The sequence below is a fragment of the Dreissena polymorpha genome, chromosome 3, assembly GCF_020536995.1.
Source record: "Dreissena polymorpha isolate Duluth1 chromosome 3, UMN_Dpol_1.0, whole genome shotgun sequence".
Lineage (NCBI taxonomy): Eukaryota > Metazoa > Mollusca > Bivalvia > Myida > Dreissenidae > Dreissena > Dreissena polymorpha.
Window position 1 is genome coordinate 3,650,350 of NC_068357.1, and position 116,633 is coordinate 3,766,982.

The window sequence follows — 116,633 nt, forward strand, 5'->3', positions numbered from 1 at the left end:
ATGTGTGGCATGTGAAAAGTGCAAACTTATTCATAACAATTCGACGGCAAGTATATACCTAAAATCAAGAGTTACGGTTTGAATATACTGATCCCTGCCGATGCCCAAAGTGCACACAGGACGCCCCCAACGCCCATCAATCACGTTAAGTTTCTTAAATATTATTAATTTTACAAATGTGAAACATTAATATGTTCAAAGTTACTGCTATTACACTGCTATTATCTGCAAGATACATCCACCATCACCAATCAAGAGAAGTGTACATAACTTCACGTACACTCCATACAATAATCGGTAGTAATTAACGATTCAGGTAAAACCGCGAGCGGTGTCAGTAAATCATAGTTACAACGATATAGTGATTCATCCAAGCGAAGTTTTACATTATTTGTTTACATGTAGATACACATAGTACAAAATATGTTTTATACACATTTTATAAATGAATATGCAATATGTTTATATATTTTGGCAAAGCACTTTTGACATTGTTATTTATTTATATATTGTTTTCTTTCATCATAAATGATAAAATATGCACACAAAATGTCGATACATTTATTAGCTTCATTTGAGTTATTAAACCCATCATGGATTCCTACGACACCAAATGACAATGCGTTTCTCGCACGACCATGTACTGTTTATGCAAATACAAATCATATGGTTTGGAAAGACATCAATTCTTGACCTATATATAACTATAAATAGTTCCTTATTCTTATTCAACAATGAAGTTTACATCACGCGCCTATAGTCAGCTGATGAGTAACCTTTCGTTATTCCATTTACATTTAAGTGGAACAATATCCCATTTCCTTTAACACTTTTCAAGCCTGAAAGCATTTCCAGTTATGGTTGTGCAATGAGGATAATTATCTAACATTAAAATATGTAAATCAAATGCAAGCATATCACATGATCATAGTAAACAGAAACATGTCATTATACGCGCAATTTACATCTTTATTTTTTGTGATATAACATAAATTAGTATTCATATTATTTTATAACAGCATATTTTATTATAAATAATGTCTTAACCTTTATTGGTATGTCTCATATAAAGTGTTTTAGCCATTTATATAAGTAAACATGTACACTAATTAGTGACGAAAATTTGCCATTACTGCAAAATTCAGCATTCGATCTTAATTACGATTTAAACACATCGAGTGTCGGTCATACAAATGTAGTTGGTTGACCGACGTTGTTGGGAAAGATTTGAACTTCATCGAGATTTGTTGCTTTGAAATGTTTCAATTTACTTGTAGATCCCATGTAACACCATTCACGTGCTTATCGTGTTCTTTTCGATGCCTTCAAGAAACGAAGCATTGTGGGTGATGTGAATCAACTTTGAGTTATTCTGAACCAGATACACTATGATAATAATGATATTATTATTATTGTGGACACGTAATATTGTATAGTTACAGAGTTATAGCTCTGAAGACTTAAATCATAAAAAACAGCACAGGGCAATTTCTTTTTTTACGAAAGTGTATGGTTATCATTATTGTGCACCGCACTACTCCAAATTGATATATATATGTATAAAGATACATCCATGAAGTTTCATGTTGAAGTCTTCTATAGTATCTGAAAGATAGCCCTGAACAGTTACAACACACACACAACAAAGGGCAATAACTCTTATTTATGAAAGTGTAAACTTATGCTTCTTGCGTATGGCTCTTCTCCTCATTGATATCTAAACACCCATGAAGTTTGATGTTGAAATCTTATACTGTTTCTGAAATAAAGCCCTGAACAGTTTGTGACAGACTGACGGACTGCTGGAGGACTACGGCGGGGGATAATAAAATGATATTGTTACGTGCTTATCTTCCAGCTATACTCAAGTAAGGCCGATTCGTCCTTTACTACATGTGGGGAAATTTTATTTTGGCATTTCAATACTAGTTACCTTCGGATCGGCCGTCATTCTTAAGTCTATTTTTACCAGAACAAATTTCAACGAGCACACTGTTACAAAAAGATTTTATAAATAAAATACATAGGCGCTTAGCTCGAGTGGTCACAATAACTACATCACGGAGCAAAAGCAGTTGAATAGAAATCGACGCATTTCTAAAATAATGAATACATTACAAGTTTGCCGCGTGTTTTGCAAAATGAAGAGAAAGTCACTCGTATTATTATAAGTGACTGTTAATTCGACCAAACATTTTAGAAGCCGTTCATTTTGAAATACGCCGTACTTGACACGCATATCGTAGATGTCACAAAAAGGTGTATCATCGAGCAATATAGCTTTCGTAAAGAAAAGTTGGGTGTAAAAGAGGAATGATGAGCCGCATGAAACAATAATAGGTACTATGCCATACGCAGCCTGTCATAAATGTCAAGAAAGGTGACGTGGTCTTAATAGCGGACAGGGTATGCCCTTGTCAGACGGCGCGAATGCATGGGCTGGCGTGGGGCTGATATGTCGGCCACATTAAGCATAGAACCCATTTTCGCACGACGCGGCTCAGATCGTTCTAACCATAAGCAGTGTTTGCAGGTCCATAATGAGATGAATTTACTTTTTAACAAATGTTGCAATTCAATCCAAACTATTTATTTTTTTACTTCATACACTTTTTCAATACCATAAAAAAACATCCATCTATGTAGTAATCAGTCGAAGAAAAATAAAAACAAGAGATGTGTTTGTCAGAAACACAATGCCCGCGCCGCTTTGAAGCCATAAATCTGACCTTTGACCTTGAAAGATGACCTTGACCTTACACCACTCAAAATGTGCAGCTCCGTGAGATACACATGCATGCGAAATATCAAGTTGCTATCTTCCATATTCAAAAAGTAATGACCAAACTTTAACGAAGGTTAAAGTTTTAAGAAAGAAAAATACAATGATATTTGACCTTTGACCTTGAAGGATGATCTTGACCTTGACTTTTCACCACTCAAAATGTGCAGCTCCATGAGATACACTGTATGCCAAATATCTTCAATATTAAAAAAGTTGTAAAACTTTAACCAAGGTTAAAGTTTTGGGACACACACATACAATGACTGACACAATGACAGACAGGCCAAAAACAATATTCCCCCGATCTTTCGATCCGGGGGCATAAAAATATGCGGCGAGTAAAATAACACTCATCAACGCAAAGTCAAATCATTTTATTTTATTTGTCAAAGAAAACAATACACAAGAAAAAATATTAAATAGTTTTGATAAAGAGAATAGTTAATACAAAACATACAGAAAACAAAAATGGGAAAATATAAAAATATTCAACTGAAAAGTTTCAAATATAAGTGCCCATATCAACAGCCTTTGGTTGACACGCGCATATGTCGGTCAAAACAACTCGTAAAAAACAAGAGGCAAGGGCATGATTTCAATAAACTCGATAGAGGACTACCGTTTTATGCAACGAAACAATTACCGGACTACCGTTTGATGTTACAAAACAATTACCGGACTACCGATTGATGTTACATAACAATTACCGGACTGCCGTTAGATTTTACAAAAAATGACCGGAATACCGTTTTATGCTATAAATAATTCCCAAACCTCTTCGCCTTGCGGTTTTACAGGAGAATGTTTTTGAATGGAAACAAGTTACCACCAGGAAGAAGCGGATTTGACACCAGGTGCATGATTTGAATACACTTGCTTAAGGACCACTAGGCGATGTTACTTGCCAAATACTAAAACCTCTGATCGTTGCGGTTTCAGGGGAGCTTTTTTAAGTTTTCACTAAATAGGGATATAAGTTACTATCATGGGGTGGGGAAATTTTTAACCAGGGTCACGTTCATTAACTTGAACAAAATTGATAAGGGATCACCATACGTTGTTTCACTGAAAATATCTAACCTATCCGACGCATTTACAGGTGTGAGAATATACTGATTTACAATAGTTTTTTATTAAAATTGTTTGCAATATGGCCAATATGGCATTTACACACATATACATATATATAATACAACATTTGGGATTTCAAGGCACAATACAAAACATTTTCCAGTATATTACGTTCACAATACATGACGTCTATGAGACAATATTAAATAGTAACAAGGAGCAAACATAATCTTCTGGAAACATTAAACATGTTTAATTAATACACAAAGCTAAAACATACATGGTTATTTTACTTTTGAGAATAAATTTACAAAAAAAACAACATGTTGATCTAAAAATCTGACTATTTTGGTAATCCTGGTTATAAGATAAATTACTATTCATACAACATATCGTTTAAATCACAGCAAAAAAACAACAAAAACATAGTTTGTGAACATGGACATACAATTTTCACTAAACAATGTTCTCTTCGTACATCTACCTCTAAGTGTCTCTAGTTTTCATAGCAAAATAACGTAAATAGCATACAGCATTCAAGTATTTAAAGTGTTATATTTATTAATCGTTAACAAAAGTTGTACTGAACATAGAAAGACATTTACATACTTATATAATCATTCAGATTTAATACAAATTTAATGTATGTCATAATAATGTTTCTGGAAGCCATGTTTACATCACAGTGTAACACAATCACATAATGCAATCCTTGGTCTCATTATTCTGCTAGAAGCACACTACATATTGTATAATATAGATGTTTATTTCGTTACAACGCTAAATTGTAATTTTTATCACAATCGTAGTATTGTCTCAGTACAAAACGAGAGCAAAACATCCGTTTAAAACGCATATTTATTTATTTAAACGACCTGTTAAATAGGGACATGCTTCGATGCGCTTTTAATTGTCTTTGTACGACAATAGCGAGGAAGAATACCTTATAAATACCCATCAGATCTGTAAAGTATGGTGAGATTCAAACGGAAAAATAGGGATTTACAATGAAGATTTTACTAAGCTTTAAATTCGTAATAAAATAAGAAAAAGGAAATTGATTACAAGAGAAAGATTATATGAAAATAATATTGAATATAAATGTGAGTTAGAAAGGGACCAAACACAACATATAATTCGTAAAATTATTTACATACTGAGAGTAAACACATTTTTTAAAGACAGTACATGAGCTTAAATCAAAGATCTATAACGCAAAAGGTAAGTGGCGTGAAATCTGTGCAACGACATCATTCCCTAAAATAAGCAAACGTTTCTATGGCAGTCTTCGTTTCCAAGGTATGCCATTACATATATATCGTTAGAAAACCTGGAAATTATAGAGGTTAAAATAATTCACATTCAACATATAACGTTAGTCACTTCCAGATAACAAATTTGGGAATCTATTCTGAATTCTAGCCCTTATCTTTAGACGTGGAAGCAAGAATTTCTCTAGCTGAATCATGGGGGCTTCCACAATCATAGAAACAACGAAAGCAACCACATACGACACCACCAACATTGAAACACAGATGGACACCATCTCAATGTCCGAGAAGTGAATAGCTTTGGGCAGCGACAAATAGTAGGTAAAGATCACTATAGGGTGTACCAGGTATGCAGCGTAAGTCAGACGTCCTAGAGGTGCCCATATTTTCCAGGAGAGGATGTCATTGATTGCCCCACCTTTGCCGGCAACACATGCGAAAACAACCCAGGCGAGGCACAGCGCCCACGCGGTGCGACTGAGCGATATATAAAAAGCAGACTGAAGCTGGGTCATATGTGGGGGATTCGGCTCCAACAGACGGTGATAATAGTAATATTGTCCATAGATGACAGCGAGGCCCACTCCAAAAGCGAAACACCAACCAATGAACGCAAGCAAACGATGAATAACAATGCGGTTTCTTTTAGAGGCAAGGACATACCCAGTCAACATTCCTATGACATACACTGAGCACCGTGCGTATGGGCGGACATACAAGGGACCGCTTATAGCGTAGGCTTCGTCTTTATGCTTAGTGGGCTGTCCTAGAAATAAGTCAAAAATACCATAGTAGTATGTCAGTCCGAACCGTATAGCTACGCATGCAATTACCAATACCACTGCAACAATTAACGACGTCAGTCTGAGAACTTTCTTAGTGATGTCTGTGATTTTGTGCTGATATATGTAAGTAATCCAAATTGGAAGTAGCAACAGTGGACCGATGATAATGTAAAACTGCATATCGTTTGCTAAATACCATCCCCAACCCAGACATGTACCAGAAAGGCTGCCGTTGTTTGGATAAAAGTTGTTGATGTAGAGCAAATTGGTCCACCAGTATTTTTTGCAAAGGTCCAGACCACGCCTGTAATCAATTAGTCCATTATCGGGTAGGTTGAACAGAAAGTGCCAGGGTCCATTTACTGTGAAAATATATACATACGCATAATAAAATATCACAAATGCATAGATGGGAGTCAGTCGCCAATAGCGATGAAAAACATAATAAACCCAACTAAACACCCTTTTCTCCTTGATCTCCTTCACGGCAAGGTATGTGACGAGTAATCCACTCAGAAAAAAGAAGGTGTCAACTGAGAAAGAACCGTTGAGAATTGGCTGGAAACTAAACCTGGTAATGAGCTTTGCTGCTTCTAAATTATTGTCCACAAATGTATTAACAAATGCATAGGTGTGTCCAGTGATTACCCACCACATGCTTACAACTCGCATACCATTCAGACATGACAACGGCCCAACTGCAGTCTCGGTTCCAAATAACTTCTTACCATTGGTATACACAGAAAATATTTGCACAACCTTAAAAAATGTCATCCTGGAAAACTGTGCAGAGAGTTCAGTGTCATTTGAAGCAAAAAGATCCCCTGACAGTAACCTTGACCGATCATCGTGGTGCTCACTATACGGAAGTTCCGACGTCTCATGTTCTGTCTTATTGATAACATTCACTGGACCATTGTCTGACACAACATAATCCACTATAGTTGCTATCAGGATTACAGCGCATAGCACTCCAGTTATTGAAAGAAACGTTACAGCTCCGATGTCCAGTTTTTTATTATCCGCCTTAACTGACAAGACTGCTGTTAAATTCGGTACATACTTATGAATGCCATAATTAACAACCTGTGGAACATCTGATTCATTGCATGATCTTGGAACACAGACTCCCGTCACGATGGTCTTACCGGTATTTTTGAAAACTGGCTGTGCATTCCAATAGAAAGCCACGACCATATACCTACTTAAAATCATATGTTTTGTTATATTGTTATATACAGCTGGAATGTTTGAACATTCTTTCATGTCGCCAGCCCAAAACCAGTTCTGTTGTAAAAGACCATCCGCATCTTTGCCGAAAGCATCCAAATACAGCATCAGTACACTTGTATCATTAAACAGATACCCAACATCTTCAGCGCATTGTTGTCCGACTGCTGTGGATTTTACATCATGCAGAAACTGTCCAGAGTCTATAGCACTTTCTTTCAGTGTTGTCAGTGCTTTTCTTAAATGTACAAAAAGTTCCACATTCAGCCTGTCTCCAGCATTAAGTGGAAATTTAACAGGTAGACCTACATTTGTCAAATCAATCTCCGTCTCACTTCTTACATATGTAAATGCCAAACAGACAGTGAAAAGTTTACCCAGAAGAATCATTATTTCACTTTTGTGTCGCTGACTACGTACTAAATATTATTTCACAGTGTTACACTCCAATACTGCTCTGTTCGTCTGTTTTCCCCGAATGCCCTCAGAAACTCTCTCATATCGATATATTTCATGTGACAATCACTTGAATGCAGGTCATATCTATAAATACATTCATGCAAATGTCATAGATTATGACTTAATAAAATTGCAGGTTTTCTAATATCTAGATGAAGGACTTGGATATAATAAAAAGATTGTAGAATGTTAATTTAAAGTTTCACTGAAACACGTGAATTTCTTGCAGGTTACAAGATTTAATGAAACGTACGTCCACATGCCACTGAGATTGTAACAGAGTTGACAATTTGAACTTAGTATGTTGTTTATGGTTAGTGTTATATGCAGACGCGCATAACAGTTTGAATTCAGAAAACAGATTTTTTATGCAGATTGTGTATCACGTGATGAACAGTGGGAGGTGTATATTTTGCGGCACTATTAGAATTTGTAATGCAGATTTTTAGTGCAGATTATGATGAAACCCTATTCGTCTGCGTCAATAATTTGTCGTAGAATTGTGGTTTATAATAGCGTTAGAAAAAAAGATTGAGTTCTGAATACAGATTTATAATGCAGATTGTGTAACGTCTATTTGCATGTAAGCGTTAGATGTAGACGTGCACAACAGATTGAGTTCTGAATACAGATTTATAGTGCATTGTGTAACTTCTATTTACATGCTTCTATGCGATCTTCGCAAGTTTTATACGCGTGGTATAGCGTTGGGAAACAAATGAGCACCTATAAATCTGTATCCAGATAACTTTCACATCGTGCTTATACGATTTAATTCTGGATTATACGAGATTGTTGCCTATTGATCTGTGTACATTGAAATGCGCGTATATACGGTCTTAAGGCCCACTCTCACTATGATGCCGGTGGAGCCCCGGTGCGTGATCCGGGATCTACCGGGATGAACCGGGGCTCTACCGGGATGAACCGGGGACGACAGGGATGAACCGGGGACAACTGGGGCTCCACACTCCACCGGGTAAGTATTAAAATGTTTTAATACCTGCGGGATGAACCGGTTGTTACCGTGAAGGACCGGCATCGACCGGCGCGGCACCGGGAACAACCGGGACGGCACCGGGAACAACCCGGACGGCACCGTTGCTCCATCGGGGCCCATACAGACCCCGGCAGAGCTACAGCAAGGCCCCGGTTGTCGCCGGTGGTGCCCAGGTGGAGCCCTGGTGAATGCCGGCAGAGTCCCGGTATAGCCAGGTTCATTGGTAAACCGGCGCTCTGCCGGGACGCCACCGGCATTCACCAGGGCTCCACCTGGCCATTACAGGCGACGACCGCGATTAAACCGGGGCGTTGCCGTAGCTCTGCCGGGGTCTGTTGCCAGAATAGCCCCGGTGATTCTCGGCGGAGTTACGGTAGACCGGGGCTTCGCCGGAACGCTGCCGGCTTTTACCGGGTCTCCACCTGGGCATTACCGGCGACAACCTGGGCTCTGCCGGGGCTTCACCGGGATAAACCATAGCTTGTTCGGGGTTGACCGGGACTCTGCCACATTCAGGTTTAATAATGATGAGTATCTGTTGATCTGCACCCAGTTAACATTCACATGCGCATATATACGGTCTTACTTGCATTACAGAGCTAAAGGAACCCTATCAATGTGCATCGAGTCGATATATGAAGGTGGCTTATTCGCTAGTACTTGTATTAAATAACTAATGACATTATATTTATCTGCGTCCATACACTTTTCGCATGGCTTGAGACGTATTAAAAAGCGTTGTGGAACTTATGAACGTCTATTAATCTGCGTATAGACAACTATTACATCGTGCGTATACCATCAAACTAAGGTTGTTCACGGACCGTTTTACGTCACAACTGAATACATTTTACACTTGCTCTTGCATGTTTAATTTCCATTACATGGATCGCGATTTTAATTAAAATAAAAATACTTTAGTCGCAATTAAAGCAGTATAAGAACGCACATGGATAAGGATTGCATTACTTATTAAATGCCATAAATTAAGATGTTCGTGTCGACTGAGCGCAAATGTATATGGAAAAATCCCATACAATCCCCGATTGTAACCGTATACGCGCCCTGTGAGTGCTGTCGTAACGCATGCAGATTAATAGGACTTATTAGTTTTCCGTCGAATTTAAAATCCAAATAAAAACCTGTGAAATACACTGTGAAGGTTGTTGGCATGCATAAGGATTAATAGGTTATCACAAATTCCCCGTTGAAATTAGATCCATATAAGAATCTGATAGGATGCGTTGAAACGAATGCAGATTTATAGGGTTGTCCGTCGCAAGTAAACTTTATAAGAATCTTAGAAATGCCATGTTAATGTTGTCGAAACGCCAGTAGATTTATAGGGCTTTATTATTTTTCTTTCGCAAATCAATCACATATAAAAACCTGAGATATGCCTTGTAAAGTTTATCGGACGCAAGCAGATTGTTCGGGCTTCAGTAGTTATCCGTCGCATGAAACCAAATTCGGAACCTGCTCAGACTTTGGACCTGGACGCAGATGATTAGGGACTCACTACGTTTTAAATGCAATTAAAAGATTATAGCACACGGGATAAAACACTTATAAATCTTCAATGCTGTCGGAACACATGCAGATTTATAGGGCTGCAATAGTTTTCCGTCGAAATCAACCACATATATTTCAAAGAATCTTCTTAGATTGTTTAGACGTAAATAATGTGTTCATATCACATTAAATGGAATAAAGCCCGTATAAGCATTAGTTTTATAATATCTTTTAATACAGCATAGAGACCGTATAAGAATACGGGAATGTCAACTGGGTGCAGATTATAGGGCTTCATTTGTTATCAATTGCAATTTAAAAACATATTGAAATATCTGAAGATTGAACGGATGTATATAAATGTAGTTTATTAAATAAACATCATACCATAAGCAGACAAATAATGTTTATTAAATGTTAATAAAATAAAATTCATACAATTAATAGTTGTAGTCGGGATCTGTTCCGGAGAATACACTTGCATAAAAACTGACAATACTCAATTTCTATTGACGCATACACACTGGGATATACACTCAATGACAGTCTGCTCTATACGATCTGTTATGCACGTCTGCACATAACATCAACCGTTGTTTATTTTTATCACGATTTTGCCAACGGTACTTTATCAATACACACCGAGCACAATCGCGGTATATCGACTCTCTCCGGAATTCTCCGTAAGATTGATGTTCAATCCAATCGTGATACATCGGCTATCTCGGATTCCTCCGTAAAGAGCTACCTTATGCAATAAAAAGCCGGTTGGATCCAGAGTGCCACACCGTCTCGCCGTTATGGCGGAATTGTCCGAGGAGTCCCGATTGGGGTCCAGAGTGTTATTGCATAAAACCTTGCTACATCGGCTATCTCCGTACACATCCGGATTTAAGCAGTAAATCGTCTGCTGATCCAGAGTGGCAATAAATCGTCTGCTGATCCAGAGTTTGGCCGAACACTAAAATCGATGACGTATTTCACACATATATATAGAGGCATTATGCACTTATATCCCAATTTGGAAATCAGCTGTAGAATTCTTGTTAACTAACAATAACATAGAATAAACAATATTGTTGAAACCGAATGGTACCCCATCAGTGCCTTGATATTTGATGCAGCTGACGTTTATTGTTTGAATTTGTAAGCGAACCATTTTCAGTTGTTTTTTTTCGGATACAAATCTTCAGGCGTGTTTTATACTTCGGATGAAGCTTTAACACAATTTATCAAGTTTAAATTTCTTGAAGTAAAATACGCCGATGTAAATTTATTGGAAGTTTAATAATATTTTTTGTGATTTCATAAATTATTGTTTGCAATATCATGGTCTTGACTCAGATTGTGGTTGTAGTGGATGAGGTGTCCGCCTAGCGATCGGGAGTTCGTGGGTTCGAACCCCACTCGGGGTGCATTCTCATTAACTCCTCCATAGACACCTAGTACTGGTTCTTACCAGGAAAACGGACTCGATAATGTCCCTCTGCCTATAATGCTCGAAAGAGCGGTTGGCAGTATACAAAGATAGATAGCTGAAATAATTCGCGTTCAGAATAAATCCAAGAGTCTGCAAAAGCAAAAATCATCAAAAGACTCTATGGCGGCAATTTCTATTGACTAGGTCTTGACTTGTGCATTTTGAACTTAAAGGGTATTACACATCGGTCCGTCTAAAATGCGTGTATGACTCATATCCGCGGATATGAACGAAAAGTGCGGATATGAACGAATATAGGCAATATTTATGCGTTTTTTTTGCAGTTTTTTTATTAACAAATCACTGTTGAATTAAAAATTCACAATATGTGATAAATCTGTTAAGACTGTCTCACAATTAAGCATTTTAATAAAAGCGGTGTTCTGACTGGTCGTTCATATTCGCCAATATGAATTTGGAGTAACTGAAATTAAAATGCCAATAAAAAACACTTTTAAATTAATTTGATCGTAACATTACACCCGAAGTGTATTTTTTTCACAGAACGATTTTCATATAACAATCAAAGCGCTGAAGGCACTGAAGTTGTTCGCTGTTGTCGTCCTTGATTAGCATGTGCGCATTGCACAGGCTAATCAGTGTGCACAGGCTAATCTTATTTGACGTGCATTAAGCCCCATTTTCCCTGAAAGCAGCCAATATGTACAGATTTCAATGATAGACACTAGAAGGTATATACACTCACTGCTAGAGCAGAATCATTTGTCGTCTGCTGCAGACAGGCAGGGGTAATCGTCCCTTGCAGAGTGAGTTGTGGTTCTTACTGTACTTAAGGCTTTTAAGCACATACTGATTTGCAAAATATGCTCTGTAAATTTAGCTGGCCGCTAACGTGACCAACTATAAATAAAGGAAAATACATTTAAAAAGCCGTTGTCTGTTCATATCCGCACTTTTCAGTCATATCCGCGGATATGAGTCATATACGTATTTTAGTCGTACCCTTACACATCCCAGAGAATTTAACCTCATTTATAAAGTAACACCAAGTCTGTTCCATATTTACTTGATAATATTGATTTGTTTGATTTGCTTCACCTGCAAATTCTTAATTGATCTTGTTTTGAAATTGACCAGCAGAATCTACTTTGCCTCACACCAGATTTTTTCTTCATAGAGCTAAATTTTCCATTAATACAAATTTACAATATAATTTATGTATACAAGTTTATGTAAAATCAGTGCATCAGCTAGGATTTGAAGAGGGCAGGGCTTGTTTTTTTTGTCGAAAGGGCACTTTCGACGTGCAGTATTTTGTCAAAAGGGCACTTTCGAGCACTCTGTCCTGTTGGTTGCTTACATCGTCGTTAATCAATATTTACAACTGACAGACCCTGGCCGCTTATGCTCGGTCGCGTGCTTTCGACTCGCAGTACATTTTCGGATATAATTTTACAGATTTTTTTAAATTCGCCACTTAAAAAAAATTGGAGCCACTTTTAAAAATTTAGCGCCATTGGTGACAGTGGCGATCGACAGCAAAACCCCTGCTGGCGTTTCTGGAATGCTTCCTGTTGCATGTTAATTTATATGTTATTAACCCTTAAAGCGCTGGAGCTGAATTTTAAAGGCCTTTGCAAACAGTTTGGATCCAGATGAGACGCCACAGAACGTGGCGTCTCATCAGGATCCAAACTGTTTGCTATTCTGATAGTATTCTTTGAAAAAAAATCGAAGAAAATGCTAATTTTAGAAATTCTGCAGATGACATTTTAGCAGACGACAAATTTCCCAGCATGCAAAGGGTTAATAATTGTTTTAATAATATTATTCCTATTATGATTAAACCATTCAAATATAATGTCTACTATGAGGAATAAATTAATTACAGTGTAATAAGTGATTTATTAATTATCATAATTATCATAATATGTATAAGGGAAGGGGGGACCCTAGGAAGGGCAGGGAGGAGGGGCAGGGCGGGGCAGCCTTCAATAAAGGTCTAGCTGGAGCACTGTAAAATAGTAAATAATACAAAATGGCAGCATTGATCTTCAAAATTTGAACTTTCCTGTTTGCCAATGTGAGTGCTTGAATTTGGCAATCACAAAATTTCATTGCTATTGCCCACCAAGTTGATGAAAAAAAAATGCCAGAAATCAGGCATTTTTTTTATTCGTTTATTACATTATACAAAGTGAAAGACAATGTAAAAAACATAAAAGGCTTCCATTTGGTATGGAATTTTTCATAGGATTTCATAAATAAATGTCACCCAAGATCCTATTGAGTGTATTCTTTTAAAAGAAATATAAATCTAAAGTTGTTTTTTGAGCGAACATATATATCATCTTCTTAAATAAACATCAAAAGGATGACATTTTGCAAATAAGTTAAAAATAACTCTCACTCAAATATGCTTGTCCCCTGTGTGTGTGTGTGTGTGCATGCCTCATTGATATACATGATAAAATCTCAGATTTATTTGCAGAGTATGAAAAACAACTATTTAAAAAAAATATTGTAATTTTTTTAGCTCGCCTGAGCACAACATGCTCATGGTGAGCTTTGTGATCGCCTTTTGTCCGTCGTGCGTTGTCAACGTCAACATTTGCCTTGTTCACTCTCTAGAGGCCACATTTATTATCCAATCTTCATGAAATTTGGTCAGAAGATTGGTTTCAATGATATCTTGGATGAGTTCGAAAATGGTTACGTTTGCTTGAAAAACATGGCTGCCAAGGGGTGGGGCATTTTTCCTTATATGGCTATAGTAAAATCTTGTTAACACTCTAGAGGCCACATTTATTGACTGATCTTCATGAAACTTGGTCAGAAGATTCATCCTAATAATATCTTGGACAAGTTCGAAAATGATGCCGGTCGGTTCAAAAACATGGCCGCCAGGGGGCCGGGCATTTTTCCTTATATGGCTATAGTAAAACCTTGTTAACACTCTAGAAGCCACATTAATTTTCCGATCTTCATGAAACTTGGTCAGAAGATTTTTCCCAATGATATCTTGGAAGAGTTCAAAAATGGTAACCTTTGCTTGAAAAACATGGCTGCCAAGGGGCGGGGCATTTTTCCTTATATGGCTTTAGTAAAATCTTGTAAACACTCTAGAGGCCACATTTACTGTCCGATCTTCATTAAACTTGGTCAGAATATTCATCTCGATAATATCTTGGATGAGTTCAAAAATGATGCCGGTTGGTTGAAAAAACATGGCTGCCAGGGGGCGGGGCATTTTTCCTTATATTGCTATAGTAAAACCTTGTTAACACTCTAGAGGCCACATTTATTTTCCGATCTTCGTGAAACTTGGTCAGAAGATTTGTCCCAATAATATCTTGTTATCTCAGTTGAGCGAATTTGGGCCTTTCAGGCCCTCTTGTTTATTTTGTTTCCACTGAATATAACACAAGTAATAATGAATATATATGCTTCAACAAATAAAGCCATAGAAGTATTTGCAGACAAGTGAATAATACATACCGTCATTACTATGAGTTTTCGGACACTTAAAAAAACAAAAAATGTGTCTGAAAATTTAGATACGGAAAATATTAAAAAAATTCAGGTGTCCCAAAATTTAGAGACAAAAATTAAATGTCCAAAAATTATAATTATATTGAAATAAAAGCAATAAATCAATGTACAATAGTGTTTCTACTTTAAAATAAAAACAACTTCACAGTTTTGATTACTCTTGTCTGAAATGATACAAACACAAAAAAGTAAAACATTAAACATACTGCTTCCTTAATAGGAAGATATCATTTAAAATGCTGTTGGGTGAAGTGATTGTTTTCTATCGGTATACATGGTTACATGTACATGTATTTACCAATATTACGCAAATGTTATGGTTCATTGGCCATTGCCCTCAGGCATGCGTCTCCCAGGTTTTATGACCTTAATCCGTTTGTAAAACCCAATGATGAAAGTGTCACAAGATAAGGTAATACAGTGCAGAAATCTGGTAAAATAGCGCCGTAAAATATACTGTCCGAAAATTTAGAGTCATTAATGATAGACGAAAACGTGTATGTCCAAAAATTAAGAGTCACGAAAAATAATTATTTTGGCCAAAAAAGGGGGTGTCCGAAAACTTAAAGTAAATATGGTAGGCCTTATGTAACTGATACTACCTGATAATAAGAAAAAAGTACAATATCTTCAATTTGACAATGCTTAAGATTAAAGCCGCATAAATACTAAAAATCAATGAATATTTTGTTGATTTTTTTAGTGTTAATGGCCGTTAAAATATTGTTTTTCAGAACATCATAAGTATTAATATTTTTGTTATCCCCCGCCATAGGCGGAGGGATATTGTTTTGGCGTTGTCTTTCTGTCCGTCCGGAGCCATATCTTGGAAGTGCTTTGGCGGATTTCATTGAAACTTGGTATGAGTATATATATGGATAAGAGGATGATGCATTGTACACCATCTTTTAATAACAGAGTTATGGCCCTTTGTATCTTGAAAAAATGCTTTTTTAGTATCAAATATAACACTTTTGTGTTCAGAATCATATTGGCGGGGGATATCAATCCAACGAATTTGCTTCTTATACATGTATCATAGAACATAACATCAGAGATATTGTTTTCTATTGATGGGAAAGAATAACAAACTTTGAAATAATCAGATGCATTTACATTAAAAGTGTTCAGATAATAATTTTTAAATATATACATCATAGAGTTTTGATTACTGCAAATACAGTTTTGTGTTCTCTCAAAACAGTTACCAGAAAATCAAATACTTTTATTGTGCTGACAGGAACTTGAATCATGGGAAGGAAGAACAGAAGCAAGAAAAGCAACATTCAGTCCAAGGGAGCTGCGAATTGCACGGAAGAAAAACAACAGTTGTCTAAAGCAGCTAAACGTGATGTCATGGACCTTGTTAGAGTTCTGCTGGAGAGTAAGTCAACCTTTGAGATCTCAAACATCATATTGATCTTATTCTATCTGTCTTGCTGTTTGCCAAGGTTTATGCATTAAAGTATGTGCTTTTATTAATAAATGATGTATAATTTAAACATATAAGTTTGAGCTTGATGGCATCAAAAGCTTTTGGATTATTGGGACACCTTCAAGCCTGCTTTCTGAGAAGAATTATTACCGGTTCCATGTTCTTGATGTCTGAGGGAGACCAAGATATGAGAGGGGATAAACATAGTGTCTAGCAATCACCTGAGTGGGCATAATAATTTTTTATTATTTTTTTAGCTCACCTGAGCACAACGTGCTCATGGTGAGCTTTTGGGATCGCCTTTTGTCCGTCCTGCATCCGTCGTGCGTTTGCCGTCAACATTTTACCTTGTGAAGACTCTAGAGGCCACATTTCTTATCCGATCTCCATGAAACTTGGTCAGAACATTTGTCCCGATGATACCTCGACTGAGTTCGAAACTGGGTCATGCTGGGTCAAAAACTAGGTCACTAGGTAAAAAAATAAAAAAAACTTGTGAACACTGTAGAAGTCACATTTGATGCCCAATCTTTATGTAAATTTTGCCAAAATTTTTGTCTTAATGATATGTTGGTTGAGTTCAAAAATTGTTCCAGTCCGTTGAAAAACATGGCCACCAGGTGGCGGGGCAGTATTCCTTATATGGCTATATAGAAACCTTGTGAACACTTTAGAAGTCACAATTTTTGCCCAATCATCATGAAACTTGGTCAAAACATTGGTTTTATTGATATCTCGGATGAGTTCGAAAATGGTCCAGATCGGTGAAAAAACATGGCCGCCAGCGGGCGGGGCAGTTTTCTCTATATGTATACATGTATAGTGAAAACATTTGAACACTCTAGAAGTCACATTTTTGGTCCAATCTTCATGAAATTTGTTTGAACATTTGTTTCCTGGATACGCCAGTTGAGTTTGAAAATCGTTCAGATCGGTAAAAAAAAAATTGGCTGCCAGGGGGAGTCTTTTTCCTTATATTTATATAGTAAAAAAGCTTGTGAACACTCTAGAAGTCACATTTTTTGCCTAATCATCATGAAATTTGGTCAAAACATTGGTTATGTGGATACCTCGGACGAGTTTGAAAATAGTCGTGACCGTTTGAAAAACATGGCCATAATAACAGAGGATTATTATGTTGATAATTGGTTGGTGATTAAGTGCAACAAACGTATTTTTGCCATCTGAAAACCCTTTATTAAATAATCTCAAAATTTTAAGTAGTAATATTGATTTCACAGAAAATTACTTAGGGGAGAAACAACTTTATATAACAGTTTAGAGTCAGGCCCCAAATTCCTGTGCTGGCCACTTTTCACACATTTTGTTGCATGTAATTTAATGATTGCAGACCAATGAAATAACCATTAGCCACAGCAGGTACCTCATTATCTCTGACAGTTGCTTGATGCCCAACCCCTTGTTTACAGCCCTTTGCAGTGAACAGCATAGAACAGCAATTGCTATACAGTGGTATCAATATAGAGATAAACACATAAATACATCTGTCTGGCATTTATTTTCGTATAAAAATCAGCATGCTGACTGCATAAAAAGAACAGATTACAACATTGAAGCAAGCTCTTGAAATAACAAAATTATGAACTTATATATTTCCAAGAAAGGTTTATACAATATATATAAATTTAATGGGCTTGATATTTCATGTTTCTTAGCTTTAAGTACAGTGCAGTGATGCCTGATTGAACTTACTCAATATGGTTATTATTATCCCCCGCCAGAGGCGGAGGGATATTGTTTTGGCGCTGTCCGTCCGTCCATCCGTCCGTCCGGCACTTTTGTGTCCGGAGCCATATCTTGGAAGTGCTATGGCGGATTTCATTGAAACTTCGTATGAGTATATATTTTCATAAGAGGATGATGCACGCCAAATGGCATTGTACACCATCTGTTAAAAACAGAGTTATGGCCCTTTGTATCTTGAAAAAATGCTTTTTACTATAGGCACTTTTGTGTCCGGAGCAATATCTTGGAAGTGCTTTGGCGGATTTCATTGAAACTTGGTATGAGTATATATATGCATAAGAGGATGATGCACGCCAAATGGCATTGTACACCATCTGTTAAAAACAGAGTTATGGCCCTTTGTTTCTTGAAAAAATGCTTTTTACTATAGGCACTTTTGTGTCCGACGCCATATCTTGGAAGTGCTTTGGCGGATTTCATTGAAACTTGGTATGAGTATACATCCCCCGCCAGAGGCGGAGGGATATTGTTTTGGTGCTGTCCGTCACTTTTGTGTCAGGAGCCATATCTTGGAAGTGCTTTTGCGGATTTCATTGAAACTTGGTATGAGTATTATATGGATAATAGGATGATGCACGCCAAATGGCATTGTACACCATCTGATAATATCAGAGTTATGGCCCTTTGTATCTTCAAAAAAATGCTTTTTTTAGTGTCAAATATAACACTTTTCTGTCCAGAAGTATATAGGGGGGGGGGATATCAATTCAACGAATTTGCTTGTTTAACTTATAACTATCACAAAGTCCCAGTGTATATTATGAATATCAAGAAGAAAAAGTAAATATATGTACGTAAAAATATCCTTTACAGCTTAGGCAACAATTGTTGTCAAAATTCAATTATATTGATCAATAAAAAATAGATTGAAATATTCTCCAACTTTACTGCTGAACAAAAAACTCGTGTCTACATGTGCACATATCATATCACAGATATACTTTGTTCAAGAATTAAAGAGATAGAGAAAATGTACTTAAAACCAACTATTTGCGATACTTATTATATTAAATGCAGCTTGTATTTAAGAATAAATTTCACAATTAAAATGCATTTTAATTTTGCATAGGTTGTAAATAAAGAGTAGAAGCGTAGAGGAATTGTTTACAAACAACACTTACAAATGTGAATAATTAACAAAAATTAACTCTTAAATGAAGTATGAAATTTCATTTTAAATCATAAATACAGATTGATATACAAAAGTCATGTAGGCCTACATGGATGATATGTGAAATACAGTATTATGTGAAAGTCAGAAATACCATTATTCTAATTAATTTTATATACAGATGTACGTCATGTATGATATGTGAAATGCAGTATTACTTGAAAATCAGAGTATCAATGTTCTAAATAACTTTGAATGGAAAAACAGTGAAAACATAATTTAATAATAGAGCACACTAAGTCTGTACTACTGCCTGTCTGCTCAGCACTCGTCCTCTTTTGAAGATTTTACACTTAATAATAGAACTATAAAGCGCAAGTTAAGTATGTATGCCCGTCTGTATGAAGTACTTTTATTATTTTGAACTCCACCTTCCCAGAATAGTTTAGTTCCTTTGGGTCTCAGGTGAGCACCTTAGGGCCTATGGCCCTCTTGTTTAGTTCACCTGAGCACAATGTGCTCATGGTGAGCTTTTGTGATCGCTTTTTGTCCGTCGTGCGCCGTGAACATTTGCCTTGTTAACTCTCTAGAGGCCACATTAATTGTCCAATCTTCATGAAATTTGGTCAGAAGATTGGTCTCAATTATATCTTGGATGAGTTCGAAAATGGTTACGCTTGCTTGAAAAACATGGCTGCCAAGGGGCGGGGCATTTTTCGTTATATGGCTATGTATGGCTATAGTAAAATCTTGTTAACACTCTAGAGGCCACATTTATTGTCTGATCTTCATGAAACTTGGTCAGAAGATTCATCCCAATAATATCTTGGACAAGTTCAAAAATGATGCCGGTTGGTTGAAAAACATGGCCGCCAGGGGGCAGGGCATTTTTCTTAATATGGCTATAGTAAAATCTTGTTAACACTCTAGAGGTCACATTTATTTTCCGATCTTCATGAAACTTGCTCAGAAGATTTGTCCCAATGATATCTTGGATGAGTTCAGAAATGGTAACCTTTGCTTGAAAAACATTGCTGCCAAGGGGCGGGGCATTTTTCCTTATATGGCTATAGTAAAATCTTGTTAACACTCTAGAGGCCACATTTATTGTCCAATCTTCATGAAAATTGGTCAGAAGCTTCATCCCAAAAATATATTGGACGAGTTCGAAAATGATGCCGGTCGATTGAAAAACATGGGCGCCAGGGGGCGGGGCATTTTTCCTTGTATGGCTATAGTAAAACCTTGTTAACACTCTAGAGGCCACATTTATTGTCCAATCTTCATGAAAATATGGTCAGAAGATTTGTCTTTTTGATATCATGGATGAGTTCCAAAATGGTTACGTTTGCTTGAAAAACATGGCTGCCAAGGGGCGGGGCATTTTTCCTTATATGGCTACATGTATATATATGGCTATAGTAAAATCTGGTTAACACTCTAGAGGCCACATTTATAGTCCGATCTTCATGAAACTCTGTCAGAAGATTCATCCCAATAATATCTTGGACGAGTTTAAAAATGATGCCGGTTGGTTGAAAAACATGGCCACCTTGGGGCGGGGCATTTTTCCTTATATGGCTATAGTAAAACTTTGTTAACACTCTAGAGATCACATTTATTTTCTGATCATCAGGAAACTTGGTCAGAAGATTTGTCCCAATGATATCTTGGATGAGTTCGAAAATGGTTTTGGTTGCTTTAAAAACATGGCCACCAGTGGCGGGGCATTTTTCCTTATATGGCTATATATGGCTTTAGTGAAACCTTGTTAACACTCTAGAGGCCACATTTATTGTCCAATCTTCATGAAATTTGGTCAGAAGATTGGTCTCAATGATATCTTGGATGAGTTCGAAAATAATTATGTTTGCTTGAAAAATATGGCTTCCAAGGGGCGGGGCATTTTTCCTTATATGGCTATAGTAAAATCTTGTTAACACTCTAGAGGCCACATTTTCTGTCCGATCTTCATGAGACTCGGTCAGAAGATTTATCCCGATACAGGGCTCAACATTAACCGAAAAACCAACTTGCCCTGCCGGGCAAGTAGTTAGAAAATCTACTTGCCCTGAACGTAAAGCCGCTTGCCCAAACTGTAAACCTCATATTTTTTTTTATAAAGATCAAAATGACCACAAAACCTTTTTTATTTTTGAACATTTAACAAAATGATTACTGCAATTAAAGTCTAATGAAAGTCTAAATTACATGCTCTTTGTTCCTTTTTGCACTTGCCCTGGCAGACAACTAGATTATAAAATAACTTGCCTGGACTCAACTTTTACTTGCCAGGGGCAATAGGACAACCGTTAATGTTGAGCCCTGCCATAATATCTTGGAAGAGTTCAAACATGATGCCGGTTGGTTGAAAAACATGGCTGCCAGGGGCCGGGGGCGGGGCATTTTTCCTTATATGGCTATAGTAAAACCTTGTTTACACTCTAGAGGCCACATTTATTTTCCAATCTTCATGAAACTTGGTCAGAAGATTTGTCCCAATAATATCTTGTTATCTCAGGTGAGCGACTTTGGGCCTTTCAGGCCCTTTTGTTTTATATACCACATTTATATAGCGCACTTTACAACTCGAGATGTGTGTTCAGAGGCTCTTCTACAAATTCAGGGTCCTAGGTGAGGATCATACCTGAGGTCTCTTGAACACCTGAGTGGGGATTAAACCCAGGTTTTTTTGCATTGCCTAAATTCAATAGGTTCCAAATATGCTGCAACATATAATGTACACTGCTTTTGTCATTATGATTGGTACTTAAACTTCTTTAACATAGTGCATGAATGGAAGGATATGTAGTAAATTTTATTCATTTTTTTCAGCAAATTCAAAAACACAATTTTAATTTCAGAGTGCTCTATACCTCCCACTTCAAGTGGAAAAGAATTTGAAGAATATTTGGAAATCAGAGAAACAGTTGAACAGATACGAGAAATTCAGAAAGGTACATTCTATTCTCTGGTAATCATTTTAATAGAGCACATTTACGCACATGCATTTCACGATACAAAATTCTTCAGTGCAATGTTCACAAATGTAATGCTCTACCATAATTATTACAGCATAGCCCAGACAATTCCCTATAGAAAACAAGCATGGGCAGCTTCATTACCAAAAGAAAAGTCACAATACCAAGATCTCCCTCTTTAAATAATTGATATTAACATTTTTTTAGTATTTTTACCATATATTTTTAGTGCAATTTATCAGTGTCATCAAATTGGAATTTAATTATATAAGGTGTGTTCACTGAGCCAAGATTTTCTGTTTCAATGAGTTATGGGACTTAAACATTTTCTAAAATTAGAATATACTGCATGCTTATTTATTTCCTCATTAGGGGCCAGAAGTATAAGTTAATGGTAAATATCAGTTGGGAAAAACAAGGATAAGTGCTTTTAATTCAGTTGTAGTATTGTATACACAAAATTTTGAACTTGTTTACCACAATGAAAATGAGAATGGAAAGATTCCAAGTGATATGGTCCATGAATCAGTCTGAGGCAGTGTTGTGGATTGCACAGACATTTTATGGAATATTCTTTGTACTTACACAATTAAACAGAATGTTGTTCAATTAGTGATTTTTCACCACTGTTAGACATATGCGGATATATATTTGTAGACCTTACCTACAAGTCAGATGAGCGAGCTGACAAGTTTTCAGTGTTCATGGACTGGTTGAAGTCAAGATCTGTTGATACGAGCTGTGTAGGAATTAATAAATTTGATGGATTTGGATACGGTCTGCAAGCGAGCAAAGATCTCAAGGTACAACATGAAGCTGGCCTTGCTTTCTTTTTAATTTGTTTGCAATTAAGATTTTAATTTGTATACATGATATTTTAAATGCATAAACTGTGTTAGTGACAGTTATACTACGCTGTTACTAAGATAATTATTTACGAAATAAATATTAGTCAATATAATTATGCTCCTATGTAGTTAAAGGCATTAAACATTGCCCTTGTCCATCTGTCTGTAATACTTCCATCCACAGTTCAGGGTTGTCATAATAAACCGATTGCCGATCGAATTCATCGGTTAAAATCGCCAGAAAATCGGTTGTTTTTTCCCGAATCTTTAAAATTGCGATCGGAAGTTTTGATCATGCAAACCGAGAATAATTGACGAGGAATAACCGTACTATAGTAGAGCGACGCCTGGTCATTCAATCAGTCCATTAACTCCTCCTTAACGAGCTACTGTTTTCAATGAATTTCTCAGCAAGTGGCCAATATTGATTTTTCCAGCTGTCAATCAAATTCGTCTTGGTAAGCACGTCAACCAATCAGCGCTCAGGCAGCAGAATACACGCCGACCCCACGTGAAATTGTATCAAATAGCTGTGCATTTCACAGATTATTACTGACTCTATCTCAACGAATGTTGCACTGTAGAGCGTAATTAACTAGTTTTTTTAGTTAGAGAAAAGGTTTCCACATATTAAAAAATGCTCTTCGATTTTCTACCAAAATAAAAGATATTAGAGACCTCTGCGCTACGAAGTTGTTATTCAGCATCTAAATATTAAAGTCCACGCTTTCCCCGAGGATGAATGATGTGATGTTAAACATGAAGTCTAACTTTGGCATGATTTTCATCTGTACATGAAAAACAAGAGAAATGTGTCTCTGTAGCTAAAATTTTCTTAATTTTCCATGAATAATAAAATCTGAAAATGATTACGGATAACACATTTAATTATACGCATTTGAAAATATTTCAATTAAATAATGCATTTTGTTATACAAATGGTCATAACACATAATGTAATAAGTAGGTAAATAACGTGTTTTGAGATTGCCAAGCTATGCATACATATAGGTCTACATGCATGAATGACATGACAAGTTATATCACGATCCGAAATAAAAAGTACTCGGTAAAATTTAAAGAAAGGCGCGTTTTTATTCACAGAAATTCACTTTCACTTTCGCAAACTTTTCTGAAAGGAGGTACCGTACATGTAACAGTTTAGATTGAGTGGTTGACTTGTCGTAATTACTAAATATAAACGGCTCTCAATGCTCTAAAATCGCATCACGTGATTCACGCATGTTCAATGGGAATTCCCCAATCCCACAATTCAATTTGTATATGCACTTGCGTTAAATGGCGGACGACATTCACCGTCAAAATTGGGCGTAATTTGGTTTTGCAAAAAATAAATCGTAATAATACTGGATTATCGGGTAATGCATAGAATTGGAACATGCAAAGATCTATCAATATAATATGTTTTTACATTGTACAGTATATTAAAAATGTGAAAATCTAAACAAATTCTGTTCTTTTTAGACCTCATTTTAACTTTTTATGCTCTGAGAATAGCAGTATTTTGTCCCTAAAATGTCTAGAATTCATTTTCGGTCGGGGGAGTTTGCCCACCTGACCTCCCTACCAGGGCCTTGCCCTGGACCTACAAGGGGCCTAGGCGGCCCCCTTGACCCCAGGCCGAATCGGTTACTTTTCCAAAATAATCCTTTGTTTACAATCATAATTACAACCCTGCAGTTATGTACCAAGGTTTGTGATGTTAATTCCTTGAACTGCTGGGTGGATCTGGCTCAAACTTTGAAGGCTGATCAAACTGCATTCAAATGATCAGATGATCGTTAAGATAAGAAGTTTATCTGCAGCAAGTCCTGGCAGAATTATTGGTCTTTGTCATGTTTCAACTATAGAAAATTTTTCCAAATGTCTTGTGAACTCAACTTATCTTTAACCGGATGGTGGAGTTTGCTCAAACTTCCACATTTAAAAGACGGTTATGTGTAGTTTATAAGAAACAAATCACTTTTTATAGCCCTTCATTTTTGCACTATAAATTAGGGATGCAAGAGGTTACAAAAATCTAACTGGTTAACCTTTTGCCATAACCGGTTAGTAACCGGTTAAACGAAACACCTTAAGAAGTTCAAATGTTAAAGTATACGTTAACAATGTCATACCGCTCGTACCTCTACTGTCTTAAGAAAAGGAAGTAATTTAAGATCGCTTGCTTTGATAACATGCATGTTTCTTAATACAATGTATTGTAACATTTATTTTAATAATTTTGTAAATGTTTGCTATATATATTTTTTTTTTTTCCTGCGTAAAAGAATATGAGTAAAAAAAATTGGTTGGGTCGCTTACATTACATTCGCGTTGTATCGCTCACAAATGGTGTGTTTCTTGGTGTATTCTGTTTTAATTTTATTGTTAATGTGTATGTATTAAATTAGTTTAATTATTTACTTTCTTTAATAAAACTGGCCTCAGACGGTAGTTTTGGCATCGTGGATAACGTAAATTGCTAACAATGATTTTAATTTCTGATAGAATAAATAAGACGTAAACTCGACAAGATTTTACCTACGAATGCCATTCTTGATTAAACTGTTACTTATAAATACTTTATTTTCGCGGACAATCAGTGTTGGATATTGGTTAACAAGACATCAAAATAAGCCATCCAATGTCTCAATTGAAATTTACAGCATCAATTTAAACGTGTCAATTGCCTCTTTGCTAATAGTCCCCAATCCACGCAGTTTGCTAGTTAAATTTTCGCGAGTTAAACAAAACAACAGAGCCAATTATCAAAACACACCCCCTGCTTGTTACCACAAAGGTTCTGATTGATTGCTTTATTGCATTGTTTGTTGACACGTTATTTACTACCATCGATGGTGCGGCATGTTTTTTTTACTAGTCCCCAGCGCAAATGGCAGTATGTCACGCGCAAAACGTAAAATCGTACAAATTGTATTATGAAAAAGAGAAAACATTATTCCAAGAAATAAACGTACTAAAATTATTTTTTTCAGGTTAACCTTTTCCCGAAAATGTAACCGGTTAACTGCTCATTTCGGTAGGTTAACCGGTTAACCAGTTAACCTCTTGCATCCCTACTATAAATATGTAGTTCCAAATTGTGTTTCCTTAACTCCTCTAAAATGGTGTGGTGGATTTAGCTCAAACTTTTACAGCTGAATGATTTTTATCTTAAGATGATTATTAGGAAGGAATTTTTGATGTAACCAGTTTTTATAGAATTATGGCACTTTGTATTTCTTCCCACTAAAAATATAGACAAAATATTGGTATGTAGTATATATTGATATAGTATATATTTATATGATTTTTAGTTGTTTGCTTGAAAACAACCAAAGTTATTACCCATGTTCACAGAATCGTATTGAGTGAACTAATGATCACCAAACAAAATGTTTGAATCATTCATGTTAGAGATTACAGTTTCTTCAACTACATTTATTCACAAATTAACACATGATCATTTAATCTGTATATCATTTTTAATGGAATAATTTTTAACAAATTATACATAAAAAAGTAAATAAACAATTGTTGAACCATACGTGTCACGGAAAAGTATATTTATGAATAATTAAAATAGTCCACTGTGTGCTACATCTTGTTGCATGGTATTTTGCACAGTTCATTTATAATCTGAGGCTATAGTAGCTCAGAGGAAATCAAACTTATGCTGTTCGACATGTATAGTGTAATGACGAGAGTCTAATATACACTATCAAGTGTCTGTTGTTGTAACTTCTTTGACAGCACTTGACTGAGTTCTTGCTAGTAGAGCAGGGTGAAATCTGGTATGTCTGGATAAAGTTTTATGGTTTTTTACATGAAGTGGTGATTTCTCCTGTATTCGCGCCTAGAAGGTACTTGTATTACATGTATGTAAGAGTTATCGTAGTGTATGTTGATAACATTGGCTGGTTTCAAGAGTTTCCGCTACTGAAACCTCTCAGAAACTCACAATTGTGTGTGGGTAGTCTTAAGCCTTTGTTGAGCTTTCGTGGTTTGAATAGCCGACATAACAGAATTTAAATTGGGGTAGAGTTGTAGGTGGAATTCAATATTCCTCGACTCTTCAGCAATTGCACGAGTGATAACAATACAACAGTATAATCTACAGTGTGTTCTTATTCAAAGCTGTCAATTTATATATCGTTACACATTAGTTCAGAAATAACTATACTAAAGACAAATGACAAAAAAATTAACATTGTAACCAACTTCCACTTAAAATTCGCTAAAACCAATTATAAAAAACAACTAAATATCAAAGGCACATACATGTAAGTGTTCTAAACAAATGTTAAGGTCAGAGTCGGGTTGACATCGTGTGAGATTCTAGGGTAAAAAAGTAATGCATAAAAAGCCGGTCAGCATGCTGTATTCATTATTACTTAATTCGTGAGTAAAAAGTCTTGCTAGCAGATTAATTTTTAAGTCTTAAAAGGGGCCCGTTGTTGTAATTTTGTTTCAATTATCTCAATAACACCCATAGGATGCTAAATATTGCAAACGTATCTTGACATTTGCATTAAACAAACTCTAAATAAATATGAATGGGTTTTTTAACTTGCAAATTAAAAAGCAATAACTTATTCGCGGTGCCTATACATCGTGACTTTTTCGGATCTGTGTTGGGAGAATAAAGCGCGACCCAGTTAACATTTTTAAGGATCTCTTTTTAAATATTTAACCATTTTTAGTGGGATAAAGTGGAGAGCCCGCTTTTTCGTAAGAGTTTTCTATAGGTATCATGATCTTTTTAAACAAATAAGTATTTTTTCAGTAAAATGCAACCGGGCGTTTGAACTGTAAGAAAAATGTCGGATCAGTGTGGGGACTTCATATTACAAACGCGCGGTTGCACTTTACTTAAAAAATACTTATTTGTTTAAAAAGATTATGATATCTATCGAAAACTCTCACGAATGAGTGGGCTCTCCACTTTATCCCATTAAAAATGGTGAAATAGTTCAAAAGACATCATTAAAAATGTTAACTGGGTTGCGCTTTATTCTCCCAACACAGATCTTAAAAAGTCACATGGTATAGGCACCGTGTTATTGAGAAAAATCAAATGCATCGTAAGTTATGCAATAGCGAACAACTTACAATTTCTGAACCCATGATTTTAATATGTTGTCCCAACATACAGAAATAAATATATATGCTGAATAAATGCTTCAATTCTTGTACTTTTCATAACACAAGTCATCCTGCCACATTTAAGCCCCCCTCTCCTTGGGAAAATCACTACATACAGTAGTTATCAGTTATTGCTTTTGTTGTAATAATAATGTTGATATTCATTTGTTCTGTAGGAGGAGGAGTGGTTTCTCAGAATACCTCGAGATGTCATGATGACATCCGATTCAGCACAGAAATCTGTTCTTGGTAGGCATGTTCTTGCTTTATAAATATATATGTGAAAATTGGAGAAATGCAGCATTTCAAAATGTGTTAGTATTTCTGGAAAACAACAACTGAAAATATGCCATTTTCAATATTAGGGTAATTCTCATATTGTCACAATATAATTATATTCCATAATCAACACACATTTTCCATGGAGTCAGTGGGCTTTGAACGACATCACTAATTTGGTGTTGTATCATTTATTTCTGTATAAAGAAAGTAATAAATTGACCATAAAAAAGCAGTTACATTGAATATTTATTTAAAATTAAGGTATGTTTTATTATAAGACTTGTTGTTTTGGGAATAAGTTAAAAAGGAATGGACGGGCGTTTATTAGGATGCATGTTTTAATTTGAACATATACATTTACAAGAGAACACAAATCTGGATGAGATCTTATGAAAGTATTCAGTGTTTGTTTAAACATTCAGGTCCCCTGATCAATGCTGACAAGATTCTGCAAGTGATGCCTAGTGTGGTGCTGGCACTGCACCTTTTGTGTGAGAGACGATCAGAACAGTCGCCATGGAAACCATACCTGGACATTCTGCCTGACACCTATAACACGCCTCTGTACTTTACACCTGACGATGTGAAACTCCTCAAAGGTTCTCCTGCTCAAAGTAAGATATGACGAATGTCATGCAAAAATGGGTCTTATGTCCTAATGTAGCTCCAGACCAGCCTGTGCAGCAGTGGAGTCTTGTCAGGAGCTCCAGACCAGCCTGTGCAGCAGTGGAGTCTTGTCAGGAGCGACCAGACCAGCCTGTGCAGCAGTGGAGTCTTGTCAGGAGCGACCAGACCAGCCTGTGCAGCAGTGGAGTCTTGTCAGGAGCTCCAGACCAGCCTGTGCAGCAGTGGAGTCTTGCCAGGAGCGACCAGACCAGCCTGTGCAGCAGTGGAGTCTTGTCAGCAGCGACCAGACCAGCCTGCGCAGCAGTGGAGTCTTGTCAGGAGCGACCAGACCAGCCTGTGCAGCAGTGGAGTCTTGTCAGCAGCGACCAGACCAGGCTGTGCAGCAGTGGAGTCTTGTCAGGAGCGACCAGACCAGCCTGTGCAGCAGTGGAGTCTTGTCAGGAGCTCCAGACCAGCCTGTGCAGCAGTGGAGTCTTGTCAGGAGCGACCAGACCAGCCTGTGCAGCAGTGGAGTCTTGTCACGAGCGACCAGACCAGCCTGTGCAGCAGTGGAGTCTTGTCACGAGCGACCAGACCAGCCTGTGCAGCAGTGGAGTCTTGTCACGAGCGACCAGACCAGCCTGTGCAGCAGTGGAGTCTTGTCAGGAGCGACCAGACCAGCCTGTGCAGCAGTGGAGTCTTGTCAGGAGCGACCAGACCAGCCTGTGCAGCAGTGGAGTCTTGTCAGGAGCGACTTTGTCTATTTATGAGACCACAAAACCTTGCATGGCATTGTTACTCTTGACCAGATTGCACAGGCTTATCTGAAGCTATCTTGGCTGCATATGGCATAATACACAAATTCAAGCAATGTGGGTCATGCAATGAAGTTTTTTATAGAAATGATTTTTTCTTTTATTTAGCTTTTTTTTTTAAGTATTTGTTTTCGCTTTTATTTAGCATGTTTTTCAATAGAATATTGTATTTTGATAGCTTTAAAAAAATAAAAAAGAAAGTGAGTTATGAAACACATTAAATTGCAAGGTTTGAAAATGGTGTTTTAAAGAGTAAATAAATATAACTGTATAAATATCATTCTACTTCTGAATGTCTTTACATCAGTTTGCGGTATACTTAAATAATTGTGATGTAGAGCCATTCATCTTCTCTTAGGCTACTAGTAGGCTGTTAAAAAAAGAATTTCATGAAATGGATGTAAGATAATATTCTTAAACACTAAATGTATCGGTTAAATCATGTCATGTCCATCATATGTGAAGCAAACCATGAACATATTATTTTCTTGGTAAAGTTACAGTATAAAAAAGGATTTACCTAAAGATATTGGTCAATAAAGGCTTGAGTAAAAATTCATGTTTTTTGTTTCATGCTAAATGAAAGCACATTGCTGAATTATCCTTATTTCCTACAATTTTTTAAATAAACAACCTTAGACAAAGAATCATAGCAATCTTAGTTGGTTGTCTGATAAACTGTAAAATCAGGGTATAATTCAGCAAAGATAATGGATGTTTTTAAAAAATAAAAATGTAAGGTGATGGTTTTCAGGTGATTGTATGAACCAGTTCCGGAACATCGCACGTCAGTATGGCTATTTCTACAAGCTGTTCCAATCAGACCCGGCTATAGCAGCCAGTCTGCCCATCAAGGATGTGTTTACATATGACGACTACAGGTACATGTTAGAATAATCATACCTTGTAGGCAAATTTGTTATCAGATGTCATTTTTGGTATGTAGCATAAACAATTTTGTTGTTTTGACACCGCATTGCTCTGAAGTATGTGTCATGTAACATCATATAGTAGTCATCTACATAGTAAGTTAAATTCAATTCCATAGGGTCAACACTTTCTATATCCTGTATGTCACAGAGCAATATAGTATATATTAGCAATATATCTTAATTTTTTTTACTCTAATGACAATTGAAACATTATTCAGCGGAGCAATCTGGTTCCCCTTAGTTTTGTTAACCAGGTTTTCCGAAGGAAAAAACTGGTTATTAGATTGGTGAATGTTGGCGGGTGGGCTGGCGGGCGGAACAAGCTTGTCCGGGCCATAACTTTATCGTTCATTGTGAGATTTTAAATCATTTGGCACATTTGTTCACCATCATTAGACGGTGTGTCGCGCGAAAGAATTACGTCGATATCTCCAAGGTCAAGGTCACACTTTGAGTTCAAAGGTCAAAAATGGCCATAAATGAGCTTGTCCGGGCCATAACTCTGTCATTCATTGTGAGATTTTAAAATCATTTGGCACATCTGTTCACCATCATGGGACGGTGTGTCGCACGAAAGAATCACGTTAATATCTCCAAGGTCAAGGTCACCACGACTAAAAATAGATTTATTTTGAAACAAAGGGGGTTAATTTTATTTGTTCAATTCAAAAGTTCAGATTTAGTTGTTTCCCTTTATCATACTCTTTTTCACAATGAAAACCTGGTTTTGTGACAATTTTGTCCCTTGTTTAACCTTTTCCCACTCAGTAGCGAAGTGAACGTAGATTATGGAACCAGCATCAAACCAGAACAGCATGCAAGTAACTCAAAGGCTGTTCAGATTTTATGCTGTTTGCTGCTCATCAGTATCTCAGGGTTGGAATATATTCAGAAAAGTCTTCGATTTAATTATAATTTTAATTTAGATTTTTAAGGAACTACAGATGGGTCAAAATGCCTATCGATCTCCAGCCCAGCAGTATACAGGAATACTGAACATTTACCATGCTCTAAAATATCCATTATATGCATCTTTTGATGATTTAAAAACCTGAAAATTATAAAGCATTGCAATGCGAAGCGATTTAATAATTTAGAGAGTTTTGTTGTTGTTGTTAAATTGTGTGGCACTACGAGGATTGCTTATATAATGTATAAAACACAACAATCATAGTATGAGCACAAATGGCCGAGTGGTCTAAGCGATAGACTTTTACTCCAGAGGTCAGTGGTTCGAGCCCAGTTAGGGTTACTTTTAATGCCCCCGATGGAGGGCATATAGTGATCGGACAGTCCGTCCGTCTGCCTGTCTTTCCGTCACACTTTGCGTTTAGGTTTCGCGTTTAGGTTTCGAAAAATGCTCATTACTTTATGTCGCTTCAGATAGCAACTTGATGTTTAGCATGCATGTGTATCTCATGGAGCTGCACATTTTGAGTGGTGCAAGGTCAAGGTCATTCTTCAAGGTCAAAGGTCAAATATATGGCTTCAAAGCGGCGCAGAAGGGGGCATCATGTTTCTGACAAACCTATCTCTTGTTTTCTTTGTTAAATTGTATTTGTTTTGTTTTTTACTAGAGCTTTTTAGATCCAATGTTTACATCAATATCAAGCATTTAATGACAAACTTCAATACATGCCAAAAATGTGAAAATGCCCATTAAAAGCGTAAAGCAAAGATTTCTGTATTCCATGAATGTTATCTGTTTTCAAGATGGGCAGTTTCTACAGTGATGACCAGACAGAACCAGATCCCGACCCCAGATGGCAACAAGATGACCTTTGCCCTCATACCTCTGTGGGACATGTGCAACCACTGTAGTGGAATTGTAGGTGAATTTAATATTATAATCTGACTCTGTCAAAACTGAATGAAATATTATGAAGGAGGTGATGCATTTGAAATTGACACCAGGGCCCACTAGACAATATCCCAATATATTAGGGATTTAGTTAGAGCAAATGAATGCCATGGGATCTGAAAAAGGGCTTTTGTGAAAAATGATTGGCTTCAGACTACCACAGGCTAACCAGGGACGACCCTTTACACACATGTATTAAGCCTGGTTTGTCCTGAGACAAGCTCATTTATATGGGTCATCCCTGGTGTTGTTTGAACATACTACAATACAGTCAAAACTGGATAGTAGGAAATGACTGGATACTACAAATATTTTGCCTATTTCTGTCCAATTTTAACATAATCAATTTATGAAAGTTAATAAAATGTTTTTGTTTTAAATTTGCATATTTATAATTGCTGATTCAATTGCATACTTATCCCCTTAAAGAGTATCTTGCCATAGTTTATGTTCTCAATCTAAATTGCATAGTCTACTGTACACAATTAAGCCAATTCTAGATATTAAAGAGTGGATTTCCACCTGATTGCAGATCACAACATCATTTAACCTTGAACAGAATTGCAGTGAATGTTACGCTTTGAGAGACTACACACAAGGAGACCAGGTATGGACTCATACCATACATGCTGTGAAATATAATTGTCAAGAAATATAATAAAATCCAGGTAGATTTGAAAGATGTCAAAATGGTGTTCCAGAATAAATTAAATGCATCGTTGTGATGTTTTTTATGCCCCCGGTAGGGTGGCATATAGCAGTTGAACTGTCAGTCAGTCAGTATGTCAGTCTGTCCGTCCGTCCAAACACTTTAATGGTCATAACTTTTTCAATATTTAACATAGCAACTTGACATGCATGTGCATCTCATGGAGCTGCATATTTTGAGTGGGGAAAGGTGAAGGTCAAGGTCATCCTTTAAGGTCAAATGTCTAATATATGGCGTCTGTCCGTCCGACCGAAAAAACTTTAACATTGGCCATAACTTTTTCACTATTGATGATAGCAACTTGATATTTGGCATGCATGTTTATCTCCTGGAGCTGAACATTTTGAGTGGTGAAAGGTGAAGGTCAAGGTCATCCTTCAAGGTCAAATGTTTAATATATGGTGTCTGTCCGTCCGTCCGAAAACATTATCATTGACCATAACTTTTGAAATATTGAAGATAGCAACTTGATATTTCGCATGCATGTGTATCTCATGGAGCTGCACATTTTGAGTGTTGAAAGGTCAAGGTCATCCTTCAAGGTCAAGGTCAAAGGTCAAATTTTGCAATATTAAAGATAGAAACTAGATATTTAAAATGCATGCTTATCTCATGGAGCTGCACATTTTTGAGTGGTGAAAGGTTAAGGTCATCCTTCAAGGTCAAAGATTGAATAGATGGCTTCAAAGCGGCGCAATAGGAGGCATTGTGTTTCCGACAAACACATCTCTTGTTCCTTTCAGCTAATTTTCTCCTTATAAAATAAATATTTTTAAAACTGTTTGCTAAGATAAAGTTGGGAAGTCTTTGAAGTAAGACAAAAATTTGAACAATTGTATACCTAGACACTATTGCAATTAACATAATTTATCTTGTTTGATTCTACATAAGCATTCCAAAATATGAAAAGGTCTATTGTTTTCAGATCTTCATTTTCTACGGAGCCAGATCTAACGCAGAGTTACTCGTCAACAATGGATTTGTGTACATGGAAAATGAGCATGATCGCACAGCTGTGAGACTGGGTGAGACCCACAGGCCGCAGGCATTTTACAAGATCCATTGCTTCCAATAGTTTTTTAGCAGTGTGTGAAAATTTTAGCGACACTCTGGTGAAAGTGGGATCAATGCGTATTCGTAAAGAGTTGTCTCAGATGAGCTTGCACAAGTCAGCACAGTCTAAACAGGGACAACACTTTCTGCCTACACCAAAATTTTTTTGGCATCAATTTTCCAAGAACAATGGAAATATGATACCCTATCTCAACAAATATTATTTTTTTACTGAATGACAGCCTAAAATTAAGAATAAAAGGTTTTCGATTTTTTGATTTTTTTTATTCAAATAAATTTCTACATTTAGTGTGTTTTCCTATTCAGCTCTATAAGTTGAACCTAAGTTAATATGATATTGACAATACTTTTATCCTAAATTTTAAAGTTTGTATTTTATTTGATTGCAAAAAAAACAACCAATTTTATAATTTTAGTCAAAACAACACAATTTTTCGCATACCGAAGGGCACAAGGGCATTCCGAATTGATGAAAAACACACAGAAGGAATATCACTTTCAGCTACAGCTCTAGTTTAAGGAATCTATTTTCTGAGGAGTTTAAGGCAATATATGTAATCATGTTGTGTATAAGTTATAGCTATATCAAATTCATATTAATCTAAATGTAGCATCGCTTTTTTCACATTTATTTATTGTTGTTTTTAAATGATTTACAAGTTGAGCTATTTTGTGATCTGGTCTATTGATCGCACAATTTTTTTCCAGGCATTGGAAAAGCAGACCCATTACTTGATTTGAAATCCAAGTTGCTGGCCCGCTGTGGTCTGGAGCCTTCTAGAACGTTTTACCTCCACACTGGGGAGTATTCAGTGGACAGCAATCTCCTCATATTCCTGAGAGTGTTCCAAATGGATGAAGGTTAGATGTAATCTGAATATATTTTATCAACTGGATATTTGAAGGATTATAATTTATTTGTTTTTGGTAATATATAGTAGTATATTTTATCCCATCATCAGACGTGCATTGTCGAAATAAACCACTGTGGAATAAATTTACCTTTATTTCAGCAGTGCTGAAATATAGCTGTCACGCGCGGCGAAGAATGTTCATATTACTCGGAATCAACTATAAAGTAATCATTTTTAGTAAAATCGAATCAGATTTAACAAAACAAAGAATTTGATACCAAGATGTAATATAGTTTTTACACATAATGCAACTCAAAAAGCAAATAAACATTATTTACAAATATTAAGTGCGCGTACTCGTGACGTCATTATTAATACGTCATACGACACAATGCATGTTGTTTCACGCTAAAGATGCAGTTGTTTAGTGTCTTTTTTTCATTATTTCTTAAAAATCGGGGACGTAGAGGTATGATAAACGAAAAACAGGTTGGTTACTGATCTTTTTGTAATGTATTAGGCTCGACACGATTAAAATAATGAAACAATGTTTGCTTAAAATATCTTTGGGATTTTCCGTCTAGTTCGATTTTCCTATTCTATGTTTAAAGAAATAATTTACGACTAAGAAAATTGATGGGATAAATCGAATACTAGGTCGGTGCCGAATAAAGCAAAGTTTATCTTGCTCGGCACGAAAATCTGAACCACTCGCCAAGGCTCGTGGTTCAGATTTTCTAAGCCTCGCAAAATAAACTTTGCTTTATTCGGCACCGACCTAGTATTCTCTATGACCTATTAACGTAATTTGTTTATAAATCAGGACTGCAAAAAGTCACTTCGCAAATGAAGCTCATTAATCTGTTTTTTGAGCTATATTGATAACTTTATTTCCAATTTTTATACCCCCAAAAGAGGACATATTGTGAGCAGACCATCCGTCTGTCTGTCCGTCTTTCCGTCACACTGGGTTTAGGTTTCGCGTTTAGGTTTAGAAAAATGCTCATAACTTCTATGTCACTTCAGATAGCAACTTGATATTTGGCATGCATGTGTATCTCATGGATCTGCACATTTTGAGTGGTGAAAGGTCAAGGTCATCCTTCAAGGTCAAAGGTCAAAAAAACTAATTCAAGTGAAGTAATAAGCTTCAAAGGGAGATAATTATCTGTACCTGACAAATGATTAAAAAAATGTGGCGCAGTAGGGGGCATTGTGTTTCTGACAAACACATCTCTTGTTAAATGTATCCTTGTAATTACTAGTACAAGTAAACACCTCCTTAGACATCCCAAGCTGACATACATGTATTGATATTTTTATGTTCGTTCTAGATACTTTAAAGTCAAAGTGTTCACGAGAAAATGTTGAGGAGGTCAAGGCTGAACTTGGTGACCTTAACAAGGTCGTTTCCATAGAAACCGAGTCTAAGGTCTGGAGTTTTCTAGAGACCAGAACTGGGCTGCTGTTGAGAGGATATGAGACATCGTTAGAGGTAAACTGAAAGGGGGACATATTGCTTTTTATTTCTTTTCAATAAAGGTTTTCTAAATAGAATTAGTAATGCCAAGATTTTTATTTAAGATCTTACGTAGTAGAAAGGGAATTTTTGGAAACAGTAAACACCTGAATATGTTATTATATTATGCTGCTGCTGCTGCTTATGATGATAATGATGATGCTAGTGAAAATTAATTTGATGATGCTTGTCATGAATATAATATTAAGATAATGATGATATTAAGATAACGATGATGTTAAGATAATTATGATGAGGAGGATCATGGTGAAGAATATATTGATTATGTTAAGGATGACTAACTTGAGTTGATAAATATGTTGACCATGATCATATTATTGATGAATACTGAACATCATAACACTGGTGATTATTATTGTTGAAAAAATGATAGTATAATTACCAGTTGAAACAAACAACAGTCTGTATTGTCAGACATCATACTACTAAACATATGAGCTGTAGTTTAGGAACACTGGGCTCATTGCATGTGCGTATGTGTCTTTCCAGATTAGACTGTGCAGTGTGCACAGGCTAATCTGGGACAACACTTTTCTTCCTTGACTGGATTTTTCGTTCAGAAGAGACTTTAAACCAAACATTGCATACAATGGGAAAGTGTTGTCCTTGATAAGCCTGCGCATATTGCACATTCAATAATGCAAGGATCCAAGAATGTGGCTCACGTAATTGTTCTTTACATTTAGGATGATGAGGTGCTATTGAAATCTGATAGACTCAGCGGCTGCCAGCGTCTTTGTGTTCAGTTACGTTGCCTTGAGAAGAGAATCTTCAAGTCCAGTTTGGAATTTGCGTCTCGCCAGAAACAGAAATTAGCACCTAGTTCTGGAACATAAATCTGTGTGGACAACCCTTAGGCCTATTTATTTTAATTGCACTTTCTATTTATTTGTTGGATATTTTATAGATTTTCAAAGGAGCAAAGTGGGAAACAAATTTAAGATGATTGATAAGTTGCAAATTCAAAAATCCAAAAATTATTATAGAATAATAAATCAATGATGTATCTAGACAAAATTTCTGAATGGATATACTTTTATGTTTTTCATAATATTCAACGATATTTGCTGTGTTGTAATACATATTTATTTTAAACAATGTGGCTGCAGTGAAACAAATTATTTCATGATATCTAGCTTTTGGGTGAACAAAGAAGAAAGTCAACTCTATAGTTTACCCTGTGTTCATTGTACTCTAAATCACTTCATTTGTATGCCTTTCTTTATTAAAGTACAGAAAATTCTTTAACAATTTTGTGATTTTCATATGCTAGTGTTATTTGTAGTTTTTAATTGAAATGCCATGGTATTCCAAATTCTGTGATGAAAAGGTATAGTATTGAAAAAGAAAATGAAGTATTTGTTCAACACTATTTAATTTCTGTAAAGGGGCATATTTATATTTAAAATGATATTATATTGTCAAAAATAATATTTTATAGTAAAATGTATCTTTTTATTTATTGCTCAAGACAAAGGTATTTTTTATAAGCAACCAAAAATGATTTCACAAAATAAAAAATGTTGCAGACATATGGAAATAAGTAGTAGTAATAGTAAAATAGTTACAAAAAAAATGTAAATAAAGTATGCACATGCATTTGTTAAAATGTTCATTCACTACTCTTTTTTGAAGGCATGAGTTTGAATCCCACTGGAAATGGGTATCAAAAATATGTTTTTTAATTTATTTATTTTTTTATCACCTTAGCACATAATGCTCATGGTGAGCTTGTGTGGTTGCTTTTTGTTTGTCTTTCATCATTTTATATCCTTTACCAGTATTTGAATTGTGAACTCTCTAGAAACCACATTTATTGCCCTTGCTCAGTCTTGATTAAACTCATTTGTCCCAATTATATCAGTCGAGTTTGAAACTATGATAAAAACTAGGTGCCTGGATTAAATTTAAGAAAGCTCTTATGAACAGATTCTTGACCATTTTAACATCGCTTCAGCCTGGCAGGGCATTTTTCCTTACATTTCAATAGCAAACATGTTTAAAACTCTTTATCTTTATTTTTTTGCCCAATCTTCATAAAACTTGTTCAGAATATTTGTTTTCATTATATCTTGGCTGAGATAAAAAGTGGTTATGGTTTGTAGAAAAAAAAATGGCAACCACAGGGCCATTTTTCTTTAAATTGCTTTAGAAAAACCTTGTAAACTCTCTAGAGAACACATTTTTGCACAATCTTCTTGAAACTTGCAAAGAAAGTTTGTCCCTATGATATCTTGATTGATTTTAAAAATGGTTCTTGTCAGTTGAAAAGCATGGTTGCTATGGGTGCAGTGAAGTTTACATTATATTGCTATGTATAACTTTGTGTGAAAACTCTAGAGGTCACATTTATTATGCCCTCCTTCGAAGAAAAGGGGGTATATTGTTTTGCTGGATGTCGGTCCGTCTGTCTGTCGGTAGACCAGTTTGTTTCCGATCAATAACTTGTGAACAGAAGGACCGATTGGCTTGATACTTCCCTTAAGCATTGGTCTTGGACAGTGGATGACCCCTATTGAAATTGGGGTCACTAGGTCAAGGTCTCTGTCACAATAAGCGTAAAAATCGTTTCCGATCACTAACTCGTCAACGAATTGACCGATTAGCTTGATACATGTGCATTGGCCGTTGACAGTAGATGATCCCTATTAAAATTGAGGTCACTAGTTCAAATATCTGTTTTGGGGGCATATGTCTCCGACCGCAGAACTCTTGTTTACCTATTTATCTTCATAAAACTTGTCAACAATATTTGTCCCAATCATGTAACAATTGACTCTGAAACAGGGAAAGTAGGGGTACAAATCTAGGCCTCTGAAACAGGGAAAGTAGGGGTACAAATCTAGCTCTGAAACAGGGAAAGTAGGGGTACAAATCTAGGCTATTTGGTCAAATTTAGTAAAAAGCTTATGGCGCTATAGAGTTATCTTTATATTGCCCAATCTTAATAAAATTTTGTCAGAATATTTTTTGCAGTAATATCTTGCTCCATTTCAAAACTGGGTAAAAGTGGTTAAAACCATGTCACGAGGTCAAAGCCAGGGACACTCTTAAGAGGCCAGATTTATTGCCAAATCTTTAGGAAACTTGTTCAGAATATTTGTCTTAATGATTTATTAGTTAAGTCTCTCAACTGAGTTACTAGGGGCCAAAAACTAGATTACTAGGTCAAATTAAATAAATTTCTGGTAACAACTCTAAAAGCCATAGCTAGTGTCCGATTTTCATGAATCTTTTTCAGAACTTCTGTCTTAATAATATTTTCAATAAAATCGAAACTCCGTCATGTTGGGTCAAATACGGATTTAAATTCACTGTAAAGAAAAACACTATTAAAGCCACATGTATTTCCCAAACTTCATGAAACTTGCTCAGAATATGTTTCAAGTTGATATGGGTCACGTTGGGTCATAAACATGGTCACTAGGTTAAATAATAGAAAAGGCTAATTTTGGGTCGTGAAATACTTAAGTAGGTCACTTGGTAGAATGGAAGAAAAAGCCTTTGAACACTAATGAGGCCATATTCATTTCCCAATCTTCACGAAACTTGGTCTGAACATTTGTTCTAATGATTTATCCAACAAGTTAGATATGATTCCAGAATGATGAAATCGGCTCCCATTATGGGGGAGTTTTTCTAATCTGGCTATACCGGTAGTTAAACCATTTGAACACTCAATAAATCACATCAGCATTAAAGTGATATTATGGGCATCTAACAGTTTATAGGTGTCTATCTTAATCGTTGTTTATTTTTGGTGTTTTCACATCATATTCACTTATATTTGTTAATGCAGCATCAACATACTAGAACAATATGTCGGAAAGAGAACAATAATGCATTTGAATATCAACCGTACTTTCGTTTGACAACTGATCATGCATGTACATTGTGAACCTAAATTTAGTTTTAGTGCAAATTCGTTTATACGACACAAAGACACAATTTTGTTTTACGGATCATTTCGGCTTACAGGACTGCTCGGGTCACGTAAAATATCGAATATAAAATATGTTTTTATAAACAACTGGTAGCAAGATGAGTTGCAGATAATTAATCAGTAACCACCTTTTAACTTACTCTTTTGACCTGTTAATTCTTTTCAGCTCAATTCAACAGTGAAAAATGCCCCTAGTATCACTTTAAGCTTGCTAATAATTTTTAAAATATTTTGCTTTCATGATATCTGGACTGAGATTTAAATAATAGTTGATTGTTAAAAAACGTGGCTGCCATGTGTTTTGGCCCTTTTGTTCTAAGGATTTCATAAATATTATTACTTTATAAATTCATGTGTGAAATGCGTGAATATGAATTGTTTTAAATACATCTGTATTTTTTGCCAATATATCCCTTTAACTTCATGTGTTTGTTGTGTGTATGCTACTGCTGATTTGGGCTTTTCTTTCAAATGATGCCAATTGTTTTCATGTGCTTTTTATGTCCCCCACCACTATAGTGGGGGACATATTGTTTTTGCCCTGTCTGTTGGTCTGTCTGTTGGTTTGCTCAAACTTTAACATTTGCCATAACATTTGCAATATTGAAGATAGCAACTTCATATTTGGCATGCATGTGTATCTCATGGAGCTGCACATTTTGAGTGGTGGAAGGTCAAGGTCATCCTTCAAGGTCAAAGGTAAAAAAAAAGTCAAAGCGGCGCAGAAGGGGACATAGTGTTTCTTACAAACAAAATTCTTGTTGAAATAGTCCTTGTGTGCCATACTTTAACCTTTTTGTAATGTGTATATAACATTTAAGCAATATATGTTCAGCATTACTTGTGTAGAACACAACAGAACAGAATAGTTTATTTAACTTGAGCATATATATACAGCTCATCGTCGTTAACATACATATACAATAACAGCATGCGTTACAGACTTTGAAACAATAAATATTAGTGAACAGTGTACTAGAAATATTATTTTCCTCACCCTTCTGTTTTCCTTCTTTAAACATATACGAATAATTTAAAAGATCACAAATGAATATTACTCTTAATAACGTCATAGTGATAGAAAGTTTGGTAGAAAGTACAGGCTCTGTTAAAGTTATTCTGGGTTGCATTGCTTATTAAGAATACATTTTATAAAATAAAATAAAACATAAATGCGTGTGTTTGTTAACTTTTTTGTTAACTTTTTTCTTCTAGCAACTGTGTTAGAGAAAACCATCGGCAGATTTGAATGAAACTTCACCAGGATTCAACATCGGGCACGAAAAGACCCAGGGTGGTCCCTGGAACAGGTCGTATTGTGTTTCTTGCTCTATCCCCCGTCATCAAACTTGCATGTCTTGCGAGAGCGAAGTTCACACTTCATTTTCCAGGACAACTAGGAAAAAATGTACAACACACACGTCAAGTTTCGTAATGTTAGATTCTCATTTTACTGTTGAAAGATTGTTGTTAAAGTCTTAAATGTATTCATTTGCAGAGGTCAGGGAAAACGCACAGCCAGTAGTATATCCGTCAGATACCAAATTGTTGCTTTAAAAAAACAAAGGCGCTCCAGAACAAACAGTTCATGACGTTAGTTCTTAGAATTTCCAATTGGGAATGAAATACATTTGAAGCCATGTAGAACGTGCGTCGCAGATTATCAGTGTTCTATATGTACAAAATGTATTCCACGAGTAAAATTGCTTTCTCGAGTACGACAAGAAAAGGCACCGGATCAAATCAGCATATAAAGACTGATATAACGGTACATTGGATTTTCCGGGTCAGGATAACCGGTATCCTAAAAATCGTTTGCATGCGAAACATCGTGTTTTCATGAAACAGTATGGTATTTCAATTAACTAACTGTACATCATGATTAAAAATAGTGAAAATTATAAATATAGTGAAGATGATGATTCAGAAAAAAAGAACGCCACCAAATAACATGGCTACGAAATTGGTACAACGAGATAGTTAAGTTTGTCACTGGAAAGCAAAGGCTAATGTTATCGCTGTTCTACAATGGTGTACAAATGATTCATAATTATTGTTAAAAAGTGTTGAATAAATTGGGCAACTGCGGTTCAATGCGTGTTTGCGTTTACAAATGGTCTCATTCATTTCTCGGAAACCGGATATAAGGCTAAACCCTGAAATTCGACACTGGTACAATTACGTAATATTACCTTGGTTAACATACGAAACCAGTTAATATTTCCTATGCACGGATTGTTTGTGTTTTAAAATACTGGATAAAAATATTACAATCTGATGATGTTAAATATATTAAAATTGTTTATAATATGTTAGTACATGATCTCGAAATGTATCCCGAAAACAATTCTTGGGTAAAATCTGTTAAACATCTATTAAATACACTAGGTTTTGGTGATGCATGTTTTTTTCAGGGAGTAGGAGACGTTAATTGTTTTATATCCATAGTTAAACAACGCATATCTGACATATACGTTCAGAATTGGATAACCGAGTTACAACAAACGACAAGGGGTAAAAATTATTGCATTTACGGAATTTTTAGATTTCAGCCTTATCTCAATGTTGTAAATATTTCAAAATTAAGATTCGAATTTACGCGTTTACGAGTATCTTCTCACAGACTTGAAGTCGAAGCAGGGCGATGGCACAAGCCTGAAAAGACACCGTATGAAAACAGAAAATGTAAACACTGTAACGTTCTCGAAGATGAGTTCCATTTCTTACTCGAATGTCCAGTTTTTAATAGTCTTAGAAAACAATATATACGTAGATATTATTGGAATCGCACAAATATGATAAAATTTATCGAACTTTTACAAACTGACAACGCTAAAACAATTAAAAATCTTGCAATATTTATTTTTTTAGCAGCTAAATTGAGAACTGAATTATATTATCAATAGCCTCTCTCCACATATTACTGTCTATGTGTTGTCAATCAATAAAAATTATATGTTTTCACATTGTAAGAACATTCAAGTTTATTTTGAATACGATAAGACTTAACAATATGCATATTATATAATTACCTTAATATATAAATGTTCAAAATATTTGTTTATTTTGAATATGAATGTCTTTATAGTTGCCAATTCTTTCGTTATAAATTGTTAACTTATATTGCCTAAAATAGTATATATATATATACCTGTATGTCATTGACCACGGTTTACTACATTGTGTATTATATGTTTGTATACTCATGGGCTTAAAGCCTAATGTATTCTGAAAAAAACAACAACATGTTTTCTGCATTTGCACAAGTTGTCAAATGCACACGAATTCATAGATATTACGCACCTTATTTACGTTCCTGAATGAATACCGCCGCTGACTTTTATTCTAAAATCAAGTGTTTCATTCAGCAACTCTGGTGCTACAGCCGACTGGCTCATCAGCGTTACAGCCGACTGGCTCATCAGCGTTACAGCCGACTGGCTCATCAGCGTTGGCCTTAGACCTGATTCAGTTCCGTCACTCATATTCAAAGTCCGACAAGGCAGGAGAATGGTGTTGAAGGGTGATTGTATGTCTCCATATCCATTACTGAACCGCATATCTTAGTAGATGTAAAGTTACACTGTTTTTAGCCGGTGAAATGAGTCGTGGCCTGCAGAACTCTTAGCCATGGTCCATCTTATCTTGTGATGGGTTTGTTTGTTGTTGCCCACATACAGGTTAATTATAAAGTTGGTCCATGTTGACCCTTGTATATGTCCGTCAATACAAATTCCTCGACCATGTCACTGATTGTTTGATATTGGTGTGCTTTATCAATATCCATCTTGAACAACTTTTTTTTCCTCTTTCCTCAAAAAGCGCTAGTTGTTCTGCATCCAGTGATACAGTATATTTGAAAAAGAGCATATATATTACACTGCGTCGTGATCGTTTTCTTTTTGCATGTATGTGTCCCTGGTAAAAGGTTGTTAGCGTAAACGTTTTTGTGAAAAGATAGTGAAACTGTAAGCACGGCTCGATTGGTCATTGTCGGCTGGAGTACTACTTAAAGGTACCCTGGGTACTCTAAAATACCCGGGAACGGATAATATACTGAATGTACCCAGGAATTCTACCAATAAATTGATCGTTGTCGGCTTTTTTTTCAATGTAATTATATTCATAGTTATGTCAATATTCTGTTAATTGGCCTCTATATTATCGAAACTTCTACTCAAAAAAGCATGTCGAGGCAGGTTTTGTTCAAAGAGAATTTGTTTTGTATTCCGTAGCGCGTTTTACGACATCGGATTTTTGGCGGGAATAAAACTTGGGCGCATTCTAAATTGACCGGGTACGTGTCAGTATATTTTCTGTACCCGGGGTACATTTTAGTATACTTAAGAGTACCCGGGTACATTTAAGTAGTACCCAAGCCGACAATTACCAATCGAGCGTAATTACGGAATATCGACTGACAGCACTTTTTTTCTTATATGATGCTGCACCGTTTCTTCTCGAAGGATCCTAACGCTTAATTATTCAATGTATTATCTGTTTGAGATAGGTATCGTGATGCTAAAGCACTGGCAGTGTAAAGTACTGCGCTATGCTGCAAGATAAACTCTTTGTTTTAAATGTTAACTTACAAAATCGCACAATAAATATATGGTTTCGGACATAGTAAATCACAATATATAGTACCACGATATTTTACGCAAACTTGATTTTTTTTGCAGTCAATACTGTATACATTCATTTATGTTCGTACGGAATACCGCTAAAGCCATCGTGGTTACACATTAAAATCCAGAGGGTGAGAATGCGAGAACACGATAGTACGATGGCGACGATGCGACAATATGATGACGACAGTGCGACAATACGATGGCGACAATGCGATATTACGATGGCGAGAATGCGAGAACGCGAAAGTACGTTGAGGACAATGCGACAGTGCGATGACGACAGTGACACAATACGATTGCGACAGTGCGATAGTACGATGGCGACAATGCGGCAATGCGATAGTGCGATAATACGATGACGACAGTGCGACAATACGATGACGACAGTGCGACAATACGATGACGACAGTGCGATAGTACGATGGCGACAATGCGAGAACGCGATAGTACGATGGCGACAATGCGATGATACGATGACGACAGTGCGATATTTTTTTTAATACTATGTGTGGTATACAAGAATTTGCCCGTCAGTTCTGCATTTAATTTGAACACAGTTTTGTAAGAATCTAGAACATATACTTCTGTCTGTACTGAAAATATATCAAATTAATCAAATGTTACATGATGGAATACTGAAGTAATTGTGTAATGTTTAAACAATTTATGTTTAACTGAACATAATTCTTAAATAAAACACACTGTATAATTTTTATCCAATCAATTGTCTTTTTTTAACAAACATGTTATGTTTAAATATAATATTTTCCTTGTTTTTTTAACTATTGTCTTTACATAAATAGCACGCTTTATATTTCGGCCCGAGTATTGAATTCGGTTCATTTTTTAATGAATGACAAACAAGGTAAAAAGCACTTGCTTTAAAATGGGTTTTACTTCTGTTGTTTTTCAGACTTGACAAGGAGTAGTCGGAGGATTTGTAACGCTTTTAAGGTGCGAAGCTGTGTAAGAATTACATGAACACCATCAAACCATACGGAAGGTGTTATGCGGCAATTAAATTATCAAAACCACAGTGACAGAGACATGTACCCAGATTCATTCTGTGTTGTTTATGGAAAGCTATTTCAACTAACATATAAAACGTATATAACGTATGCAAACATACCATTTAACATGCATTTTTGCATAATCACAACAAAGTGTGTGTATTGATATTTGTGTATATTTATGAGTTTTTTATCTATGTTATTACTGAAATAGATTAGATGAATATAAAATCTGATTATGTATGTTAATAAAACAGGTGTTTCATAACAAATAACAATATAAATCCAATGCTTGTTTGTGGTCCATTCCAATATCATTTCCATATGAATATCTTAAGTATATCAAAATAAACACTTCATTAATGATAACATTACTTTATAACTAATGTTACAATAGAAATTAAAGCACCAAATACATAAAGGAGTACATCAGTATTCACAAAGTATTTGTAATCAGTCAATTGATGAATTTGCAAATCTTTCTATACAAACATATGAATGCTCCAATTAAGTTGTAACCAATGATAATCGCCAAAATGTCTTGACTTGCGGGGGTTATTATTCCAACAAACATATGAAATTGCATTAATACTTTATTTACTCAAATTCAAATAAAATCTGAATAACTGAAAATAGTTTAAGATATTTAATGAAAATACTCATTCGCCCCGGTCATGAAAGGGGGCTGCAAGATCTTGTTACCACTGCACCAAGTAATAAACATTAACTGTTGTTCAATTTGTTGAAATGTCAAATTTTATTTAATGTTTACTTTGATTGTTTTCTTTCACGGCAATACTTGCACCATCTGGTAATAAAACAAACAGTCATTTAAACTTTTGAACATTTACTGAACATTCACAACTTTTCATTGATCAACATATCTGTACGTCTCTTAAAGGTGCTTCCACAAATACTGTAATCTCCCTGAAAAGAACATCATACAAATGAAATAAACTGCAAAACTTAAAAAAATTGTCCTGCGTGATATATAAGATAGCTCAATAGGATTTAGATACGAATACATGATTTTCCAGAGAAAAAAGTTATTGATCCTATTGTCTATTTGTTTAAAAAAAATGCTGTATTTATGTATTTACCAGAAGTTAATTTGATATTATGGGCATTTCCACTGTTGAATCGAGCTGAAAAGAATTAACAGGTCAAAAGAGTTAGTTAAAATGTGGTTACTGACCAATTATCTGCAACTCATCTTGCTACCAGTTGTTTATAAAAATATATATTATATTCGATATTTTACATGACTCACTCAGTCCTGTAAGCCGAAATGATCCGTAAAACAAAATAGTGTCTTTGTGTCGTATGAACGAATCTGCACTAAAACTAAATTAAGATTCACATCGTAAATCGAATAATTTCTGTCGTCAGTTGTCAAAACGAAAGTACGGTTGATAATCAAATGAATTATTTTTGTTTTGGAGATATTGATAAGTATGTTGATGCTGCATTTACAAATATAAGTGTATATGAAGTGCAAACACCAAAAGTAAACAACAGTTGCGATAGACACCTATAAACTGTTAAATGCCCATAATATCACTTTCAATAACACTTTTTGTAGTTTTGTTACAATAATATTCACATGACATCTTGCACAAACAATCCTTACGATTTTGTGTATTAAACAAGTGCATTAGTTGGCAGTAACAATTCACTGAAATATCTACATTTTGTAACAATCAATTTTATAGAGACAAACAAGAAAAGGTTTGCCGCAACAGAAATATTTTCCTGTCCGTGCGTGGATGGCTTTGTGTTTGGAGATCCCCGACTGTGTTTTGACATCTCTATCACACTGTTCGCAATGGCATTCTACAAGTAAACAAAATATGAATATAAATTTTCGACAATCATGATAATTTTGAGTAACATGAACGCCGTGATTATCATATTTAAGGCGCGCAAAACAGTACCAACAATGTTTTATTGACCAACTTTTGTTATTTAGGCATACTTAAAATATTATTGACGTTAATGTCAATCTTTCGATTCTCTAGTTTAGTTTGTATACCACACATAGCATTTCAAAAATGCGTCCCACACATAGCATCATTACATTTTCATACACACACTCCGAATCAGATGTATTTGCGCAAATATACACTGTATGTAGCTTCTCTATGAAGAATTACAATTTCCGCCCTATTTTTAAAACCTTCGACAACATTATAATCAACGTTTTTGTTGATCGAATAAAAATATACCACACATAGCATTTCACTTCGTGTGTTTTCAAACACGCCGTTGCACTTTTTGAAAAAAGTACTTAATTAATTTTGCGCAAACTTAACAAAGTTGTGTATTTTGACAATGACCGGGCACTCGTCTTTGTTTTTTTGTAAATGGTTTTGACATAATGAAGAAATTATCAAAAACGTTACCTGAAGCGACGTTTTGTTGACATCCGATTGTCCCACACATAGCCGAAAAAGTCACGTGGTACAGGCACCTTGGTCATAGCAGGGACCTATAGTTTTAGGGAGTTGGGGTGGGAGGCGAGAGGGCTACTCTACCATCTATATCAGTATTTGTCTTTTCAGTTTCAAAACTCATATATTCATCATCGTTAGTATGTAATAGTATTGGGGACGAGCACGGCTTATTCAGCAACATTTCATATTTAAAAAAAAACAGGGATGCAATATCTCAATGCAACCCCCGCGCAGTGATTTGTATTGACTGGAACCTGCTTGTGCTGTTGTTCAGTTTATTTTCAGGTTGACGCGCGCTCCTTCACGGGGAAATTTTGGCTGGACCTGCCCATGTGATCTTTCAGGGGTAAAAGATTAATTTTGAGCCAAAGTAGGTCAAATTTACCCCGGTTGCCCGGGTATTCGCCAAAGATATAACTTCCCGGGGGGAGGGGGGGGGGATAACTTCCTATATACGGGTATATAGGGGTGTGTCGATTTTATGGGGTGTGTTTTTCGACTAAAATTATAGAAATGAGTATGGTTTTGAGCATCTAAGTATAGATATGGGTATTGAAATAAGAAATGTGCTTGTATATAAATGCATATAGATTTGAAAGTATCAGTATCAAAAGGGGTATGATAAATGTCATTCTTTTATATAAATGGGTATCAAAAAGTAAATTTATGTAGCGGGAAAGATGCAGAAACCTTACTGTTTTTATCTGTTGCTTGATCGACCAAGATGATACTGTGACGTCATATATTAACATACGTCATATATTAAGTTACATAATCTAAAAGGTATAAAAATGGGTCACATTCGGAAGTCTCAGCGGGACACCCCTACCCTAAAATTTGGGAAGTTACCCCCCCCCCCCCCCGGGTATAATTTAGATCCAAAATAGACCAGTGCACGGAGGCACTGGAACGACAACTCTGTGTGAAGATTGATCTCAGTGTTGAACTGATAGTAATTGCTTCCCTTTGAAATATTTTTGACATTAAGTATTAGTTTTATAATTGTAAAAGGCCTTTAATAAATACTTATTTTTAACATATAATATAACTTTTGAATAATATGTATGCACTGATTTTTTCTTAGCAATCAAATCACACTAGAAGATATTTTTTTAACATCTAACTTTATATAAAAATAGTTGACATAAATTTTATATGTATTTCGGATAGTGGTTATTTCCGGATGCTAGATATTTCATCCCAGTTATATTTAAATTATCAGTGATTTTTTATTTTTTGTTCTATGACAGCCTAACCAAGTAAGTTATGTAAATGTCTGTTTACTCAGAAATGTGGATTTTTATTTTGATATGTTTGTCTGTTTGATTTATTCAAACTTCTGTACAGTGTGAACTGTGATACAATTATCTAGAGCCCAAGACACAGTCTGACAGATATGGGAATTCATATACTCCAAGTGTTTCAACAACAGCAAAAGATGTGTGGCAGATGTCTAACAAGATTATTGGTATGTGGAACAAAAGTGTTTATTTTATCTAATATCTCCGACTCCAAAAAATATGGAGACATTTTTTCAATAACTGTTTTTTTAAACTTTATTTTTACTATATTCACAAACAATTTTTCTGCTTAAATATGGGTATTAAATATGACATGAATCTGCAAAACCTCAGATATATTTAAGATAAATACATCTGTATTTATGTCCAAAAGTCTTTACAATGGTACTACACCTTCTCAGTAAAATAACTGTGACAAATACTAAACGCATCAAAGTGTGATGGAAGGTGTTAGACAACAACTATCGGAAATGAACAAACAAAGAATTCATATTTTGCTTTTTTATCGCGTTAATTACAGGTTCATACTAGCGATTATCGGTACATCACTTGCTCATCTTCGAACTCGTTGGTCAAAGTACAACCTTGTAGTAACTTTCTGTCAAATAAATTAAGCATTAAAAATTATTTAAAATGCATTACAAACGTATATAACTAATTTATACTATACGGCATGGTATTTTACAAGCTCGTGCTATTACCGGTATTCGTTGATACAATTGACGCTATTTTTGGACACTTCAATTTTCAACTCTAAGTTTTCGGACACCTGTATTTTGTGAATATTTTTTGTGTCTAAGTTTTCGGACACAAAAAAATAAATTATTTTTAAGTGTCCGAAAACATGGAGAAATTACGGTACTCTTCAAATACTGAGTTTTTTCCACAGTAGTATCTTTTCCCAAATTGATGTGTATTTATTGCTCTTTACATATAGGTTGAATCTCACTTAAACTTTCACAGTTGAGTGATAATAATGTTTAGAAAGGAACTTTGTCAGAGACAATATTTGGCTCAGTCATAACCCTTTGTTATTTTGTCCACTGTATAATATATAGTAGATTTGTTTGTGGCCAAACATGTGTTTAGGGGGCATCAGTGTCAGTGACACTTTTCTTATTTATTCTGTACAACATTTTAATGTGATTCCACATTTCAGATGATACAACTGCGGAACAGGCAATTCTTATCAAATTCTGCTGCCTCACCAGTATATCATCTAAAATCCAGAGGGCTTATTAAAGTTCAAGGCCAGGACACAGTCCCCTTTCTGCAAGGGCTGGTTACAAATGATGTGTCTCTGCTTGGGTCAGAGGTCAGATCACAGTATTCCATGCTCCTTAATGTACAGGTTTGCTCAGTGTTTTTATGTTCATAATTGTGTGAAGCAGAAAATAAATAGCCTCTTTAGACATATGCTTAGTGGGACATTATATTAAATGTATTTTAAAAATAATATTATATGGAATTACTAAATTTAGCAGGGGTCTGATTGTCATGTTTTTTGCACTTCTGGCATTGGGCATATTTATAACTACAGATAATGGTTTGAAATTTTACCTTTTTTTCTCAAGTTTTCCACAAGGTACAGGTTGGTCATTTCATGTACACAAATTATAATTTGGTAATTTCCTATAATTTCTGAAATGTTCATTTTGATTTTAAAACAAATATTTACTGTTTGATTTGTAGTTGAGTTCACATTTTGTAAATTAAAAAAATTGAATTTGGAAATTCATATCCTAGTATGACTTTTCACATCAATCAAATGTTTGTCATAGTTTAATATATAAGATGCTTAGTCCTTAGACTGACTGACCTCCCCATGGAAAACGTTTAAGTTTTAAATTCAATACAAAAACTTTGTACTCCAGAGAATAGTTGGAACTGTTGACAGTTTGTTTCTACAAATTGATATAAAGTAAAGGATGCGCAGGCCTGATGTTGAGCAGCATACATATTAATCTGGTATTTATTAAACAAGATGGAGATAGTTTGACTGGATGTGATAACAATAAACTGCCTCTCTATGTCTAATTGTGAAATCTCTATTAGATCTGGACATCTTTCAATTAAGAGGCTTATCCAATAAGACAAGTGTTTATTGCCTTATATAACAGGCCGTTATTTAGCATTTTACTTGGGTTGTCACTGTTGACGTGTGGACACATATTGGGCTGAACATCTAATTAAAAAAACAACAATGTGCAAATTTGAGACAGTGCCAATATGTACCTAAATAAAATAGCACAAAATTCGTACCCGTAAAATTAGAGAGATTTGATTGTCATGTTCCCTGGAAATGTAATGTGATACTTGAAGCATTTGAAATGCTAATTAAAAGCTACATTTTGTATAAGGCAAAATGCAGTGAAGTAATATTGCCCCTATAAAAAGTAGCTCAATATTTATGCCCCCCTTCGAAGAAGAGGGGGTATATTGCTTTGCTCATGTCGGTCGGTCGGTCGGTCGGTCGGTCGGTAGGTCGGTCGGTCGGTCCGTCCACCAGGTGGTTGTCGTATGATAAGTCAAGAACGCATACGCCTAGGATCATGAAACTTCATAGGTAGATTGATCATGACTCGCAGATGACCCCTATTGATTTTGAGGTCACTAGGTCAAAGGTCAAGGTCACGGTGACTCAACTTAGAAAATTGGTTTCCGGATGATAACTCAAGAATGCATATGCCTAGAATCATGAAACTTCATGGGTAGATTGATCATGACTCGCAGATGACCCCTATTGATTTTGAGGTCACTAGGTCAAAGGTCAAGGTCACGGTGACCCGAAATAGTAAAATGGTTTCCGGATGATAACTCAAGAATGCATACGCCTAGGATCATGAAACTTCATGGGTAGATTGATCAAGACTCGCAGATGACCCCTATTGATTTTGAGGTCAAAGGTCAAGGTCACGGTGACCCGAAATAGTAAAATGGTTTTTGGATGATAACTCAAGAACGCATATGCCTAGGATCATGAAACTTCATAGGTAGATTGATCATGACTCGCAGATGACCCCTATTGATTTTGAGGTCACAAGGTCAAAGGTCAAGGTCACGGTGACCCGAAATAGTAAAATGATTTTTGGATGATAACTCAAGAACGGTATCCGGAGAAGTGCCCCCCCGGAGAACTGCCCCCCGGAGAACTGCCCCCTTATTTTAAAGGTGGCGGAGAGGTGCCCCCCCCATCAAATCGGTAGGGGCGGAGAACTGCCCCCTGTCAGAATTTAGTAGGCGGATATCTGCCCCCCCCCATCAAATCTGTAGGGGCGGAGAACTGCCCCCGGTGTCATATTAGTTATTAGTTACGTAGTGAAAACGATACTTACGGGTAATTTTACAAGTATATTACCATTTATCGAACTGAATAACACAAATTGTCTAGAGGCATGTGATAATACTGTTTAACGCCCTTGGTACGCATCTGCACCACTCACTATACATGAATGCCTTGTAAAAGTCGTGTTTTAATAAGAGCGCGAAACCGCGATCTTTTAATTGGTAGACCGGACCGACCTTAATTGTTAAGAACTTGTTAGCTTTGAATAAAGCCGCATACGGGTTTATTATATTGAACCGTCCAAATCCGTAATTGGCGAAAACAAACAAATAAATTATTGTTTTCAGCTGGCATAAGGATGGATTAAATTGCATGCTAATTGTTTGTTTTTATTACGGAGAAAATATCAAATAATTCAGCCGCGAAAACTTTTTATTAGCAAAAAGTTATTTGTTTTTCTTTGTTCACATTGACGAAAATCACGTGATTATCAAGTTGGCGACGTGACGACGTCCATGCCGAGGTAGGTATTTTATGCCGTTTTATAACTTTTATTACTTGTACAACTTTATATTACTTTTGAAATTTCACTCAATTTCCATACATAATAGCAAGAAAGTTACTGGCGTTATTGTCATTATAATACACGCTTTATATATCACCGCTATTTCTTTAATTAGGGGGCACTTCTCCGGGTCATCAATTCTGACAGGGGGGCAGTTCTCCGCCCCTTATTAATCAGCAGGGGGGCAGTTCTCCGCCCTATACAAAAACAGTGAGGGGGCAGTTCTCCGCCAAGTGAAAAATCTTTGGGGGGCAGTTCTCCGGGGGGGCACTTCTCCTAGAGCCCTCAAGAACGCTTTTGCCTAGGATCATGACACTTCATAGGTACATTGATCGTGACTCGCAGATGACCCCTATTGATTTTCAGGTCACTAGTTTATTCTGTTTTCACACTGTCCAGTAAAGAGACTTACAAATTGAATTTTTGACACATGTTAATTCATAATGATGTATAAGCCTTTGTTTCTGTGCCAGTAAATACTATGTTTATGGAAATGACGTGAGAATTCAACATTTAAAAAACCAATGTAATATGATATGTAATATTATATGGCAACAGGACAGTTGTGATTATCTGGGTCAATTCTATTTAGCTTGACCATCCAAGCGGTTGATAGCTTTGACAAACTGGTTGTCTGAAACATTGAGAAAATGTCACGATTCACTGACAATAAATCAAACATGTAATTCTTGCTACGCAACTTGCATTTAATTTTGTCAATTCAAATTATACATAAAAATATAATTAATTTTTAATCTGCTTGTTAATTGAAAAACAGCAACACAGTTTGTATGTATAAAACAATGTTAAAACATAAATAGGATCAAGCATATTAAAATATCAACTTAGATTTAGTTTCCTTTACTGTACAGGATTTGTAAAGTTAGGTTAATATTTGTGTATTGAACAAAAATAACAACAGTGTAAAGAAAAGTTAATTTGGGGATGTTCTATCCAAACCCTGAGAGTTCAGATTTCCTCAAATGCCAAGTAAAGATTGTAAATTTCAACCCACTCGTCTGGTTAGTTTTCAGAGGCACATATAATTAACTTTTAGGCTTAATGTCTCATTTGTACATGCATTACTGTATTAACTCCAAATCAACTAGTACAAGTGGTAGGCCAGTATTACATGGATTGGTGTTCACTGTTTACACAGTTTCACAACCCCATCTGATACTGGTCAGTATCTTGGCAAGTGGCCAAAGTTGGAAGTGGAATTAATGGTCTATTACATAACTGACTTCTGTGTGTGGTAAACACATGATACTGGTCATGTGGTCAAGTTGCACTTACATACATTTGCCCAATACACAACACTAGCCTTGGCTATTTTTAATCAGATTGCATTGCTATCTATGGTGGTCATTGACTAGGGGAGTTAACTGCTATAAATAAAATGTTTCATTACCATTAATAAATAAAACATAACAAATTGTATGCACGTTTCACATATTGTCAAATAAGTCAAAATCTGTGAAAGGAATCCAAAAAATCAAAGACTCAATCATATAATGGATATAATTGATTAGTATAGGTCCTGATTGTTTTTTGCACTATTAATTGGATACATTTCACAGGTCATTGACATACAGTGACAAAAAACATATTCACACAATGGCTGTCACTACAACGGAGAGCCCATATGGGGGGCATGCATGTTTTACAAACAGCCCTTGTTTAGACAAGAGCTGTACTCATTGTGCTGCTCAAAATATCAGTTGTGGTGACTTTCTTCTGTACTAATGATTATCTCAAATGTGACTTAAGTCAATATATGCATTGTACAGATACCATAATTCAATGTTATGTGTTGAACACACTGTGTGAACTGGTTATGTACATTTATTGCAATTATTTGGCGTTCAAGATCATTTTACCATTTTTATGCCCCCCTTCGAAGAAGAGGGGGTATATTGTTTTGCTCATGTCAGATACCATAATTCAATGTTATGTGTTGAACACACTGTGTGAACTGGTTATGTACATTTATTGCAATTATTTGGCGTTCAAGATCATTTTACCATTTTTATGCCCCCCTTCGAAGAAGAGGGGGTATATTGTTTTGCTCATGTCGGTCCGTATGTCCGTCCGTACACCAGATGGTTTCACCAGATGGTTTCCGGATGATAACTCAAGATATGCTTAGGCCTAGGATCATGAAACTTCATAGGTACATTGATCATGACTCGCAGATGACCCCTATTGATTTTGAGGTCACTAGGTCAAAGGTCAAGGTCACGGTGACCCGAAATAGTAAAATGGTTTCCAGATGATAACTCAAGAACGCTTATGATCATGACTCGCAGATGACCCCTATTGATTTTCAGAACACTAGGTCAAAGGTCAAGGTCACGGTGACCGAAATAGTAAAATGGTTTCCGGATGATTACTCAAGAACGCTTATTCCTAGGATCATGAAACTTCATAGATACATTGATCATGACTCGCAGATGACCCCTTTTGATTTTCAGGTCACTAGGTCAAAGGTCAAGGTCACGGTGACCCGAAATAGTTAAATGGTTTCCGGATAATAACTCAAGAACGCTTAGGCCTAGGATCATGAAACTTCATAGGTACATTGATCATGACTCGCAGATGACCCCTATTGATTTTTAGGTCAAAGGTCAAGGTCACGGTGACCCAAAATAGTAAAATGGTTTCCGGATGATAACTCAAGAACGCTTATGCCTAGGATCATGAAACTTCATAGGTACATTGATAATGACTCGCAGATGACTCCTAATGATTTTCAGGTCACTAGGTCAAAGGTCAAGGTCATGGTGACTCAACTTAGAAAATTGGTTTCCGGATGATAACTCAAGAACGCTTACGCCTAGGATCATGAAACTTCATAGGTACATTGATCATGACTCGCAGATGACCCCTATTGACTTTCAGGTCACTACGTCAAAGGTCAAGGTCACGGTGACTTGACACAGTAAAATGGTTTCCGCATGATAACACAAGAAAGCTTACGCCTAGGATCATGAAACTTCATAGGTACATTGATCATTACTCGCAGATGACCCCTTTTGATTTTCAGGTCACTAGGTCAAAGGTCAAGGTCACAGTGCCAAAAAACGTATTCACACAATGGCTGCCACTACAACTGACAGCCCATATGGGGGGCATGCATGTTTTACAAACAGCCCTTGTTAATAATAAAAATCAAATAATTAATTTTATCTGAAATGTACTTATCCTATCAGGGGTTATATTAAGGATAAGACTTCCACTTGCTCAGATTGCTTAATACTTTGACCATTTACTTAACCCTTGTGGGAAAAGATTACCTAAAAATTAATGCTTATTTATATGAAAACATGTGCTTTATGTGATATATTTAAGCAAACAATTACTTGATAATTAATAATTTCATTGAAAATCTTTTAAATTATAGCAACAGCTTTAACATGACCCAAGTAATCTTCATATTCTATGTTTGTCCATTAAAAAATGATGGTTAAAACATTCACCAGAGAATGCAAATAAAGAAACTAAAATGTTTAAACTTTACTGATTAACCACAGGAGATAATACAATGTACAAGCAAAAAAAAAGAACCATTGTTAACTTATGACACTAAGATAACAGGCTATTCAGAGACTAATCAAGACACTTTGCAGGGCCGTGTGATATGTGATCTGATGCTGTACACGGCCAGTGTTGTCCAGGGTCAAGAGAGCACAGTGCTTATGGAGTGTGACAGGACACTGATGGAGCAAGTCATAAGTACGCTGAAAAAGTACAAGATAAGGAGAAAGGTAAGCCTAATAAACTATAGCTTTGTGCAAATGCAAACCAGTTTGAATACTTTCACAAATCTTATTATATCTCTGACATTAAGCTCGAATAATTATCCTCCGCCCTATGCAGAGAGATATTCTTTTGGTGTGCTCTGTATTTGTCTGTCCATCTTTCCATCTGTCCAGAACATTTTTATGCCCCCAATGGGAGGCATATAGTTTTCGCACTGTCCGTCGGTCGGTCGGACAGTCTGTCTGTCCGTCCGTCACACTTTTTGTGTGCACTCTCTAATTATCCCCCGCCAGAGGCGGAGGGATATTGTTTTGGCGTTGTCCGTCCGTCCGTCCATCCGGCACTTTTGTGTCCAGAGCCATATCTTGGAAGTTCTATGGCGGATTTCATTTTAACTTGGTATGAGTATATATATGCATAAGAGGATGATGCACGCCAAATGGCATTGTACACCATCTGTTAAAAACAGACTTATGGCCCTTTGTATCTTGAAAAAATGCTTTTTAGTGTCCGGAGCCATATCTTGGAAGTTTAATGGCGGATTTCATTGAAACTTGGTATGAGTATATATATGCATAAGAGGATGATGCACGCCAAATGGTATTGTACACCATCTGTTAAAAACAGACTTATGGCCCATTGTATCTTGAAAAAATGCTTTTTACTATAGGCACTTTTGTGTCCGGAGCCATATCTTGGAAGTGCTTTGGCGGATTTCATTTAAACTTGGTATGAGTATATATATGCATAAGAGGATGATGCACACCAAATGTCATTGTACAACATCTGTTAAAAACAGACTTATGGCCCTTTGTATCTTGAAAAAATGCTTTTTACTATAGGCATATTTGTGTCCGGAGCCATATCTTGGAAGCGCTTTGGCAGATTTCTTTGAAACTTGGTATGAATATATTTCCGCGCCAGAGGCGAAGGGATATTGTTTTGGCGTTGTCCGTCCGGCTGTCCGTCTGGCACTTTAGTGTCCGGAGACATATCTTGGAAGTGCTTTGGCTATTGTCCTCCGTCCAACCATCTATCATTATGTTCATCCATCCAATTTGCACCCATCTTCAAACAAAGCATATGTTGCGGGGGATACCTTGGGCCTTTCAGGCCATCTTGTTCAAGTAGTTTTCATGTGATCTTCACCAAACTTGGTCAGAAGTTGTATCTAGATGATGTCTAGGCCAAGTTTCAAGATAAGTCATGCCGGGTCAAAAATTAGGTCACAGGGTCAACTAGTGCGTTTAAACATTCAGCATGGTGCCTGCTCTCTAATTCAAGTAGTTTTCATCCGATCTTCTCCAAACTTGACCAAAAGTTGTATCTAGATGATGTCTAGGCCAAGTTTAAACATGGCTTATGCCGGGTCAAAAACTGGGTCACAGGGTCACTGTCTGGTCAAAAACTAGGTAAGGGGGTCACTTAGTGCGTTTTAAACATTCAGCATGGTGTCCGCTCTTTAATTCTGGTCTGGTCAAAAACTAGGTAAAGGGGTCACTTAGTGCGTTTTAAACATTCAGCATGGTGTCCGCTCTTTAATTCAAGTAGTTTTCATCCGAATTTCACCAAAATTGGTCAGAAGTTTTATCTAGATGATCTCAAGGCCAAATTGGAACATGGGCCATGCAGGACCAAAAACTAGGTCACTGGGTCACTTAGTGTGTTTTACACATTTATCATGGTGTCAGCTCTCTAATTCAAGTAATTTTTATCCGATCTTCACAAAACTTGGTCAGAAGTTGTATCTAGATGATGTCTAGGCCAAGTTCGAAGATGGGCCATGCCGGGTAAAAAATTAGGTAACGGGGTCGCGTTTTAAACATTGAGCATGATGGCCGCGCTCCAATTCAAGTATTTTTCATCCGATCTTCACAAAACTTGGTCAGAAGTTGTATCTAGATGATCTCTAGGACAGGATCGAACATTGGCCAGGCCGTGCCAAAAACTAGGTCACAGGGTCACTTAGTGCGTTTTAAACATTCAGCATGGTGTCCGCTCTCTAATTCAAATAGTTTTCATCCTATCTTCACCAAACTTAGTCAGAAGTTGTATCTAGATGATGTCTAGGCCAAGTTCAAACATGGCTTATGCCGGGTCAAAAACTGGGTCACAGGGTCACTTAGTGCATTTTTAACCGTTAGCATGATGTCCGCTCTCAAATTCAAGTAATTTTCATCCTACCTTCACCACACTTGGTCAGAAGTTGTATCTAGATGATGTCAAGGCTAAGTTTGAACATGGGTCATGCCGGGTCGAAAACAAGGTCACGGGGTCAATTAGTGCATTTTAAACATTCAGCATGGTGTCCGCTTTCTTATTCAAGTAGTTTTCATCCGATCTTCACCACAGTATTCCCAATCCTCAAATGGGCGTATTTTGTGACAGTTTGGTACTCTTGTTAAGCATTGTCCACTCTATAAAACAAAGTTTTTATTTGACTTTCATCAAACTGTATGAAAATGTCTTAGGCATACAATCCTTTACTACTTAGCTGTGTAAACTTGGGCATTAATCCTGGGTTTCATCAAATTGTATGGAACATTTACATGGTTATGCTTTCATGTAGTGACAAAGTTGGAGTTGGGGGCATCCGTGTCTGGTGGACACATTTCTTGTTGTGTCTGGAAACTACTGTGACTGATTTTTTTGAAAACTGGTATGAATGTATATATGGATAAGAAGATGCTTCAGGTAAAATGCTGTCACAATCCATTTGCAATAAGTGTTATGGTCCTTTTTGACTTGAAACTAAAATAAGCACACTTTTGTCTGGAGCCACTTTTTAAAGTTACTTGGGCAAATTTAATTGAAACTTGGTAGGAGTGTATGTATTGATAAAAGGATGAAGCATGTTACAATATGACACAAACCATTAAAAATAACATAGTTATGGCTCTATTTGAGATGAGTATACCCTTTGTAAATAGGATTTTTCCTACAATAACTTATGAGACACAGCCTTACAACTTACCAATGATGGTCTTAGTCAACTGGGGCTGAGAGACATGCAAAACCTATAACCCTAGAGGTAAGGTCAAGGTTACGCATCGAGGTCAAAAATCAGAAGTTTGGTCAATTATTTATAATTTAGCTATTACTCACTTCTCTTCAAGGGATTCTGAAATAGCTTTCTACAGTTGTTCTCCTTTATCTTGGTGGCTGGGTAAGGTAAGACTCAAGTCTCTAGGGTCAAGGATACACACTGAGGTCAAATGTTCGGGGGTATATTGTTTTTGGCCTGTCTGTCTGTCACAAACTTTAACCTTGGTTAAACTTTTGCAATAACTTGTGTAATGTTGAAGATAGCAACTTGATATTTGGAATGCATGTGTATCTCATGGAGCTGCACACTTTGAGTGGTGAAAGGTCAAGGTCATCCTTCAAGGTCAAAGGTAAAACAAGCGGCGCAGTAGGGGGCATTGTGTTTCTGACAAACACATCTCTTGTTTTAAAATATGACTTATTTAGTTAGGATTCAACCATACATGAAGGGATTTGCACCCATTCATAAATATTAATTTGACGTGGATACGTAATTAACACATTTGTTTGTTTTATGCTAATTTTACCCAATCTGATAAAGTGTTTGTTTTTTTAACAACTGTGGTAAACCGTACATCCAGTTTTGAGGGATTCCATTCCATTTTAAAAATCAATATGCCGATTGTAAGCTACACAGTCTATGGTGAACAAACACACGATGTCAACTTTTATTTGAGTCAATAAATATGAACCATTTGTGTTACACAACAATAATTACATTTAAATTTATTTATCAATATGAAAGTTATTGCATTATCGATATCATTGTGATCAATCAAGTGACTAAGTTTGTTTTCAGGAGACAATTCTACATGTGTTTAGGACATTTTTTTACCTTATATAATTGCTTGAATCAAAATTTAAATGGAACAGCCCTAAAATAGCAATTCAATCAAGATGCTGTGTTAAATAAATGCTGATGCCCCCATTGGAAGCCTTGACAGTATCTTTTAGATTGTTTGTAGAAGAAATCCCTGTAAGTATCAAAGCTTTGTAGTAGCAGTATTGATGTTTTGTGAAATGTGTTTTTATGGGTTAACAAAGAAATCCGAACTTCTCAATCAGTTGAAATATAAAATTAGGTTACTCTCAAAGACAAAATGATTTTAGGTGATATGGATGGATTTATAGAGTCAATATGAATTGATGTTAGACAGTAGACATACTTTTGGGTTAGCTGATGTGCGTTTTTTGAGTGTTCTTGGATAACATCCATCCAAGTATCAAATCTCTGTAGCAAGTGGTATTGATGTCAGAGAAACACATAATTTTGTTGTAATCCAGAAGTGTAACCTTTATCAGATATTGATGTTATACGAAACCCTCTTATATAGGGATCCTTGTAAAGACGGATGGACATACAGGAGAAATGGTGAGACCAGTAGCTATATACCAGGGTGCATCAGTATATACTGGGGCATTTAAAACAATCAGTTATTAAACATAAATTCCCTTTTTAAGATTTAACAAGGTTCTCTACACCAGAAACAAACATCAGTCTGTTTGATTTTAGTAAATATGATCAGTATTTGCACTTCAATAGATGGGTATGCATCATATATTGTTTTATTTATTTCTTAAATTGATTTGCAATTTTTATATTTTGGTAAAGTTTTGGAGCACCTTTGTCAATTGTGTTTGTCTTTAATATGCAAATCACAATTATTTGATGCTAGCTCTGATACGCAATAAGCAAAGCCCTGAACAGTTTATATGTATACAATTACGCTTGACTCGACCCAATTTCAATGCAAAAAAAAATTAGGTATCTGGAAATTAGGGGGTATCTGGAAATGAGGGGTATGCTGATGTAAAGAATATATATTTTTAATGTTTATGAAGGGAAATAAACAGGACCGAACAAATTGCCAGGTCTATACTTTCCAGTTATAGAGGATTCCAGTTTACAGAGGATCCGGTTAGAAGGTTTCCACTGTATCTTTTGACATTATGCTTTGAGGTCAGGTCTTAGGACTTAGTTAGTATATTTTTAGTTTTAAACTGAGAGTCAACTGAAAAGTATAACCAATAAGTATGCTTGTAACTTCCAAGAATTTATTTTTGTTACTTGAATATATGCGGATATGTCTTAGATTGAACTCATAATGTTTGTAGTCATCCGTACAGATGGGCTTGTTTGGTCATTGTCAGCACGGATACTACTTAAATGTACCCCCATTACAGAAAATATACTGAAATGTACTTGGGAATTCTAACACTGAATTAGTCTTTGTCTGCTAATTTTTTCAAATTAATTATGTTCATATTTATGTCAATATATTTTTGTCAAATGTCTTCTATATCATCAAAACTCCTACTTAAAAAGCAGATTTTGTTCAAAGAGAATTTTGTTTAGTATTCCGCAGCGCGTTCTAGACATCAGATTTTCAGCAGGAGTAAAACTTTGGTACAGTCTAAATTGGCCAGGTTCATTTTAATATATTTTCCGAACCTGGGGTACATTTAAGTGTACTTAAGAGTGCCCGGGGTACATTTAAGTAGTACCCAAGGCGACAATTACCAATCAAGTGACATTTGCTAACTTATACTTACTGTGTATGGGTATGGGTATTTCCTTTGCATGCTTATTTCAGGTTTCTGTGGAGGATATATGTGGGAGTCACAGAGTATTGTCCAGTTGTGACCCTGCTGTATCCATTGTCCCCGGAGGAGAGGCTATAACGGTTACAGATCCCAGGGTGCCTGCATTCGGATCTAGAATTATCATAAATAATGGTATACTATACAAGTATACATGTGTATAAAAATCTATTTTTGAACAAATATAAGGTTTTCAAGTTATCGTATTTTTTGTAGAGCTATGATAGAAGATACGATAATATTAGAAGTTGTTTTCATGTTTAAATGCATAATGCATTTTTCGTAGGTACTTTCATCTTGCTCTTAAACATTAACTAAGGGTTATGTTCTCAAAAGTTGATATCTTATGAATGTAAAACAATACTCGCTTTGATTATCATTTGCTACACTTTTATGTAAAATATATTAATCATAGAGAATACCTGCTAAGTATTGAATATTTGAAAAAAATATAATAAATTAAAGAGGAAAACTTGCTAAATATTTAATACAGAAAAAAAAAGTTTATTTGCTTGGCATAAATACAAGCAACACTTTTCAAGTCTGTGACACAGGTTGTATGTGCCTTGCTGACAAAAGTATTTTCCATTTCCCTGAAGATTCTCCCATTGAGATTGACATCTCAGAGGATGAGAGGGGCTACCATGAACGCCGTCTGCAGTGGGGGATACCAGAGGGGGTACATGATCTGCCTCCTGGGAGTGCTCTCCCCTTGGAGGGTAACCTCGTCTACATGAACGGAGGTACCAGTCTGTACTCAGTGAGAGCATAATAACAGTCGTGGACATCTGTGCCTTGTATCTTTAATACACTTATATCAATATTCTGAATAAACTTTGACTTCTGTAGTTTTGTGAGGTCACTGGCATTCTCAATACTCGACATAGTGGAAGCTCAAATCTCATTTCTCAGTTTTGAGCTAATAAATGAAGAATGTTCATGATACTTAGGCCCTAGGGCTAGCATCACAGCATATTCTGAATATTTTTTTCTTCATTTTTTTTTATATCGGTTTGATCATCATGATGCTTTTTTGGTGTTCATTGATGTTTTTTTATTTTTGAGTCAGACTCAACCCTAGTTTGAGGAGATATATGTGTATTTTTATATTCTTACTAAAATTTTTAATATGAGCTTATGCCTTGGGTCAGTGTTGGGTAACTCTTGTCTGTTGTCAACAGTGTGGAAATACCATGTGGTATCTGATATTATTTTTAGCTACCATATGAAGTAAAATGGCTGTGCTTAAAAGTTTGAAATTCTGTGTTCGTTTTAAAGCTCACTTGAGCAAAATGTGCTCATGGTGAGCTTTTGCGATCGTTTTTTGTTTGTTGTCAGTCGTGTATCGTGTGATGTGCGGGGTGCGGCGTGACCATTTGCCTTATTAACACTATAGAGGCCACATTTGTTGTTCAATCTTCATGAAATTTGGTCAGAAGATTCGTCTCAAGGATATCTTGGACGAGTTCGAAAATGATGACAGTTGGTTGAAAAACATGGCCGCCAGGGTGCGGGGCATTTTTTCTAATATGGCTATAGTAAAATCTTGTTAACACTCTTGAAGCCACAATTATTGTCCGATCATCATGAAACTTGGTCAGAAGATTTGTCCCAATGACATCTTGGACGAGTTCGAAAATGGTTCCAGTTGGTTGAAAAACATGGCAGCGAGGGGGCGGGGCAATTTTCTTCACATGGCTATAGTAAAACCTTGTTAACACTCTTGAAGCCACATTTATTGTCCGATCTTCATGAGACTTGGTCCCAAGATTTGTCCGAATAATATCTTGGACGAGTTCGAAAATGGTTCCAGTTGGTTGTAAAACATGGCCGCCATTGTGGTCTGATCTTCATGAAACTTGGTCAGAACATACGTCTCAATGACATTTTGATTGAGTTCCAAAATAGTTCTGGTCTGTTGAAAGACATGGCTACCAGGGGGCTGAGCATTTTGCCTTATATGGCTACATATGGCTTTAGTAAAGCCTTGTTAACACCCTTGAAGCCACATTTATTGTTCCATCTTCATGCAACTTGGTCTGAAGATTTGTCTTAATAATATCTTGGATGAGTTTGAAAATGGTTTAGGTTGGTTGAAAAACATTGTAGCCATGGGGCGGGGAATTTTTGCTTATATGGCTATAGTAAAAACTTGTTTACACTCTAAAAGTCACATTTATTGTCCAATCTTTATGAAACTTTTGTTCTAATGATATCTTGAATGAGTTCAAAAATGGTTCAGGTTTTTTGAAAAACATGGCCTCAATGGTTTGGGGATTTTTTCATATATGGTTATATATATTACTTTAGAAAAACTTTGTTAACACTCTTAGTCTAGAGGCCACATTAATTGTCTGATCTTAATGAAACTTGGTGAGAAGATATGTCCCAATGATATCTTGGACGATTTTGAAAATAGTTCTATTTGGTGGAAAAATATGGCTGCCAGAGGGTGGGTCATTTTTCCATAAATGGCTATAGTAAAAACTTGTTAACACTCTAAAAGTCACATTAATTGTCAAATCTTCATTACACTTGGTCAGAACATGTGTTTTAATGCTATCTTGGATCAGTTTAAAAATAGTTTCTGTCTGTTGAAAAACATAGCTGCAAGTGGTCGGGAAATTTATATTCTTATATGGCAATAGTAAAACTTTGTTAGCACTCTAAAAGTTACATTTATAGTTCACTCTGCATAATGATATCTTGGGGCTGCACTGAGTAGGTCAGTTTCTTTGTATCTCAGGTGAGCAACTTTGGACCTTTCAGGTCCTCTTGTTTTATTTTCTACCCTTTTTATGTCCCCAGTAGGATGGCATATAGCAGTTGAACTGTCCGTTAGTCCATCTGTCAGTCTGTGCATCCGTCCGAAAACTTTAACATTGGCCATAACTTTTGCAATATTGAAGATAGCAACTTGATATTTGGCATGCATGTGTATCTCATGAAGCTGCACATTTTTGAGTGTTGAATGGTCAAGGTCATCCTTCAAGGTCAAAATTCAAAAAATACAACCCAAAGGAAGTCACAAGCTTTAAAAGGGAGATTATTTCTAAACCTTCTAAATGATATATTTAGATTTTATTTCAAAGCGGCGCAATAGGGGGCATTGTGTTTCTGACAAACACATCTCTTGTTTGAAAAAATAAAGCTCTTGGGACAAAGAAAAATGAGATGCTTATAGCTTTTTAACATTTGAGCTGATGACAGTTTATTTCACTTGATGGCAAAAAATGATATACTAGTAACATATCACATGGTATATCCTCACAGAACTTTATGCAATTGGGTTTTGTGTGATAGGCATGTATAAAGCATCTTAAAGAAATACATGGCAATTTTGTATGCATGAAATTTCAAGTTACCAAGTGTGTTCAATGCAGCTTTCTCTAAGTGAATGCATCATTGGGCAAACCTTTTTCTTTCCAAACACTGGTGCAACATTGAATGATGCCAAAATGGTTTAAATGGTTTTAGTGCCCAAAAGTTAGACATCTTACTTTTAATTTGTGTTGCTCTTACTTCTATGTACTACATTGTGTGTAAATTCAAGTTGGCAGTAATGTAAAACTAGTATTTTTCAGATAATTAATAATTACTAAAACACGGGACACATTGTGCATAATTGCATGCAATTTTTTTTAATTTCTGTGCATATAAAAATGTTTACCTAAATTTATTTCTATCTGTGTATATTGTCTAAACCGAATTGATTGTTTTCTATATATAATATTATATGTATTACTCCTTTCATTTATTTTCTCTGTGTATTATTTTCTCGGTGTATTGTTTTCATAGTGTATTATTTTGTCTGCGTATTTTTATCTCTACATATTATTTTTTCTGTGAACTTTTTGTCTGTGTATTATCAAATGTTTTTTTTATTGTACAAAGCAATTAAGATAACATGCTTTGAACTGAAGCTGTAGTTTAACGCTGACATTTCAGTGAGTTTCTCCAAGGGTTGTTACCTGGGTCAAGAGCTGACAGCCCGGACTCATCACACAGGAGTTACCAGGAAACGTCTCATGCCCGTAGTCTTTGACAGGTCCGCAAAGTGTTTGTTCTCTTTTGATACATACTATAAGACTCATTATGGGAAAACTGTAAAAAAGTTACATCTTGACTTTGAGAACGCTTTGACTAACAATCATGCCGATTGGTGCAGTGTTTACTTGGGAAAGAAAAGGAAGAGTCTTATTATGTTTAAGGTCATAAGGTCAGAGTTCAATATCACAGCATAATATCTAAATAAAGCTTCGACCTATGACCATCTTAATTGGTGTGCTGGTTACTTTTGAGGACAGAAAGATGCCTATTGATTTTGAGGTTAACAGGACAGGTCAAATATCAAGGTCACATGGGCTTGCAACGTGAAAAAGGTTACCACACATTATCTAGAGGAGGCTTAGGATCAGATGCTTGAATATGCTGGTTAGTCTTGACAAAGATGACTCCTAATTAACTTCAAATCAAGAGATCAAATTTCATGGTCACCGGGACAATTTTGCTGCAAGTAATAAGGGAATACATGTTTTGCAAACATCTTTTGTTACACTCACATATTATACTTTTCTGTAGAATACATCCATTGAGTAAGGATTTATTTGCTGTGTATTTGCACTGACAATAGCCAGAAACTTTGTAAAGTATGTTTGAATAGGTCATGCGAATTTTTTTTAGATAACTAACTTAATTAATGATTTCTGACTTCTATTTTGTTGCTGTTGTTTTCCCTACATTTAACATAAAGTATGCATGTTTTAAATATGTGAAAAATGTCTCCAGAAACAATTTACCAACAGGTAAAATAATTGTTTTAGGTATTGGTATTACATGTATTATCATTGGTAATTATAAGTTTTACATTTAAATACATTTATTTCAGAGACCCCGGGTCCATTGAACCAGGCCAAGACATTCTCAATGCCAGTACCAAGTCAGTAGGCAAGTTCCGAAGTGTGATTGGTCAATATGGCATTGGACTTATGAGAGTTGCTGAGATTTCAGGGGAGCTAACTTTAGCCAATAAGTCAGGGGAGACAATTTATTTAAATGCTGTTAAACCAAATTGGTGGCCAAATGAGGGGGTTTGAACAAATGTAACTGATTGATATTGCTGTAGCCTGCTTAAACTACACTCTCTTTCATACATGTTGGATATAAAGTACAGGAGTACTACCATCATCAATGTTTTTCAGTTTTAGATTGTGTTTTGTAATATTGTAAACCTAATATTTGTTATTCCAGACTTAAATACTTGCAAAAAATCCAAATATTATGAATAACATTCTAATGATAAACATTATATTACATGAAATCTTAATTTATCTTAATTTGTCTTAATTTATTTAAGAATATATATTTCACTATCATTCAGTTTGAATACATTTGTTGATGTTCATGTAAATCTGTGAACATAAATGGTAATTATCCACAAGATGTATTATTCAATATCATATGTTATTTTCCTATTAGACTGCTGTAATATCTGTCTTTGTAGAAGATCCAATTCTTTACAGTTCCATTAATGTTTTCATCAACTTAGATGAAATTGATTTTATCTTTTAATCCAATGTTTGCTACTTATATTTCAGCCAATGAACCTAATTTTGTTATTTATTCCATTGTACCCCCAATTACATAGTAAAGGGACTGTATGTTGGAATCACCATGGATATTTATCAATCTTTGTATGTGTCTGTTACCACAAATTTGTTTGTAGGCGTTCTAAATTTTTTAACGTAAAACATTCAAACTTTCAGGCATGGTTCCTTATGATGTAAAGTAATAAATGTGCTTTTTATGATCCTGCATTAAAGATTTTAAAAGTTATGCTCCCTTTTCAACATAAACATTCTCAAACATAATTCAACATTCTCAGACAAATTCTCGGGTATTTGTCACTATTGTGATTTGTAATGGGTGTTGACAATCAGTGTTAAAACAGCGTTTTAACAATAGTTTTTAGCTCACCTAAGCACAAGGTGCTCAAGGTGAAGTTTTATCATTGCCTTTTGTCAGTTGTCCGTTGTGCCTCCTCAACATTTACCTTGTTATCACTCTAGAGGCTACATTTATTGTCCAATCTTCATTAAACGTTATCTGAACATGTGTCACAATGATATGTTGGATGAGCTTGAAAATGGTTCTGGTCCATTGAAAAACATGGCTGGCTGGGGGCGGGGCTTTTTTATTTATAAGGCCTTGTTCACACTCTAGAAGTCACATTTATGGTCCAATCTTTTTGAAACTATGTCACAACACTTTTTCTAATGACTTCTGATGGCTGAGCTAAACAATTCTTAAGGTTTGTTGAAAATCATGGAAGCCTGGGGTCAGGGCAGTTTTCCTAATATGACTATATTGAAAATTTGTTGACACTATATTAGCCACATTTATTGGCCAATCTTCATGAAACTTGGTCAGAACATTCGTCTGAGATTGAAACAGGCTCATGTGAGTTCAAAAACTAAATCACTAGGTCCAATAAAATACCGCTTACATGTTAATACTCTAGAAGTCACTTTTTTGGTCCTATCTAATGAATCAGCTCTCACTTTCAGAGAATAGTCTAGTTCCTTTGGGTCTCAGGTGAAGGCTTTAGGGCCCATGACCCTCTTGTGTTAATTTAGTACTCCACTAATCTTAAAGAAAAAATATCCATTTTATTTTTTTCATGTATGTTCATGTATGGGAATTAAATGATAATGTGCATGAAATGTATTGCCTCATAAACATTTAATAAATACAAATGTATTAACTTTTCTTTATAAATTAGGCTTGCAAAACAAGTGATATTTTTAAAAATTGTGTTAATTTCTAACCTAGTCTTTTTAATTGTGATTTAGAAAATTCTCAGGGCCTTGTCCTAGCAGTCCCCGGTCCTTCAGCTTAACTTTTCAGGTTGTTTATTTTTGCCACATTTTAACCCTTTACAAAACAATGCCTATTTTAAACAGTTTTAGTAATGATTACCGGATGGTAAAAAATATTTATATACTGGATATAAACACAATCAAACTACCTTTCATTACAAAAATTTAGCTATTGAAAAATATACTGTCATTTTAGAACTGTTCTATGAACAAGTCATTAGTTACCATTCAACCATTTATGCCATAACCATAGAAGTAGTTTGTATGGAAAGGGTACTCCTTCATGTATCTGTGTTTTCTTTTCTACCTTGAATTAAAAAGTAATGTTGTCCATTTTCTCAATTCTTAACAAGGCACTTATTCAGTGTCATATGGAAAGAAAAACATTAATTGAAATTAACCAGTAGTATGTTGGTGTCAGTTCTGTAAGCAATATTCCATATTGTTTAAGGTGGCTGTTTGCCAAAAAACATATTATTTCTTTTTTCTCAACAGGCTTTTAAAATTATCACATGTGAATATTTGAATAAAACACATGAATATTGGAATAAAATAGAATCCAACAACTTGATTGTAGTTATCTGCTGAGCAGATGTGGTATTATCTGAACAAAATATCTGAAAATTATAAATGCAATTAGTGTGAGTTTTGATGTGTGTTATTTGTTGTTGATGATTTCGTTCAAATGCCTACCATTATTAGCTCACCATCAGCACAAAGTGGCATCAACATATGCCTTGTTAAGTGTGTGTGTTGTTGTAGTTTATTTACAGGTCTTTTCCGCGTCTTCACGACTACATTAGGTATCGACCTGCCCCTGTGATGTTTCAGGGGTGACAATCTCCAGATAAATCCTTGTCTGGACGCAGCTCCGCCGAGGGAGTGCAGCAAGCAGCTCTGCCTTTATGGCCACTCTCGTCACCGGCCGTCGTCTTCAACCAAGAGATGGCTTCCCCAGTGCGTTGAGCGCATTGAGTACTGCCGCCCCGGGTCCACTCTCTAGGGCCACACCCTCGATGTTTCTGATACCAACACCAGGTCCACCCCGTACGTCCTCCACACTGGTAGGCTCCCTGTCCCGCTCTCTCCAGTCCCTCTCTTGGAAAGTATAGTGTGAAAGCCACACTACCTCCTAGACCCTTGCATACAGAGTGGCTCGGGCCCCCGGTCTTCAAGATCCTGGAGATAGCGAACCCCCGTCGATTAACCAGTCCCTCTCTTGGAAAGTATAGTGTGAAAGCCACACTGCCTCCTTGACCCTTGCATACAGAGTGGCTCGGGCCCCCGGTCTTCAAGGTCCTGTATCAGCGGTTGACGAGACCGCTGTATCTTCGGGGAGACAGCGAACATAGCAGTGTAGAAGACGTCCGGCTCGAGGGTGGCGGACTCAGCTGGATTAGCAGAGCCGCCCGCAGAAGTTCCCTCAATAAGGAAATATGTACAGGTGAGAAGATCTTCTGCGGGTGACTCTCGCCTCGGTTGCGACGCGCACGCTCCAGCTGCTGACCGAGATATGCCTTGTTAACACACTAGAGGCTACATTTATTGTCCGATCTTCATAGAATTGGTCAGAAGATTTGTGCCAATGAAATCTTGGGCAAGTTCGAAATTGGTTCCGGTTGGTTGAAAACATGGCCACCAGGGGGAGGGGCATTTTTCCTTATATACGTACAGTAAAACCTTGTTAACACTCTATAGGCCACATTTATTGTCCGATCTTCATGAACTTTGGTCAGAAGATTTTTCCCAATGATATCTTGGACGAAATAAAAAATGGTTCCGGTTGGTTGAAAAATATGGACACCAGGGGGCGGGGCATTTTTCCTTATATGGCTAAATATGGCCATAGGAAAACCTTGTTAACACTGTAGCGGCCACATTTATTGTCCGATCTTCATGAAACTTGGTCAGAAGATTTGGCTCAATGATATATTGGACAAGTGTGAACATGGTTCTGGTTGGTTGAAAAATATTGCCGCAAAGGGGCAGGGCATTTTACCTTGTATGACTATATTAAAAACTTGTCAACACTCTAAAACTCACATGTATGGTCCAATCTTCATGAAACTCTGGCAGAAGGTTTGTTCTCATGATATCTAAATCTTGGATGAGTTCGAAAATGGCTCTGGTCTGTTGAAAATAGTTCATGTTTGTTGAAAAACAAGGCTCTCAGGGGGGTGGCAGTTTTTTCGAATGTCTATAGTTGTCTATAGCGAAACATTGTGAATACTGTTGGTCACATTTTTAGTTCATTCTTAATGACACTTGCAGAGTTCACATGCTCTGATCATCTCTTGATTTAGTCTACCCGGTACTCAATAAGTTTTAGTAATATCATCTTCGAACATGGTGACAATCGTTATGAGCATAATATGTTTTGCTCGTGGTGAACTTTTGTGATCACCATTTGTCCATCGTCTGTCGTTCGTCGTACATAATGAAGATTTTCCTTGTTTAAAGCCAAATTTATTGTTTATAGTTTCCCACATAGACCCAATCAGATCTGTGTTCAACTAACTGCTTCCAGTGATACTGTCTAAACTGTAACCCAGACATCACTCAACAGGACTAAGAAAGTCCATGTTTATGTCCATGTGTTGCAGCTTATTGAAAACCAAGTTGTGAGTACTTTAATGAAGCCGTTTGCATCACAAGTATGATGTCTTATACTTTAAAAAAATAGTGGTATCGTGGGCAAACACTGCATATGACCCAACCATAAAACAATAAGTGGCAATAGTATAACAGTTGTAACATTCGTCACATTTCAATTGGGTATCTAAAGAATTAAAAACAAAAATGAACACATATTAACGCTAAAATATTAAATCCCAACAACAAACCCTTAAAAGCAATGCCCTTAAGAAACTAAAAAGCAAAATAAAAAAAAGCACAACGCCAGGCATATTTGCAATTAATTGTAGACCTGATCTTTGACATACCAATTTCAGAACAAGATAACCCAGCATACTCATTCCCAAAACGTATTCTCATATCAAGACTAAAACAACTGAAAGCCAGACCATTCCTACTCTTAGGGAAAAGTTTATCCTTAATTCGGAACGACAAAAGAAAGCTAATATTTTCAACAGACAATATCGAGATGCCTTCACATCATTCACATCTAATGCTTTTCCTGACAAAGGACACAGCCCTCATCCATCCATGCCAGATATCAACATAACAGAAAATTATATCACTTAATCCTTGCAAAACATGCAAAATCATAAAGCATCAGGTCCAGATAAAATTTCATGAAAATTACTAAACAAATGCAGTGCAGAAATGTCATGACCTCAATCTTTTAAAAGTCGCTGTCTCATAGAAAAATTCCAACTGCTTGGAAACATGCAAATGTATGCCTAACATATAAAAAAGGAGTCTAGCACAATGCTTTAAATTAAATTCCAATATCACTCACATGCATTGTATGTAAAATAATTGAACATATCATCGCTAGCTCTATCATGCCTCACCTTGATAAAAATAATATTTTATTTGACCTCCAACACGGGTTTAAACCTTTCCGTTCTTACGAAACACAACTGATATAATTCCTCCAAATCCTGGATTTTGTTAAAGCATTCGATAAAGTATCTCACCAACACCTCTCGTACAAACTAAAATACTATGACATTAATTCAAATGCTTTCTTCTTGATATCTGACTTTCTAACAAATAAAACCCAGACTTTTGTCATGGAGGTAACCATGTCAGACAAGGAACCTGTAACCTCCGGAGTCCCACTGGGCATTGTCTTTGGGAGCAGGGCAGGTGAATGCAATTCCAACCTGAAACAATTCAACATCCTCAACATTACTCAAAAGAACAAATTCATTTTCTCATACAAACTACATGATCAAATCCTCGAAAAAGTACCCATTCTACTTCAGAACAGTTATCCAATGAAACTCTCTACCTCCGCATGTACTTGAGGCAGCCATAGTAGAAGTTTTCCAAACCCTTACTCCTGTGGCTGTTATTGTCCCCTTATACATCTGTTAACACTTACATGTAAATAATTTCAAACTGAGCAACTCTGTACAGTTTTTATCCCTTGACCTATAACGCCGGCAAAAAAATATTCTTTTTAGAAGGTGTGCTGTATCGGAAGCATAAGAAGAAAAATAAAACATTTTTCGGAAGATATATGGGCCTAGTTCGGAAATATTTCCGGTCCGTTGAAAAACATGGCCAACATCGGGCGGGGCAATTTTCCTTATATAGCTTTAGTGAAACCTTGTTGACATTCTGAAAGTCATATGTATGTCAAATCTTAATGAAACTTAGTTAGACCATTCGTAATGAAAAATCCAACAATGGTTCCGGTTCCTTGAAAAACATGGCCGCCAGGGGGCGAGACAGTCTTACCTGATATGGCTTTAGTAAAATCTTGTTAACACTCAAGAAGTAATTTTTTTGTCCACTCTTCATGAAACTTGATCAGAACATTTGTTCTTATTATATCTGGGCCGAATTCGAACATGGTTTCGGATCATTAAAAAATATGGCCGCAAGGGGCGTGGCAGTGTTCCTTTACAGTCTATAGTGTAACATGTTTAACACTTTAGAAGGCACACATGCATATTCCAATGTTTCAATGTCCCGCACAAACGAGTTTGCAAATTGCAACCTTCATTTAATTTTAGCTTGTACACACAGTTTTTGCAAGTAACGGCTAAACGATGAATCAAATTTGCTCGGGTTTGGCTTTACATAATCCTTTGATTGAAGAGGCTTTGAACCCTGCAGTATGTAGATTTGTATTAATGGCCTCATGTTTATTAAGAGAATTTAATAAGTGTGTGAAAATAACAGTGTCGTTTTTGTTAAATCAGTGAGAAGTATGCGGCTTTATAGGCGTACGGAAAACTTTATATGTTTTGTTATTGATGCGTGAATAAACCAATACACTTAGCCCGAATGACATGTACGTGCACACGAAGAAAACACTCAAAACTCCTAGGTGAAGCAAGATGATTTTATTTAAACTAATGCATGTTAAATGTACCAATTCAAAAATAGTTAACGGCAGTTGAGTGACCAACCAGTCACCCAAAACATGAAGCGGACCGAAGCCGATGACTGAGATTGGGGAGATGAACAAAACGCGGAATGTCCTCGGTCGTGTTAAATAGCTCGTATGTTTAAGGGGGTGACTAAAAGGTAACTTAAAGGAAAAAAGGCTCATAGTGGTGCTCGCTATATTTATTATATTTTAACGAACGTTATTTTAAATTGGACGCTCAGCAAAATAACAAAAACTACAATTGTAATGTTATGTTTTATCAAAATGTATACTTATATATCAGTTTATATCACAAAAAGTAATAACCACGTTTTGGTCAAACGTAATTAGTTGTTTTAATGATGTTGTTTCTTACATGGCCGTAACGTAAAATCTTTATGCGTAATGACGTGATTTTAATTAAACGTTTCCCGCTAAATACAAATATATACATATATGTGTAATAAGAAGTGGGTATTCGAACAGCAGCACCTATTCGAATCTTGTTAATTATTCGAATATATGTTGCTATCCCTAGAAAAAGGTTAACTTCTAACATGTTCCTTTATGAAAAAAATTCACACGCCCCTTGCCACATGTTCAAGAAATTATAAGAATTATCGTGATAATGTATTTAATTTTTTTCGTAGGAATTAACTGTTTATTTTCTCAAAATGAATCGTCAAATATAAGCTGTATTCGTGATAAACTAATATTTATTATTTTTAACTATTACTAGTATTTAACTGCGCAACAGTTTGTGCCTGTGTTCTAGATTTAAATCGTCAGATACCCTCGTTCGACCCGTTCCACTCCTGGCCTTTCATCAACATCTAGCTAGGCTCGTGTCAAGGAAAAATATAATTTACTTTTAAATAATCGCATTCTATTCTGTAAATACGGTCATCTATTAAAAAAAAAAAAACGAAAAACCATGAAGTGATGACGTCGCGATAAATAAAAAGGAAATACAGGTTAATGCATCTCACATGCCTAATAATTGTTTACATCGTTTGAAAATTACATATTGTGATGTTTTGGAAAACTTTTGATAACCCATTAAAATGACATTGAATGTCGTCTTTTATCTGTGTTTGCCAGTATCTCATTGGGTCGGAGATAAAAAAGGCAGGTTTAAAACGAGCATGTATTAACGTTTAAAAATCAACTAATAGGTCACACAACGCTGGTTGCAAAAATATGTATGGGTGATAAAGTAGGTGTGTTTGTCCTATGTTGTGTCTTCGCAAGCCTTCCCTTGTTAGATCGGAAGCGACATGTTCACGACATTTAATAATCTCCATGCAGAGTTGTCGTTCCTTGCTCTCACATAATGTCATGTTACCGTCGTGCAAGAGGATGGACCTTTTATCAGATTGACGTTTTAAAAATTTCCCGAACTTATTTGACAAATACCAAAAAATAGTGTAAGTAAATAATTGAAGGAAAACATTTTGTAAGAAAACTTCATACTTCAAATACCCATTTTATTTTATTTAAAAATTGTAAGTAAAACTTCATACTTCAAATACCCGTTTTATTTTATTTAAAAATTGGTTTAAGAATCAGAAACGGTGATTATGATTGTTAATTGAGTAACCGAAAATCCGAAAAGTACGTAATCTAAGTAAAAATTTACGTGCCTACTTGCCATCTGTGTATATTTCAAGTTTCAAGTAAATCCTTTCAGTAGATTTATAGTTTTGCTCCGGACAAAAAATTACTTTGAAATTAAATAAAGGGAGATAATTAAAAAACTAAGGTACATTGAGTTATGTTTCTTAGTCTTTGCACTTTTCATACTTGCCATCTGTTAATATTTCAAGTTTCAAGTAAATCCCTTCAGTAGATTTAGAGCTACGCTCCGGACAAGAATTAACTTTGAAATTAAATAAATGGAGATAATTAAAAAACTAAGGTAGATAGAGTTATGGTTTTTTAGTCACTGCATTTCTACTACTTGCCATCTGTATATATTTCAAGTTTTAAGTAAATCCATTCAGTAGATTATGCTCCGGACAAAAATTTAGTTTGAAATTATATAAAGGGAGATAATTAAAAAACTAAGGTAGATACAGTTATGGTTCTTGGTCACTGCACTTCTCCTAGTTGCCATCTGTTTATATTCTAATTTTAATGAGACCCATTGAATAGATTTGGAGTTATGCTCTGGACAAAGTTTCGGACGGACGGACGCACAGACAGACGGACGGAGACTATTAATATATCCCTTCCATTTTTTTATTTTTTTTCCTTGTCCCAAGAACTTCATTTTTTTCATAATAGGGTAGAAAATAAAACAAGAGAGCTTGAAAGGCCAAAAGTCGCTCACCTGAGATACAAAGGAACTGACTTGCTCAATGCAGCCCCAAGATATAATTAGAACAAATGTTCTAACCAAGTTTCATGCGGATTGAACTGTAAATGTATCTTTTAGAGTGCTAACAAGGTTTTACTATAACCATATTAGGATAAATTCCCTGACCTTGGCAGCTATGTTTTTCAACAGACAGATATTATTTTTGAACTGATCCAAGATATCATAAGAGCAAATGTTACAATGTTTCAACACGTTTCATGAAGATTGGGCAATAAATGTGACTTTCAGAGTGTTAACAAGATTTTACTATAGCCATATAAGGAAAAATGGCCGCCCCTTGGCAGCCATGTTTTTCAACCAACCTAAATCGTTTTCAAAGTCGTCCAAGATATTATTAAGACAAATCGTCAGACCAAGTTTCATGAAGATGGGACAATAAATGTGGCCTCTAGAGTGTTAACAAGGTTTTACTGAAGCCATATGTAGCCATATAAGGCAAAATGCCCAGCCCCCTGGTGGCCATGTTTTTCATCAGACCAGTTTGGAACTCAATCAAGATGTCATTGGGATGTATGTTCTGACCAAGTTTCATGACGATTGGACCATAATTTGGCCTCCAGGGTGTTAACATGGTTTTACTAAAGCAATTTTAGGAAAAAAATGCCCCGCCCAATGGCGGCCATGTTTTACAACCAACTGGAACAATTTTTGAACTCGTTCAAGATATACTTGGGAGAAATCTTGTGACCAAGTCTCATGAAGATCGGAAATAAATGTGGCTTCAAGAGTGTTTACAAGGTTTTACTTTAGCCATTCATAGCCATATAAGTAAAAATGCCCAGTCCCCTGGAGAATATGTTTTTCAACCAACTGCAACCATTTACAAACTCGTCCAAGATATCATCGGGACAAATCTTCTGACCAAGTTTCATGATTATCGGACAATAAATGTGACCTTTAGAGTGTAAACAAGGTTTTACTATAGTCATATTATGTACTGCAGCAGTGGGTTATGACAAAGGATTGACCGTTACGTTGTTCTGTACTGCAGCAGTGGGTAATGACCGAGGCTTTAATGGTACATCGTTCTGTACTGCAGCAGTGGGTTATGACCAAGGCGTCGTTCTGTAGTGCAGCAGTGGGTAATGATCAAGGCTTCACCGGTTCGTCGTTCTGTACTGCAGCAGTGGGTTATGACCAAGGCGTCGTTCTGTACTGCAGCAGTGGGTTATGACCCAGGCGTCGCTCTGTACTGCAGCAGTGGGTTATGACCAAGGCTTCACCGGTGCGTCGTTCTGTACTGAAGCAGTGGGTTATGACCAAGGCTTTAATGTTACGTCGTTCTGTACTGTAGCAGTGGGTTATGACTAAGGCGTCGTTCTGTACTGCAGCAGTGGGTTATGATCACTTGTACGTCGTTCTGTACTGGAGCAGTAGGTTATGACCTAGGCTTGACCGGTACGTCGTTCTGTACTGCAGCAGTGGATTATGACCACAGCTTAACCGGTACGTCGTTCTGTACTGCAGCAGTAGGTAATGGCCAAGGCTTGACCGGTACGTCGTTCTGTACTGCAGCAGTGGGTTATGACCACAGCTTAACCGGTACGTCGTTCTGTACTGGAGCAGTAGGTAATGGTCAAGGCTTCACCGGTACGTCGTTCTGTACTACAGCAGTGGGTTATGACCAAGGCTTAACCGGTACGTCGTTCTGTACTGCAGCAGAGGGTTATGACCAAAGCTTGACCGGTACGTTGTTCTGTACTGCAGCAGAGGGTTGTGACCAAGGCTTGAACGGTACGTCGTTCTGTACTGCAGCAGTGGTTAATGACCAAAGCTTTACCGGTACGTCGTTCTGTACTGCAGCAGTGAGTTATAACCAAGGCTTGACCGGTACGTCGTCCTGTACTGCAGCAGTGGTTAATGACCAAGGCGTCGTTCTGTACTGCAGCAGTGGGTTAAGACAAAGGCTTGACCGTTACGTCGTTCTGTGCTTCAGCAGTGCGTTATGACCAAGGCTTGACCGGTACGTCGTTCTGTACTGGAGCAGTGGGTTATGATTAAGGCTTGACTGGTACGTCGTTCTGTACTGCAGCAGTAGGTTATGACCAAGGTGTTGTTCTGTACTGCAGCAGTGGGTTAAGACCAAGGCTTGACCGTTTCGTCGTTCTGTACTGCAGCAGTGGGTTTAGACCAAGGCTTGACCGTTTCGTCGTTCTGTACTTCATCAGTGCGTTATGACCAAGGCTTGACCGTTACGTCGTTCTGTACTTCAGCAGTGCGTTATGACCAAGGCTTGACCGTTATGTCGTTCTGTACTTCAGCAGTGCGTTATGACCAAGGCTTGACCGTTACGTCGATTCGTACTTCAGCTGTGCGTTATGACCAAGTCTTTACCGGTACGTCGTTTTGTACTGCAGCAGTGGGTTATGACCAAGGCGTCGTTCTGTATTGCAGCAGTGGGTTAAGCCCAAGGCTTGACCGTTTCGTCGTTCTGTACTTCAGCTGTGCGTTATGACCAAGGCTTGGCCGTTACGTCGTTCTGTACTTCAGCAGTGCGTTATGACCAAGGCTTGACCGTTACGTCCTTCTGTTCTTCAGCAGTGCGTTATGACCAAGGCTTGACCGTTACGTCGTTCTGTACTTCAGCAGTGCGTTATGACCAAGGCTTTACCGTTACGTCGTTCTGTACTTCAGCAGTGCGTTATGACCAAGGCTTGACCGTTACGTCGTTCTGTACTTCAGCAGTGCGTTATGACCAAGGCTTGACCGTTACGTCGTTCTGTACTTCAGCTGTGCGTTATGACCAAGGCTTGACCGTTACGTCGTTCTGTACTTCAGCAGTGCGTTATGACCAAGGCTTGACCGTTACGTCGTTCTGTACTTCAGCAGTGCGTTATGACCAAGGCTTTACCGGTACGGAGTTTTGTTCTGCAGCAGTGGGTTATGACCAAGGCGTCGTTCTGTACTGCAGCAGTGTGTTATAACCAATGCTTCACCGGAACGTCGTTGTGTACTGCAGCAATAGGTTATGGCCAAGGCTTCACCGCTACCAAGTGCACATACCTGTACTTAGGTCAGTAGCTGAAAACTTCCCGACGTGAAGCAAAGGTTTGGTAAAATTCGTCCCGTCTGGCTGTTACCTGGTTTAAAACCTGTCAAAATAGAATAAATCGATTGCAACATCATGCCTTAACCATATCATATCCAGTTACAATAAAACCATTTCTAGTCTCCATGTCGTTTCTTCTACCATATTGAAACCCTATACGTTATCTTGTCAAAACCTCCTTGTTAGATTTCGAAAAAAAATGTAACAGAAATATTTATTGTGTAACCATCTTCAAATTGTTATCATGCGTAATTAAAAAAAACGTATAGATATGAAACTCGACCTTTATTTGCTTACGAAACTTGCTATTAACAAGTATTTACACAATTAAAATAATTTGCAGATTAAATCACTGGCTCACAGCTATTCGCGCGATTTTAATGCTATTTTTATAGTGTCGTATGCATGTACATAGATCATATTACATTTAAACAGACCGACTTAGATTGTTATTGTTGTCAATAAAGCAGTTAAATCAAGGTAAATGTATGTATTTGCCTTTCTCTCGAGTAAAGAAATCGCATTTGTTCAGAGAGTTATTTATATCGGCTTGATTTAGTTTACTCCATTTTATCTCATCGTGATCTCGGACCAAAAAATCGAATCACCGAATATATATGGGTCACGCTCTGTTCGGAATTCCCAGGCAATTCATGGACGCCACTTTACGGACATGTATTGAGCCCCGTTTTCCCAGGCGTTGCTCATACACGTATATAGCCTTAAATAACTTCCTAGACTCGAACTAAGTTCAAACCGAATACCAAACAATTGTATCCCACATTTAACGATAAACAGCCTGTATAAACCAAACCTTTTATCTGGTCGGTGGCTCGTCTATAGATATCAGAAGCGTGAACCAAATAATTGGTCACACACCCCTGGGCACGATTGTCATGGAAACAGTGATTTTAGTTAGATTTAAGTTAAGAGTTTTACATTGTTGTTGGTTATTGAATTATGAAATACATGTATCGGGGTTCGTTGAAATCTGTTTTGTGAAATGCTGGTTTTACTTACAGTATATTAACAATTCAAATACTTGACTAGTATTTTTCCAGGTGAAACAAAAATAATATTAAACGAAATTGCATGCTGCTAATAAACGACTACAAACTCCATTATTGTTTGTATGAGTGTTGTTAAATACAGAAGACCCTTTACTGTATGATAGTGCTGTATTGAAGCTCTTCTCAGTATACATGAATTTCTTTATTTGGTAATTCTTTTCTTGTTTTTAGTGTGAGCGTTAGCTCACACTAATGTTACAGACCATATTTTGCAAATCAGTATGTGCTAAGAAGCCTTAGGTACGGTATGGAAAGACAACCACTGCCTGTTGACGACAAATGCTATATAGAGCGTCTGCTAGGAAAGATAACAACCACATTTGCCTGTTTATAGGTCACCACTGGTACACTGAAGAGGGTTTATATGACTAATAGTGTTTAACAGCTTGTAAGAGGAGATTGGCCAGTCTAGTGTTTATCATTGAAATCTGTACATATTGGCTGCTTTCAGAGAAAACGGGGCATTATGCATGTCAAATAAGATTAGCCTGTCCATACTGATTAGCCTGTGCAATGCGCACAAGCTAATCAAGGACGACATTTACAACAGCAAACACCTACAGTGCCTTCAGCGCTTTGATTATATATTACATTCAGTCATTTGATACGGTACAAATAAACTCTGTTATATTATTTAAAATCCACGCACAATAGGTTTCACTGCACTTAAATGTGACCTTTAGAACTTCAAAAGTGTGATTAGACCAGGCCTTTTCACCAATTGTTATTTTTGTTTGTGAACAACATGCAAAAAAAATAATTTGATGCAGAAAAGTAAGCTTATTTTTTGTCATTAATTCCTTAACAAACCTCTTAAGCCTTACGTCGGTCATGTTTGTTCATCCACTCTTGACAACCATCCTGTGAATAGGATCGTATCGTGTGCGTTTTGTTCGGATATTGATCTGTAACCAGATACTGTTTTAAAGGCTGCGTACACACTGCATAATTCATTGCAACAGTCGTCGTTCAGTGTTGCATACGAACTTAATGTTTGAAACGAAATGTTATCGTAACAATCATGCACGTTAATTAATGATGCGTACCAGAAATTGAGAATTTCACATCCTCAGTTGTTTTCATTGACTCCTTTCAGAACAAATTTTGCTTTTGTTAGTGGTTAAAACTTTTTTCCGTAAAATCAACTGGAATTTTATTGGCGTTTATTTTCAATAAATGCCTTGCTCAACAAAATCATGGAACCGGCATATAGGTTGCCTTTCATGACAATGCTAACGATAAATGTACTTCAGTGGATTCCTGTGGAAAACAGTTTTTTGTCTGAATATAACGATATGGCTGATTACTGTTGGCTTACCTCTGACATATGTATTATCTTACAGTTAAGGATTATTAGTTATGAATGAAAAGATAACGGTTGATTAAAAACTTACATTATCATTTCTGACCATTTGTGTATTTCAAAGTGTGTGCGGTACTTCCGCACCTGGGGCTTCGTTATGCGAGGATCCGTAGTGTGTACCGGGATAAACTTTGAATAATAGCTGATATTTCCAGCTAGAAAGTTTAAACCGAAATACATTCAATTTTGGCGTGGTCTTGTCTTATAGGAAGGAGGAGGTTTGGAAGCCGGAGAGTCCGGAGGAATCCCAACTGGTCCGTTATTATTACCAACAACCAAACACACATACCCTTGGAGCTGGGCTTGAACCCCGGTCGCATAGGTGGGAAGTACGTGTATAAACAACTACAATATTTAGACAGTCATTTCAACACATTTACTAAAATCAAGTCAGTCAGATCACCTGCCATCTTATAAACTTAAGCAATCCTATCGTTTCCCATCGCTCATTTCAGCACACGTCTATTTGACCGTTATTTTAAGAACACTTTATTTTTAATGCTACGTCATCCATATGGATTTATTAAGTATTCTTTGACACTGAGAAACAACACCTATTATTGAATGTTTGAAGTTATGTATATATGAGTAACACATAATAGGAAAAATAGAATACAATGTTCGTGAAAGATAACGATGAAGTTTATTATGCTACAGACTAAACATTGTATCGCTAGGCAATTCTCACGTTAATCTGTTTTCGAGCATCAATTGATGGACTTTAACGGTATTCTCCTCATCTGAGATTCTTTATGAAATATATTGCGAGCATTGTTATCATGCCAAATGAATGTTGACATTTACTTTTATTATCTTTATAAAGCATATTTGTTCGGATTGAGTCACTTTATTGTAAATACCGGGAAGACAGACGGTACATATCGCTAAGCAAACAATATTTCCATTGACAATCTAAAATTGAGACATGATCACTAGATTTGTTGACTTTGTAAAAGTTTGGCCGTATAGCGATTTAGCTGTTAAAGGGGCCGTCCAACAGATTTTGGCATGTATTGAAGCGTGTCATTAATTGCTTTATATTGATACATTTAAACATTTGAACTAAAAATCTTTAGTAAAAAAAACACAAGAATACAATTTAAAAAAAGGAAAAAAAGTAACCCTCAACAGGGCTCAAACCACTGACCCCTGGAGTCCTGGAGTAAAAAAATCTCCCGCCTAAACCACTCGACCATCATGCTCTTGCTTAATTCGGATGTATTTTTTACCTATATAAGCAATCCTCGCAGTATCCCAAAATAAAACGACAACAACAGAACTGTCCAAATTATTCAATCGTTTCGCGTCGCACGACGCTTTATAATTTTCAGGTTTTCAAATCATCAAAAGATGCATAAAATAGATATTTAAGAGCATGGTAAATGGGCAGTATTACTCTTTCCTAAAAAATTTCACAACTAAAACGAAAATTTGCGAATCTGAAACAACTTTTTTTAATTTTGTCAATTTACCAAAACGTGAAATCTGTTGGACGGCCCTTTAATAGGCCTTGTTCAAAGTTTAGAAAAACGACAATAAAAAAGCTCCAAGATTCATAAAATAAGGTATTCATTATATTATACATTTATTCAAATACGCAGAAGCAATTAATGCCTCGTATCATAACATGTACCTGAAGATAACGTTACTATATTAACTGTGAAATACTTGCATCAATTATCTTAATTATTCTAGATCTTTATCCTATTTTTGTCGTATTTATCCAAGTTTACTGTGGACTTATGTTTCTTTACGGTGAACACACGGCATTACATCCATTGTCTACCCGTTGTTTCTTGCGTGATCATGTTAACTATTATGTTTGAAGTTTTAATTTTAACTGCACAGAAACTTGTGACTTTTTTGATAAATGAAAGACACACTACCGATATTGCATGCGGTTAAACAGCCTTGAATTTACATGTAGTCATTACTAAAGATTATGAATAATGAAGGGGATCTATTCACAGTGCTGAGTTTTAAACTTCCGTTACAGATGTTCGAGAGATAAACATCAATTCACTTCGTGAATAAAAAAGACCTCAGTACATTGACAAGGAATTGAATTACCGGTGTATTGAAATTGAGTATAATGCGTTTTAAACGAATCACAAATAAATGATTTAGGCCAAGTTGTGAAGGCTATCGTTCTAAGCCCGACGGAGAAATTAGTTTTTTTGTGTTAATAAATTTATTTTCTTTGTCATAATACGCTGTAAAACAATCATTATGTTTTATATTCCATTACATTTTATGACAAACATAAATTATTTATCATCTAACCATTTAGAATAAAAACAAACACATTTGTTTAGGTGTCATGACAAGCAGGGTATTTTATTTCTTGAAACACACGCACGGAGTGGGTGTTTGTATCTGACAGGGCTTTCTACACATAAATGCAAGAAACAAATTTTCTGACGATCGTATGTGTTCAATGTGCTCTACCCTGCTTGCCTGTCGAATGACTAAACCTACAAATCTGTGCACGAGGAAATCTTGATTTCCGCATCATTGGACATATATCACCTTCAAAAACCTGTATAACCAGTTTATTCATTCACACAACGATAATAAATACATGTATCATGTCTATTAAACGAAACAATATAAGGGTTTATCCCTTGTATGTACCGTCAGTTTTGTAGGTCACATTTCGTTGATATCAGTAGTCATTCAGGGACAACATGATAATAACTTGCTAGCTTGCACGCTTAAACCGATGTATAAACCATCCGTGAGATTTTAGCAACCTTTTAGCTGGCTGCATGATAAGCAGCATATTGACATGAACGTTAGGTTTATATTTGGACCAAGGGTTTAATATGATCAAGTGCCTGAACACAAAGTCTTGTATTGTGTGACTCGAAACCGGATATACAATACTGCCGGAAAATACTTTAATAGCAAACGCTCGACAATTATATAGCTTTTAATCTGTTTATACTCAAAGTGTATTTATGGAGGATATGTTACACACAGTTAAAGGAAAAATAGGATTTTGTTCTGCTGATTGTTCGCTATAATTGTGTATTAATATTCAGCCATTGCGACATTTTGCCATAGTATGTAAGGCAGATAAGAGCATGGCTAGATAAAATCGTGATGACATTGGACAGTGATGTGATATGAAAGGGTTAAAGGTCAACGAAGATCTGGCGCGTAGAAAAAACATATCGACTAATTTTCCTATTGCGATGACAAAATGAGATACCATCTCCGTGTTGGAATATTAATATACATTATAGCATTTACGTGTCTCATGCTTTGGTGGAAGTCATCACCTGCAGACACACATCGTGCGAGTATCTTCTCGTCCGGCCCTTACTTGAAAACACGTGTTGGAGGAAAAGGATCAGGAAAGAACCATAGGAGACATGACATAGAGGGAGCAGTTGAAGAGTTCTTTAATGCAAGGCCAATTCTTGGAGATGATCCATTCGTTGATAGAATACTGAACACAAGCTTACGCCTTTGCAACGGGAATTTCGTCGGCTACGCTGGTCTGTTTGCAAAACTGCTTAATGTGGTCGTTGATATTTCTTACGGCTCAGGGCGGAAAGGGGGCGAGAATCTATCTGAAGTGTTACACCAGGAAGAGACTAAAGAGTTTTATACGTATAAGACTGGATTTTTTCAGTTACCCTGTAATGAAAAGGTACAGTACTCATTTATGGGTGACAGTCATCATTTAAACGCATGGATGGAAAATGGATTGCAAACCAACTTGAAAACATTTTCATCAGCGTCCCTTAAACATTCCGAGTTTGCGATAGCTATTACAAGGTACGAATATGTCAATCTTTACCACACGATGACTGACTTCTACAACGCGTTTCTAATGTTGAAGTTGTTTCAAATCCAACCGGGAGACGCCACGATACTCTGGATCGACGGTCACCCGGAAGGTGGTCTTGATGCAACGTGGCGAACCCTGTTCGGAAATGTCCAGCGAGTGAGCGAACTGCAAAAACCAGTCCAGTTTAAAAACATGGTCTGGAGCATTATTGGTTACGAAAGTCCAATAGACAATCATCTGCTACCATCTTTGCCATACCACGAAGAGTTTAGACAATTCTTTTTGGCTCAGCACAGGATAAGTTTTAAGTACGAGTTAAATTGTGATAAGCTAAACATTCTTATTATCTGGCGACACAATTATGTCGCTCATCCTCGCAATCCAAAAGGCAGCGTATCAAGAAAGATAAAAAATGAGGACGAATTGTTGAAAAAAATAAGCGAAAGCTTCCCAACTCACAACGTGAAAGGCATCCAGATAGACGCGTTGCCCATGCAGAAACAGCTTGAAATCATAGCACGGACAGACATTCTTATCGGCATGCACGGGGCTGGATTAAGTCACACTCTATTCTTGCCGAGGCATAGTGGTCTTGTTGAAATGTTTCCCGCGTATTATACCTCCGAAAACCGCCATTTTAGGGCGATGGCAGGTTGGAGGAACCTATTGTACAGTAAATGGGAAAACACAGATTACCTACGGGAGTCTTTTGATGAAAGCACTAATGTAGACCAAAACGAAGTAGCTAAGCAGGCATTGAACATTAAGCGCATCATGTGTAAAAGAAGTAATTGAATTAGCACTTTTAACCGTGATATAAAAAAGCATGCTTCAGTGGTATGATATGTGTAGCGCCGTGTAATGTCGCATCGCCGTTATAGGTCGCAGGCTACGAGATTAGTCGCAACATTGACGATACATGTCGCAAGGAAGATAAATGTCGGAAATCCTACTGACGAAATATGTCGCAACTTTAACGATAAATGTCGCAAAAATTTCAACTGCCGATATAATAATTATAACGCCACATTAACGTTAAATGTCGTTCACCTTTGTAAGTCATGTTAAAAATTAAAAGTTGAAGTAAAATTGACTAAAACTTTAAGGTTAGATCTAAATTATCCGACGAGGTTCTTTGGGCCGACTTTCATCACAATGGTCAGTATTTACCGTAGTGAGTAATTTAATAAATTTTCATTAAAGGGATCTTTTCACGGTTTGGTAAATTGACAAAATTGAAAAAAGTGGTTTCAGATTCGCAAATTTTCGTTTTAGTTATGATATTTGTGAGGAAACAGTATTACTGAACATTTACCATAGTCCAATATAGCCATTATATGTATCTTTTGACGATTTGAAAAACTAAAAATTATAAAGCGTTGCAACGCGAAACGATTGAACAATTTGGAGAGTTCTGTTGTTGTCGTTTAAATTTACGAAACTACGAAGATTGCTTATAAAATGTATAAAATACTTACACTAAGTATGCGTGGTGGAATAGCCGAGAGGGTTAATGCGTTTTTACTTCAAACTAACTCCAGGACTCCGGAGGTCACTGGTTCGAGCCCTGGTACCGGCTACTTTTTTTCCTTTTTTTAAATTTTATTCTTGATTTTTTACTGGAGCTTTTAAGATCCAATGTTTACATTTATCAATATAAAACATTTAATGACAAACTTCAAAATATGCCAAAATCTGTGAAAAGGCCCCTTTAAGTCTAATTCCCAGGGTTGCGAGAGAATTTACATATTTTACTTGCATACATTAAGTTAACCCTTACGTTTTCTGTAGTTTCATTTTAATATTCAGAGTTGCTCATGCATTGCAGTTTAGTTATTTAACCACGATTTAAAGTGGTTTTGGAAAACTATCATATATCTTGAGGCAATATAGATTTGTTATGAGTTTTCACAAAATAAAATCTTCAAAGCCGGTCGAAATATTTAGCTTTAAGTACCAGGATCAGATTTTTTTTATTTATAAAAACTTGTATACAAAATATTTTGTTAAATAAAAGAAAGAAAATTACTCACAATGTTGTGCTATATGTATAGATGTAAAGTCTATGATTATTTGTTCGATTATGTATTCGTGAAAAACGCACGAGTAATAATACACGTATCATCAAAGCGCTGAAGGCACTGAATTTGTTCGCTGTTGTATAATTTGAGACGCAACTCAGTTTACAAAATTATGTTATAGCTTTTATATCGCAAGTTTGAAATTGCCACAACCCATTCAAATTTATAAAGAGTGTGTCTTAAAGCACAGCTCGATATGTGTTGTTTTTTTCAAATCATTAATAAAAAAGATAATTTAAGTTTCATTTTAGGAAAACAGGGCTTAATGCATATGCATTAATTGTCATCCCAGTACCAGAAACTCTCTTTAAACGAAAAACACCACAAAATCAGAAAGTTTCATCCATGATAAGCCTGTGCGCATTGCACAGGCTAATAAGTATGCACATGCTAATCTCATTTGACATGCATTAAGCCCCGTTTTCTCTGAAAGCAGCCAATATGTACAGATTTCAATGATTAACTCTAGACTGGCCAACGTTGTCTTTCAAGCTGTTAAATACTTTTGAATACATACACACTATGTAGTGTACCAGTGGGAACTATTAACAGGCAGATGAGGTGGTTAGAGCAGACGCTCCTAGCATTCGTCGTCTGCTTAATTTTAATGCAGTTATCCATACAGGCAGTGTTTACGGTCCTTAGCGTACTTAACGCAGACTGACTTGCAAAATTGCATGAATCATTCCTATAAGGACGCTCACAAATAATAAAATCGTTACCATGCGCTATTTATAGAAATATTAAATACTTAATTTATTATATCCGAGTTTTTTTTTCAGAACGTACAATACTAGTTTTACAAAGAAATTAAATATATAAATACTAAACGTAAGCCTTTGTAGTAATATGCATCTCGGGTCGCGTCAGGTATTCCGAATCACGTCACTTATTCCGAATCGGAATACATATACATACATACACCGGTACCTCATTCATACACCCTCAACGATATAATTTGTATGATGCACCATGTATCTTTGTGTTGTCTTACTTTATAGAATACTCTTAAATGAAGTATTTTAACAGTTGCATAAATATTGCATGAAAAAAACATATTTTTCACCAAGCTAGATTGTCAACAATACATACCGGTACTATATTATACACAACAATGTGTATTTAAGCATAGGGTTACTGGCTAGACTCCTACCTGTTTTTCACTTTAGGTTTGCCCTTCGTCCGTCCTTTTTTCCCTCTGTACATTGTGTGTCCTCTCTGTTCGTCTGCTTACCCAAATGTCGGCCTTTCTGTCGGTCTGTCCAATAAACGGTTCATCTGAAGTACTTGATCCTTCGAAAACTAAAATACTATTTCAGATACAATGCATACAATTGGTCTCTTCTTTTCCCATCAAGAAGAGCGCATCGTCAAAATAAACCTCCGTGATAAATGCTAAGCTTTATTTGAAATTTCTGAGATGTCTGTCACATGGCATATAGGTGTTTCATGTATACATCTCGACCTTCCTTGGAAATTACCTCCCTTTATCGCGAGTCCTTACCCACATTTCATAATAAACTTGTCATAGACATTCATTTTAAATATTGGACTATGCATTGTTTAATAACATTGAATGTAACTTTATATGAAAAAACTTCTGTCAACATTGTTAATTGATTATTAATCGTTAAATCACATTGAATGTAACGTTATATGACAAAACTTCTGTCAACATTGTTAATAAAAATTATTAAATAAATTTATTATCATGTTTGAACTAATACAATCCACATCCGACTATGTAAAGGAGAATGTTTGATAGTTAAAAGCTCTATAAAATAAAGGAAACCGCACGCTAGCTCATTCCGGTGTATTATTGTTACAAGACTCGTGTTTTCAAAGCAGATTATTTATCACCCATCTGTAATTAAAGCCCCACAAACACTCAAAATCAAGGCATATTTCGTAAAATATTTCGTAACATAAAGTAAACACATAAATAATCGGTGTTCCTTATAGCAATAGGCAATAAGTTCAACGAAAGATGTTGTCTGGCATCGATATTTAACGAGTTGCAAAATATTATTTTGTGTGACAAAATATTACTGTGAATTTCACGCGACGATATCCGAACATTTACGAGCGAACGCGTGATAAGCTCCGGACAGCGTCGGAACCACGACGTAGTTCTCATGAATAATCATTATAATTATTATTAATTAGCGGAGCTCAAGCGACGACGTCCTGCTCTCTTAGTGATTCAGCAAGAAAACAGAAAAAAGAGCGTGCACAAGTGAAAGTGTATGCAGGGATTATACATAACTGTGTTAATGGAACTTTAATCTCTATTTTTAATTTGGAGCGCACTTGCCTGTGCTTTCTTTTAGAAGCGTGTGCACCACTTTGCTAACCGGACACGTGTTGGCAACTAACACGCCAGAAAAGTTCACCAAATATTTCTCAATCAAATTAAAGAATATCAAACATACCCTTGTTCCGCTTGCTGTTTCAACGTTTTAAAATCCCATTATCTCATAAAAATCATATATAATACGGTATAATGTAGGTATTTGTTTAACATTAATTTAAATAAAATAATGAACATCCGTATAATTTAAAGGCATGAACATATGGGCATCTAACAGTGTATAGGTGTCTATCGCAACCGTTGTTTATTTTTGGTGTTTTCACGTCATATACACTTATATTGGTTAATGCAGCATCGACATACTAAAACAATATCCCGGAAAGAGAAAAATAATTCTTTTCAATATCAACCGTACTTTCGTTTTGACAACTGACGACAGAAATGATTCGATTTACGATGTGAATCTTAATTTAGTTTTAGTGCAGATTCGTTCATACGACACAAAGACACTATTTTGTTTCACGGATCATTTCGGCTTAGAGGACTGGGTGAGTCATGTAAAATATCGAATACAATATATATTTTTTATAAACAACTGTTATCAAGATGAGTTGCAGATAATTGGTCAGTAACCACATTTTAACTAACTCTTTTGACCTGTAAATTCTTTTCAGCTGAATTCAACAGTGAAAAATGCCCATAATATCACTTTACTAAGATATATAATTTCCTTAGGGTATAATCTATGTATTGATTAGTCGGAAATGTACATTAACGTACCAGGTGCGTAACAAATACATGTTATATACAGATTCTATGAAGACAGTTGCCGAAACGACCCCTAAAAGCACGAACTACATGTAGTTTGCGTTAAGACCCTGCTTATACTGATTAACCTTTTATCTTCATGGTTGCAATCTAGGCATTTCATTGGATAGGGTTTTTCTAATTAAACGCAACGTGAGAATTGCAATCGACTTTTTGACGATGCTGGAACAGCAGCGTCCAAGGTTTGATAATCGCCTAAAAAATTTTCACAATGGCCATCTATGTAAAAGACCGAGCCAGTCCGATTGAGATAACTCGATTTTTCAGTTACTTCCCTTGGGCATACGCCACTGCGTAGGATCCTAGCATTGATAACATTCTCCTAGCAGAGTTGTCGTTCGTGTTTCAACATTCAACAATGGCCGCCTTAATGAGAGTTTCGATTAAAAACTTTCTTACTGCATACATTGGCTTGTTTCGCTATTTAGAAGCTGTCATTTAGGATATATGAATTATTTATTCACTAAATCTCCGCTTATGACAACAATAGTTGGAATTCGAAGGATATATACTCGATGTGAATGAAGGACTTTCTGGTCTCTGCCTCTGGATCGTAACAGCTTGACACGGCAAAACTGGCATACTGATTACTGGTATTTTTAGTTAGAACATAGAACGGTAGAACATGGTGGTGTGTAGCCCGCACGAGGTAAACAAACTCTATCTGGGCGAGAAATAATTAAAAATTATGTAAGTTAAAAGTGTGAAAAAGGATAGGCATACGGATGGGAACAAAATGTAAGACCTCTTGACTATTTTGATATGTAAATTGTGAAAATAAACTTAAAGCATCATGTTGAATGTTAAAGCATCATGTTGAATTTTAATTAAAAACCTCAAGTCAAAATTTCCGATGTATACTGTTCAAAAAAGATAAGGCGTTGCCATCCAAAATGATATCGAACAGCCACGTTGATGACGAAGATCTTAAGCGTAAACGAGAAGCATCTAGCGTTAGCGAAGTAGACAGTAGTGTTAACGAAACGCCGAAAATTGACAAACAAAAGAAAAAGAAACCAAAGCAGAAATCAGCAGCCATGCAGTCTGAAAAAGTGAAACACCCAGAAGACGACAACGATGTCGTAACTCATATGAAAATAATAAACAAAAAACTTGAAAAGCTAGATAGTTCAATGATCAGTGTTAATAAACGGCTGGACAATGTCATATTTAAAGGTGACGGAACCCTTCATAAAACAATCAAAGATTTATTTGCAGAAATGAAAGACGATCTATTGAAATCTGTAGTTAAGAATATTGAAGTCCTAGAAGGTAGACTCTTTGAAAAAGAGCAAGAGATTGATAAGCTTAAAACGCAGTCACAAGTATTAGAAACAGATATCAAAAACCAAAAAGAAATGAACGAGAACCTTCTTAAAGAATTGAAGCAAATAGACATGAACAGGCAAAAGTATGAAAACGAAAGCGAACAGTACTCACGTTCAAATAACATCAAAATAAAAGGAATCGCGGATACCAACCTACGAGAAACAGCAAAACAATCAGCTGAATTGGTAATATCCGTCCTGCGCGCTCACAACGTGTGCCAAATAACCATGGCGGACATCAACATAGCGCACCGACTCCCAAACAAGGACAACAAGAACAGAGACATAATAGTGTCGTTGATTAGCAGGCAAACAAAATTCGACATCATAGCGAATAGGAAACAGCTAAAAGGGACAGACATCTTTATCAATGAAGACATGACCAAACTTAACTTACATGTCCTAATGTGCGTGAAAAAGAAGATGCCAGACGAAATAAACAGTGCTTGGTTCATGAATGGTAAAATCTTTTACAAAAACCATATGGACAAAATTCAAACTGTGAAATTTGAAGACTATGAACATTGGACGAACCTGCCATGGCCAAACAACACACCGAAGAGAGAGTAATGTACGCACCACACTTTGGCGCTTTTCTTTGTTAACAAGTATAGTATAGTGTATGTTCGATATAGATTAACGCTTCACTGACCACAGTGATTCGCTGAACAAAGTGTGACAATATATAATCTACTGTGTCACGAAAAAGATTAACGCTTCACTGACCACACTATTCCGCTGACTGAACGAAGTGTGATTATATAAAAACTACTGTGTCACATTAGGCATAATTAATATTAAGAACGCTTTATTTAAAAGATAGTTTGACTTAAAAAATTCAGTTCAAGCATAATATTTACTCGTGTAGTATTTTTGTAAACTATATACAACTCACCGCGATTCATATATGTTTTAAACCACCGAGAACAAGCAATTAATATGCGTCTTGTTGTTTGCTACATTGGTACAAATGTTTGTCTGTCACTGTCAGCCTTTGTCATTCTTGTTGGAGGTGTATGTCGAACATAGATTATTAGCGACCATGTGTGTAGGCTTGCAGGCGAATAGGATTATATGTGCATGCGTTTTTTTTTTGTATCTTTGCACACATGGATTTGTTTAATTTTGTTTTATATAAATAAAACACAACTTTTTTCTAGGCAGGTGTGCGTTTTTCGTTTTTTTTTTTTTTAAATCAAATTAAGTAAAACAACACTTTGCTGGTATTAATAAATATATCAATGTATTTAATTGATTGCGTCCACGCTTTTTGATAAATATATCATCTTTGTTGGAGGTGTCGAACATAGATGTATTAGCGACCATATGTGTATGTTAGTAGGAGAGTAGGATTATGTATGCATGCGTTTTTTTTGTGTCCTTGCACAAATGGATTTGTTAAATTCTGTTTTATATTAAGACACAATTCATCTTAGACGCGTAGATCTCTTATTTATTTATTTTTTATAAATAGTCACCATTTAAACTGGCATATGTGCACTGTCATATTTTTGTCAATTGTAATGACTTAAATAATAAACTCAATAACGCATCTTTTATAAACAAATAAATTACGCTGATAAACAAATTGTAATGTTAAGACAACAAATATTCTTTACATAATATATACAATGACATGATCGGTACTTTTTTGCAACAAATAACTATCAGAATTTTTTCCTCCCTACTGTGAAGGACAATCATATGGAGCCTAACTCTTTACAGCTATCATTAATTCTATAATCACACAGGCATATTAAAATCTAGTGAAAATGTTGATACATAGCTTATATATAGATTAGTTTGTGTAGTGAATATTTACATACAGAAAAACAGAAAATCATAGGCATTTTAAAATCAAGTGAAAATGTAGATACATAGCTTATACATAGCTTAGTTTTTTTAAGTGTATATTTACATACAGAAAAACTGAAAATCACAAGAATTGCATGTATATATGTGTGTATGTACGTGTGTATATGTGTAGGTGTATATATATTTGTTAATATATATGAATATACCTTGAACAATATCTCCTTTTTCGGTTTTCAAAGGAGGCATTCAATAAAGGTACTGACATCTTGTTAGAATCTCTCTCTACGATATCTCTTCCCAGGGTGAAGAGAAATCAAGTAGAGCAGATTTTTTTCCACCATTATTTTGTACTAAAACTTTCATTATCCGAAGTTAATATTACCAAAAATTGATAACGAAATAATGAAGTTTTTCTTTTGTGGTTGTTTCCGGATAGTTGTATGCACTACCATCATACAAATAAGCAACAAAGAACACTTAAAATATATGCATATGTATATATATGTGTGTGTATGTATATGTTTATGTGTGTATGTGTGTGTATATGTATATGTATATGTATGTATATATATGTGTGTATATGTATATGTATATATGTATGTATGTATATATGTATATATATGTATGTGTATATATATATGTATATATATGTATATGTATGTATGTGTATGTGTGTGTGTATATATGTATATATGGATATATATAGATATATAGATATGTATATATATATATATATGTGTATATATAATTGCACATTGGATAATTTAATACATATATAACCACTGATTCATGACATCATATGTAAGAGTTTTGTTGTTGTTTTGTTTTACATATTTCTGTTCTCGTCTTAGATACTTTAGCAGTACATTGGAAAAATATATCATTACTTTGTTTAAAAACCCATACCAATACCGTATGTTTTATTCTTTTTTGTTTTTAGTTTTTTGCATCTCTGTGTATCAATTGTTTGTTGTTTTTTTTTAGTTGATTTTGTCCCTTTATATTTTTTTTCTTTGCATTTATTCCAATATATATGTCATGATGAAATGTTTACTATATTTGTACATACACATCACTTTTGCATCGAACACCAAATCATGGAAAAATTCCATTGACCTATATCTTATAACAGAAATCAACTGGACATGTTTTAAAATAGAAACTAACTGGACAAGAACACACAAATTATCAGTAACATCACCCTCCACATTTTTAAATGATTAAATTATGCACTTTGAATGTAAAAGGGCTAAACAATAAAGATAAACGTATAAAAATCTTCAAATGGTTAGACGAAAAAAAATATAGCATATGCCTATTACAAGAAAGTCACTTGACACACACTTTAGCACAAACCTTAAAAGATGAATGGGACGGAGACATCTATCTCAGTGGACAACACACTAATAAACAAGGCATTGCCTTTCTGATAAAAAATACTATTGGGATGACAGTCGATAACTTTAATGAAATAATAGTTGGCAGACAAGCAAGTATAGATATCAAAATACACGAAACACAATTAACATTAATCAACGTTTACGGCCCTAACATAGATGATTCCTCTTTTTATGAAACATTACAATCCTTCATAATTAATAACCAAGATAAAAACATTATAGTCGGTGGTGATTTCAATACTGTTCTTAACCCATTATTAGATAAAAAGAAGGGAAACCTTTATACTCATCCTAAAAATAGAAACGTTTTGAATAACATAATTGATAATTACAATATGTTAGACATTTGGCGTACAATAAATCCAAACGAAAGCAAATTCACCTGGCACTCAAACACAAAACCAACAATATTTTGTAGATTAGACTACTTTTTAATATCTGAGTCACTTTGCAACATAATTGACACATGTAGCATAAAACCAGGATTTATGACTGATCACTCTCTAGTCGAACTTAAACTACACAAAATACAACCTGAGAGAGGCCCAGGATACTTTAAAATTAATAACAGCATCTTATTAGATACACAATATCAAGCGCAAATAAAACAAGAAATATTCAATACAGTTCAAGATAATAAAGATGCAAACCCAAACACCTTATGGGAAGTAATTAAAGGAAATATACGTAACACAACAATCAGATACACATCATTTAAACAAAAAGAAACACACAAACTTGAAGCTGAAACCATCAAAATCATTGAAACACTTGAAAAACAAATGCATGAAAAAACAAACGATACAACTGATATTGAAAATGAAATAACATCAAAAAAACAAGTATTAGAAGGAATTTATCATACACATCTCAATGGAGTAATACTACGAGCACGTGCTCAGCATGTTGAACACAATGAAAAAAATACAAAATACTTCGCAAACATTGAAAAACGTAGAAGTGAACAAAAAACGGTACACAAATTAGTAGTCAACGGCGAAGATATAACAAACAGAACTCAAATACTAGAAGAACAACGTCTATTTTTCGAAACCCTCTATAAACGAAAACATGTTGAAAATAACACCCTTTTTAAAAATACACATCATGCTTTAAATCAAGAGGAAAAACTATTGTGTGACGGATTACTCAATGAATATGAATGTGGGTTAGCACTAAAAGAAATGCAAAACAACAAAAGTCCAGGATCTGATGGCATTACAATCGAGTTTTATAAAATATTCTGGAATGATATCAAAATATATTTAATTAATTCACTGAACTATTCATTTAACAACGAAAACTTAACAATGCTTCAAAAACAAGGTATAATATCACTCATTCCAAAACCTGGAAAAAACCTAGAATCCTTATCAAACTGGCGCCCGATTAGTTTACTAAACAATGATTATAAAATTGCAACTAAAAGTATATCAAACAGAATTAAAAAAGTATTACCATCAGTCATTTCAAGATCTCAATCTGGTTTTATTAAAGGACGATACATTGGTGAAAATGTACGTCTGATACAAGAATGCATAAATTACTTCAACCAACCAAACAATGCTGGCCTCATCTTCTTTGCAGACTTTGAAAAGGCTTTCGATTCACTAGACCATTCGTTCATGTTCTCTTGCTTAGAAAATATGAATTTCGGTGAAAGCCTAATTAAATGGGTAAAACTATTTTATACCGATATTAACAGTATAATAATTAACAATGGCTTCTTCTCAAACAGTTTTAACATCGAACGAGGGGTACGACAAGGATGTCCCCTCTCATCCTCACTATTTATTATATGCATCGAGTATCTATCACACTATATCCAATCAAATGAACATATAAATGGAATATCGCTAGAACCTGACGAAGAAATTAAACAGTCCCTATTTGCTGACGACGCAACTTATTTTTTAAATGACAGTATTGACTCGTTCAATAATCTTATAGAATCACTTACCCTTTTTGGAACGGCATCGGGTCTTAAACTTAACAAAAGTAAATGCACTGTGCTACGAGTAGGTAAATTTAAACAAAGTAATATTCAACTTAAAAAAGAAATGAAATTCCACTGGACATCAGATGAAGCAACAACGTTAGGAATAACCTTTACAAACAATGAAAATGAAACCATTCTAAAAAACATACTGCCTAAATTACAAAAATTTAAAAATTGTTTAAAATCATGGCAGCATCGTAAACTTACGCTAATCGGAAAAAACACAGTGTTGAAAACATTTGCACTCCCTAAATTAATTTATACACTAACAGTTCTCCCAAACCCACCAAATGATATTATTAAAGATATACAATCAGAAATATTTAATTTCATATGGGACGGTAAACCTGATAAAATTAAGCGAACTCAGTTAATTCAATCAGTAGAAAAAGGAGGTATCCAATTAACGGACATCGACTCATTCTTGAATGCAATCAAATGCAGCTGGGTTAAAAGATATCTAGATAATACCAATACAAGTAAATGGAAATTATTCTACCAGGAAATCCTAAAAAAATATGGTGACTCCTTACTTTTTGAATGTAACATCAGCAATACCATTTTGCATGAAATTGCAAACGAAAACATATTTCTGTCTCATGTTTTATCGGCATGGACTAATGTTACTCATAATCTAGAAACCCAAATCACCAGTAAAACTATTTTATGGAACAATAAAGACATAACTTCAAACAATAAGACCTTTTTCTATAAACATTGGTTTGAAAAAAACATTAAATATGTCGACCAAATGTATGACTACAGAATAAAAGACTTCTACTCTTTTGAGAATATATGTTATATATACGGAATACCTTCGGGTAATTTCCTAATGTATTACACATTAATTAAAAGCATACCCATACATATTAAATCTACAATTAATACAAATAACACACCATGTACTCAAACATCATTCACGGAAAACATACGTGCAAAACAAAACAAAACAAACAAAATATTTTACAAACTACAAATTAAACACCCTGCAGAAAACTCCAAGATTCAAAATAAATGGCAAAGCCTTCTTCGAGAACAAGAATTCAATTGGAAACAAATATTTATCATGCCATATAAAACAACTATTGATAGCACACTGAGAAATTTTCAATATAAATATGTCCATAGAATCATAGCTACAAATAAATACCTTTTTAAGTGCAACCTATCCAACACAAATTTATGTGATATATGCAGCGAACACATTGAAACAATAGAACACCTTTTCTGGGAGTGCAAACATATTCAAATTCTATGGAACCAGTTAACAACATTTCTAGAGAACCAACAATTAAAATTAAAACTGTCTCTCTTAAATATCAGTTTCGGTGTGAATAATTTTAAAATACCAGAAATTAATAACACTGTGAACCACATTATTATATTAATGAAATATTTTATATTTAGCTTCAAATACAAAAAACAAATACCTACTTTCAACTGTTTTATAAACTATTTAAAACTAAAGATCCAAATTGAAAAAGAAATAGCCCTCAACAACGATAAACTTCATATTTTTGAACAAAAATGGAAACGCATAAACTTTCATAACCCAGTCCAGTTGTCTTCTACCTAACTCTAGTAACAACAGCATACACCACATGCAACCAAAGCAAAACAAAACAGTATATCCTAGCATATCATGTACAATATGTGTTTGACATTATTACTGTTGTATTATACCACTTTTGTTCTTGCTTATGCACACATTTACATTGTATGTTTTATATTGAATAAAAAAAAAAAAAAAAAAAAAAAAAAAAAAAAAAAAAAAAAAAAAAAAAAAATTTTTAGTTATCAATATAAGTCACATTGTGCTTTATAAATTGTGATCGAGCATTTTGCGACTTATTAAATGACTATGATACCCGATATCAACATTTCATCGGGGATTTGCAGATCACTAAGCTGTCCTGAGATTCAACATTGATTTCAAACTTTTACTGGTTAGTACTCTTTCTTAGTGTTAGTACTTTTTATCATTTTAAAGTTAAACGAACTGTGTCACGGTAAAAGAGACATTAACCATTTCAGTGCGTGACCCAATTTTAAAGGCCTTTGCAAACAGTTTGGTTCCAGATGAGACGCCACGTTCTGTCGAAACTGTTTGCTATTCTGATAGTATCTTTGAAAAAAAATGAAGAAAATGCTTATTTTACAAATTCAGCAGACGACATTTTAGCAGACGACAAATTTCCCAGCATGCAAAGGGTTAAGGCTATTGTGGCCAGTTTGGATCTAGATCAGCCAGAAGTCGCTTGAAAGCTGTTTGCTTAAAAGCGTTTTTCTGACAATAGCAAATAATTTAATTGGATACTGATTTGACTGCGCTTTTCCTGTGACCTGGCTCAAATAACAGAATTGTCATTAATCAAATTATTTATTTCGATCATTAATCAATTGTTTTTCTTGTCCCTCGGGATCAATGACTCCAGCTTTTTCCTGTTGAGAATTGAATACTGCTAAAGGTGGTGCTAGGGGGCGTGAGAGATGTTGCACCTTCCAGTATCGCTCGATTGTTCATTGTCGGCTCGGGTACTACGTACATGTACCCCGGGTACTCTTAAGTATACTTAAATGTATCCCGGGTACGGTAAATATACTTAAATGTACCTGGGAAATTTAACCATAAATCAGTCGTTGTCGACTATTTTTTTTAAATAATTATATATACACATTTATGTCAATTTTCTGAAGAATGGCCTCTATATTATCGGAACACATACTCAAAAAGCATGTTGATGCAGTGTTTTTTGAAGAGAAGTGTGTTTAAGATAATCCGTTGCGCGTTTTACCACATCGGATTTTGGGCACGAATACAACTCGGGTACAGTCTAATATGGACCGAGTACAATTACGTTTATTTACCGTACCTGGGGTACATGTAAGTATACTTAGAGTACCCAGGGTACATGTAAATATACTTAAGAGTACCCGGGGTACATGTAAGTAGTACCAGAGCCGACAATGACCAATCAAGCTCCATTATCCGTCATGAACCGACTCAAAAAACCGAGTCGACAATATTTGAGGGATCGAAAATGTCAGAATCTTCCTAAAAGCCCTACGGGTTCGATCCCCAGAAGCGACATTGAAAACTAGCATACTTTGTTATCTAAAAGGTTGCTAAACCTGATATACAATGATAATGTGAATTTTCTCTCACATGATGTTCATCTGTCATATTATATAAAAACTTACAGCAGTAGTTAACAACTGGACAATAATTAATGAACGCATCTTTCATTTGTCTTTGACACTTTGATTTTGACATGGCCTTGATTTAAATATGTGACTGGACTTTACCAGCACTCTTGTAACAGAGCTAAAGTTTAAATGTACCATTGAAGATCGCCTAAATCCAGATTTGCTATTATAGACGTGTGGACAGTTTTAAGGGTGTGACAAGTAAGCAAAAATTGGTCATTACCCAGAGGCCACAACTGTTCAATGACTGTATTAAAACAAGAAAAATCAGTGCCTGATTTAGATTTCCTTAGATAGTTCAATAAAAACTAATTTCATAAGCCTGGTAACAGTTTAACGGTAATGCTACCAATGTGTCACACCAGGGCCTTGAATTTGAAATCTAGGACATGCATGGTACTTTCTTCATGAAATCAGGACACAAAATTGTATTTTAAGTCCTTAATTGACCTGGCTATAGTTCTCAGATTATTATAAGCTCAATCAGTATATTTATATCATTATTTATGCTTTGTGTATTGTGAGCATATACACAATCATGCAGTTACATGATAGCAATAAATAATATCAAAGCTACCCATACTATAAAGGTCATTGACAAAGCCTATGGTCAAAATGTGAACACATTGAGTGTAATCGCCCTCTCGTGCCAGCAAAAACAACACGTTGACAGGTTGTCATTTTTGACAGTTTTACTTTCACTTTAATTTTGTGATATCAAACTATTAACAATTATGTGGCTGAGAAAAATATCGCCATTGCTTTTTATGCTCCCGGTAGGGTGGCCTATATCAGTTGAACTGTCAGTCAGTCAGTCAGTCAGTGTGTCAGTCTGTCCGTCCGTCCGAAAACTTTAATGGCCATAACTTTTTTAATATTGAACATAGCAACTTGATATTTGGCATACATGTGCATCTCATGGAGCTGCACATTTTCAGTTGTGAAAGGTGAAGGTGAAGGTCATCCTTCAAGGTCAAATGTCAAATATAAAGCATCTGTCTGTCTGTCCCAAAACTTTAACATTGGCCAAAACTTTTTCAATATTGGCGTGCATGCGTATCTCATAGAGCTGCACATATTGATTGGTGAAAGGTCAAGGTCATCCTTCAAGGTCAAAGGGTCAAATTTTGCAATATTGAAGATAGCAACTCCATATTCGGCATGCATGTGTATGTCATGGAGCTGCACATTTTGAGTGGTGAAAGGTCAAGGTCATCCTTCAAGGTCAAAGGTAAAATATATGGGTTCAAAGCTGCGCAGCAGGGGGCATTGTGTGTCACAAACACAGCTCTTGTTTAATTTATTTTCTGCACATCGCTTCAAAAAACTTTTCTTCGTTAAAGGGGCCTTTTCACAGATTTTGTCATTTTTTAACTTATTCATTAAATGCTTTATATCGATAAATGTAAACATTGGATCGTAAAAGCTCCAGTAAAAAATCAAGAATAAAATTAAAAAAAGGAAAAGAACATTGCCCGGACCAGGTTTCGAACCAGTGACCCCTGGAGTCCTGCCAGAGTCCTGAAGTAAAAAACGCTTTAGCCTACTGAGCTATTCCGCCGAGTACATATATTTGAAGTATTTTATACCTTATATAAGCAATCTTCGTAGTTTCACAAAATTTAACGACAAAAACAGAACTCTCCAAATTATTCAATCGTTTCGCGTTGCAACGCTTTATAATTTTTAGGTTTTAAAATCGTCAAAAGATGCATATAATGGCTATATTAGACCATGGTAAATGTTCAGTATTACTGTTTCCTCACAAATATCATAACTAAAACGAAAATTTGCGAATCTGAAACAACTTTTTTCAATTTTGTCAATTTACCAAAGCGTGAAAAGATCCCTTTAATTCAATCATTCCTGACAGACTTGTGTACATATTTCGCTTACATTTTGACGCGCGTAGGTAGGACCGCATTACCGCTTCCGAAATGTGTATTCAAACTATTGCCTTCGAGGAACTTATCTGATGTTTGACGGAAAGGGCCGAAAATGTGCGAGTGTGGGTCAAGTTCCCCACAGGTACTACTTTCCCGTTCCCCCAATTTTTTTCCATACCTAAAATTTTTCGTACCCAATTTTTTTTTCGTACCCATTTTTTTTTCATCCCCAATTTTTGTTCGTACCAAAAATTTTTCGGTCCCAATTTTTTGGTTCCCAAATATTTTTTCGTACCCAAATTTGTTTTCATACCCAAATGTTTTTCGCAAAATTGTTGTACCAAATTTTTTTTTCGTACCAACATGCACAATTGTGGTGATTGTGGTGATGTAGATAAACTTAACTTGATGCTTTTATATCCATCCTCTCAAAAGCATCGTCACACCAGTACTGTCAGTACTTTGATTTTCCTTGAGATCAGGCCACTGTCGCTTAAATGGAACATCACTTAATGCCGTAATAACTCAATAAGAAGTGATTATGAAACTTGTACATTGAGGCAATCTTCGTTTACAACCCTCTTATCAATACGGAGCAGCAACTGAGCAATATATTTCACTACGTTTAATGCTCAAGGACTGAATATCACTTTTCTGCTGAAAGTTTATCAACTCAGATATGTTCAAGATATAACGCTCACAAAAGACTGATATGGTTTGGTGAGTTTAAATTCACACCACACTGTATGTCACATTGATAAAAAGACAAGACATGTCAACAGTGCTAATGTCGCTGTTTGTGACCACTTTAAAGGACATTTGCGCACACAAAAGCTTCAGCAGCGAAAACTATAAATATAAAGAGACTATACATGTAACGCTAAGAAATATATATCCCTTAAAGGGACATTTTCACGTTTTGGTAACTTGACAAAATAAAACAAATGTTTCAGATTCGCAATTTTCGTTGTAGTTATGATATTTGCGAGGAATCAGTCATACTGAACATTTACCATTTACCATGCTCTAAAATATCCATTATATGCATCTTTTCACGATTTTAAAACCTGAACATTATAACGATTGAATAATTTGTAGAGTTCTGTTGTTGTCGTTACATTTTGTGTCACTACGAGGAATGCTTATATAAAGTATAAAATACATCACTCATTTATGAGCGCGTATGTCCGAGTAGTTTAAGCGTTAGACTTTTACTCTAGGGTCAGTGGTTCGAGCCCAGTTGAGGGTTACTTTTTTTTCTTTCTTTAATTTTACTCTTGTTTTTGCTGGAGCTTTTTAGATCCAATGTTTACATTTATTAATATAAAGCATTGAATGACAAACTTCAAAACACGCACAAATCTGTAAACAGTTCCCTTTAATGAACGGTATTTCCCGATAATCCTTAATATCTGACATTGCTATGGACTACAACAATTGATTAGGAGTGTTATAGCGAAAGCTTCCGTAGGAATTCCCTAAAGACCCCCCCCCCCCCCTACCCACTAAACGAAAGGAAATTAATAATTGTTAGAGGTAAACCGGCATGATATAATTTTCCGTCAGATGTGAATAAACCAATTAAAGTAATAGGAACGATATAATTATGTTTGATAATGTTACTATTCACAAAACATGTGTTATTATACATTCCCCGCTCACTTTAACTTCTATTGTATGACAGTGGCCATACAATAACGAACAGATATTCAAATGTGAATCGTGCATTTAAGTTCGCAAGAAGGCATAAGTTAATGGATTAAATCATAAACTGAATTCAAAATTCAACCAGTATTGTATTGAGTAAGTACTTAAACAGGATAAACAGTAGGATAAATATTCAGATAGCAAAATGGGTATAACTTAAAAAAACTATATATCCCAACATAAATGCAATATGTATTATATTGCTTTATTAGCTAAAATTACACACGAATTAAGTTAAATCAATCCTGACAAGCAAACCAAACAGAGATTTCACGGCAAGTATAATACACTATCGATCAACGTATGTCGCAGTCCTCGCTTGTCGCTCAATATTATCGTTCAATCGTTTCCTTAATTATCAATATATGGTTGCATAATCCAGCAAGAGGTTCGCATCCGACCAGCATCTGATTTATCTCCCATGTTTGTTGAGCTACAGTAAATGTTTGTTTATACTCCATGATAGTTTACGTTAATAGCCTTCGAGTGAATCTAGTGATTCAGCACTTTTTAACACTTTGCATGCTGGGAAATTTTTCGTCTGCTAAAATGTCGTCTGCTGAATTTCTAAAATTAGCATTTTCTTCGATTTTTCTCAAAGAACACTATAAGAACAGCAAACAGTTTGGATCCAGATGAGACGCCACGTTCTGTGGCGTCTCATCTGGATCCAAACTGTTTGCAAAGGCCTTCACAATTCGGTTCCAGCACTTAAAGGGTTAAGGACAATTGTCAACAGTAATCATTTTCATTTGGTTCTAGTGGATTGATCTACATGTACATACTAGTAGCCAGATTAACGTATATTGGAATTCTTGGCTGTTGCGTTGTTAAATATTTTGAAATTTAAATCTTGTCAAATTAATGGCTGCCATAGTTGTTTTTCTTGTACAACTGAATGCAGATCTATAAGGGTTGTACTGATTTATTTCACTACCTTCTTATCTGTCAAAATTTAGAATTATATATTCATATTTTGTCACTTGTTGCAAATATTGGTAAAAACACTTATTTGAAATCATTTGGCATGATAATTAAGATTGTTCCATATCTACGATTAGATCGGCGTATTTTGCTTCCCTAACCATATTCTTTCTCGTTTTATTTGAAGCATTTCTACATATCTATGTAAGCATATCTAATGTATCGCGATTTAGGTTCCGCATGGTACCTTAAATTGCAACAGAGGACCAGGAAGAATTCGAACTCTATCGCTTAACAGATCAGATGGAAGATAAAGGACGGAAACGACCAATAATGGTGATATATGTATTTCAATTGTTCATTATAACACGTGCATGCATACCTTTTACGATATACAATGTAGTTGAATTGTTTGGACAGCCTGGAATGTGGAACAAACTTTGTTTTTCTACTGACCTTGGTCGTTTTTATATAGATCCAACAATGTAGATCCATAATGATCAGTTATATATGCAAGACACATCTTCCAACGAAAATCAAATTTGGATTATTAATGCTGTAAGCATATTTATGTACTTTTCATAAATTACTTGTGGTAACCAAATACTTAAGCGCAATAATTAAAGGTAAATTGACCAATAATAACTAACAATTCTTTGTTAAGTTCATTATATTTTAAACGTATTCATACCAATTAATGAATCCTTTCAAGTGTTGTAACGAAGGACATCTCACCGATTAAGGGATAGATTTTCAATGTTTTAGGATACGAAACAAGGTCCATCAATGAAGTATATTGAACTGAAAGGTTAGCAGTTTATTGACAGATCATTTTGAAGCAAACATACTGTACGAAAAATAGTATGGTAGGTTCTGGTTGAGTCGTGGGTTCTGGTCGAGTCGTGGGTTCTTGTTGAGTCGTGGTTATAGAGATCGCGTGAAATGACATCATAAAACGTTAGCACACGCTGCAGTGCGTTCCGGTATTTTTAAATGACATTTTTTACAAATGGCGGACTGCGCATGCGCAACGCATTTGCTGTAAATACGCTAACATCGTCCTAGGTAACACTCTAGTAAGTGTTTCTTATTGTTCTTTTATTTAATTAGAAATATGAAAAGAGAGGAAACAAATTATCAATTAGAAATCAATGTTGTGTTTAATAGTACTTTTCAGAAAAAAACTGTCAGAATGAAGAATCTGAAGCAGTATACCTTTGGTCAATCTGATGATGGCATCTAATAAAGCTGTTAAAGAAAACCATATGAAATTGGACAGAGCTGCTGTGACATTTGGTGTTCCAAACAAACATTAAGGGACAGGTTTCTGAACAAAGTGAATGTAAAAGCAAAGTGGGGTAAGGATTCCTTGTTTGCATTAGACGAAGAGGAGCTGCTGGTAAACCATCTTGAATCACCGGCGCATGTGTGGTATGGTTTAAATCGTGCACAATTGAATTTTGAAGCCAGTGAACTTGCAGTAAAGCTTGGAAGGCGTAATTCAGATGACAAGCTGAGTAATTACTGGTACTATAACTTTCTGAAAAGATGGGATCATAGATTAAAGATAATAAAACCAAGGGCCCTTTCATCCAGCAGCAGTGACCCAAGAAAACATTGCCATTTACTATTGTGATCTGAATGCGGTTCTTGAAAAGTACAATCTCGAATCAAAACCAAATCTGATCTACAACCTTGACGAGACGGGAATTCAACCGGAGCACAGGCCATCAAAAGTTATTACTGGTGTTTCTTCAACTAAAACGCAAGCAGTAACCTCACCAAACACAGGCACAGCTACCATAGTAGCCTGTGTAAATGCAGCAGGTACCCTTCTATCTATCCAAAGGGAAACGGCTAAACGACAAGTTCATGAATAATGCAACAGCTGGGGCAGCCTACACCATGTCATACTCTGGGTGGTTGAATTGTGAAGTTCTCATGAATTACCTAAATGAGCACTTCTTGAAATGTTTACAAAGGGGATCTGGTGACAACATTGAACTCATCTTGCTGATTTATGATGGTCATTCTTCTTATGTGTCTCTTGACATTGTAAATTGGGCAAGGCAGCACCATGTGATCTGTTTTGTCTATCCACCACACAGTTCGCATGCCCTCCAACCGTTGGAGGACATAGCATGCTTTGGTCCATTGAATGCCGCATTCCATAGTGAGTGCAACTTATACATGGCTAAAGAAAAGGGTAGAATAACTACAAAGTATGACATCGCAGAGTTGTCTGGAAAAGCGTACTTGAAGTCAATGACACCAATCACAATCCAGGCTTCCAGGCTTGATTCAGAAAAGTCGAAATTTTCCTTTTTGATGCAACACAGGTTCCCATTGAGCTGATTTTGCCATCACAATCATTCTCCCCCCCCCCCCCCCCTCAAAAAAATAATAAAATAAAATGCAACACAGAAACATAGAGTATGACAATGAAAGAATTATAAGATAAAAACTAATTGAAACCGCGCCAAAAGCAAGACAAGATAAAAAAAACGAATGAAAACAAGGCAAAAGAAACCAAAAAGAAACCAAACTTGGGAGGCAAACCAATTACAGAGGACGAAGTATTCAACCAGCTACTAGAATACGAAATTGAAAGATCAAGGGTGAACGAAAAAGGAAAATTCAAAGATAAAGTTAGGGTTAAAAAATAATTGAAAACAAATGAAGTTTTCACAGATAGTGAGAGTGACTTCAGAAGATGACACAGCAAATCACTGTTGTGTTTGCAATAACTTTTCACCTCCAGAAATTTGCCAATATGATGGAATAGTGTTTGTGAAGTGGGCACAATGTACAGCATGTTGCCAATGGTGCTACCTCAAATTCTGCTCAGAAGTCAGAGTTGTACGAAGGCTGTCGGATTTCTTCTGTCCACATTGTGCAGACCGTTAATGTTGAATTTCAAGGCTATCGACCATATCATTCTCTACTTTGTGACTTTCTAAACTTTCCATGTATTAGATTTGTGTTGAAGTTATGTATAAAATTAACAAATTTTGAACAAAGTATTTAAAATAATGTTATGTAATGTTATAATGATTAACAATGAAATGATATTATTTACATATCATAAAAGTTGTGCAATTGATATAATTGTTTATGTGTCTATTGTCTATGTGTCTAAAACACGAAGTTGATTATAATTTGTAAAATAAACCGATAAACTTGTCACTGTTGTCTGCTTATGGCAAACAACAAAGAAAGTAACCTCCTCGGCTATGTCTTTGTTAAGAGTGTTTACAGCATGCAAATCGTTAAATTGGAACAGCCATTCAATACCCACGACTCATCCAAAACTTAACTTTCAATTTGCCGGTTTGACACAGTCAACATATTTGATTATTTTGATGTAAACAGACTGTAAACATTTGTAAAAAAAGGGCAAGAAATCAAAAGACAAAAAGTTAATAATTATTTTCGTAATGATTCATGGTTTTATATTTATAAAATATTTGAGATGTAACATCTTTATGAAAATTACCCACGAAACAACCAACATATAGCATACATATGGTTCATTCCCTTAACAAATATTAACTCTACTGCTCACAGCCTCTCAAGACTGAAAGATGCGCACACCGGTAAAATGTTATTGGTACATAGAGATGTGTTGAGCCCGACAAAGGTCTGTTTTCAGTGTAAGGTTAAACGTAAGAACTTTAAATTGTAATTATTATGACACATAGTATAGGATGGTTTTCAAACATCGAAGTACCCTTGCTGAATTTTTTTTTTAGAACATGCTTAAGATTTATACTAACTAATAATTTTCATTCTTTCTAATTCGTGATTTACAACATGTAAAGATTCAGCGTTGAAGACACAAACTTTAATAGCTACTGTATGAAGCGATGGTTCAAGAGGATGTTAAGTGTAACGCTTTAAAGTGTTTTAACCGAAACAGTCGACATATTGGAGACAAAGGAAGTTGTAGTCGTTAAACATATCGATATGAGAGAGCAATATAGTTGTTAGCTGTTTTTATTCGAATACTTTAATAGGATGGAAGCAGCGCGTATTAACATTACAGGAGGAATTAAACCTTTTAAAGATAATGACAGCTCAGATGTTGCTAAATCATCATCTAAGCAAGTGCACGATGCAAACTCTCACTTCAATGCATCGGATAATGAACTGTGTAAAAATAAAAAGCAAACCGCGTTGTCAGGTCAGGGTGAGCCTAGACTGGTGATACCAAAGATTGTTGTTACAATGGCGCCTGATGACGAGTCTTGCGTGGAACAGACCTCTCTGCCGTCCAGTCCGATCGAATTTCGGAAGAAGTCAAGCGATGAAATTGAGACGGTTATTGACCATGACTACAGGTAGACAAAAAATAAAATGTTATTAGGTATAATAGTAGACAATCATGCCAGCATTATGGATTTTTTTTCAAATGTTCATATGTTGTTGGTGCCGGATATTGATCTACAAGCAAGCATATTGTTGGTTTCAAAGTAATTACTAATTAATTCAATTCTCACCCGGACTTACCCTTGAAGAAACAAGTTTTAAAAGTTGTTTTATTTTATTATTTAATGTCACAATTTAATTCTTCTTATTAAATAAACACTTTTTGCTAAAATTCATGATACCCAATGCATGGCTTGCTAAATAACGCATGAAAACTTCCATATTTTCAATTGTTTAGAGAAACAGTTTAATTGACCTATACCCATACATCATATTTGTGTTCATCCACATGCAGTTCCATTATATACGGTGCATGTGGGTAAAATATCGTCCCATCCCAGTTTAGGATTTGTAGTCTACACACATAATCATGGGCAACACTTTCCGCTAGACATCAGCTTTTCGTTTACCAGAGTCATCATTTAAACGAAAAATCCCATGCGGACTGCACAGGCTAATCTTGGACATTAATAAACGCACTTGCAGCAAATCCTATGTTTCCGAGAACACACTATTTTTTTTTGCTAGTTTTTGTTATTGTTGACAGGTACTCACACTACCTTCTTGATGTCCCCCAAGAAGCGAAAGTCTCCCGAAAACACATGATTGGCAGTGAACAAGAGATAACTGAATCGGTGAGTCTGCCCATTTCTTGAATAAATTAGGCATAATTTCCCCCGACATTTCAGATTGTGTGTTTACTTTAATTGTATACGTTTGCAGCAGTATGTCAGCCATATTACGATTGCAAAAGTATGTCAGTCATATAACGATTGCAAAAGTATGTCAGTCATATAACGTTTGCAGCAGTATGCCAGTCATATTACGTTTGTAGCATTATGTCAGTCATTTAACGTTTGCAGCAGTATGTCAGTCATATAACGTTTGCAGTAGTATGTTAGTCATATAACGTTTGCAGCAGTATGTCAGCCATATAACGTTTGCAGTAGTATGTCAGTCATAAAACGTTTGTAACAGTATGTCATTAAACGTTTGCAGCAGTATGTCAGTCATATAACGTTTGCAGCAGTATATCAGTCATATAACGTTTGCAGCAGTATGTCAGTCATTAAACGTTTGCAGCAGTATGTCAGTCATATAACGTTTGCAGCAGTATGTCAGCCATATAACGTTTGCAGCAGTATGTCAGTCATATAACGTTTGAAGCAGTATATCAGTCATATAACGTTTGCAGCAGTATGTCAGTCATTAAACGTTTGCAGCAGTATATCAGTCATATAACGTTTGCAGCAGTATGTCAGCCATATAACGTTTGCAGCAGTATGTCAGTCATATAACGTTTGCAGCAGTATGTCAGTCATATAACGTTTGCAGCAGTATGTCAGCCATATAACGATTGCAAAAGTATGTCAGTCATATAACGATTGAAGCAGTATGTCAGTCATATAACGTTTGCAGCAATATGCCAGTCATATAACGTTTGTAGCATTATGTCAGTCATATAAGGTTTGCAGCAGTATGTCAGTCATATAACGTTTGAAGCAGTATGTCAGCCATATAACGTTTGCAGCAGTATGTCAGCCATATAACGATTGCAAAAGTATGTCAGTCATATAACGATTGAAGCAGTATGTCAGTCATATAACGTTTGCAGCAGTATGCCAGTCATATAACGTTTGAAGCATTATGCCAGTCATATAACGTTTGCAGCAGTATGTCAGTCATATAACGTTTGAAGCAGTATGTCAGCCATATAACGTTTGCAGCAGTATGTCAGTCATATAACATTTGCAGTAGTATGTCAGTCATATAACGTTTGCAGCAGTATTTCAGCCATATAACGTTTGCAGCAGTATGTCAGCCATATAACGTTTACAGTAGTATGTCAGTCATAAAACGTTTGTAGCAGTATGTCATTAAACGTTTGCAGCAGTATATCAGTCATATAACGTTTGCAGCAGTATATCAGTCATATAACGTTTGCAGCAGTATGTCAGTCATTAAACGTTTGCAGCAGTATATCAGTCATATAATGTTTGCAGCAGTATGTCAGCCATATAACGTTTGCAGCAGTATGTCAGTCATATAACGTTTGCAGCAGTATGTCAGTCATATAACGTTTGCAGCAGTATGTCAGTCATATAACGTTTGCAGCAATATGTCAGTCATATAACGTTTGCAGCAGATTGTCAGTCATATCATGTTTGCAGTAGTATGTCAGTCATATAACGTTTGCAGCAGTATGTCAGTCATATAACGTTTGCAGCATTATGTCAGTCATATAACGTTTGCAGCAGTATGTCAATCATATATCGGCGGTAAGCTAACATATTCTCACTTTATCTTGATGCGCTGACTGCACATCATTTTGCCCAAAACTGACAACTTTTCATTTTGGTGGTAGGTTGGGTGAATGTTAGATAACCGAACCTGGCATAATAGTTCACTAAGCAAATTAGGATTTACAAAGGTCTCTTGCAAAATATAGGTCATGGTGATGCTTTTGTATTCAAAAACAAGGCGCCATTATTTTCTGGGGATACTATAAGAACATAATGAATCGCATTATTAAAACTCTTTGTCTAGGAAATAAGATTAGTATACTAGTAGCACACCTAATTCGGACTTATTATCTTCTTAAAGTATCTACATGTACTTACGTGGACTGCGTTTATCTTCATTTGTAGATAAGCCGTCCCTATATTCGGGCGATATTATAAGGACTAAATATTGCCAAATAAAACTTGTCAACTTGTAAATAGATCCATATAACACCTACTTTTGGCTAAGTATCTCCTTATTTGGACTTAGTTTCTACTTACTTACTACATATCTCCTTATTTTAAGACAAGTCGTGATTATTTTCTGGTTATATTGCAGGACTTTTATCGTCTAGTTAATACTTGTCAACCAGTAAATAAGATCAAAATACTTGTCCTACACCTAATTTGGATTGGACTAAGGACCTTCTTATTACGCCTATGTTTTTACTTACTCAGACTAAGTAAATCCTATTTTGTAGTTGGTATCTTCTACGCTTGACTTAGTATCTCCTGTGGGACTAGGTTTCTCCTCTTTCGAATACATTACATATTACATTGGAATATGTAAAGGTCACTGTGGTGTAGTGGTTGAGGTGTCCGCCTCCTCCCTACTCGGGGAGCGTTCTCATTATCTCCTCCATAGACACCAAGTACTGGTTCATCCCAGGCAACGGACTCGACAGTGTCCATATCTGCCTATAATAGACCTTCCTGTAATAGTCAGAAATTGACTGTATGAAGTACGAAGAAGAAGTAGCAGTTTGTGTCAATTAAGCACGTGAATGCTTCCATATAACTGAGCACCAGTGCATTGCATTTCAGGAATTGATATTGGCTGCCACACTTGTCCATGATGCGATGGAAGGGAGAAATGCCAAGTTCAAAACTGAGAGAAATTGTGTCGCGTATGTAAATACATGTTCTAAAATTCAGCGTTTGATAAATGTTGTGATTTCTTGAAAAAGAGGATTGTTTTGTTTTTAAGCATTTGGCTTCAAATTAACGTATTTTCATATTTTCGAAATTTTGAAAAAAGGTTTTATATCTACGTTAAAAAGAAAATTTAGAAACAATTGCCTTCATGTGATTTTAAATCCGGGACCTCTGCGAGCAAAGAGCGTAGCGCTACCAATATCAAGTCAGTCAATTGGACCTTATAGCGTTTTAAAACATTGGTCAGTAAAGCACGTATCTTGGATTTTATCAAAGAAAAATATTACAAACTTCTTTTTCGATTGATGATTTGTTTGTAAAGAAACGGTATTTTTAATATGTCTCTAAATCACAAGTGTTGTGTCGTCTGTTTGAATACATGTATACTGTATATACCTTCTGGTTTCTGTAAACAATTCACTCACTTTAACTCGAATGCATTGCCTACACAAAATCATCGTTTATTAACATATTGACGCAATGTTGAACAAGTGTCTATTAGTTTGGGGACTAAATGCAAATCAATAGCATGCTTGATTACAATAAGCTAAAGTTCTGTCGCCAGTACTGAAACTGTTGGTTTCTGTCAAAAATAACGTTAATCCCATCCTCTGCTAACACATACTTTGTGTTGTAGGGCCTACAGATTGTACAAGAAATGGCAGCTGACTCTGCTGTTGTACCTAGCAATTCTTATTAACCTAAGCCTCGTCATATTTGAAGAACCGGCGGTTGAGTCTTTAGCGCTTGATTACCCGGTATTTTGATTCTCATGTTAAATGTCTCATTTAGGTGTCAATAAGAGCTGTACGCCTCTGTCTGATCGATAGTCTTAATAATAATAATAATAATCATAATAACAATAATAATAATAATAATAATAGTAATACTAATAATAATAATAATAATAATAATAATAATAATAATAATAATAATAATAATAATAACTAGAAATGGCGCGGCAGAGGCCGACGCGTATCCCCACGCCGCATATTAAAAGGCACTTTTGGGTGGGCCCCTGGGGTGGTTGATGTGGACTTTGATTGTCGAGATAGACCGTGTTATCATAAGAAATTTTCAGTATTAATTAAGTATTAATTAATTAATTCAATTGGTAAATAAATGAAGAAGTTATGTTAAAACAAAATTTGGGGTGGACGTGAACTATGTGTGCGGGGCGCCCAGAGTTGGTACTGGGGCCATGCATAGTTGAGATTGACCGTATTTTCATAAGAGAAGTTCAGTATCAATTAGAATTGAATCGGTGTAGAAATGAAGAAGTTATAGTCAAAGGCAATTTTGGGTGGGTGATGCCTACGTGGGCGGGGCCCTGGGCAGGGTAATGTGGACATGGGTGGTCGAGATAAACCGTGTTGTGATAAGAGATGTTCAGTATTAATTTAAAGACAATGGGTGAATAGATGAAGAAATAATGTATAAACACAATATAGGGTGGGCGTGTTTTATGTGGGCGGGGCGCCCAAGAGTTGGAAATGGGGCCATGCATAGTTGAGATTAACCGTATTGTCATAAGAGATGTTCAGTATCAATTTGAAGTAAATCGCTGTAGAATTGAAGAAGCTAATGTAAAAAATCTCCGACCCTGCCCCACCCCAACCCCCATCGACCACTATCTCCTCCTACACTATTAGCACTAGATCCATGAAACTTAAACACATGGTAGCTGTGAGCATAATTGCGACGGTGCACTATTTGGAATTTTGATCTGACCCCTGGGTCAAAAGTTAGTAGCATGTGCGTCGCATGTTGTGAGCAAAAATGAGGTTTTTTTTTACCCGTTTTACCCATTTATTTACCCATAACTCACAGCTACCATGTGTGTAAGTTTCAAGGTTCTAGTGCTAATAGTGAAGGAGGAGATAGTGGCCAGGCCGGCGGAGATAACCACAATATCCTTTTAAAAGCGTGGGGATAATAATATACATATTTATGATTACAGCATAACATATTCACTATTATGATTGCTATTGCCATAAAATATAAATAATGCTACGAAGTGTTTTACAGGTCACTCTACCGATAGAGGTCGTTTGCCTACTGTATTTTGT

At 35.8% G+C, this 116,633-nt stretch overlaps 3 protein-coding genes and 1 long non-coding RNA gene across 9 annotated transcripts; 3 read left to right on the forward strand and 1 right to left on the reverse strand.

Moving 5' to 3' along the window:
• Nucleotides 1-3,149: 3,149 nt before the first annotated feature.
• On the reverse strand, nt 3,150-7,930 carry LOC127873109 (nose resistant to fluoxetine protein 6-like). Its single transcript, XM_052416749.1, has one exon. It carries the CDS (start codon nt 7,530-7,532, stop codon nt 5,232-5,234), a length of 2,301 nt encoding a protein of 766 aa, XP_052272709.1. The 5' UTR covers nt 7,533-7,930; the 3' UTR covers nt 3,150-5,231.
• Nucleotides 7,931-11,069: 3,139 nt separating this feature from the next.
• Nucleotides 11,070-42,185, forward strand: LOC127873166 (actin-histidine N-methyltransferase-like). Its single transcript, XM_052416827.1, has 13 exons — nt 11,070-11,259; nt 16,347-16,490; nt 22,284-22,376; nt 23,058-23,203; nt 28,573-28,645; nt 29,101-29,292; nt 30,854-30,980; nt 32,745-32,859; nt 33,425-33,499; nt 34,527-34,626; nt 35,384-35,536; nt 36,864-37,024; nt 37,756-42,185. The coding sequence occupies exons 2-13, from the start codon at nt 16,358-16,360 to the stop codon at nt 37,903-37,905; spliced, it is 1,518 nt and encodes a 505-aa protein (XP_052272787.1). The 5' UTR covers nt 11,070-11,259; nt 16,347-16,357; the 3' UTR covers nt 37,906-42,185.
• Nucleotides 42,186-50,061: 7,876 nt separating this feature from the next.
• LOC127873487 (putative transferase CAF17 homolog, mitochondrial) lies at nt 50,062-71,122 on the forward strand. 6 transcript variants are annotated; one of them, XM_052417379.1, is made up of 8 exons: nt 50,062-50,093; nt 50,479-50,574; nt 51,567-51,758; nt 57,888-58,025; nt 63,660-63,801; nt 64,266-64,409; nt 67,615-67,714; nt 68,555-70,429. In XM_052417379.1, exons 2-8 carry the CDS (start codon nt 50,503-50,505, stop codon nt 68,760-68,762), a joined length of 996 nt encoding a protein of 331 aa, XP_052273339.1. In that variant the 5' UTR covers nt 50,062-50,093; nt 50,479-50,502; the 3' UTR covers nt 68,763-70,429. The 6 variants fall into 6 exon arrangements, 5 of the variants coding, with proteins under 5 accessions (XP_052273339.1, XP_052273337.1, XP_052273338.1 ...); XM_052417377.1 differs by having other exon boundaries at nt 50,079-50,093; nt 50,454-50,574; XM_052417378.1 differs by lacking the exon at nt 50,062-50,093 and adding an exon at nt 50,095-50,110 and having other exon boundaries at nt 50,454-50,574.
• Nucleotides 71,123-92,012: 20,890 nt separating this feature from the next.
• On the forward strand, nt 92,013-107,513 carry LOC127874120 (uncharacterized). Its single transcript, XR_008046635.1, has 3 exons — nt 92,013-92,153; nt 100,875-100,921; nt 106,933-107,513. It is a non-coding gene; the product is annotated as an uncharacterized LOC127874120 (long non-coding RNA).
• Nucleotides 107,514-116,633: the final 9,120 nt, after the last annotated feature.

Coding starts and splice junctions, on each gene's coding strand:
- LOC127873109 (XM_052416749.1), bottom strand. CDS start 7,532: ATGATTCTTCTGGGTAAACTTTTCACTGTCTGTTTGGCATTTACATAT.
- LOC127873166 (XM_052416827.1), top strand. CDS start 16,358: ATGGGAAGGAAGAACAGAAGCAAGAAAAGCAACATTCAGTCCAAGGGA. Junction 22,377..23,057: donor GATACGAGAAATTCAGAAAG/GTACATTCTATT, acceptor ATATATTTGTAG/ACCTTACCTACAAGTCAGAT. Junction 33,500..34,526: donor ACTACACACAAGGAGACCAG/GTATGGACTCAT, acceptor TATTGTTTTCAG/ATCTTCATTTTCTACGGAGC.
- LOC127873487 (XM_052417379.1), top strand. CDS start 50,503: ATGGGAATTCATATACTCCAAGTGTTTCAACAACAGCAAAAGATGTGT. Junction 58,026..63,659: donor AGTACAAGATAAGGAGAAAG/GTAAGCCTAATA, acceptor TGCTTATTTCAG/GTTTCTGTGGAGGATATATG. Junction 63,802..64,265: donor TAGAATTATCATAAATAATG/GTATACTATACA, acceptor ATTTCCCTGAAG/ATTCTCCCATTGAGATTGAC.